General features: G+C 38.3%; 2 protein-coding genes across 3 annotated transcripts; one reads left to right on the forward strand and one right to left on the reverse strand.

Moving 5' to 3' along the window:
- Positions 1-2,864: 2,864 nt before the first annotated feature.
- On the reverse strand, positions 2,865-48,315 carry ABHD17B (abhydrolase domain containing 17B, depalmitoylase). Of its 2 annotated transcripts, none has more exons than XM_055428382.2 (4): positions 48,122-48,315; positions 10,310-10,779; positions 6,837-7,016; positions 2,865-4,393 (listed from the first exon to the last, which is right to left on the reverse strand). In XM_055428382.2, exons 2-4 carry the CDS (start codon positions 10,774-10,776, stop codon positions 4,174-4,176), a joined length of 867 nt encoding a protein of 288 aa, XP_055284357.1. In that variant the 5' UTR covers positions 10,777-10,779; positions 48,122-48,315; the 3' UTR covers positions 2,865-4,173. The 2 variants fall into 2 exon arrangements, with proteins under 2 accessions (XP_055284357.1, XP_055284356.1); XM_055428381.2 differs by lacking the exon at positions 48,122-48,315 and adding an exon at positions 47,881-47,973.
- Positions 48,316-49,102: 787 nt separating this feature from the next.
- C7H9orf85 (chromosome 7 C9orf85 homolog) lies at positions 49,103-118,825 on the forward strand. Its single transcript, XM_055428383.2, has 4 exons — positions 49,103-49,307; positions 86,102-86,208; positions 116,324-116,437; positions 116,921-118,825. The coding sequence occupies exons 1-4, from the start codon at positions 49,206-49,208 to the stop codon at positions 117,063-117,065; spliced, it is 468 nt and encodes a 155-aa protein (XP_055284358.2). The 5' UTR covers positions 49,103-49,205; the 3' UTR covers positions 117,066-118,825.
- The last annotated feature ends 25,354 nt before the right edge of the window (positions 118,826-144,179 follow it).

Genomic DNA, 144,179 nt, shown 5'->3' on the forward strand with positions numbered 1-144,179 from the left:
TACTCTTGTTATTTCCTGCTCCTCCCTTTCTGTCCCCCACCAACTAATGTCAAGTGGGTCATTTCCAGGATAGAGGTATTTGCTTCCTTCCTTTGCATTACTCATTCAATTAATTCAGTCAGAGGCATAACCATTTATAGATGTAGTAGAGATCTCTCTATTCTGCAAATTGTAACTCAATTTCAGCTGTCATATGCATGGTTCCTTTTTTGATTACTGAACACTTGGGATATACATTGGTAAAATGTGACATGCTATCATGGTATTGAACATATTGCCTGTTTTAAACCGAAGCAACAAATTTAAAGCCTGCTCTGTCACCAATTAGCAGTAACTGCTTTGATGCTTTTCTTTCCCCAACATTAACTGCCTATTCTTGGCATGCTTTATAATTTGTAGTAAATGGGCTGCTGAAGGAAATATTTGTTCATGTGACTATAGTTAAATTGTTAAATCTTCACCAGGTTTTAACACAACCAAATAGCTGTTATTGAGCCTTGTAAAATGAATTAGTATTACTTGAAGACAGAAATCATTAGAGGAAATGTTCAAGGTATAACCTACCAACTCACTATTCAACGAATTAACTAGCTGAAAGAGAAATGTAGGAGCCTCTTTAAAAATGCTTATGATTAACGCTGGAGAGCAAATAAGTTTATATTGTATTACAGTTCAAAAGGATCATTGGCATAGTAGTCCAGATAAATTTGGTGAAGAGAAGATAATGATAGTACAACTCCTGACAATTAGGTTGTAGACCCTGCAAAGTAACTTCTCATGTTTGGGCTTTCTCACTTGTAAAATGAAGGGATGAGGCTTTATGATACTTAAAAGTTTTCAAGATTTAAGAGTTTATCTGGCTTCCCATAACACCTATTCTTGAAAATTTTGCCATAATGTCTACTTGCATCTAAGAACATCTTATTTACATGACAAACGTTGTCAGTTTACAACTTAAAAAATTTTTTCATTTATCAAGTTTTCTTAAAGCGAGCAACACTTATGTTTATAGAAATCACCAAGAAAAAAACTACTGTGGAATATATTCTTAGGTGGAATGTAGGACTGGCGAGGAATAGTGTGAAGATAACACCAATTCAAGTTCTGATTTTTCTTTTTTGTACTTGTAAGATACTATAGGAGTTATGTACACTGCTGACCATTTTCCCAGAACCCAAGATTATTATCCAAACTGTACAATGTAGATGTGCACAAAAGCCACATATGGCTTTTGGTATGTTATGTGATACTGTTGTCAAGGGAGGTTAAAAATTGATGAGTCATTACATATGAGTGGGGCTAAGAGGTTTTCACATTACATTAGGAATGTAAGGGATCAATCTGTGCCATCTTTTCATTTCTAGTAGTAAGCTATGGTCCAGTTTCTTTCCAAGGTCATGGATCCAAATGTCATTTGAGAAGAGCACACACATGTGATCGCCAATTCTACATCATACTGTCATTCTTCTAGATGTCACAGCAGGAGATGCTCTGATTTGGCAGAACTCTAAATGAAATATAAAATCTTAAAGACACTTTACAGATGGGCCATCTAGCTCAATTTCCCATTTAAATCTGAAATTTCTCCTGTAAGCCCTGTGTCAGATGTCATTCAGCTTTGGTGCCAATGGTTAAGATACTCACTTACCCTTCAGAGGTGTTCCCTTTCCTCAATGGACAAAAAACCACAAATTCTTTCTTACACTGAGCTCTAATCTGCTGTTTCTCAACTTTCACCTAGTTTTACGGAGTCAAAAAGGATAAATTGTACATGCCTATCAAATATTTGAAGACAGCTATCATTCCTTAGTCATGTAATTCTTTAATTACTCTTTGGGTTTCGTTTTATGAGACCCCTCCCAACTTGGTAAAACACCCCAGGATTTGCTCTAATTTGTGAATTTCCTTTCACTGCATCCTGAAATTAGTATTGCAGATGTGGTTTAACAAACATTTTGTACATGAGATTATTTCTCCAAGATTAATTTTTCATTACCATGAACTTACTTAAGGTTGTAATCAACTGGCTCACATGTTATTTCCTGCAAGCTACAATCTCCAGGTATTTTTCCTCCATAAGCTCTTGAGACAAGTATAGTTTCGTATTTCTATCAGTGGCTTTCTGTTTCCAGAATAATCATACCATGTGGAATTGTGCCCCTAACTAGCTTGCCAGCCTCATCCTTATGACATCCTTTCCCCTTGACCTCTGACCAGTCTTCTTACTTTCAAACACACCATATCCTTCGTCTAGGCTTCCACATACTGTTCCCCTCAGCCAGGAATGTTTCTTTGGGCCACCCAGGTCTAGTCTTTTCTTAAGTTATCCTTCAAAGCTCAGTTCAGCTACCACTTCTTTGTGGGACTCTTTGACTTCTCCCTCCCCATGTTCCCTCTCAAGAATGCCTTTTACCTATTATAATACCCTATATATCTCCTTCACTCTTACACAAACAGTAATAATACTCGTGCAATAAAGTGTCTGTCTTCTCAGTTATACTGTGAAGTCTCTGAGGACAAGGTTGATGTCTATCTTTATTTGGCACAGGGTTTTGAATGATTTAAACATTCAGTAAGTACCTGGTGAATGAGTGAGTACATACTGAAGTAGTATGATCAATATTTTGATTTTCCCAGGTGATAATATATATATAAAAAAATCCACTTAGCCAAACTCTGGGGTATGTTGTACAGATAAGGAACTGTATAGGCTTCAAGACAATCATGAGAAGGAAAAAGTCTCTTTAAAAGAAAGAAATAATAATAAAATTTAGAAAACTCTAAAGATGAATGGTATTTTTTTCCAGTCCTTATTTTAAGTAGGAAGTGAGGAGCATGGAAGAAGGAAAACAAGCACAGCTGAGTGGCATATTTTTGTTTTACTATTAATTTGACACATCTGAACCAAAGCATTCACAATACTTGATATACTTTGAAGAGAATCATATACTATAGTCTTAGACATAACCACAGAACAAGCAGAACAATTAAAACTACATAAGGCCTTAAAATATATCCACAGTGTGTATATTCATTCATTTACAAATTAGACTACATACCATTAATTTTAATTTTTCTTTCATTGTTTTATTCAAGCAGGATTCATTCAAGGAAAGGCAACTTAGTTTTTGTGTGAGCTTTATTTTTTTTTTTACTATATTGGTTAATATAAAAGTTATGAATTAAATGTTTTCTTATCTCCTGCATCCAGGAGTAAATCCATGAAATTCTCAGAGGGTAATCCAAAACAACAGGTCTTATTCTTAAAAATAGTCAAGAGTGAAAGGGATTGAATAGCCAGTCTGTGTGTGGTCTTAAGGAACATCTAATGGACTTTCAGATTTTCTAATAATTACAGTCACTGCATTTCTACGGGATTAGTCAAAATTTAAAACATTGCGTACAAAATCATTCTTGAAGCTCTAAACGCCTTTTAAATTACTAAATTGAAAATTTTAAGTAGTTGCCTTTAAGTACCAAACTTAAAAATCAAAACTAGTTCAAATTCAGTTCTATCCTGACTTCTCATTTAAAGGTAACTAGTTGGTAAATTAACAGATGGCATAAAAATTAAGACTTACATCTTCTTCTTTTTTTTTTAAGGAGAAAATGTATGATAACCAGGGAATACAGAAAATTCAATGTATTTTACAATAAAATAATCTTTTAAATCTCTATCCCTGTACAACAGGGTTTAGGTCATCTTTAGTGAACTTGCATGTTTTCATATAGTTTATTATGAGTACTTGAACTGTTTTAGATATACAGCTTTTTATTGAAAGAATATTACATTTGTATACCAGGATAAGATTTAGTACATTGAGATGTTTTAAAAATATTTATAAATTTGTTTCTGATATGCAAAAGCATTTGGCAATACTTTTATAGCATTTGATTTTATAGAATTAAAATTTCATACAGTACTCATCTTGATGTTTAAAAAAAATTCACAGAAAAAATATAAATTACACAGCCTGACTGCATGATACTGTTATTTCCAGTTTCAAGTTTGGTAATTAAAACCTTCATTAAGTCTGTTAACAAATCATTACCTGTACATTTATGAAGGCAACTGACATGATTTGCAAACAAAACCTTCAGGTTTTATGTTATTTACCAAAGAGTGCAGTTCAGCAAGAAAAGGAAACCCAATATGCAAATTTACAGAATATTTTACAAATTTACCAGTTCCTGTGACACAAACTGTTTCAATCTTTCAAGGTATTGTCCATAAAGTTCCACATCATTGTGACCTGCCCCTTCAACCCACAGAGGCTCCACAGGTCTTTGGCAACGCTCAAACAACGCGAGACCATGTGAAAAGTCTATGACTTCATCTTCAGTCCCATGAATTATTAACACTGGAGAGGTTATCTTAGAGATTTTGTCAATGCTGTAGGAAAAGAGAAGGGGGAAGAGGTCAACAAATTAAGTATGAAAAGGAAACACAAAACAGATTTTCTTGTGTTATATTAGATAATTCAAACATCAGAACCACCTGTGAATCAATTCAGAAGGGATAGATACCTTTTAGATTACAAATAAGATTCAAAAGTCATCTTTACATTACTCCCTACTTTAAGATTATCTGAAGATGTTAATTTCATGCACTTCTGTTTTGAGAGAATCACTCAATTATTACAGTCACCTTAGTTTACTTTTCTACAGGTATTTTTTCTTTTTGGCTGTCCCATGGCATGTGGGATCTTAGTTCTAGTGCAATGGGACATGCAGAGTCTTAACCACTGGACTGCCAGGGGAGTCTCTCCTTTCTACAATGTGGATATTTAGAATAGAAACTTAGGTTTCAAGGAGAGGAGGAAATCAAGGGCTATTTCAGCTATGTGCTAACTTGATACCTCTCTGCATTCATATTTTTTTTTAGGGTATTTACTCACAAAAATAGAAATATAATAAAACATAACATTTTGGAACAGGAAAGCAGATGAGTATGTGAGAAAATAGATTAAAAGTATAGGAGAAAACACAGTTTTAAGAGGATAGAAGGGTAAAGTGAAGAACCAGCCCAATTTGTACCATGGACTATGCCAGAAGGAACTGACATGGGGACGAAGCCAGATGATTCAAATCCACAGAATTTGCTCAGTCTCTTTATAAAAGAAGTAGATAGCCACCCCTGCTCCCAGTTCTTTTCTAAGCAGCATGGGGATCTCCAACTAATCGGCTTGACCAGATTACTGGATAGTGAAACTCAGTCGCCAAGTCTTAATCACCCACTTCAGGTCAGCTCTTTATGAGCACACAACCAAGAATTATCAGAGGAGAACACTTTAAATGTAACACAAGGATCAAAATAAACAATAAAAAGGGCAACTTGGAAGAGACAAACAATACAAAGAAACCTTACAAATAACAATTTTTAAAAAAAGTCCTGAGAGAGAGAGAGGCGCCAAGGCATTTAGGCATTATAAGCATAAAATGAAGATAGAGTCTTGAAAAAGAAGAAAATCATCAATGAAATAATTCAAAGCAGCATTTGGTAAGGAAAAAATGCTTGGGTATATTATTTGCTGCCAACTACTCCATAATAGAGGAATTAAACAAAAAAGGAAATGTATGATGCTTTTCAAACAGTTTACTGTTAGTGCTTCTGTTGGTGTAGCTAAAATGAAAGAGGGTGTCAGACAGACATATAACTTGGCAGTAGTTTACCCCAAATATCTCCCTATCATTCCAACCATTCAGCTACACAGTATAACACACATACCCTCCAATCTACCATTTTCTAAAATCAAAACAAATCCCCGATAAATGTAAAAACCAAAAAACCACACAGCTTGCTCTGGTGATAGGATCATATGCTCCCATAAGCTTCCCTACCAAAGTAACCCCTTAGGCTAGTGAAGAAAAAATGGTTTTGAAATGACCCTTGCTGTTCTTATAAAGAATTGAGTGATGTTTTGGCCTTTGGCCCATCTATCATTCACAAAAAACCTTCGTATTGCTGCCCATTTGAGAAAGAAAGTAAGGCTGAAATTTGCCAGGCTCTCACTTCTTGCCTTTTCCCTTTATCGGGAAAAATAGGCCATCATTTTTTTTTGTAATGATGAAGAGGAGCTAGCAGGAACTATCATCCTACGTTGAGAAACATGAAGAAATGTAATCCTCCTTTTAAATCTGTCTAACACTATGTTTGCAGACTTATGGGGCAATAATTATTCTGGTTCATATAAGACAACATTTTTGCAATTCCTTTCTTTTGTAAAACATATCACTAATTAGACATCATTCACTTATTTTTATGCACATGTATCTCCTTTTCCCTCTACTTGTTCCTCTCCTTCAGTATTATGCACCTCACTGGATGGCACTATCATCCATTAGCAACTCAACTCAGAAATCTGGGAATTATATTCAAATTCTTTTGTTACAGTCTAACATTTATTCTATCAACTTTACTTCTCGAATTCATTCTCTTGTCTCCAATACTAGTGCCACTGTCTGGGGAATAAGGCTCTCAACACATTTCACCTAGGTTCCGTTCCGTTCAGTCGCTCAGTCGTGTCCGACTCTTTGCGACCCCGTGGACTGTAGCCTACCAGGCTTCTCCATCCAGGGGATTCTCCAGGCAAGAATACTGGAGTGGGTTACCGTTTCCTTCACCTAGGTTACTACTGCACAAACATTTCAGCCTGCTGACTGGTGTCCTGCCACCACCCTCTTCACAGATTAATTATTTCACAATTTCTATAATATATGTAAAATATTAATAGGAGTTCAAGGCTGAGAGAGCTGTACCATGAATACCTTGAGTGATGGAAAAAAATTCCTTCAAAAGTTTCTTTGAATTAAACTACTTGAATATTAATACTTACTTCGGGAATGCATCAAAACAGTAGGTCTTCTTGGTATCAGGAAAAGCAACTCGCATTCCTGAGGTCAAAGGAGAATGAAGAATAACAGCAGCACTCTCATACCGAGCAGCAAGATCCACAGATGGTACTGTCCCTATACTTTGGCCATATATAATCACATTTTCAGGGCGAATGCCATATCTACATAGTACAGAAGTTTAAAAAAAAAAAAAAAGAGTTGTACAGTCAGACTGGTATGAAATGTTCAGTCACTAGTAAGTATACTTAATCTTATAAAAGAATGACTTAGAATGAGACAATGTCAACAAATTTATATTTAAAATTTAAGTTTCTTAGTCACCACTACCATATCTAATGCAATAGTAAAACCTATATTCATTTATTTCATCTGTTTCCATTCCATCTTTTGAAAAAACAGTAGCTGAGGTCTCTTAGAATGTTAACCTTAAAGAATGAATTTATTAAATTATTTATGCAATCAATATAGCTTATTATTAAATATATTTGGAACATACTATGTCACTAACATTTTAATGGAGATTCAGTTTTTATATTCCATTCAAAGCAACAAAGGTTCTTTATTTCTCTAGGTAATAAAAGTGGCTCTTTTTATTTTCTGAAGTTGGTCATAGTGATGAAAACGCAACATATAGTTAACGGTAGGGAATGAATAAAATATATGTATTATAGCCTAGAGCAAACTACTTATTTTCTTGAGATTTGCATTTATTCACCCATAGAAATGGACTAATGTGGAAAAGATCGACAGATGAATGAGAATTCCAAATGCCACATGTGATTGATCAATAGATTTATCAATAGATTTCATGACAAAATCTCAAGAGTACTACCTTAATTCCTTTAAAAATGCTTCAGATTTAAATACATGGACTCACTAACTCAGTAATACTGGGTATCCACTATGTTTCTACGTATAACTGTCCTAACTATAAACTACTGGAAGTGTAAGTGAGGTACTATGGGAGCTTATGAATGTGCGATTAAGGGCTAGAGTCACATCAAATATGCTGCCATTCCACTTTAGTGGTCTGACAGCAGTCATTTCTGGATGCTAACAGTTATTTGCACAACAGTTTTTAGTTTTGTGAAAAGGTAATAGAATCTGAATATTTACCAGGAAAAAGTAAGATAAACCTTTGTGCTTCCTATACTATTTGAACCTCAGTTTCTTCAAATCAATTCTACACAAGAATTTGGACCCTGGCCCAGAGACTAGGTTCGAGTTACTCCAGACTGACTCTAAATTTAACTAAACTAAGAAAAGTTTTTTTGTTTGTTTGCAACAGACTTAGCTTCATAGGAATGAAGGAATTAGGAAAATGAACATTTGGTGGCAATGACGGGTTTTAGGCTAAAGCTAGCAGTGGCAAGGCTCCAAAGGAGCAGAAGCAGCTGCCAATTTAGTATCAGAGGACTTGAGGCAGAAACAGAATTTCATAATAGTACATGTTGGAAAGGACTTTAGAGACCATCTAATCTAGGTCAGCTGCTTACTGAGCAGATGTTCAAAGAGTAAGTTAATGACAGACCTATAATTAGGCTCAGGTATACTGACTCTGGGTCCAGTGCTTTCTCTATTACAGCACACAGATAAGGAGCTCAAAGACTGTGGGGGAAAGGCCGCAGAGTGAGTATTAGTTCCTCATTTTCTGTTGATCCATCAGAAGTTCAGTAACATGGGTTATAAAAGGAAGTTACTCAAATAATAATTAAGTTAATTAATTATTTTTTCCCTTCTTGTTACTTAAACACTAACTTTTTACTTTAATCCAGTGAAGGAAACGAAAGGTATGCATTCTAAGTACACACATTTTATTAGATGATAGAATTCAAGAACTAGAAAAGAATCTTGGAGATGATTTAACTCAACCTCTTCATTAAGCAAAGAAACAGAAAAGTTAAAGTTTTCAAGACTTCCTATACTTACTAAATCTTCTAACCATATTTAGGGTTCAACGTAAGAGAAATTACAAGTTTGAAATTCTGTGGTAAATAAGTATGTGAAATAATTTATCTATTCTGCTCCTGCTCTTCAATCATACTGGTCAAGTGTATAAAAAGATTAACCAAGACAAGAAATCATTTTAGAACGTTTCTTTTAAATTGATATCAGAGAAAATTTAAAAAAGAAAAATAATAAAGCTGACCACTTACAAGAGGGGATTCTTTTACATAAACATAGAAAGAACACCTAACTGGATACTAATGTTTTACTTCAATAAATTTATACTTTTGTCTTACTTAGCACTAGTAAGGAAGGCTTTCTGCTTTTAGCACCTTAAAACACTATACTAATTCACTGAAGTTGATTATAGTATGTGAATTATATTGCAATAAATTTGTTATTTAAAAATTGTATTTTCCTGACAGGTATTACACTACACTCATCAGGCTGGCTCTGAAGGGAGGCACTTATTTTTGTCTGCAGCTGCAGGGATTGATATCAGCGAAACTGAAGCATACTTTGCAGTCACTTACGGTCATTCTGAAGTTTATAAATATTTGCCCCTCTGTGCTGCCTCCCTCCCGAAGCTACTTCATTACTACTTACCATCTCTTTTTTTCTTACTTTTTAGAAATATGTTCTCATATCATTTCAATTGACTTAAGAATCTCCTTTATACAGAACTCTGCTATGAGACCATAATTCTATTATACATCTTGGGGGAGGGGAGGGGTAAATGTTTCTAAAGACATTTTCTAAAAAGATTATACCTACTAATAAAATTGAGGAAGTTCTTCCCAGCCAACTGAAACCATTAATATTAATATTTAAAGATTAAATTAGGAATGGGAGGTTTTCTCTATGTACTCTAAAATACTCTAGAAGTCAGGCAGCTTATTAATGTATAATGAGGAATAATTTGTACTAAGGTATTATTTCTGTTCAGTGTACATTAACTGTCTGATGAGAAAATACATTGAAGTATACAAAACTGCAATATTTTTCAAGAAGAAATTGTAAGTATCTTGGTGACCAGAAGATGATTAATGTAATTTCTATTTATTTTTAATTATATAAAATAATGCAAATCCTGCTTAGGATCTGAACAAAAGCAATCTAGCCTCTTATCCTGTTAACGACATATCGAGTGAATGACTATTTAAATCAGTTTTTTCTCTCTTGAAATTCTGCAACTTTGAATAAACATTTTAATACCACAATCCAGTAAGTTTTTTTTTCCTCTAATAAGTTTCTAAAACCAAACATTTTTCACTGGCTTAAATAAATTTTTAAGAATCTCTCTCTCACACAGACACACACACAACTTGTCAAACTCTTTTATGCTATTATACAAAATTTAAAATTATAATCCAAAACTGTAACTATTTATAGATTTATACTGGTAAATATAATCTCTACTTAGTACTTCAAGGTGTATTACAAAAACATGTTATTCTTACACAAAACAATTTGAGCGCGTGGAAAACAATTTCCAATCACCATTTACCTTGTCCTAAGAGCAAGCCAAGCAGCTTCTATGTCTGCATAGAGGTTCTTCTCTGTTGGTTTCCCAGAACTTGCACCATATCCAGAATAATCATATGAAAATATATTACAATTAATCCGTGATCCCAGTCCTATGTAAAAGCTGCTCATCTGACCAAGATCAACAGCATTTCCGTGTGAAAAGAGTAAAGTATATTTGGCATTGGGTGAGCAACGCACAAACATGCAGGCAATTCTGTTGCCTTTACTGGTTCTAGTCATGAAACATTCAATGGCATCTTTTTCTCTAGAAGAATATTGCCAGTCTGCTCGTTCTGATAGGTGTAAAGTCCAACGGCTTCCACTTTCATCACACATCAGCGTATAAGTTGGATCAGGTGGCAAAAATGCTAACTTTGAAGCAATTTTCCCTGGACAAGGTGGACAGCAGAAGAGGCAACATAGCTCACTAAAAGAAAGATTATTCATCTTCTGAAAAAGAAAACAGTCACTGTTTTAATCACTGAATGTGCATTCTGCATTTACATACAATAAAAGTTAAAGACACCAACCAGTAAATTCTACTAGTGGTCAGTGTCTACTACTGTTATATGAAGTATCCTTGTCAAATAGATTTTCGGCATCTTTGTAGAAACACAGTAAATCCTGAGGTGAGGCAAATACTCTTGAGCAGAAAACAGATTCAAATACTATATGACACATTTCAAATAGCAGTGATATCTTGTAATCCGTTCCGTTCCGTCACTCAGTTGCGTCCGACTCTTTGCGACCCCGTGGACCGTAGCCTACCAGGCTTCTCCGTCCATGGGATTCTCCAGGCAAGAATACTGGAGTGGGTTACCGTTTCCTATCTTGTAATACTTAACCAAAATATGAAAAATTATATTCTTACCAGAGAAGAGAGGTATAAATTTGCTATTTCTCCACAAAAAACAACAAAGGAGGTATGAACTATCTTTAATTTGTAATTTCAGTGAAAATTCTCAGAATCTCAAGAGAAGTTAGGGATTTAACATAATAAATATATAATAATAGCACTGATGAAACACTTAGTGTCTGTCAGGCACTGTGCTAAGTGTACTATGCCTTTTAGCATGTTTAATTCTCTAAGCAACCCTCTTTGGTAGTCTGAGAAAGAAATCTGCACAAAGTGAATTGGTTGCAGAGCCAGGAGTTTACACCAGGCTCAGGCATCATCCTACATCACTAGGTTATACTGCCTCAAAGGCTCAGAACACTACTTGACTCAGGAAGCCCATTATTTCAGCCATAGTGCCAGTGGCCTAAATAACCTGTAAGATATTAAAATCAATATATGTTATGTATGTAATTATTGCCCCAATCAAGAAGGCATTATTATGGAAAAAAAGGTAAAATCTGCTCGAAGAAAACTTTCTAAATGGTTAGAAAGAAATAAGTGGAACATTTGAAGTCTGAGTTGGGGGTAGCACTTATTAACCATATAACCTTGAGCAAATTATTTACCTTTTTGACCCTTATTGTCTTTGTTAAGTAAATGCCTACAATGAACAGACTGGTTGTAAAGAACAAATACAATGATATTGTTAAAGCATTTAACATGGTAATAATGGCTATACAGTCGACACTCAGAAATGGTCCACTTTCTCCTGTGCCTTTTTCATCAATATTTAAAAAGTATCCACAGTTCATATTAACTCAGGAACATAAATAAAGTACTATTTGTTTGCCCTACCAGCATTTCCTTCTAATTATCCTTTCTTAAATTCTTATCTCTTTTTAGTGGTAGACCGTTACTTAGTTCCAGGAAGAAAGCATTCGAAACAAACACCTTCCAGAGTAATCAGAGGTCTTCCTGGTCTGGTCTAATGTCACTTAATTTTCTCTAAAAACTCTAAATAAAGGATAGGAAGAAAAGTACTTCATTATACCAAAAAAATGAAAAAAAAAAAAAATCACTCAGAAGAGTGACTAAAGTGTTGAGTTCATACATAAAGAAAGGAATGCCTGTTTCATTAATTACTGATTCAAAATCTAGTTTATATCGCTTAATACAAATGTGTTAATTTCCATGTATAAATTGATTAGGTAGAAAGAAGCAGAAACAGCAGAGAAAGAAGCAAGCAAGGGTAGTGAAAGTCACACAGTCGTGTCCGACTCTTTGTGACCCCATGGACTGTCCATGGAATTCTCTAGGCCAGAATACTGGAGTAGGTAGCTTTTCCCTTCTCCAGGGGATCTTCCCAACCCAGGGATCGAACCCAGGTCTCCTGCATTGCAGACAGATTCTTTACCAGCTAAGCCACATGTAGGAGAGATATGAAAGCCTTTAAAAGATGAGTAAAGGAAAGGCAGAAAAATGTATCTTGGCTAATGGGAAGCATTTTACTTGCATTTCTATCTTTATTCCCTTTCAGCCTTCAAAATGAATACAACCTGAGTAAGTTAATGTCTTTCTATGGTTGGAACAAGAGTCAGATAGAACAGAAATGACAACTAGTTGTCATCTATGATGATAATTCTAATTGATTCCATGAAGGGTTGTGCTGAGAAGGATTCTGAGGGGATACCCAGGGTTTGCCAGACAAAGAATGAGTGATAAATTAGTGATGTCTACAGGAGAATTTGGTTACAAATCTATTATCCTGGCCAGGGGAATAAAAGATCTGGCAGGGATGGTAGAGAAAGAAGTTCAAAGGGTCAGTTACAAAGAAGATGATCTGGAAAAAGATGAGGTAGGAGGTACAATATATCAGTGCCATCTGTTTAACACTCTGCCTATGGTTATTTCTCACTTCCAATTACCTTACATGCCATCAACTGCTCACTCTGAACAGCCTATTAAAAGCTTATTAGCTGTACTATGTTCCTGTAATTTACTTCTTGAACATGAAGACTTTTATATACTATAATAATTTGAAATAAATCTGGCTGACTGAACATACACAATGCTGCAGAGATGCTTCTGAAGATAAACACCAAAGAAAAGGTGAAGACAAGAAAAATCTCCTGTGCCACGGTGAAGTCTAATGAAAGAACCTGATTTTCTTAATGGTGGCAGAAGAATATTCCCACCTCCACTGCCTTGAATCCACATAACTAGTATCCACTCAACAACGAAACCTTGGAAATTATTGCTTTCCTAATAACAGCTCTGATAGGGCAGCAACACAGACTTGCTTAAAGTTACTCTCTCCTTTCCTATAAATGTGAAATTTTTCCACAACAGAAAATATAAATAAAACAAACCTAAGTTTTAGTATGATCAGAGCTGAGCAAACTACTGAGGGAGAAGAACTACTGAGGGAGAATATCTTATTCTTGATAAGTCACTGAAATATCTTGTTAAATTTAGATAATTTAAACCCAATTTTTTAATATAATTCACCTGAATATAAACATTTACCAGTTATTTCTTGGCAACAAAATAATCACAGGCGGAAAACAACAGTTATGACCAGACAAAAACAGGGATTTAAAATAAGTTATAATAAACTTATTTACACAGAGAGAGAGAAGAGAAAACTTAATGATGAAGCAGAAAAAAGTGTCAGAAAGAAAAATCCAACTGGAATCTCTGCAACAGAAAAATCAGTATCTGAAATAAAGAATTACACTGGTGGGTAGGTACAAGTATCAATAAGAGTTTAAGAACACATTAGTGAGCTGGAAAATCAGGATGAGGAATTTCAGGAGGTTAAGAGATGGAAAATAAAGAAGAAAATTTAAGGAGGATGTAAGTAGAAATAAAAACTAATATCAATATTACATAAGAATCCCTTCCAAAAAAACAAGAGGATAAAATAGAAACAATCTTAGTAATTTTTCAGAATAAAAGAAAATTCAGATCGAAATAGCCCAGAATGGCAAGAAGATATTTAAGAAAACATTCACAGCTAGACAAGTTACAGTAAACATTAAAACTGAAACAAAAATCTGAAAGCTTCCAAAAAGAAGAAATTACTTACAATGGAACAAGAATCATCAAACTTTTCAATAGCTATGCTAGAAACCAGAAGACACTGAAGGGATAGGTTTAAAATAAGTTAAAAACTTTGAAGTTAGAATTTCACAGAGAGACAACATACCAGTTTAATATGAGGACAAAATAAAGATATCTGCAGGAACACAAAAACTCAGATTAAACCAAGACCCTTTTTGAAAAACCTTAGTAAAAAGGAAAAGAAACCCAAGAGAAGTCTCAGATATGACAAATAAAGACTAGTTAATATAATGTTTTTTTTTTTTAAGTAAATAAGCAGTGAAGGAAAAAAGCAACAAAGTACATCCCTAATAACCCAGAATCAAAACTTTACAGAATACCAGTATGGAGAGGATTGGAAATAGTACAAGTGTGCAGGGGCACTGGTCATTTGAACTGATCAGAATATTAATATTGATAAGCTTAAGACACAGAAGAAAAGCATGAATATGATTTTTTGGGGGAGTGCCACATCACAGGGCATACAGGATCTTAGTTCCTTGACCAGGGATTGCACCAATGTCCTCTGCAGTGGAAGCATGGAGTCCTAATCATGGGCTGACAGGGAATTTTGATTATAACTCTTAATAAGTCAGATATGACCACTAAAAAAACCCTGACAGTTTCTAGGAAACACCTGAAGTAATTCCAGTTATTCATTACACATGTCTAGCTTTGAATATTTATCAGCGTGTTAAACTCAAGAAGGCATATAAACACCACAGATAATTATGGCAAATTATGATCGGCAAAGAATTGATGCTTTTGAACTGTGGTGTTGGAGAAGACTCTCGAGAGTCCCTTGGACTGCAAGGAGATCCAACCAGTCCATTCTAAAGGAGATCGATCCTGGGTGTTCACTGGAAGGACTGATGCTAAAGCTGAAACTCCAATACTTTGGCCACCTCATGCGACGAGTTGACTCACTGGAAAAGACTCTGATGCTGGGAAAGGTTGGGGGCGGGAGGAGAATGAGATGGCTGGATGGCATCACCGACTCTGTGGACATGAGTTTGAGTGAACTCCGGGAGTTGGTGATGGACAGGGAGGCCTGGCGTGCTGTGATTCATGGGGTCGCGGAGAGTCGGATACGACTGAGCGACTGCACTGAACTGAACTGAATGGTAGATATCAACAAAATAGAGAACAAAAAGCAACAGAAAAATTAACAGACCAAAAAAAATATGATTCTTAGAAAAGGCTTCTACTACTTCTAACAGCAACTAGCAGTAACTGAGGGCTTCCCTTGTGGCTTAGCTGGTAAACAATCTGCCTGCAATGAGGGAGACCTGGGTTCGATCCCTGGGTTGGGAAGATCCCCTGGATACGGGAAAGGCTACCCACTCCAGTATTCTGGCCTGGAGAATTCCATGGACTGTATAGTCCATGGGTCGCAAAGAGTCTAACAAACTGAGTGACTTTCACTTTTCATAGCAGTAACAGCATTCACTAATCCTAAAGTGTCAGGCACTGTACTAATCCTTTTCACATATTAATTCACTTAATTCTTTCAATAATCCTCTTACATAAAGATTACACTTATACCTGTCTTCCAGTTGAGGAAACAGAGGCACAGAGTAGTTATAAACCTGCCAGGGATGACAAAGCTAGTAAATGGTAGAACTAATAAGTGGCAGAATGACTCTGGAACCTGAATTCATAACCATAGTTTTACGGAAAGAATATTCAGACAAGACTTATTAAGAGAAAAAGAAGAGCAAAATCTAAAATGCGAAATGAAAAAGAAGATAGATTTATAGACAAGCTTTGAAAGTAAAAAATATGTGAATAAGTCAAATAACTGGTAAAATATATGAATTTCCTGAGTAACTGAACAGCAACAACAAAAATACCCAATAAAAAATGAACAAAAGATCTGAAAAGACATTTTCCCAAAGATGATATCCAAATGGTGAATAAACACATGAAAGGATGCTCAACATCATTAGTCATTAGTGAAATGCAGTTCAAATGCACAACATAGTTCAATCCCACTAGGATGGCAATAAAAAAAAAGGTTGACAAGGATATTGAGAAATTGGACCCTTCATACACTGTTGATAGGAAGTAAAATGGTACAACTATTTGGAAACACTTTGGCAGTTTCTCAAAAACTTAAAACACAGAGCTGCCACTTGACTAAGCAATTCTAATCCTAGGTATACACCCAAGAGATATAAAAACATATGTCTACACAAAAACTCGTAAATGAACGTTCACAGTGGCATAATTCATAATAGCTAAAAAGACAGAAACCATCCAAATGGTCACTGTCTGATAAACAAAATGTGGGGTTATCCACATGATAAAATACTGAATAAAAATAGGAGCAAAGTATCGATGCATTCTACAAAGTAGATGGATCTTGAAAGAAGCCAGTCACAAAAGATCATTTTATGATTCTATTTATATGAAACATCCAGAATAGGCAAATCTATACAAATAGAAAGAGATTACTTGTTTTCAAGCACTGTGGAGCATGGGAAAGTTGGGGAACAACGGCTGAAGAGTATGTATGGGGTTTCTTTTTAATGAAAATGCTCTATATTTGACTTGGGTTGTGGATGCACAGCTTCAATAATAGTAACCTTTAAAAACTGTATTAAAAAACCCGAAAAACTAGTTGTATCCTTACCTCTCAGTATGTAGAACACAAACTCCAGATGTATTATAAACCTAAAAGTCAAAACTAATACAACTCAGGAAAAAAAAATATCCATAAAAGAGAAAACACTAGCAAACTTAGCTTTAACCAAATAAAGAATTTCTATTCAGTAAAAAAATGCTTTGGGAAATATGATTTCTTCATCCAAAACCATCCAGTCAGAGGGTTAATATCTAAAATAAGAAACTTCTACATAAACAAGAAAATAACAAAAAGCTCAAGAGAGGAAATGGACGAAACATATGAATAGGCAGAAAGGTACACAGGCTAACAAATATATAAAGAAAGGTCATTTGGTACCTCTAGTGCCATGCAAAGTATCTGACACATAATGAAGTCTGTAATATAGTTTTTAGATGAATGAGTTAATAAATTATTAGTGAAGTGAAAGTCGCTCAGTCGTGTTTGACTCTTTGTGACCCCATGGAGTATGCAGTCCATGGAATTCTCCAGACCAGAATACTGGAGTGGGTAGCCTTTCCCTTCTTCAGGGGATCTTCCCAACCCAGGGATCAAACCCAGGTCTCCCGCATTGCAGGCAGATTGTTTACCAGCTGAGCCACAAGGGAAGCCCAAGAATACTGCAGTGGGTAGCCTATCCCTTCTCCAGCGGATCTTCCTGACCCAGGAATCAAACCAGGGTCTCCTGCATTGCAGGTGGATTCTTTACCAACTGAGCTATCAGGGCAGTAATAAGTTATTAAGATTAACTCAATTCTCTTCACCTCAGAAATTCCTACAAAAGGAAAAAAGTTTACAAATCAACATGTTAAGAAAGAAAGTCAGCATATTTTGTGACAATTACTTAGGTCTTCTGTATGGTGGCAGCATAGAAGCAATCAAATAAAAATGTATGAATCTGAATGAGGCAGGTACAGGCAGGAAAAGCATTGCTAGTTACTAAAATCGTTCAGTGCATTATAAAGCACAGAATATAACAGTCTCCCAGGGAGAAGGAAATCTTGCCCCTTTGGAAATCAATTCACAAAATGAAAGGTCAGCTCAATGTTAAACAGATGGCCCATTGTGAAAATTAAGGTTTTCCTTTTGGCGGGGGACTCAGTTACTTTACTTTTATAGCAGAAGGAAGTTTCTAAAATTAAATGAAATAATAATTTAAGAACCTATTTCTGGTAACTTTTTCCTGCTCAATGACAATGGAAAAAAGATGAACACCTAAGTTCTTTCTCAGCAAAACAGGAAGACTAGTGTTAAAGATCGTCCTTAAATAAAATGACGTACTATAATCTCCTTCCTTTCTTCTGACACAAGAAATTACTGAAATGACTTGCGGAAATTCCTGACGTAATAACATGTACTGAAAAAAAAATCTTCTTTTGATCTCTTTTGTAATAGTTTCTTGGTAATGCAGATTGTCTCATATTACTACCATGTACAAAGGATAATTGATTCTTTTAGGGTTCAAGAGTTTTTTGTAACGAACAGAACTATAAATTAAAGACTTACGTTTTTTCAAACTGCCAGAAGAAACCCGAAAAAGTAAAAATTAAGTTAGAATTATAGCAGAGCCTGTCTAACACCAGAAATGTATAAACAAGGTAGACGTTTTGAATATTAAGAGCAAGAGGTAGCAAAGATCAGAATGAAGTCAGAAGTGATGATGGCCCAGAAGATACTCAACTATGAAAAAGAAAGGAAAAAAAAAAAGACTTAAGGTTAGTTCTGTGCAAGAAGGCCATGATCCCAGCACAGCCTAACTGACTAATGCAAAGGAAATTACCATTAATACTACTATACAGAGGGGGTTAATCACATTCAGCTCAGTAGCCTAGGAGTGTGTCAAACTAAGGGAAATTAAGCTCACTTCAGTCTTCTTGGAGGGCACCAAGTGACTGAGGTACTGCCGCCCTAACATCCAGCATGCTATCCGTAGTAACATTTACCAAAGTACAGCAACAAGGAAAATACGTGTGTTACGCGGTTTTTTAGGGAGCCATATAGATTACAGAGTTTAATGCATACAGAGAAATGGAATATTCATCATTAAGGAAATTTTGCAACATACTTATTTTCCAGTCAAGACAGAGCACCCAGGACTTCCCTAGTAGTTCAGTGGGTAGGAATCTGCCTACCAATGCAGAGGACACGGGTTCAATCCCTGGTCTGGGAAGATTCCACATGCTGAGAGGCCACTAAGCAAACCACTGACCACCCCATGTGCTCAACTACTGAAGCCCGTGCACTGAGAACCTGTGCAATGAGAGTTCATGGTCTGCAACATTAGAAGCCACCGCAAGGAGAAGCTTGTGCAGAGTAGCCCCCACTTGAAGCAACTAGAAAAGCCCTTGTGCAGCAATGAAGATCCTGTGCTCCTCCGCCCCCAAAAGAGCATCCAAAATACTTAGAATGATCAGAATTTCTGCTCTTACTTAGAAACTAGGTGTTTAGTATGTGTTGTTTATTTTTTAATTGGAGTATAATTGCTTTACAAGTTGTGTTGGTTTCTGCTGTACAATACCGTGAATCAGCTATATGTACAAATATATCCCCTCTCTCTTGTGTACATGTGGTTTTAACACATTTTCTTATTTGTGTATATCGTATGTAGAAATACAGCTTGTGTGTGCACATTAGTCGCTCAGTCGTGTCTGACTCTTTGGGACCTCATGGACTGTATAGCCGACCAGACTCCTCTGTCCATGGGGATTCTCCAGGCAAGAATACTGAAGTGGGTTGCCGTGTTCTCCTCCAGGGGATCTTCCCAACCCAGGGATCGAACCTAGGTCTCCTGTATTGCAAGCGCAACTCTTATCTCTTTGAGGTAGGTTATGTTTATTTCTTCTTTTTGATCATTATAAGAATCAATAGGGCTTCCCTGGTGGCTCAGAGGTAAAGAATCTGCCTGCCAATGCAGGAGTCACAGGTTCGATCCCTGATCTGGTAAGATCCCACGGGCCATGAGGCAGCTAAGCCTGTGGGCCACAACTACTGACTCCTCAACAAGAGAGAAGCCACAACAATAAGAAGCTCGTGCACCGCAGCTAGAAAGTAGCCACCACTGGCAGCAATGACCCAGCACGGCCAGAAAAAAAAAAACAAACAAACAACCAATAGCAGAAGTACTCCACTGTCTGTGAGATCAAAAGACTTGATTGAGTGACTCTACTAGGAAAAAAAGACTTAAGAAAGGAATTTTTCAAAGCACTGTATTTTTTTTATATTTCAAATTGAAAGGAAAAATTTCACAAAACTATTCACTGAACCATGTCAGTTACTTTATTAAGACAGTTATAATTTTTAAAATATGAATAAGATTCTAGAGAAACTTAGTAACTGGACCAATGTATCACTTGAGAACACCTGTGAAATGTTTTTTGTTGGTAAATTGAACGCCGTAATAACAGTATGTTTTAAAAAATTTAGGAATTTCTCAAATAGGCAATGGAGAAGGCAATGGCAACTCACGCCAGTACTCTTGCCTGGAAAATTCCACGGACAGGGGAGCCTGGTAGGCTGCAGTCTGTGGGGTCTCGAAGAGTCGGATACAACTGAGCTGACTTTTACACATTGGAGAAGGAAATGGCAACCCACTCCAGTGTTCTTGCCTGGAGAATCCCAGGGACAGCAGGGCCTGCTGCTGTCTATGGGGTTGCACAGAGTCGCACACGAGTGAAGTGATTTAGCAGCAGCAGCAGCAGCAAATAGGCAAAACATACTGGGCAATGTCAAAATAAGTTTCCTTTCCTGTTGGTGAGAAAAGTTCGGGTTAGACACATAAAAATGTGGATGTCTACCAGAGATACCAAAATAATCTCACTCCTAGTGTTAGTATAATTTATTTTTTTTAGTAAAAGAAAGTTAAACTAAGAATCGGAAGTGAGGAAACTGGACCTATGACATGATTATAGACAATGGAAATTACGGCTGAAGAGTCTATAAGCTACGCCAAGCAAACTAATTTGCCTCAGTAGTCCTACATACAGGTCAATGCAGCCATTTCTGTAATTCTTATGTTTTCCTTTAGTTTTAAAATTCTTACGGCACTAGTACAGGAACCACTACCTACCTATGGCTACTTAATTAAAATTAAACATCCAGTTTCTCAGTCACACTAGCCACATGTGCTTGTTGTTGTTGTTCAGACATCCAGCCATGTCTATTTGCAACCCCATGGACTGCAGCATGCCAGGCCTCCCTGTCCCTCACCATCTCCTGGAGTTTGCCCAAGTTCATGTTCATTCCAAATTGCGCAGTGTGCAATGAGGATTTCCATCACTGGAGAAAGTCCTAGCGGTTAGTGTTGAACTAAAAGAATTCAAACCCAGGCAATGCAGAGCCAGAGTTTACGTGCTTAATATCCACACTAGCTTTAAATGCTGGTGCTCCTTCCTCACCAATTCTTCTCATCAAAGTACATATAAGCTACTTTTATAGATTCTGTTGAACAAGTAACCACCTAGAACTAAATGAGATTACCTACACAAACCTACACAATAATAACAGAAGATTAACATCTTAACAAAAATATTACATCAAATCCACTCTTAACTTAAAAGCCATTTTATGGCTTAATGTTATTAAAAGGTTTCTTGTATGTTGGAGTTGCAAGTAAACCATGAAAAACTATTAAGAACGTTTGTGACTACTGGCTAACTGATTTCTCTGAACACAGTCCATACAATATTCTAAACACTTAAAAATCCTGATGATACACTTGACCAATGCCTGAACAACCGAATCAAGTCTTCCTGTTTAAGCAGAAAGACAGTTTGATGACTTGAATATGCTAATATCACAGATTCCTATAAAACTCTTGGTGTCTGCAAAGTGCAATTTCAAAGTCATACCTCTACATGTTGCTGAGCATATGCTAAAATATGAACAGACACACATTTTCCTACCCATAATCATGGCATTTTTGGCACTTCTAATGAAAAACTTTCCAAAACATGCTTATCTTCAAAGTTCACAATGTACATTGGTGAAGATATTCCACAAATAAACATTATTTTCTCCACATTTATAAGAAGTAACATCTGTTTCTGGGACATTTTCCAGGTGAACACTTAAACACACTACATACCTTAAAACACCCATCTGCAGCACAATATATTCAAAGTAGTTAATAAGGTTCAGAAAATTTGAAATGTACATGGTGCTAACACTACTACCATATTCAAATAGTTACTAAACAGGCAGCATAATTGAGATTATTATGATATTAAAAAGTAACATTGCAATTATAAAAGTATTGTAAGACATGGTTTTAAAAAAGTCAAACAACAAAGTTTAAAAAATAAAGTCTCCTTCCAGGCTAAATAAAATAAGTACTGGTTGAAAGTCAATTTAAGAATTCAGTTCCCTAGATATTCTTCCCAATTCAGAAGACCAGAGGTTTACATTGGAAGAATCTTCTGAGGAAGCAGAATAATCTGAAAGATACAATGATACTTATATGGGAAGGCTACTGGGGAAGTTGTAGGAAGGAGAATCTAACAGTTTGGGGCCTTTTATAAGTGGGATGTCAACATATAAGAAGTAGCAATATAATATTGTTATTGAGGAGGTAAATACCAAAAAGACAGAGCAGGGCTTCCGTCTGCTAATTTTTACAACAAATTTTATAGAATCATTTGGCTCGTTAACCATATGCTTGTATGAATTTGATAAAAATAAAGATTTAAAACAAAAGTCTCTTTCCTAATCCCACCAGAAACTCAAAGCCAAACCAGGCTCCATCCCAGAAATTATGATGATGGGTCATTTGCTTTTAGACCTTATGTTTAATATCACACTCATATGTTTATTCTCCACCATTATAATGTTTCATTATTATGAAAAATTCAGAGAATTTACCTTCTCCATTCTGTGCTCATTTCAATGTTATTTTTAAGTTTTTATAGGTTATTTTTATAACTTTCAACATTATACTTGAATCTTCACTTCTTGTTCCACCAACTTTAGGAAGTTTCTACTGGCTTCCCATGTAATCACATACCACTATAACTGGCTATAAAATTACACTCATATTAAATTTTATATCATTTGCAGTTTGTTTTTTATAATTATCAAATTTTTGTTTTACCTATAGGATGATTTTTTTTTTAAAACGGGTAGCAATAAAAATTATCTGCAATGTTACCCACTGCCATCCAGGCAGTGTGATGTTTTAGGTTACTAAATTCCAAGTGTTAAGGTGCTTTTGTAACTCTGATAATTGCTTAAAAATAAGGCACATTTCAGTTTGTTTCATATTTGGACTTTCGGAAGAACCTTTAATTCTCTCAGACCTGTGCTTTTTTTAGTCTTTACAAAATTCAGAAGCTTTCATAACATTTAATATATTCCATCTTCTTATTCTGAGAATTTGTGCAACAGAATCTGTGTTGTTTCTGAAAATGTTTTTAGATCCCAGTGAGTTTTGTTTTAATTTGAAACAATTATGTTCTGGGACATTTCCCAGTCCTTCTATCCAGGATTTCTTTTCATCCTCCTTCTGTTGTTTCATACCATGTTTTAATCCTTTTGTGGGATTATTTTTTGTTTGGCTTTGCTAGAATATACCTCCAAGCATTTGCCCTCCCTCCTTCACAAGGACTCGGGGAAAATAAAGCATATTTTAGCGAACACTTTTAAAAAGTTCTTATTTAGATTTCACACCTATGGCAAATTAGGCACGCTTTAGAATTACAAATTTAAAAAAAATTTCCACCCCAACTTAGATTATTAGCCCACGTGATGATGTGGGTTATCATTCAATATTGATGGCTAATACCAATCTGATTTTTTGTTCCTTTAAAACAAAAACACTTTCCTCAAAAAAAAAAAAAAAACAAAACAACAAAAAAACAAAAAACAGATTTTCCTCTACCCTTAGCTTTGAAATTCAATGAGACTATGTATGTCTAAATGTGTGTTTTTCACTCATACTGTTTTGTATTTAACAAGTCATTTTGATCTGAAGCCCCAAGACTTAAAGAATATTTTTTCTACTGTTTTTTATTTCCCTCTCCATCTCCTTTCCTTTCTACCAGGAATTCCTATATAGGAATCCCAGGACTATTATACTTAAAAACTTTTTCTTTTTCTCCTTCTCTTTCAACTCTATTTCCTAGGGAATTTCTTCTTGTTCAGTTCAGATTACTACTTTGGTACTCTATAGAGTATAAAAACAATTTTTACTTAAAAACCTTTTTGGTTTAGGGGTGCAATACCCTCTCAAATCTCTCTTTGAATACTAAGTGAGCCAAATTTTTGTTGTTCTGTCCAACTGTGTTTTTCAGATGATGTTTGTTCCCTCTGTTTGTTCGTCTTTTATTTTCACGCTGTTAGCATGCTTCTACACTTACAATTCATATTTACGAACAAAGAATTAAAATGAGTATCCTTTATATTTGTGTAAGCATGCTGACCCAGGAGTCACACAGAAGTCACTCAAAAGCCAATGACAGCTGAGCTAAAGTTTGTAAAACAAAACAAATCAAACAGTACTATCACTTGACATTCAGTGACATAAATCAGCAGGTATGATATTTTGCTAGGTTATGAAAGCCAAACTACTACTACTACTACTAAGTCACTTCAGTCGTGTCCGACTCTGTGTGACCCCCTAGATGGCAGCCCACCAGGCTCCCCCGTCCCTGGGATTCTCCAGGGAAGAACACTGGAGTGGGTTGCCATTTCCTTCTCCAATTTGTGAAAGTGAAAAGTGAAAGTGAAGTCGCTCAATCATATCTGACTCGTAGCGACCCCATGGACTGCAGCCCACCAGGCTCCTCCGTCCATGGGATTTTCTAGGCAAGAGTACTGGAGTGGCTTGCCTTTGATACATAGCTAGATCTTGTAAGAAGAAAAAAAAAAAACTTCATAAATAATCCTCATAACAACCCTACGAAAGAGATGCCCTTATCCTCCCCACCAGCCCAATTTACAGATGAGAAAACTGAGAAGTTGGATTTCCCCAAGATAATTATAGAGAAGTCAGGATTCATACTTAACAGTCTGAACCAGAGTCCATGTTTTTAATCACTGAGTTAAGATTAGTCTTGGGAATGAAATGTTTTGATATGTATGGCATGGACATGGAAAGAGTATAATGAGTCTAGTGGGCAAAGGAAAACAACAAGGAAAAGACCTTTCCATTTCATACACAAAACCCAAAATCAAACCAAATAAAATTAAAAAATTTAAGATTATATGAAAAGGTTTTTGGGGGTTCAGAAGGTAAGAATATGTACCTGGGGCAAGTAGGAAGTAGTCTTGGCCACTAGATGGCAAAAAAGTATAACCTGAATTGGCATTTATAAATTGACAGCTTTGATGTTCTTTTCTGAAGATTATGAGTCACTGTACTTATGTCTATCGAGTTGGTGATGCCATCCAACCATCTCATCCTCTTTCATCCCCTTCTCCTCCTGCCTTCCATCTTTCCCAGCATCAGGGTTTTTTCAAATGAGTCAGTTCTTCGCAACAGGTGGCCAAAGTATTGGAGCTTCAGCTTCAGCATCAGTCCTTCCAATGAACATTTGGGACTGATTTCCTTTAGGATGGACTGGTTGGATCTCCTTGCAGTCCAAGGGACTCTCAAGAGTCTTCATCAACATCACAGTTCAAAAGCATCAATTCTTTAGTGCTCAGCTTTCTTTATAGTCCAACTCTCACAACCATACATGACCACTGGAAAAACCATACCTTTGACTAGATGGAACTTTGTTGGCAAAGTAATGTCTCTGCTTTTAACATGCTGTCTAGGTTGGTCATAACTTTTCTTCCAAGGAGCAAGTGCCTTTTAACTTCATGGCTGCAGTCACCATCTGCAGTGATTTTTGGAGCCAAAGAAAATAAAGTCTGTCACTGTTTCCATTGTTTCCCCATCTATTTGCCATGAAGTGATGGGACTGGATGCCATGATCTTCTTTTTTTGAAGGTTGAGTTTTAAGCCAGCTTTTTCGCTCTCTTCTTTCACGTTCATCAGGAGGCTCTTTAGTTCTTTGCTTTCTGCCATAAAGGTGGTGTCATCTACATATCTGAGGTAACTGGTATTTCTCCTGGCAATCTTGATTCCAGCTTGTGCTTCATCTAGCCCAGCATTTCACATGATGTACTCTGCATATGTTAAACAAGCAGGGTGACAATATACAGCCTAGATGTACTCCTTTTCCTATTTGGAACCAGTCTGTTGTTCCATGTCCAGTTCTAACTGTTGCTTCCTGATCTGCATACAGATTTCTCAGGAGGCAGATCAGGTGGTCTGGTATTCCCATCTCTTTAAGAATTTTCCACAGTTTGCTGTGATCCACACAGTCAAAGGTTTTGGCAAAGTCAATAAAGCAGAAGTGGATATTTTTCTGGAACTCTCTTGTTTTCTCGATGATCCAATGGATGTTGGCAATTTGATCTCTGGTTCCTGTGCCTTTTCTAAATCCAACTTGAACATCTGGAAGTTCATGGTTCACGTACTGTTGAAGCCTGGCTTGAAGAATTTTGAGCATTACTTTGCTAGTGTGTGACTGAGTGTAATTGTGCAGTAGTTTGAGCGTTCTTTGGGACTGGAATGAAAACAGACCTTTTCCAGTCCTGTGGCCACTGTTGAGTGTTCCAAATTTGCTGGCATATTGAGTGCAGCTCTTTCACAGCATCATCTTTTAGATTCTGAAATAGCTCAAATGGAATTCCATCACCTCCCCTAACTTTGTTCATAGTGATTCTTCCTAAGGCCCACCTGACTTGCATTCCAGGATGTCTGGCTCTAGGTGAGTGATCACACCATCGTGGTTATCTGGGTCATTAAGATCTTTTTTTACAGTTCTTCTGTGTATTCTTGCCATCTCTTCTTCATATCTTCTGCTTCTGTTAGGTCCAGACCATTTCTGTCCTTTATTGTGTCCATCTTTGCATGAACTGTTCCCTCAGCATTTCTAATTTTCTTGAAGAGATCTCTAGTCTTTCCCATTCTACTGCTTTCCTCTATTTCTTTGCATTGATGGCTGAGGAAGGCTTTCTTATCTCTCCTTGCTATTCTTTGGAAGTCTGAACTCAAATGGGTATATCTTTCCTTTTCTCCTTTGTGTCTTTTCTTTTCTCAGCTATATTTCAGTGGCCTTCATATGTGTAAGGACTCTAGGAAGTCTCTGGATACATTCTGCAATACTGTCAAATTTCTTTCTTAAAATGTACACAAAATGGACCGTGAAACTGCTTTCAAAGGTGGCATCATTTGCAGGAATATCTCTACAATCACCTATGGAGACCTGTCATTTTGATTAACTTTGATACTTAATATTCTGTTGAGATGTTTTTGAGTGGCAGTGAATCTAGAAATCAATTTGGGAAGAACTGAAATCTCTGAGTGCTTGTATTCATGTATTCCATGTTTATTTAATCTTTAAAAAAATACCATGTTCCAATTCTTTGTTAATGGATAGAAATGCAGAATATTTTTCTGTACTGACTTAGTATGAACAACAAGCTAGCAACAGTCCTTCATGCTCAGGTTGAAGGCATGCCCCCAGGTCAGGAATAAATCACTACCAGAATTATAATCTGGATTTCGTGTACCGCTAAAACGGAAAAAAGAAATTAAAGTCAGTAGTACAAAGTAGAAATTCCCATCTAGAGCTGAGAATATTAATTATACAGAAGTGAAATTTGGGATAGAATGAGCATTTATAGAACCAAGGGGTATAGGTAGGTTATAAGACTTAAAAAGCATAAAATGACTATGTAATAGAAATTCTAACTTGATTACCACCAGATTTTTGAGAAGATTTCAGGTCATTCTGTAATTAAAAGTTTTGGAGCCCCTTTTCTAAAAATCTTACATACAGATTCAGGGTTTATAGAACCACTGCTGCTTCTGCTGCTAAGTAACTTCAGTCGTGTCCGACTCTGTGCGACCCCATAGATGGCAGCCCACCAGGTTCCCCCATCCCTGGGATTCTCCAGGCAGGAACACTGGAGTGGACCCACATAGTCTTAATAGTGCTGTTAGTATCCAAGGTAATTTTCAGGTTTGATCCCAAGTTGATAGCACATTAACTGCTTTTGCATGAGATTAATTAAATAGTACCTAGCTCAGAACCATCCTGATAAGGGTTTGTCCAATATCAATTCTTAACTTTTTGTGTGTGTGGCTGCACCGTGAGGCATAGTATGGAACTTCCCTGGCCACGCATCAACCCTGCACCCTCTGCCATGGAAGCTTGGAGTCTTAACCACTGCGCCGCCAGAGAGGTCCCTGTTCCATGTCAATTCTTAAGAGAAATACATTATTATATGATCCAGAGACACTGCCATTTGGGGGTAGAAGATGTTAACAAGAAACAATTCTACCTCAGAACACTGAAAGGTGGTGTGACAGACACTGAGAGCTTGACACATTCTTCAAATTGAAAATGGAAGCAGTCCAAACTTGCATATATGTATTAAATATCAATTCCCAAAATAACAGGCTATCCCACTAGATCAGCTCGAGATTTAGTGTCCTAAAAATGTTAATTTGGTGAAGGAGTGAAATTTAGGTTATTTAAATTAAGTCGGTTTTATCCCACTTATTTAATAAAGCAGTACAGAGAAGTAAAACAAATATAAATCTGTTTAAGCATGCAAAGAAAAAACAGAAAACTACATGGTTTCAGGGTGGATCAGAGTACAATTTTAAGTGTTCCTACAGACACTATTTTGAAAGAGGTGTTTTCAACAAGCATTGGGACAACCTGTGGGTTTCCCTGGTGGCTCAGCGGTAAAGAATCCAACTGCAATAACAGGAGATGTGGGTTCAATCCCTGGGTCAAGAAGATCTGCTGGAGAAGGAAATGGCAACCGACTCCAGTATTCTTACCTGGAGAATCCCATGGACAGAAGAGCCTGGGGGGCTACAGTCCATGGTGTCACAGAAGAGTCAGAAATGACACAGGGACTAAACAACAGCACTGGGACAACAGAACCACAGAATTGCATGAACACACAAGTTTATTCCTTGTATCAATTCCTGATGACTGGGAAAAATATCAATAACCTCATATATGCAGATGACACCACCCTTATGGCAGAAAGCGAAGAACTAAAGAATCTCTTGATGAAAGTGAAGGAGGAGAGTGAAAAAGTTGGCTTAAAACAACATTCAGAAAACTAAGATTATGGCATCTGGTCCCATCACTTCATGGCAAACAGATTGGCGAACAACGGAAACAGTGACGGACTTTATATTTTTGGGCTCCAAAATCACTGCAGATGGTGACTGCAGCAATGAAATTAAAAGACACTTGCTCCTTGGAAGAAAAGTTATGACCAACCTAGACAGCATATTAAAAAGCAGAGACATTACTTTGCCAACAAAGGTCTGCCTAGTTAAAGCAATGGTTTTTCCAGTGGTCATGTATGGATGTGAGAGTTAAGACTATAAAGAAAGTTGAGCGCTGAAGAATTGATGCTTTTGAACTGCAGTGTTAGAGAAGACTCTTGAGAGTCCCTTGGACTGCAAGGAGGTCCAACCAGTCCATCCTAAAGGAAATCAGTCCTGAATGTTCACTGGAGGGACTGATACTGAAGTTGAAGCTCCAATACTTTGGCCACCTCATGCGAAGAGCTGACTCATCTGAAAAGACTGTGATGCTGGGAAAGACTGAAGGCGGGAGGAGAAGGGGATGAAAGAGGATGAGATGGTTGGATGCCATCATTGACTCAATGGACATGAGTTTGAGTAAACTCTGGGAGTTGGTGATGGACAGGGAGACCTGGTGTGCTGCAGTCCATGGGGGCGCAAAGAGTCGGACACAAATGAGTGACTGAACTGAACTGATCTGGGGAATTCTGGCAGTTATGCAGCCTTAGTGCAAGTAGAATATTTCTTAACAAATATCAGTACCTCTCTTTACACAGATTGGGTAACAAGCCAGTCAATCCTTACTCTTATGGCCTTCAATCTGTCTATCAATATAAACTGCCACTTTCACCACTTCCTTTTTTCATGGTTGCCAGCTGCTTTTCTTTAGCTATACTCAACCTGTAAGTAAAGGTTTGAAGAAACACTACCACTCCTAGAAAATGTGTAATAAACATTTGATCACTGTAATTTGTCAAAGTCAAAATAATTTGTGCCTAATATCTTTCTGGCCTCAACAAATCAACATTTTGCCATCGTTTCTTTAAATATGGAAATTCTGTGCAACTTGAATAACTATTTCAAAGAAGAAATGCTTATATGTCTAATTAAGGAAAATAAGAACAACACATTCAATAGGCTAAGAGTCAGTTTTAATTCTTTAAGACCTTGGGCAAATCATTTAACTGCTTTGTTTCATTTGAGAAATACATGGTAATAGGCCTTATGTTCATTCAAGTCTGAACACTAACTTTTTTATAAGATGAAAAGACCCTGTAGAACATTTTGTTGTCCAGTTACTAAGTCCTGTCCAACTCTGGGACCCCATGGATTGCAGCACACCATGCTTCCCTGTCCTTCATTATCTCCTGGAGTTTTCTCAAATTCATATCCATTGATTGAGTGATAATATCTAACCATCTCATCCTCTGCCACCCGCTTCTTTGGCCTTCCATCTTTAGCAGCATCAGAATCTTTTTCAATGATGTAGAACATCAGTTTATTGATAGTGAATGCTATGTAATATGGGGTAGACTTTAACCTTCAGAAATCAGACAAAAGTAGGTACTACTTAGGAAAGACTTTATGAAGAAGTTATAACTTGATAGCCAGTAGATATGATTTCCAAAAGCAGAGGGAAAACCCTCCAGGCTAGGAGAGCACTACACATAAAAGTATGACAGTTAAGAAACAACTACGGCAAAGGGTACAAGGTGGAAAGGAAGAAAAGACATCAGGGAAAGGGGAGGACTAGACAAATGAGAAATTAAAACAACAAACCTCTGTTTAACAATGTGTAGAAAACCGTTGTAGTTCTTTACACATAGAAGAGAGTGATGCAGTCATTTAGACAACTGCATATAGACCGACACTGACTTGGATTTCCATTAGTATCTGACAGTACTGATGACTTTGGAGCACAGTAACTTGTGTACTATATAAATCTTAAGCTTTCAAAAACAAACATCAAACAGGTATACCCTTCAAACTGCTACATGGAGGTATGTCAAGACACATTATTTAGAAAGTAGAAAATTAATAAAGAAATGGCTATATAGTGCAAAATATATAAACCAGACATCACTTAATTAAATATCAATATGTGACTACATTTAATTTTATAACTTTCTACCACACAAAATAAACTAAAACTAATCTTGATTTACTGGATATTTTAGTTAACATAAATTTTGTCTTGGATTTCCCTGGTGGTCCAGTGGTTAAGAATCCATCTGCCAATGCAGGGGACATATGTTCCATTTCTGGTCCAGCAAGATCCCACACCCACAAAAAAACCAAGCCTCTGCGCCACAACTACTGAGCCCGTGCTCCAGAGCCTGCATGGTGCATCCAAGAGTAGACACCGCTGGCCACACAATGAGAAAGCCTGAGGGCAGCAGGGCAACCAAAAAATAAATAAGTATTTTGAATAATTTGTCTTTAATTCTCCTTTTAATGAGGCAAGCAGCAAGGAAATATTGCAGACCTTTTTGTCGTTGTTGCGTTTCCTTTTAGAGAAAATTTCTAGAATAGGTCTGAAAAGTATTTTAGTCAAAACTGATAGAGAACAACGATGTTTCTGATATTGTATGCCAAGCAATGCAGTCGGAGAAAAGTAGGATGGAGGGAAGAACGGAAGCTTGCAAAAACCAGTTGAGGCAAATCCTTGACATCTGATTTGAGAAGAATCTGATAGCTAGTTTCAGATACATGTCTAGTGTACCTCCAGTGTAAATAGTTTTTTGGGAGGAGAAGAAAGCAAGCATTAAAGATGGGTAATCCACTCACCCTTTCAAATGTCATCAACTGGGTTATTAAATACAACCTTAGGTATGAAATAGTAAACTTATCTAATAATTTTTGGCATTTCATACAATTTTTACCTTTTGAAGAAGTCTTGTTTCACATTATAGGTACCTCATTTTTATAAAATAAACGAATGGTAGAAACAGCACTAACTCAGGAAATTAGGAAACTCAGGTTCCAGTTATAACTCAAGTGAGCTCTTATGCTCCCAACTATCTCAGTTTTAATGTGAGAAGATTAAACTAAACGATCTAGAGCTTTTCCAGAAGGAATCTTTTATTATGCTGAATCCTCCTTCTCCTCTGTGACCTGCCTGGATTGTGGGGGCACCGTATCCCAAGTTGACATTGTTGCTCTTTATGCAACTGGATATGATTCCTTTCCTCTCCTTGACCATATAGAAGGAAAAATCTGATTGTATATTCTACTAAAAAATACCAAAAATGTAAAAATAGCCCTTAAAATATAACACTTCTAAAGAGAACACAAAATGTGAAACCTGTGGGAACATTACTGAAATTAAAACAGTAGCAAACAGCAGGTAGTTTTCAGTGAAGTTGACCTCAATTATCATAAAATCTTTATACTAAATAAAGAGTTCAACTGGGAACAAAAAACAATCATTTTTTGTCATCCTTAATTGTAGAACACATGCAATTCTTTTGATTTACTGAGGTTACCTTTTCCACTTTTTTGTAGTAACTCCTAGCTTTTACAAATGAAAGGACAGACCAGAGTCACCAAGAATAAGATAACAGAAGGAACAACTCAGAATGTGTGTGTAAACAAATAGAAAATGTTTGAGAGTAAATGTGAATTTCATTCATATATTCTCCTAACCTACAATTTCTTTTCTACATAGCCTACATGACTAGATTATCTTGGTCAAGAACTCCTTGATAGCTTCACTCTGTACTTATAATAAAATCTTTTTTCTCCATAGGTTCTTAAAGGCCTTGTGTGATCTGGCCTTTCCCTCCTTGTCCAAACTTATCTTGATACCTTCACCTCGATGACTGCAGTCTCCCTCACCCTCTTTCAATTTCCTGAAAGCTGTATCCAACTGTATTCACAGACATGCATTGTTTGCTTCCTTTGACCTCTAGCATTCTGGTCTCAAATGCCACTTTTTCCAGAAATCTTGTACACCTCAAATCTTAATCATGTCATTCTTTTTCTTAGCACGCGGTTCTTTTCCTTTACAGGTGAATATTGTGCTTAACTGATGCCTAGTCTTTACTATGAGGTCAGTGACCATGTATTTTCTTCAGTAATATATGGGCAGTACATGATCAATAGCAATATACTAATGCCATGAAAAAGACATAAGATTAAAGAAAATAAGAACTTGCAGCCATATCTAAAGACCTGACAGAATATAAACTGAGATAATGCTAAATATAATTAAAACATGTTTTGTTATTTTGAACCAGGATTCACAACACCAGTGTATGTAATTTATGGCTTGAATCTTTCTGGAAACCGTAATAATTGACAAATTATGTTTCTATTTACATTGTATTCTATGCATTAAAAAAACACCTTCTGATATATTTAAAATCCCTATGAGAGGCAGTTAAATAAACAGACCAGTAAGTTAAGGATAATTACTACATGTACAATTTACTAATGTGCTAATGGTCTATCTGGCTAATAATCATTATCTACAATAGCAAATCCATTTCCTGATTATAAAGCTGCAACACTATAGTTTTACATATTAAGCTGTTATCACCAGTGTCCTTGGACAAGGCTAGAAAATCCTTTTTCAAAAGTCTTATTTGAACAGTGGCAAAAAAAAAAGTTGAAATGCTCCCAGAGCCTAGTATTCATGAATTACTCTGAAGAGTTAATTTAAATTTTGTTTTGGCAAAAAGTGAACATTCCCTTCTATTGACTGAGAGTTTCTTTTCAAATGAAATGTGTGCTACTAGGAATGATTTATATTCTTAAAGCATTCACTTTTAAATGATTTGGGTACTTACAAGAGTGATTTTCTCTTGCAGCCCCCATGTAGAACATACTGTCCTTAAGTGATAAGCTATCAGTTAGTGCCCCACTGTAAGCCCCTGAACACTAATTATCCCCCTGTATTACATATTCTTACTGCTTTCCAGTGCAATCACAGGCAGCAGAACTTCAAACTTAAAGAGAAGAACATGGAACTTAGCTCAGTTCACTTTGGCAGAAACTCTAAGACTAACGTAAAGTTACACGTGTTGATTAAAGATGTACCATTATAAGTTAGGCAATATTCTCCCTTCTACAAGCAAATGAGTTTATGCATATAGGATAATATTCCCAAAGTAAGACAAGGTAGGTAAGCAATGGTACCAGATCTGTTAGAGCAATTTGATTTTCTATTTCTTAAAGTATTTAGATTTACAGTGGCTTTTAAGACTTCAAAAAATAACCTTATAAACAAATCCTAGAAATATCTAACAAATTTACAAAACAGTTTGTGAATTAATGCTTTGAATTTCTTGGAGTTGATTTTGTTTATCAGTCACTTTATTAACTTCTTAAAAGTTTGGAAGTGAGAACCCATAGAGATCAATTTGCAGCAAACCAAAATACGAAGTTTCTAATATAGAGGAAATACAATATTTAGTTCTTTTGAACACAAAACATTCAGCTATAATAACTGAAGCCTGTTATAAAATGATAACACTGTACTTTACTTTTGTATATAAAGTTTCATTTCATGAATCTTTGTTTGCATGGATAGTGTGAGGACTGGTACTACCTTCTATGATGGGTTTCAGAATCTGCCTGCAATGCAGGTAATGTGGGCTTGATCCCTGGGTCAGGAAGATCCCCTGGAGGAGGGCATGGCAACTCATTCCAGTATTCTTGCTGGTAGAATCCCTGGCAGGCTTACAGTCCATGGGGTTGCAGAGTTGGACATGACTGAAGCAACTGAGCACGCATGCACTAGCCTACAAAAGTTTTTACCATTCTTCAGCAAAATGAGAAAAGTTAAGGACAAAAGTAGTGAGTTAATAAATTAAAAAGGTTGCAATCTGTTTGGAGATTAAATCCTTTCGACAATTTTCTAACAACAAACATCTTTTTTCTGAAAAATGAAACTCTTGGAAGAAACCAAAAAATGATAATAGGTACTAAGTTTTTATTTTTGAAGTGACTGTACTGGGTGAAACTTACATTGGAAGCCTCTTCCCTCTTTTTGGAAATTTGGTTTTTCCCCTCAAAAATAAAAAATTTTAGAACTACTGGGCTTTAAAACTAGATATAAATGCAATAAAATCCCAGCTCAGTTACCTTCTAAGTTGTGCAGGTTTAGATAAATTACAGTACTTCTCTGTGCCTCAATCTTCTTAGTATTTGTAAACTGTGCAGAGTTGCTGGGAACAATAAATGAGACATCTAAATTCCTGTTATGCTAGATGCAGAAACAGATGTTCTTCACGACTTGGAGAATGCAGGCATGTATCTGATCTCTTTCTGGACCCTAGAAATCAATCAAATCCTGACTTCCTTCTCACTGCTAGGTGTTCCTTCTTCATGACCAACTTCTCCACACATATCCTGGAAGGTTCAATGTATCTGTTCAGAGACCCTGCCTTATTCTTGCTGATGTTTCCTTTATCTTCAGCTTCTCCTGCTCTTCTATTCATTTCTACTATTTATAAACATATTCAAGAGTCTCCTCTTAAAAAAAAATATGTATCTATATCTAGATTCTACTACTTCTCTGACTATCTTTCAGAATCAAACTTCTCTACTCATTTTCCACTATTTCCCATGAGGCCCAAAATGAATTGTGACCTAACATCTATCATGAAGCTGTTGATTGTTTGGGGTTACTGGTAACCTCATAATTTCAAGTGCATTGGGTATTTCTTAGTCTTCCACTTACACAATCACTTGTGGAATTAAACACCATTGTGCTCTCCTCTCCTTGAAATTAGGTTTTTCTGGTGATCTTTCAAAGGCTGTACTATTATTATTATTAGGCCTTCTCGGTAGTGCAGTGGTAAAGAATCTGCCTGTCAATGCAGGAGACATAAAAGATGCAGGTTCAATCCCCTGGAGTAGGGAATGGCAACCTACTCCAATATTCTTGCCTGGAAAATTCCATGGACAGAAGAGTCTGGCGGGTTACAGTCCACGGGGTCGCAAAGAGTAGGACATGACTGAGCATACACTATTATTATTACTATTATTTACAGATAGGCTTCTTTTATCTTCCTCTTATCTTTTGTTTAACTCACCCAAATCCGGGCTTTATCTACCACTTTGGTCTTGTTTTGTCTTCCTGTCTCTTGTTCTCACTCATATCCTTGGCTTCAACTATCACTTATACAACAATGGTGTCTAAACCTAAATCTTTAGCACAGACTTCTCTCTTAAACTATAAATCCTGAATATCTAAATTCGTACTTCCTTCCCTCTGCCTCCCTCTCCCTTTCATTCCCCTCATTCAATCAAGGCCCAACTCCTACGTATCTCTCCATCACCTAATCTATATCTTAGCTCAACTACTTTTCAATTTAATGTCATAAAGTCACTCAAAATATCTTACTTCACACTCCTCTAATGCACATGCTACACTGTTGTCAAGTGATTTCACATTTTTATTTAAAATTCTTCAATGGGTCTTATATTCCTCGTGGATAACCCTAAGTTCTTTAGTATGTCATACATGACAGTCCCACCCTCTTCCCTTACTTTTCTTAACTTAGCAGTGGCCACAGGATTGGAAAAGGTCAGTTTGCATTCCAATCCCAAAGAAAGGCAATTGCCAAAGAATGTTCAAACTCTCGTACAATTGAACTCATCTCACACGCTAGCAAAGTAATGCTTAATATTCCCCAAGCAAGGTTTCAACAGTACACGCACTGGGAACTTCCGGATGTTCAACCTGGATTTAGAAAAGGCAGGGGAACCAGAGATCAAATTGCCAACATCTACTGGATCACAGAAAAAGCAAGTGAGTTCCAGAAAAACATCTACTTCTGCTTTATTGACCATGCCAAAGCCTTTGACTGTGCGGATCACAACAAAACTGTGGAAAATTCTTAAAGAGATGGGAATACCAGACCGCCTGACCTGCCTCCCGAGAAATCAGTATGCAGGTCAAGAAGCAACAGTTAGAACTGGACATGGAACAACAGACTGGTTCCAAATAGGGAAAGCAGTATGTCAAGGCTGTGTATTGTCACTCTGCTTATTTAATTTATATGCAGAGTACATCATGAGAAATGCTGGGCTGGAGGAAGCACAAGCTAGAATCAAGATTGTCAGGAGAAATATCAATAACCTCAGATATGCAGATGATGCCACCCTTACGGCAGAAAGCAAAGAGGAACTGAAGAGCCTCTTGATGAAAGTGCAAGAGGACAGTGAAAAAGTTGACTTAAAACTCAACATTCAAAAAATGAAGATCATGGCATACGATCCCATCACTTCCTGGCAAATAGATGGGGAAACAATGGAAAGTGTGACAGACTTTATTTTCTCAGGCTTCAAAATCACTGCAGATGGTGACTACAGCCATGAAATTAAGACGTTTGCTCCTTGGAAGAAAAGCTATGACCAACCTAGACAGCATATTAAAAAGCAGAGACATTACTTTGCCAACAAAGGTCTGCCTAGTCAAAGCAATGGTTTTTCCAGTAGTCATTTTATGGATGTGAGAGTTGCACAAAGAAAGCCGAGTGTCAAAGAATTGATGCTTTTGAATTGTGGTGATGGAGAATACTCTTGAGAGTCCCTTGGACTGCAAGGAGATCCAACCAGTCCATCCTTAAGGAAATCAGTCCCTAATATTCATTGGAAGGACTGATGCTGAAGCTCCAATACTTTGGCCACCTGAAGCAAAGAACTGACTCATTGGAGAAGACCCTGATGCTGGGAAAGATTGAAGGCGGGAGAAGAAAGGGACCATGGAGGATGAGATGGTTGGATGGCACCACCGACTCGATGGACATGAGTCTGAGCAAACTCCAGGAGTTGATGATGGAGTGGAAAGCTGTGCTGCAGTCCACTGTGTCACAGAGTCAGACATGATTGAGTGACTGAACGGATCCCTTCCTGGTATCTATCCTTATTTCTGAGCAATTTCCTTTCCATTCATTCTACTAAACATTTAGATAATCTCTTCGGGGCAACTTTTGTGTGAGTGCATACGCATGTATTAGGTCATAAAAGCAAAACTTCTCATGGATTTTAACAAATAAAAAATTGAAAGCCATTACCCTAGGGAATTCTATCAGAATGCCCTCCATGTATAATTAAAGGTCCTCCTCACTCATATTGACTTCACCGCCCCAAATCTTCATTAATAAAAGTGACATTGAGGTCTGTTAAAAAGCTGTGAATGAAATGTAACTTGTAGTGTTTCAGATATAAGCTTGCCAAACCAAGTTACTGAATGGCATTATTTTCTTGTGGATAGCTAATGTGTGGAAATTAATTTTTTACTTTTAGAAGTGAAGATGGCAAAGCTAAAGAGTGAAAAATTATCAGTACACCAAGCAGCATACTAATCAGAAACAAAAAATCTAGATCAGTCTGCTAATGCCATTTTGGGGAAAATTTTATTATAGGAATTATTTCAATTGCTTTAAAATTTCAAAGCACATTTAAGAATAATCTAAAATCAGAAGTCAGACAAATGTCCTGCAATTGGTAAACTGATAATGTCTTCTATTTTTGTTCCTGGAGGCATTTGCTTTTATTTCAGGTTTGTTGGGATTCGAATGGAGGAGACCTGCCTATACCAAGTTAATGAGGTTTTTTTCCAACCCCTCATTCTTCTTCATCCTGACCTACATCAAGCATATACTTATGCTCTTAATCCTATTCTTTCACTGTGGCTACCTTCTAAAAATAAATCTTAGTTATGCCAAGACAGACATAATGAAAATAATTTCTTTCCAATATATATTTTAAGGGTAAAAACCCCTAACTCTATTGCCAATTCTAGTACCACCTCCTTACACACTGTAAGAAGCTTTACAGGGAAAACTGAAAATAAAGTCATAACTAAAATAGACTTTGCATCTAATGATTTTCTAAAGGCCACTAATTTAACAATATAACAAACTACATATTTTTGCTTTTATGCTTTAAAGAGAGTCGACTTAGCAATACTGCAGAAAGAAAAAAAGAGCACAGAGAAAACACAACCATAAGCAGATTTGGCCCAGATTCTCCTTGACTTTTTCTGTAACTTTATGCCATTTAGCAGCTTCAATTCTTCAAGTGCAAGATGATATATTTCTACCACCTCCATCACAAAAATGATGTGTGGAGATTAATGAGCTAATGCCTATAATACAATTTGAAGCTCTAACAAATCTGCATGAAATAATTTTCAAATTAAAAAAAAAACAGTTTAAAGGAAGGCTACATATGACTATATGTTAATGATATATATTATTGGGTTGGCCAAAAAGGTTGTTCGGGTTTTTCCATAAGACAGTATGGAAAACTTGAATGAATGTTTTGGTCAACCTAATACTAACTACACTGACTGGCTCTTCTCATTATTTCACAAGAGGTGAGATAAAATTTATCAACTGACACAGGTTATTATAGATACTGTGACAAATGCTATAAAGCACAGAGTGGAACATGAAGTCTACATGGTGAGAGATGAGGGAAGGAGGTAGGTGCTTTCATTTGTTATCTCCTTTTATCTTTTTAAAAATTTTCAGTTGAGTTCAGTCGCTCAGTTGTATCCGCCTCTTTGCGACCCCATGGACTGCAGCACACCAGGCCACCCTGTCCATCACCAACTCCCAGAGTTTACTCAAACTCATTTCCATTGAGTCGGTGATGCCATCCAGCCATCTCATCCTCTGTCGTCCCCTTCTCCTTCCGCTTTCAGTCTTTCCCAGCATCAGGGTCTTTTCAAATGAGTTTGCTCTTCGCATCAGGTGGCCAAAGTATTGGAGTTTCAGCTTCAGCATCAGTCCTTCCAATGAACATTCAGGACTGATTTCCTTTAGGATGGACTGGTTGGATCTCCTTGCAGTCCAAGGGACTCTCAATCAAAGTCTTCTCCAAAACCATGGTTCAAAAGGATCAATTCTTTGGCACTCAGCTTTCTTTTACAGTCTAACTCTCACATCCATGCATGACTACTGGAAAAACCATAGCCTTGACTAGATGGAACTTTGCTGGCAAAGTAATGTCTCTGCTTTTTAACATGCTGTTTTAAGTTTTATTTTTATTTATTTATTTGTCTGCACTGGGTCTTAGCTGAGGCATGTGGGATCTAGTTCTCTGACCAGGGATCCAACCCAGTCCCCCTGCATTAGGAGTGGGGAGGCTCAGTCACTGGACCACCAGGGAAGTCCCTCCCTTAATCTTAACAAAACTTTTCTGAGATTATCATCATTCTATATATGAAGAAATCAGGGCTTCAGGTTGTTACGTCAATCAACTTGTCCAAGTTCATCCTCTTATTAAATGGGAGAGCCAGGAACAGTTTTAACTTAACACTATATTCTGCCTACTCTTCCGAGATTACGTGCATGGTCAAGGCCTCACTGCATACCTCACATTTCTGCTTATTCTCCCCTTCTCAAAGGAAAAAACTGCCTCATTTGATTCCCCCTTACCACTCTCTACCTTTTTGTTAGAAGTATTTATCACTTTCTAACATATTAGATATTTATTATGCATATTGTGTATAATCCTCTGCAAGGTGGTAAGCTCTAGGAAGTCAGGGATCTTTGATTGTTTTGCTTACAGATGCACCCCCTCAAACCTAGAATAGTGACTGATATTCAGTAGACAGTGGGCCAGTCTTCCTTTCCCTTTTTTCATGTTTAATTGTATGAGGACATGTTTAACCATTTTCACCTTTAATTCTGGGGAAAATAAAACAGTTAGGACCTACATCAAAGCTAAATTAACATTAAAATGATATTGAATTTTGTCTGAAATTATGTTACAAATTAGGATCATAAGTATTATTTAAAACATTATAGTCAGAATAAAAAGAGATGACAAGACACGTTAAACTGTAAAATGTAGAGATGCAGATGATGAAAGATTAGTACCTAAGAGTACCTGATCATTTTCTGTGATGTTTTAGATGATGAATGTGAGGCAAACATGAATAAAAAGGAATCAGAGTACTCTAAAAGTAGTAGTTCTCAAACCTTTTATTAAAATTCAGTCAAATAAGAAAAAGTTGGAATGACAAGAGTTATCAAATTTTAATTTTGCCACAAAGGGATGTTACAAACTAAATATAATCTACTATCATTATAATTTCATAAGAGCACATTAACATAAAAATAACAATTTCAGTATAAAGGGAAGTCATTTTTATTAAATAAATTTAGATTCAAATATCTCATATAAAAACAGCTCCACGTGTATTTAACATCTAAATGTGAAAAAGTAAAACTTTTACAACAAACTATAACAATCTTTACAACCTCAAGAGACTTCCTTTACAGAGAAAAAGCACCATCATAAGAGAATAAATTTGCCATTAAAATTAAGAATGTCTAGTCATCAAAAGATACCATATTTAAAATGAAAAAGCATTGTAAAGACTAGAAAATATTTCTAAAGCCTACTAAGTATTATTATCCTAAATACATAAAACGTACTTACAAATCAATAAAATAATCTCAAAGAAAAACAGACTAGGCAATTCATAGAAAAGGAATATGAATAGCTGAAAACCAAGTTAAAGTGTTCTTAACTACACAACTAACTGGGGAAGATATAAATGAAAATTACAATGAGGTAACATTTCACATTCCTTAGAATGTCAAAATTTAAGAAGTCTTAAGTATTTGGAATGGTCAATTTAACCCGGATGACCATTTTATCTACTACTATGGGCAGGAATCCCTTAGAAGAAATGGAGTAGCCATCATAGTCAACAAGAGTCGGAAATGCAGTACTTGGATGCAATCTCAAAAACGACAGAATGATCTCTGTTCGTTTCCAGGGCAAACCATTCAATATCACAGTAATCCAAGTCTATGCCCCAACCAGTAATGCTGAAGAAGCTGAAGTTGAACGGTTCTATGAAGACCTACAAGACCTTCTAGAACTAACAGTTCCAAAATATGTCTTTTTCATTACAAGGGACTGGAATGCAAAAGTAGGAAGTCAAGAAACACCTGGAGTAACAGGCAAATTTGGCCTTGGAGCACAAAATGAAGCAGGGCAAAGGCTAATAAAGATTTGCCAAGAGAATGCACTGGTCATAGCAAACACCCTCTTCCAACAACACAAGAGAAGACTCTACACATGGACATCACCAGATGGTCAACACCGAAATCAGATTGATTATATTCTTTGCAGTCAAAGATGGAGAAGCTCTATACAGTTAGCAAAAACAAGACCGGGAGCTGACTGTGGCTCAGATCATGAACTCCTTATTGCCAAATTCAGACTGAAATTGAAGAAAGTAGGGAAAACCACTAGACCATTCAGGTATGACCTAAATCAAATCCCGTATGATTATACAGTGGAAGTGAGAAATAGATTTAAGGGACTAGATCTAATAGAGTGCCTGATGAACTATGGACAGAGGTTTGTGACACTGTACAGGAAACAGGGATCAAGACCATCCCCAAGAAAAAGAAGTGCTAAAAAGCAAAATGGCTGTCTGAGGAGGCTTGACAAATAGCTGTGAAAAGAAGAGAAGCGAAAAGCAAAGGAGAAAAGGAAAGATATACCCATTTGAATGCAGAGTTCCAAAGAATAGCAAGGAGAGATAAGAAAGTCTTCCTCAGCGATCAATGCAAACAAAGAGAGGAAAACAAGAGAATGGGAAAGACTAGAGATCTCTTCAAGAAGATTAGATACCAAGGGAACATTTCATGCAAAGATGGGCTCAATAAAGGACAGAAATGGTCTGGACCTAACAGAAACAGAAGATATTAAGAAGAGATGGCAAGAATACACAGAAGAACTATACAAAAAAGATCTTCATGACCCAGATAATCATGACGGTGTGATCACTCACCTAGAGGCAGACATCCTGGAATATGAAATCAAGTGGGCCTTAGGAAGCATCACTATGAACAAAGCTAGTGGAGGTGACAGAATTCCAGTTGAGCTATTTCAAATCCTGAAAGATGACGCTGTGAAAGTGCTGCACTCAATATGCCAGCAAATTTGGAAGACTCAGCAGTGGCCCCAGGACTGGAAAAGGTCAGTTTTCAGTTTTCAATCCCAAAGAAAGGCAATGCCAAAGAATGCTCAAACTACCGCACAACTGCACTCATCTCACAGGCTAGTAAAGTAATGCTCAAAATTCTCCAAGCCAGGCTTTAGCAATATGTGAACCATGAACTTCCAGATGTTCAAACTGGTTTTAGAAAAGGGAGAGGAATCAGAGATCAAATTGCCAACATTCGCTGGATTATCAAAAAAGCAAGAGAGTTCCAGAAAAACATCTATTTCTGCTTTGACTATGCCAAAGCCTTTTTCTGTGTGGATCACAAAAAACTGTGGAAAATTCTGAAAGAGATGGGAATACCAGACCATCTGACCTGCCTCTTGAGAAATCTGTATGCAAACCAGGAAGCAACAGAACTGGACATGGAACAACAGACTGGTTACGAATAGGAAAAGGAGTATGTCAAGGCTGTATATTGTCACCCTGCTTGTTTAACTTATATGTAGAGTACATCCTGTGAAATGCTGGGCTGGAGGAAGCACAAGCTGGTATCAAGATTGCCAGAAGAAATATCAATAATCTGAGATATGCAGATGACACCACCCTTATGGCAGAAAGTGAAGAAGAACTAAAGAGCCTCTTTATGAAAGTGAAAGAGAGTGAAAAAGTTGGCTTAAAGCTCAACATTCAGAAAACTAAGATCATGGCATCCGATCCCATCACTTCATGGCAAATAGACGGGGAGACAGTGGAAACGGTGGCTGACTTTATTTTTTCGGGCTGCAAAATCACTCCAGATGGTGACTGCAGCCATGAAATTAAAAGACGTTTATTCCTTGGGAGGAAAGTTATGACCAACCTAGACAGCATATTAAAAAGCAGAGACATTACTTTGTCAACAAAGGTCCATCTCGTCAAGGCTATGGTTTTTCCAGTAGTCATGCATGGATGTGAGAGTTGGAGTATAAAGCAAGCTGAGTGCCGAAGAATTAAAGCTTTTGAACTGTGGTGTTGGAGAAGACTCTTGAGAGTCCCTTGGACTGCAAGGAGATCCAACCAGTCCATCCTAAAGGAAATCAGTCCTGGGTGTTCACTGGAAGGACTGATGCTGAAGCTGAAACTCCAATACTTTGGCCACCTGATGAGAAGAGCGGACTCATTTGAAAAGACCCTGATGCTGGGAAAGATTGAAGGCAGGAGGAGAAGGGGACGACAGGATGAGATGGTTAGATGGCATTACCGACTCAATGGACATGAGTTTGGGTGGATTCTGCAAGTAGGTGATGGATAGGGAGGCCTGGCGTGCTGCGATTGTTGGGGTCGTGAAGAGTCGGACACGACTGAGCGACTGAACTGAAGTATTTGGAAGGTGGAAAAACAGACCCTTTCATTCATTACTGATATACTCTGGAGAGAAAACTGATTGTATCTAATGAAGTTGAAGAAGCAGCTCCTATCTGTTTTCCAGGAGTCTAATGCTATTGATAGATTTATATCCCAGGGCAATCTTTCTCAATAATGGCTTTTTAGTTGCAACAAATGGGGGGCACTACTGAATAGATGCCAGGGACACAACACACTCTGGTATGTAAAGATAATGCTGCCCCATGTCCCACGACTTCCAAACATTCTGCTGGACACTCATTTAAGGGACCAGAAGGAAAAAATAAGGTCAGATATTAATAAACAGGACTTAAGACAAAGTATAGTTGCATTGTTTTAAGAAAGATTAAGATGTAAAAGAGTCCAACCCCTGTGTAAAGTGAGAAGACTGCATTTTTATTTTTGTTCAAACTTTACTGAAATTAGTTATTTCAGACACTTATAAAATCAAATCCCTCTACTGGTATTCCAGTGGCCAACTCAACACATCTGTTTAATCTGCTTTAGCAGCTGTCCTAGTCAAGGTGATCCCATCTGTTCAAAGTATCTGACTACTACTATTTCTTCTAGCAGTGCTTCTTAGACTTCTAGGTACACTCAGTTCACCTGGGAATCCTCTTAATATTCAGCATCTTAGTTATTAGGGTAGGATCTGAGGTTCTGATTTCTAACCAAGCCCCAGAATTCTGATGTTTTTGGTCTATTATCACACTTGGTAGCAAGATTACAATGTGGTTGAACCTGAGCATTTCACAGTGCAATACATTACTTTGTTATAAATTGTTTATTTTAGTAAGTATATTACTTTATTTAAAATACCAATTGAAGTTTAGTATTATGAATTTCATTTAGGACAGTACTGGGGAGGTTGTAAAATATTTCTGTAAAAATGAGATATAGGTTCAAGAGCCACTACTCTGGAGTAAGTCTTCCACTTTACCTAAATAAACATATACGAGAATATTCCCTACCCCATGTTTAATAAGAAAACAATGGGAAACCACTAAAATCACTAACAGAAACTTGATATAGTCACATGATAAAACACATACCAAATGACAGTAATAATAAACTAGAGCTACCTGAATCAGCATAGATAAATCTTGGCATGTTCAGTGAAGAAAGCAAGCTACAGATATAAAAACCATACTTAAACAGTCTTAAACCAATAAAAGAAAAACCATATAATGTCCATGGATATAAAAGAATGTAGTAACATATAAACACATGGATAGGAAGGATGCATGTCAATTTGGGGTTTGTGGTTGGGAGTGTGGAAATAGGATTTAAGAGGGGTACCAAGTATAGGGGAAGCTTTGATTTGTAGTTATAACTTTCCAACTGGGTAATAAGTGCATGAATATTCATTATAAGTTACCAATACTTATATTACTATCTTATTTCTCACTTCACCTGAATTGGCAAAAACTTCCTAGACAGAAGTTTGGAAAACGCTGCTCCAAAGGAAAGGATTCAGACTCAGAAGTCAGAAGACCCAGATTCAAGTCTCAGTTCTGGTTCTTACAAATTGTGTAGCTTTAGACAATCAAATAATTAAACTTCTCTAGGCTTCACTTCATTTGTAATAAAGTGATAAAGCGTCATTTTTCCTCTCCAACTCAGAAGGCTGGGTTTGAGAGGCATATTGGTATGTGAGAAATCTTTAACAGCATAGGAAAAGTAGGAGTAATTTTTGAGAATTAAGAGCAAAACCTTGGATACAGTAAAAATAAAATCTATCAGTAAATAAACCAACCAACTCAATCTATCACTCTACTTTCTTGTCATCACTGATTCTAAAGATATGACACCAAATTATATACTCTTAACATTGGAGAAAATCAGAGTTTATCATTCCCAAGTGATAGCATATAGTCTCCCTATTATAACTATGTTTATCCTAATTCTTCACCAAGGAACTGAAATTCATAATACGAAAACAAACTTAGATAATTGCATTAAAAAGTACTGTTATTCACTAAAACAACCAATGTCACATAACCAGAAGAACTGTTGGTTCTCACTGCCCTTTCTACACAGTGAGCAGGTGGCACATTTTATTAGCCCTATATCACAGATGGAGAAACTGACTCACATTTGAGATAGCATGCCTGGAGTTGCAGACCAATTCAGTGACAAAACTTGGAAGAGACACTAACTGCCTGGTTCTTCTGTGTTCATTAAATTGCCCAAAACATTACATTGCCATGATGCTTTATATTAATTCTGCTTGTCACAGGAAATAGAAAATTCTTTGTCAGAGGTCATATACATTTCAAAACGGGCAAAGATACTCAAGGAGCAAGCCACTGATCAACTACAGTACTGCACAGCAAGAGACAAAATTAAAACTGCCTAGCCTGCTAAAAATCTAATCCTATCCTTGCCAATTAACCTTATTAATATTAGAGTAGGAGAAAAGACAGGTCAAAATATGGGTGAGGGTGCTATTTATTTCCTCCTGGATCTCAAGTAATATAGTAATTATTGCCCAACAGGGACCTTATTTCTTTTTTAAGTTGAAGCATGGCTATCTCCACTGCTCTTCTTTAAGTTAGCCTCCACCCCTACTTCCAACAAGCAAAGAACTGGGTACCCAATTAGAACACTGTCAATTACGATAATTACCAAAATGTTGGCTATGATTACATTTTAGATAAATCATGAGTTTATGCTATAAACATGAGACAAACTCTTTACCAAAAAAAGTTCATTTTATTCTGTCTTCTTGTTAATGTAAACGGACGAATGCTATTACAACATGTACCTGACTTTTTACTCAGATTCATTAGGTAGTTTTAAACGCTGACACAGGAACTCCAAAATTCTTTTTATTTATTGGAGCCTTAAAAAAAATCAATGAATTATCTTGAGGATCAAGAACTGTATATTACAAAAAAAGTATTAAACATGAATACTTTCCATAAGCTAAGAGCAAAAAATTAAAGGTCACCCTCCCTGCATTCCGTTACGCACTCTTCCTAACAAATACACTTCACACCGACTTTGATAAATCAACGTGTCGTTTTAGAAAGTTGTGTCCTGGCATTGGCAGAAATCACCATGGATCAAAGCTCTGAACATTTCTTTAAAAAAAAAAAAAAGCCAGGGTTAAACTCTCTTCACAACAGTACAACCTAACTTGACAGAACTTTTCCTTTCAGGGTTCAAAAAAATTCCAACAAAACACTAATTTTTCAATTCAAAAACAATTCCTGGTGAGCCTATCCTAGAGTTCGAGTAAAGCGCGATCATCCAGCGAAAAAGACCCTAGAACGGCCGGACCAGAACACGCAAATCAACAAGGACCGGGCAGATTCGAGCTAAAACTGAAGGCTGGCACATTCGAGGACATTCAGGAGACAGTTTTCAGGCGGCGCGAATCTCACAATGAGCGAGGGTGGGAATGTGAACCTGACCCCATCTTTCCGTCCACAGGGAGAAGAGCAAAATGATGAAATGAGACTTCTCTGCGAGGAGGACCCAAAACCTTCCCCGATCCATCTGTCCGTCCCGCTCCCGCCCTCCGACTCCCGCAGCCTCATCGACCGCAAAGACCTTCCTACCTCTCCCCTTCACCGAACCAACAGACAATCTTCTCAAAATCCCAGACCCGATCGGGAGTGGCTTCTCTGCCTTTCCCAGCGCCTAGAGGAATCTCGGTCGCCAACAACAAAGACGCCTCCCGTTCCCCTCCCCCGCCCGCCCCGGCGCGTCCCTCCCGCGCTGCGGCTCCCGGCCCAGCACCCCCTCCTCCAGGCCGGCCGCAGCGCCCGGGCCCCCCGTCCCCGCCGCGGCCCCACGCACCTGCACCCGAGGGCCGCAGCCAAGGCGGCAGGCTGAAAGGGCCGGGAGGGAACCTCTGCCGCCGCGCTGTCCTCTACGAGGCGCGATCCGCGCCGCTGCCGGACTCTGCCCGCCTGCGGGCGGGCCCGGCCGAGAAGCCGGGAAAGAAGGCTGCAGCCCCCGGCGCCGGGACGTGGAAGGACGGCGGCGCCCGAGGGGGCCGGCTTACTCGCCGGAGTCTCGCCTCGCGCCGACCCTGCTCCTCCACACGGGCTCGCGTTCTGCTGACTAACGGCCCCGGCGCGAGGCGCTGGAGCGGCCGCCTCCGCCGCCGCGGTCGGCTGCTCTTGGGCCTCACGTCCCGCGCGGCCGTGGTCGCAGCTGCCGCAGCCGCCGCCACCTCCCTTTCTGGCACTGCAGACACCACCCAGACCCAGCCAGATCTTTCCTTTCTCTAATTCTCTTTTCTTCGCTCCCCTACAGCCTGATGGCCGCGGGGCTCGCTCTCGTGGCGGGAGGCTGGAAGCGAAAACCTGGGGTTTGCGGAAAGCTCACTAAGCTAGGAGTTGGTCACTGTAGGAAGATGCCAAAGCTGACCCGGGCTACAGCCTGCGAGCGGGCAGGGGGAGGGACGGAGTCTAGTTTAGCCCGACTTCCACCAATCACAAGCAGCCCAGACGAGTAGGGCGCCGGAGAGGCTGAGCAGAGTCGGCAGGAGGCGGGGATTGCGGAAAAGGAGAGCCAATAGAAGCAAGGCCTCCCCGCCCCTCGGATTTGATGGACTGCCACATTCGGACCAATGGGGGAATTCTCGCTTCGAAGAAAGCGGGATTTTTACGCCGGGTTTGAGAGAGAGAGGCTGCGCGAAGCGGGAAGGATCGAGACTGGGCGGTTTTAAAAGGGCCTTGCGGACGCTGAGGGGGCCTAAGGGTGTCCTTTGACCTCCGCGAGAAGTCACGTGGGTATGCTGGGGGCGGGGACAGAAAGGCTGGTTAAGTTCCTTCCGGGTCAGTGGTAGAAGCGTGAGCTCTGTCGGGTAGTTCCTCGCATCTTACTCTTCTCTGCACCTTCCTTGTCCCGGCACGAGGCGATTGTCGTTTCGGCGATGAGCTCACAGAAAGGGAACGTGACTCGTTCCAGGCCTCAGAGGCACCAGAATACGTTTAGCTTCAAAAATGACAAGTTTGATAAGAGTGTTCAGACCAAGGTAGGAACCTGCCTGTTGCACTAAATCTGACTCCAGGGAGGGATGGTTCAGTGGCGGGGAGAGGAGGAGGAGTTGGCGAAGGCAAATGTGGACCGCAGCCCAGAGTTTTGGCTGCACTGAAGCCCTTTCTAAAATGATATTCCCACGTCCTTTCTTTGACCTGCATGTGTTGTCTCCTCGTAAATATTTATATTTGGCAGTCAGCATAATTGTATAGAGTGAACGGGACCCTCCTCAAATCAAAAATGCAATGGGAAAATCGCGTCGTTGAACGTTCCCATCTGGGTGACATGTTTGCAGTAGGAAAACGAGGTTTATGGCTCGAGTGCCTTTTTCAAACGTTGCAGTAAGTCTATGCAGTCACTGTTTCTTGTTGGAAAACCCCAGGCCCATGGTTTGTAGGAAGAGTGTCAAAGTTCTTAAGCGCTCTTAGCCCCAGTGTCCGCACCAACATAGTGGGAATTTCTCTCTCATTTCTAAGGTTGGTTTGAGAATCAAATTATTTGATGAATGTAAAAATGCCTGCTTTGCTGTTTATATTTCTTTAGAAGATTTCTTTAAGCTGGAAGCAAATTCAGACTGAATAGATAGCCAAGATAGCCAAGTCTTGGGTTATGTGATTTGCTGTTAAGTATTCCCCCTCCTCCCTTAGCTGTAAGGAGTGGATATAATCGAAGACAAGAGCAGCCTCCAGTATATCAAGTAAACCTGGTATTAACTTAAACTGGAGCTCAGATTTGCTAGATGGGTGGCTTAAGCAAGTTATGTAATATTTAGTTTCTTTGAGTCTTACTTTGATCACAAATGAGAAACCTGCCAGTATTATTGTGAAGTTAAATCATGTATATGAATAACCTGGACCATAATTAGTGTCCGACAGGTGATTAATTTCTAAGCATTAGCAACAAAAGCAAAATGACTGTTTAGGGTACCCAGTCATTTCCTTTTCCTTTCCGCTTTCTGTTTTCACTATACAGATATTTAAGGAGTATCTTTCATGTACAAGGACCTATGTACATGTGTATACAGTGTTCAAAAGAGTTGACTCTGCCTGCCTTCAAGGAACTTACTTGTTTTCTGGGTCATGGGACTATTGTATAATTATAAATTATAAATTCTGATGAAGGGAAGCACAGTTGAGCGAAGAGTTCAGTTCAGTTCAGTCGCTCAGTCGTGTCCGACTCTCCGCGACCCCATGAATCACAGCACGCCAGGCCTCCCTGTCCATCACCAACTCCCGGAGTTCACTCAAACTCATGTCCACAGAGTCGGTGATGCCATCCAGCCATCTCATTCTCGGTCGTCCCCTTCTCCTCCCGCCCCCAACCTTTCCCAGCATCAGAGTCTTTTCCAGTGAGTCAACTCGTCGCATGAGGTGGCCAAAGTATTGGAGTTTCAGCTTTAGCATCAGTCCTTCCAGTGAACACCCAGGATCGATCTCCCTTAGAATGGACTGGTTGGATCTCCTTGCAGTCCAAGGGACTCTCAAGAGTCTTCTCCAGCACCACAGTTCAAAAGCATCAATTCTTCGGCGATCAGCTTTCTTCACAGTCAAACTCTCACATCCATACATGACCACGAGAAAAACCAAGGCTTGACTAGACGGACCTTGGTTGGCAAAGTAATGTCTCTGCATTTTAATATATTATCAAGGTTGGTCACAACTTTCCTTCCAAGGAGTAAGCGTCTTTTAATTTCATGGCTGCAATCAGCATCTGCAGTGATTTTGGAGCCCAAAAAAATAAAATCTGACATTGTTTCCACTGTTTTTCCATCTATTTCCCATGAAGTGATGGGACCAGATGCCATGATCTTTGTTTTCTGAATGTTGAGCTTCAAGCCAACCTTTTCACTCTCCTCTTTCACTTTCATCAAGAGGCTTTTGAGTTCCTCTTCACTTTCTGCCATAAGGGTGGTGTCATCTGCATATCTGAGGTTATTGATATTTCTCCCGGCAATCTTGATTCCAGCTTGTGCTTCTCCCAGCCCAGCGTTCCTCATAATGTACTCTGCATATAAGTTAAATAAGCAAGGTGACATTATACAGCCTTGACGTACTCCTTTTCCTATTTGGAACCAGTCTGTTGTTCCATGTACAGTTCTGACTGTTGCTTCCTGACCTGCATACAGGTTTCTCAAGAGGCAGGTCAGGTGATCTGGTATTCCCATCTCTTTCAGAATGTTCCACAGTTTATTGTGATCCACACAGTCAAAGACTTTGGCATAGTCAATGAAGCAGAAATAGATGCTCTTCTGGAACTTTCTTGCTTTCTCCATGATCCAGCGGATGTTGGCAATTTGATCTCTGATTCCTCTACTTTTTCTAAAACCTGCTTGAACATCTGGGAGTTCATGGTTCACATATTGCTGAAGCCTGGCTTGGAGAATTTTGAGCATGACTTTACTAGCGTGTGAGATTAGTGCAATTGTGCAGTAGTTTGAGCATTCTTTGGCATTCCCTTTCTTTGGGATTGGAATGAAGACTGACCTTTTCCAGTCCTGTGGCCACTGCTGAGGTTTCCAAATTTGCTGGCATATTGACTGCAGCACTTTCACAGCATCATCTTTCAAGATTTGAAATAGCTCAACTGGAATTCCATCACCTCCACTAGCTTTGTTCGTAGTGATGCTGTCTAAGGCCCACTTGACTTCACATTCCAAGATATCTGGCTCTAGGTCAGTGATCGCATTATCGTGACTATCTTGGTCGTGAAGATCTTTTTTGTACAGTTCTTCTGTGTATTCTTGACACCTCTTCTTAATATCTTCTGCTTCTGTTAGGTCCATACCATTTCTGTCCTTTATCGAGCCCATCGTTGCATGAAATGTTCCCTTGGAATCTCTAATTTTCTTGAAGAGATCCCTTGTCTTTCCTATTCTGTTGTTTCCCTCTATTTCTTTGCATTGATCACTGAGGAAGGCTTTCTTCTCTCTCCTTGCTCTTCTTTGGAACTCTGCATCAGATGCTTATATCTTTCCTTTTCTCCTTTGCTTTTCCCTTCTCTTCTTTTCACAGCTATTTGTAAGGCCTGCTCAGACAGCCATTTTGCTTTTTTGCATTTCTTTTCCATGGGGATGGTCTTGGTCCCTGTCTCCTGTACAGTGTCACGAACCTCTGTCCATAGTTCATCAGGCACTCTATCTATCAGATCTAGTCCCTTAAATCTATTTCTCACTTCCACTGTATAGTCATAAGGGATTTGATTTAGGTCATATCTGAATGGTCCAGTGGTTTTCCCTACTTTCTTCAATTTGTCTGAATTTGGCAATAAGGAGTTCATGATCTGAGCCACAGTCAGCTCCTGGTCTTGTTTTTGCTAACTGTATACAACTTCTCCATCTTTGGCTGCAAAGAATATAATCAATCTGATTTTGGTGTTGACCATCTAGTGATGTCCATGTGTCGAATCTTCTCTTGTGTTGTTGGAAGAGGGTGTTTGCTATCACCAGTGCGTTCTCTTGACAAAACTCAATTAGCCTTTGCCCTGCTTCATTCCGTGCTCCAAGGCCAAATTTTCCTGTTACTCCAGGTGTTTCTTGACTTCCTACTTTTGCATTCCAGTCCCCTATAATGAAAAGGACATCTTTTTTGGGTGTTAGTCCTAAAAGGTCTTGTAGGTCTTCATAGAACCGTTCAACTTCAGCTTCTTCAGCGTTACTGGTTGGGGCATAAGCGTGGATTACTGTCATATTGAATGGTTTGCCTTGGAAACGAACAGAAATCATTCTGTCATTTTTAAGATTGCATCCAAGTACTGCATTTCGGACTCTTTTGTTGACCATGATGGCTACTCCATTTCTTCTAAGGGTTTCCTGCCCACAGTAGTAGATATAATGGTCATCTGAGTTAAATTCACCCATTCCAGTCCATTTTAATTCACTGATTCCTAGAATGTCTATGTTCATTGTTGCCATCTCCTGTTTGACCACTTCCAATTTGCCTTGATTCATGGACCTAACATTCCAGGTTCCTATGCAATATTGCTCTCTACAGCACTGGACCTTGCTTCTATCATCAGTCACATCCACAACAAAGGGAATGGCAAACCACTCCAGTATACTTGCCTTGAGAACCCCATGAACAGTATCAAAGGGCAAAATGATAGGATACTGAATGAGGAATTCCCCAGGTCAGTAGGTGCCCAGTATGCTACTGGAGATCAGTGGAGAAGTAACTCTAGAAGGAATAAAGGGATGGAGCAAAAGCAAAACCAATACCCAGTTGTGGATGAGTGAAGAGTAGGGGGGATTATTTTCGATTGGATGCTTAGAGGCCCTCTCCTTCCTCTTAATTTGGTTCAGATTCAGAAGGAAAACCTGGAGCAACATTTGGGAAGACTTTACCAAGTTTGTGCCTGTCATCAATAGGTAAAACAGTAAAAAGCTGTGCTGTTCCAAATAGATGTCTGTTTTGTCCTGTATTCTTACTCTAAGTTCTTGCACAAGCATTTTCTTCTATTGTTTTTCATCAGGCGATAGAAAGCAGTTTGTTTAATAAGTGAAAGTGTTAGTGGCTTAGTCGTGTCTGACTCTTTGCGACCCCATGAACTATAGCCTGCCAGTCCATGGGATTCTCCAGGCAAAAATACTGCAGTGCGTTGCCATTACCTTCTCCAGGGGATCTTCCTCATCCAGGGATTGAACCCAGGTCTTTTGCATTGCAGACTGATTCTTTACCACCATCTGAGCCACCAGGGAAGCCATGTTTAATAAGTAGCGGCAATGTAGCTTCCTGTGCTTCTTGTTCTCATAAGTACAAGGCTTCTGGAACTTGTACTTCTTGTCCTAGCACTTCTTCCTAGACTTCCTGTACTTTTTTGTGTGTGTTTTCTAGTATTATCTAACAGCCTTGTCATTATGGTCTCAAATCTTTTCATGCATCTCAAGTTCAGTTGCTCAGTTTCATTCTCTTTATTACTTTTATCATTCATTGCTTTGTCTCTATTAAATTGTGAGTAAGTCTCATTTGTTCATTGGTGGAACCACCAGGTGCTTTGTTGTTGAAGAGGTGCTAACAAAAACAGCAAGAAATATTTTACTGAGAAAGGATCATTAGGTTGATTGTTCCTGTGTCTTATGGAAGAATAAGGAAAGCCATGCTGCATTCATGGCAAATTCTTGAACCAGCTATGTTCAGCTGTCCGAAGCCAGGATTTTGTTGTAAGCATCTGACCCTGTCTTCATTCCTGTGCTTTACACCAGAAAGGTGTTTGACTCAGTGACATCTAACAAAGGAGTGCTAAGATGTGCATGGTTCTCTGTAACGCTCCATGAAGGATTATAGTAACAACTGACTACTTTGTACTTCATTATTGTGTAGGAGTCTTGCGGGATAGTTCACCTCCTCTGCCAAGTAGTTTATCAGGACTGAAATTAGAAGTTGGATGATGAGATGTTTTATTGAAGAACAGCTTATAAATTTCAGACAGTATCCCAAAAAGACACAGATGATAGCTGTCTTAAATATATTCTCAAAGAGGAGAGAAGCTTGGCATTCCAAATGCCAAACTTGAACCAATGAATCAAAGTAAAAGAGATAGGTTTCAGCTCAACATAAGGGAATTGTCTAATAGTGATTAGCATGCACTAGAATTTTATAACCTTCCTTTCTCTGGGGTTATTAAAAGAAGCCTTATGGCCATTGGCCTGCAGTGCCCTCTTGTTACTTGCAAAGTAACAAGGTGGAATGGGAGTAGTTTCATATCTCTTCTGGTCACTTGGTACTAAAACATTGATTACATCAAGACAGGCTTGTGTCCCTTACTGGAAACACACTGATGTGTAGTGGAAGGAACCTTGAACCAAGAAAACATACCCACATTTTAGCTCCTGTTCTGTTTATTTTGCTTTGTGATTTAGACTGTTTACATACAGCTGTTAACCTATGCTCTAGGGGCTGATATTATCTTTTGTGTTACCTTCCTCTCACAGTTTCTACAGAGATGATTACAAAAATATTTTTAAGAAATAGTGATACAAATATGAACTAAGCATTACTGTATGATAATTTATACACTAATTTGCAGTTGCTCAAAGCATAAAAAGTTGATTAGAAAAGAAATGTTTGTTGAAAAATATTGAAACACGGAAATGTGTAAAGTAAGTGAAAGTACCTTTTTCCAGGCCTATTCCTCTTCAGATGTAGTCATTGTTTACAGTTTGGTGTGTATGTTTTTAGACATCTAAGCACAATATCATCTTCCCTGGTGGCTCAGAGGTTAAAGCGTCTGCCTCCAATGCGCGAGACCCGGGTTCGATCCCTGGGTCGGGAAGATCCCCTGGAGAAGGAAACGGTAACCCACACCAGTATTCTTGCCTGGAGAATCCCATGGACGGAGAAGCCTGGTAGGCTACAGTCCACGGGGTCGCAAAGAGTCGGACACGACTGAGCGACGGAACGGAACGGAACGGAAGCACAATATCAGTTCAGATCAGTTCAGTCGCTCAGTCGTGTCCGACTCTCCGCGATCCCGTGAATCACAGCACACCAGGCCTCCCTGTCCATCACCAACTCCCGGAGTTCACTCAAACTCATGTCCACAGAATTGGTGATGCCATCCAGCCATCTCATTCTCTGTCGTCCCCTCTCCTCCCGCCCCCAACCTTTCCCAGCATCAGAGTCTTTTCCAGTGAGTCAACTCGTCGCATGAGGTGGCCAAAGTATTGCAGTTTCAGTTTTAGCATCAGTCCTTCGGAGTACGTCAAGGCTGTATATTGTCACTTTGCTTATTTAACTTATATGCAGAGTACATCATGAGGAACGCTGGGCTGGAAGAAGCACAAGCTGGAATCAAGATTGCCGGGAGAAATATCAATAACCTCAGATATGCAGATGACACTACCCTTATGGCAGAAAGTGAAGCACAATATAGTACATATGAAATAAAACACATTTTCTCCTTTTTCATTTAGAAGGTTGGGTATATCAGAACATAGAGATTAAGCTCTTTCTTTTTTAATGGTTGTGTACTATTCTGTCATATATATGGAGAAGCTTAATTACTTTCCTATTAATAAACTTTTGAGTTGTTTTCAAATTTTCACTATGACAAATGAAGCTGCAGCGAAATTCTTGTATTCACGTTATTTGTTCCACATCATTTATATGGTACCAAACATTGTGGTAGACACTAAGGGTATAAGGTTGAGTGTAATATACAGCCAAGCCTTTAGTTGAAGCATATAGTTTGGTGGGTAAGGTGACAGGCATTAAGTAATCTTTTGAGTATGTTAATACAAATGGAAGTAAGAGCTGTGAAGGAAGAGTCCAAGGGAAACTTGAGAGTGTCTAGCAGGAAATCTTGATTAAGTTAGTAGGGTTTAAGAAAGCTTCCCTGAGATCTGAAGGATGGATAGCTTAACTGAGTGAAATGGGAAGAGCATATATCATCTTCTTAAGGATGCTATTTGTTTCATACGTGTAGTCAACATTGTTTTTACTAGCATGTTCGAAAGCATTAGAACCCCAGGATCACATGATCTTATTGATGGGGCAGGAGTCAATTCTGTGGTCAGTACTAGATCTCGCTTTTAGGGGGTAATAGTGTCTGCAATGCAGGAGACCTGCGTTTGATCCCTGGGTCAGGAAGAGCACCTGGAGAAGGAAATAGCAACCCTCTCCAGTATTCTTGCCTGGAGAATCCCATGGACAGAGGAGTCTGGCAGGCTACAGTCCATGGGGTTGCAAGAGTCATACACGACTTAGAGACTTAAACCACCAGTGTACATTTCTTAGACGTTTTGCAGTTTACAAAAAGTGATTTAGCCAAAACTTGCTTGGCTGTGCACTTTGGTTTACATAACACCAGTTGCACTTGAATTATTTTGGGGGGGAACACAATTAACGTGAAGTAATTTGGGGCAGGGGAACACATCCCTTTCAGGAAACTCTTGTTATTACCTTGAAAAGGAAAAGGAAAATCTGAGGCTATATTCTGTAATTAGTTTTGGAAATGAAGTTTTGTTAATAATAGCTAATGCTTTGTACTTAAGTGTGTTAGCAACTGTGAATACTTGATCTATATTATCTAATTTGATCTTCAAAATAACTGTAAGACAGATGCTACAATTTTTTTACCTGTTGGGAAAATTAGTGCCCAAAGTTGTGTTAGTAGTATGTGGCTATCCATTGATTAGGTGAGGTCTGTGCTGGGAGATCTCAAAGAACAGGTAAATCAAAAGCCCCTTTTTGTGTATGTGTGTTGGCTGTTGTTTTTTAAGACTGTGTTTTTGTCTGTAATAGAGGCATTGTAACATTAGATTAGGGTTGAAACAGAGATGAGCTTTAGTGCCACTGACCCTAAACACTGCCTGCTTGAAATGTTCCAGGGAAGGAGTCTCTCCTTGCAAAGTGTTGCCCCTGGAGTGTCACATAACACAGGTATAGGCTGGTTGGATTGGAGTGTGTCCCATCTGGTCAGCCGGGGCTATGGAGCAGGGATAGGGCTCTTCTCACTCATTTTGTGTGAAAACAGATGCTAGTTCTGTCAGGTCCCTCAGCTCCTGGTTTAGACAGAAGTTTAAAGGTGATATGATTACATTTATATAGCAGAACAGGATTCTATGTTTACAAGTACCTTTAGTCACAATAGCCCAACAAATAAAAAAACACAGATATCCTTCAACAAGAGAATAGATAAACAGATTGTGTCAATCATATAATGAAATACTTCTATGCTGTTTTTTTTTTTTAAAGCTACTGATACATGACAGACATGTAGATACATCTCAGAAACATTGTGTGATGAGAAAAAAGTTGGGTATTTCTCACATCTATAGAAATGTGAACAGTAGTTTGCCTTGGGTGGTGGGGGAATTGACTGGAAGGGGCTCAAGACAAATTTCTGGAGTGATGGAAACATGAAGATCACAAAGCACTTACTGAAGCGCATTGAATTAAGCCTTTAAGGTCTGTGCATGATACATAAATTTTACATCAATTAAAAATAGATATCACAGTAAAATGACTGATTAACCATATCATAAAGTTCTGTTTTTGTTTGGGCACATTGTAGAAACACTGCCTATTATCAGTATTTTTAAAAAGAAAACTATTTTATTAACTTCTCCAGAAAGAAAACAAATGACAGGTCGACATTCTAACGTATTGAATATCTTAGCTAACCACAAGTCAAAATAATTCTAGTAGTTGTCTTCTAATATTTTCCCATCTTGTAAGATTTTATTTACAAACTCCAGTCATGACACTTAAGTATTGTCTCTCTGTAAGAGGAATTCAGATGATCATTACAAAGTGGATCTTGGGAATTCCCCGGTGGTCCAGTGGTTAGGACTCTGTGCTTGCAGTGCCGAGGGCCTGGGTTTGATCCCTGGTTCAGGAACTAAGATCCCAAAAGCCATGTGGCGTGGCCAAAAATAAAAAACAAACAAAAAACCAAACCAAAATTGATCTTGTGTATAAGATTACTGAATCTGGATCTTATTTAACAGGGTAGAGTCATAATAATTTAGTTGGCCATGATGCCTGCTCTGTAAGATGAGTGAATAAAACCCTATTATGGAAGAGGGTACTAGCGGTAAGGCTCGTTTTGTTCGGGATAGCTTGGACTCAGTTGATATGGGATCTTTGTCTTATCTCCCCTAGCCCAAATATGCTGTGCTTTAGGAAACAGTCTCATATTGGTTTAGGTAATCTCTGGTGTGAGTAATTTTGGTATGAGTGATAAAGTGCCAGTATGAGAATAAATGTTATTTCCTAATCAATGGGTTTCAACAATTAAAGTTTACAGAACTGGAGAAGACTCTTGAGAGTCCCTTGGACTGCAAGGAGATCCAACCAGTCCATTCTAAAGGAGATCAGTCCTGGGTGTTCATTGGAAGGACTGACGCTAAAGCTGAAACTCCAATACTTTGGCCACCTCATGTGATGAGTTGACTCACTGGAAAAGACTCTGATGCTGGGAAAGGTTGGGGGTGGGAGGAGAAGGGGACGACCGAGAATGAGATGGCTGGATGGCATCACCGACTCTGTGGACATGAGTTTGAGTGTACTCCGGGAGTTGGTGATGGACTAGGGAGGCCTGGCGTGCTGTGCTTCATGGGGTCGCAAAGAGTCGGACACGACTGAGTGACTGAACTGAACTGAACTGAGCCATTAAATAAACCTTCAGCTTGGCAATGGTTTCCATTATAGTTTTAAGGTAACCATCTTTGGCCCTCTGGAGATCACCTGGGACTCCTTTTGATCTTTTTTCGAAATTGGGAAATGTTACTGGTATATTCACCAATGCTGTCTATTACATGGTGTTTAGTTGCTAAGACGTGTCTGACTCTTTGTGACCCCATGAACTGCAGTGTGCCAGGCTTTCTTGTCCATTCACTTTCTCCCAGAGTTTGCTCAGACTCATGTGCATTGAGTCAATTATGCCATCCAACCATCTCATCCTCTGTCATCCCCTTCTCTTCCTGCCCTCAGTCTTTCCCAGCATCAAGATCTTTTCCAAAGATCTTGCATCAGGTGGACAAAGTATTGGAGCTTCAGCTTCAGCATCAGTCCTTCCAATGAATATTCAGGACTGACTTCCTTTAGGATGGACTGGTTGGATCTCCTTGCAGTCCAAGAGACTCTCAAGAGTCCTCCAACACCACAGTTCAAAATCATCAATTCTTTGGTGCTCAGCTTTCTTTATAGTCCAACTCTCACATCCATACATGACTACTGGAAAAACCATAGCTTTAACTAGATAGACCTTTGTTGGCAAAGTAATGTCTGTGCTTTTTAGCATGCTGTCTAGGTTGGTTATAACTTTTCTTCTAAGAAGCAGATGTCTTTTAATTTCATCGCTGCAGTCACCATCTACAGTGATTTGGGAGCCCAGGAAAATAAAATATCACTCTTTCCACTTTTCCCCATCTGTTTGCCATATAGTGATGGGACCAGATGCCATCATCTTAGTTTTTTGAATGTTGAGTTTTAGGCCAACTTTTTCATTCTCCTCTTTTACCTCATCAAGAGGCTCTTTAGTTCCTCTTTGCTTTCTGCCATTAGTGGTATCATTGGCATATCTGAAGTTGTTATTTCTCCCACATTCTTGATTCCAGTTTGTGATTCATCCAGTCTGGCATTTCACATGATGTACCCTGCATAGAAATTAAATAAACAGGGTGACAATATACAGCCTTGATGTACTCCTTTCCCAATTTTGAACCAGTTTCTTGCTCCATGTCCAGTTCTAACTCTTGCTTCTTGACTCACATATAGGTTTCTCAGGAGGCAGGTAAGGTGGTCTGCTATTCCCATCTTTTTAAGAATTTTCCAGTTTGTTGTGATTCACACAGTCAAAGGCTAGAGTGTAGTCAGTGAAGCAGAAGTAGATGTTTTTCTGGAATTCCTTTGCTTTCTCTATGATCCAACATGGATTTAAGTTAAAAGTATCCTCCCCCAACTGACTTCTTATTATATTCAACATACTTTTTCACTTGACAGGGTGATTTAATCTATGATGTACTGAGCATTATAATATGTAGGAATATTGTACTAATTAAAAGTCTTTAAAATTTTTTTAAAAAGTTAGTGCTAGTGAGTATTCACTATTTTGAATATTTTTAAGTACTGTGTTCTCTATCTTTTACATAAAATAATCTCATCCATGTTTTGGGATATTTCATTTACCTACAATTCCAAGGTGCTTACACTTGGGCAGGATCAATAGATCGATCCTACAAGTTCCTTAGTTTTAATGCCTGCTACAATGTAATTTTTCTACATCAATTGTATGTTTTAGACATTTCATTTTATGCATAATAAATGACAACTAAAATTAATTTGTCTTGCTTTGGTCTATGTGTTAAGGTATAGTACTGTACTCACTGTTGTATATACAATTTTATAATTACATTGTCAACACTTGTTTCTGCTGCTGCTAAGTCACTTCAGTAGTTTTCTACATGAAGGTAAATACTACCCTGGTTAGAAATACAGTATTCTCAAAGTTCTTCGTCTAGGTAAATTAGTTCACCTGAGAGAGAGAGAAAGAGTCATAGTGTATATTAACTCTTCCCCAAATGGGGTCATTTTCTGTTGAGAGAAAAGCTGTGTAGTTGGAGTGTCGCCATCGGACAGAGAAACTCAGGGCTGAGAGGTACAGGCTGCTGCAGCATTCATTAGGCATTTGTTATTTTAAGCCGCAGGACTCTTCCCACACCTACAGAAGTGTTACTGTGAGGTCACAGGCAAGTTTACAGAGAACCTTGCTTATCCTCAGAACAACCCTGCTGTCAGCTCACTCCATCCTCAGTTGTTATTGGTCTTTTGCTCACCACTGACTTTTGTGAAAGGAAGAAATGAAATGAGAAGGGGATAGACGAATAGCTAGCATGCCTGAGATTCCTTTCTGAAATTTTCCTTATCACTCCAGAGCAAATAGCACTTAAATATATTGAATGAATTAAATAAACATTCCTCTTCTCACCTTGTCTGTGTGTGCAAGGCTGTCTACATGACAGTAATTATCATTAGGATTCGTTAATTGCTAAGCAGAAAGGGAATTTCTTGAAAAGATACCGAACTGCTCTCATGAAGCTTAGAAAAGGTGTTTATTAGTTTGTTTTGGCTGATTTTTTTAGTGATCAAGATTCCCCGGGTGGGCCATTATTGCTGGGAAATTTTATACTCCTCTGACTTTGTGTAGATTCTAATTTGCAATCTTTGAAGTTTTCAATGCCCTCTTCCCTCACCATTCCAGTTTACCTTCTGGAATTGATAGTTTACTATTATCACAGGCATAGTGTTGAAAATAAAATTTCTTTCACTTTCTTGCCCTGACTATTCACTTTCTTGCCCTGACTATTCTGTTTCCCTGTAGTCTTTAAGTAACAATGCTTTTTCACCCTGTATCTTCAACCCCTCATTTAGAACCCTTTTCCCTGTTTACTTGTTCAGTTCAAGTTTTCCGTGCTCAAAACCCCACCTCTTCTGAAATACATGGCATCAGACTGTTGATCTCCTTCAGATCTATCCTTACATCCTTTTAGTATCTGGCTCACTGCCTTTCCGCATTTTCCTGCCATCATACTTAGTGATTGCTACAGTCACATGGATGATCAAACATCTGATCTCTCAGTTTTTATATCCCCCCAGCTCAGAAATCTCCTCCCTTGTTCAAATATTAAACCCTCCTTGCTGGTAACTGCTCCTCTTACAAACTTGAACAAAAAACAGAAACTGACCACCATCTACTTATCTGGTTTTCTTATTCCTCAAATAATTTTTTAAAATTCCACTGGGTACTCATGTGCATTAACTTCTCCACTTTTCACTGTACCTCATCCTTGTCCTTTTCCCCTCCTTATCCAGCATGGATACCATGTTCTATCAGTACAAATGCTCTTTTGCATATACTTCAGATCCCTTTTCTTCCCTTCCGTGGTACTTGCCTGACAGAATCCTGACCTTGCTTAGATCCAGCTTTCTATCCATCATTACAGCTACCAAACTACCCACATCTGTACCCATCCACACTCCTTCCTGGTATAGTGGATGAAGTGCCTAGCCCTCCCTGAGACTAGTCCCTTTACTTGCACTCTGGAGCTCATTTATTCTTGCTTACCTTGTGATTTAAAAGGCTTAAGACTCCTCAGTGGTCCGTGTTCTGTTGTGTCATTAGTCTTTCCATCTATAGTGGGTTATTTCTGTTTGTTTTTGTTTTAATCCTCTTTAGATAGAATCCATGTTCTTTTCTAGCTCCAACCTGTTCCTTTCTTCTTCTTTATAGAAAAGTTCTTGATGTCCATTTCTTTACCTCCCTTTTTTTTTTCAATCCCCATTTCAGTAGTTTTTGCACACCTGCGTGCTAAGTTGCTTCAGTTGTTTCCGACTCTGCAACCCTGTGGACCGTAGCCCTCCAGGCTGCTCTTTCCATGGGATTCTCCAGTCAAGAATACTAAAGTGAGTTGCCATACCCTCCTCCAGGGGTCTTCCCAACCCAAGGATGGAACCTGTCTCTTAATGTCTCCTGCCACCTACACCATTGTTAAAACCACTCTTGTCAAGGTCATTGATCTCTGTGTTGCCAAATCCTTGTGATGCTCAGTACTCACCTCACTCACTTGACTGGCAGCATTTGCCTCTCTAGCATTCTCCTGAAATATTTTTTTTTCATTCAACTCAGTCCATGCCTTTAAATACCATCTTTATGCTGATGCCTTCCAGATTTGGAACTCCAAGCCAGCCTGAGCTGCAGAGTTGTTGTATATTTAACTACCTGCTGCTGCTGCTAAGTTGCTTCAGTCGTGTCCGACTCTGTGTGACCCCATAGATGGCAGCCCACCAGGCTCCCCTGTCCCTGGGACTCTCCAGGCAAGAACACTGGAGTGGGTTGCCATTTCCTTCTCCAATGTGTGAAAGTGAAAAGTGAAAGTGAAGTCGCTCAGTTGTGTCCAACTCATAGCGACCCCATGGACTGCAGCCCACCTCTGTCCATGCGATTTTCGAGGCAAGAGTACTGGAGTGGCTTGCCATTGCCTTCTCCGATTTAACTACCTACTTGACCTCTATTCTTGAAAATCAAAAAGGTTTCTTAAGCTTAACATGACAAAGAAATAACTCAAGTTTTTTCTTGCTCAGACCTTTTCCTCATTCTGTATTCCCCAACTCTGTTAACAACTCCACTATTTACTGAGTTCCTCAAACCAAAATACCCTTGACTCTTGGCCTTTTTGTACATTCTGTGTTTCAGTTTGTCAGCAAAACTGTCAACTGTTTAAATTACCTTTAACTTTTATAACCTTCTCATTGAAGTGAAGTCGCTCAGTCATGTCTGACTCTTTGCAACCCCATGGACTGTAGCCTACCAGGCTCCTTCTTCCGTGGAATTTTCCAGGCAAGAGTACCGGAGTGGGTTGCCATTTCCTTCTCCAGGGGATCTTCCTGACCCAGGAATCGAACCTGGGTCTCCTGCATTGCAGGCAGACACTTTACCGTCTGAGCCACCAGGGAAGCCAACCTTCTCATTACTTTTAGTTAAAGAGTATGGTTCACTAAGACCTTTTTACCAGAAAGGATAGTCAAATAGACTGATTCCAAGCTGTGACTTAGAATTCTAGTACTGTCAATTTAGGCCATCATGCCTATAAGTAGATACAGTCTGTTTTGGTTTTGATCATTTTAATGAAGATCATCCAGGCAAGAGCGCTGGAGTAGGTTGCCATGACCTCCTCCAGGGGATCTTCCCGACCCAGGGATCGAACCTGCGTCTCTTATGTCTCCTGCATTTGGCCAAAGGCATCAATCTCTTATTCATGATAGTGGCAGCGTGGTGTGGTAGGAAGACATTGATATTGGAGTCCAGAGATTAGGTCAAATTCCCTAGTATTTACTTGTTCTGTAATCTTGGACAGATTTCTTAAGTAGTCAAGATTTTAGTGGGTTTAGTTATATTGTGAAAGTTAGGTAAGGTTTATTCAAAGTTTACCTCACGTGATACCTGGCATGCAGTGTTAAGCATTCTATAGATGCTAGTCTTCCTTCAGCTTATATGATGTTCATCATGCTCACATGCTACTCCTGCTCACATGCGACTCCCTCATTTATGCACTTCCTGGTTAATCCCACTGGAATGTCTCCCTCCTTCTCTGTGGCATTTATTGCCCTCATGACACATATGATGCATGTCTTAGTAGGTATTGGTATATATGTCTTGGCTTCTTTCTCTTACACATACACCACAAATGCCATCTATCTCTGGCAGGAGGGGCTCAAGTATTTTTTTAAACTCCTAATGGTGTAATATGTTCGTCTGGTAGCAGCTCAGTGCTGTGGGATGAAGGAATGGAAATCAAGTAGTTCTTACTGACATTTTGCAATTAATTGTTGGTCTTTGTTATTTCATCTGTCTTTATTGACATCTGTCTTATTGTTATATAGCAAGCACTTGCAAAAGATGAGTATGATATGAATCCTTCATTGAGGAATCTCAGACTAGTAACTACTCTAAAAAGTGAAAAAGGTAAATATGGGGCATTTTCATTTATTAAACTTTTGTTGAAGTATGACATACAATGTGTAGAAAAGTGCAAAAATCACAATAGAGTTAAATTAATTTTCACAGACTGAACACAGTCGTGTAAGCACCACTCAAATCAAGAGAATGTAACTGGCCCCTCCTAGTCACTGCAACTCTCTCCTCTAATAACGATTATCTTGATGGATATGAGGTATTTTTGAATAACTTTAAAGTCATGGCTTTTGGAGTCAAAGGAGAGGTTATAGGTGCCCAGATAACCAGCCTTTCTTTACAGAAATAGTGGGTGTAGACAAGCATCCTGATGGATCGTATTAACTACTTAAATATACAACAAGACTTGACATAATCCTCCTTTGAAATGTAAAAATTGGTATGATTTGATTTTCCGAGTGATTGATTTAGTCCCTATAGGATTCCTGACTTCTAAAACTATCAAGAGTAAATTTGAACTTTCCTTTAGCTTTGGAGCTGATTATTTCAGCCTCATCCTAAATCTCTTCCACTTGATCTACTTAGTCATGAGATTAAATTGCATTTTAAGAACTGAATGGTGGACATTTTCTTAGTTATTTTATCAGGTTCATTCCTAATTGGAATAGTTATATCTATATTCTGAAGATAATATAATTCAAATTGTCCTTATGAAACTGAGTTGTAACACATTTTGTTTTTGCTTTGGCAGAGTTATATGTTATTAACAAAGAAATATTCTTGCAGGTGATAGAACTATGTATGTAGAATAATTTTCAGTGGTGGTTCATTGGCATTAGAATTCTGTTATAACATTATATTAGTCACACCTGTTTTAAAGGCCATTTACAACAGGGATGTGAAATACCAAGCTAAACTAGGGATTATTTTAAATGTTTGTTATCCTATAAAGATTTATATATTATTAAATGCTCCGCCCTGTCTTACCAGGTGGCTGACTTATTTGTTTTGAAATTACTCATGTCCCTGAAGTCATCACATTGAGTAATATGTTTGACATCATGGTATATACTTGCATATGTGAATATTCTATATACCATCATTAGCCTTTATCACAAGACATTGTGGTAATATGATATCATGTTTCCTGTAAATGTGAATACTTGTAGGACATAATGCTGATCAAATTTTTAATAAAGTTAGAATAGTCATGTGGGATAAGTTGTCATTTATTATCGATATAAAACGATATTAGGGTTACTTTTACATATGTGATGCTTTTGCTCTAATTTAAACTCCTTATTATCAAACCGTGGATGGTTCTTTGACCATCATATGATGATTTCAAGGTCAACTGTTTCCTAGTATATTTAAATAAAAATCTCTGGTTTCTCATGACAGTTAATTCTAATTCTTAGGGATTCTCTAGGGACACCTTTATTAATGCCTTCATTCTCTACCCAGTAAGAAAAAAATCAGTCAAATTTTACTAAGGCTTCTAATTCAAAATGACTGAAAGCATGCATTTATCTTTCTGTTTTTAAAATGAAATGACAGAGGGAAAAAAATAAAGTTGCAACATTAGAAAAACAAAAAACAAAAAGAAATTTAAGATATAAAGTAGATGAATTAGACTGATTCAACTAAGCATTTTTTGAATCTGTGTTATAATACAGATGGAAGTCAAGGTTTTTCCAGTAAAACTCTGGAACAATGTCAGTATCAGAATTAATAAGAGCTGTACCAAGTTTTTGCATCAAGTGGCTTTCTCTATCATTTACCCTCAAGGTAAAGTCAGAAGAGCAACTCTCTAAACTGGTGACATGCCATGAAAGACAAAGTCAGAGCAATATTCTTATTTCTAGTCTCAGAGCTTAACGAGGAATCCCTAGGCTTAGAGGCAACATGCTTCCTGTGCTACTAAAGCTAAAGCTATCAAGCTGTTAAGTTTCTTCCTGTCAGCCAGAGGCAGAGATTGTATAATGTTTGGATTCCAGAACAGTAGCATTTCTTAATTCTGCTTTAGTAACCCATTAAAAATCTGTAGGTTATACTATAATAGTATTGTCCAGAACAACTTTCTATGATGGTAGAAATATTTCAGATCAGTTCTACCCAGAAAGGTGTTCATTAGCCACATGTACCTGTTGAGCATTTGAAATATGCCCAGTGGAACTAAGGAACTGAATTTTAATTTAAATTCCATTTTAATAGTTACATATGGATCAGTTCAGTTCAGTTCAGTTCAGTCGCTCAGTCGTGTCCGACTCTCGCTACCATATTGGGTATTGCAGATCTAAACCCTCAGTTATAAATACTAGTAGACTACGAGAAGCACTAAACTTTTTAGGAAAACCGAAACTATGAGATGTAGATTAGAAACCCTGCCTCCTGTGCCTGGACAAAGGTAACAGAAGACACAGAAGAGAACTTTGAAAAATTGTAATTGGTATCCATCTTTAATGACTCAGAAAGCTCTCAAAATCCATAAAATAAAGATAGATTGCTGCTTAAAACAGCAGCAGCAGCTGCAGAAGCCTATGACATTTTGTAAAAATGACAGTTGTGGTTATAGAAATGTAAACATCTTAATAAGATGGCTGAATAGCAGTATGGACAAGACTGAAGACTAAATTGGCAGTTTGAGAGAGCAAGCCGTTGGATCTAAAACCTAGTATGAAAAGTCAAAATGATAAAAATTCTGAGATGAAATTTCAGATAAGGAGGATCAAGTTAGGAAAGCTACTATCTGAGTAAAAGAAATCCAGAAAACAAGGAGGGTGAAGAAGAAATGTTAAAAAGTAATGGAAAAAAACACAAAAATTTTCCAAAGTTGACGAAAATCTTAGACCTTCAGATAGCAGAGTTCTAGACCTATCATGGTTATATTTTGGAACTCCAATTGTAGAAGTGCAAAGAAATTCCTACAGGCTTTCAAAGAGAGGGGAAAATGAGGTTACCCATAAAACAACTATGATCCTGTGGGCATCAGACTTCTCATCTGCTACTTGGCAAAAAAACGAAAAGATATACAAAGTGTTATAAAGAAATTATTTTGAATTAAGAATAATTATTTTAAAAATATATTTATTTATTTATTTGGCTGCACCGAATCTTAGTTGCAGTTTGTGAGCTCTAGTTCACTGACGAGGAGTCAAACCTGGGCCCCCTGCCGTGGGAGCACTGAGTCTCAGTCACTGGATCACCAGGGAAGTCCTGAATTAAGGGTTCTTTAAGTTACGACCAACCTAGATAGCATGTTAAAAAGCAGAGATACTACTTTGTCAACAAAGGTCCGTCTGGTCAAGGCTTTGGTTTTTCCAGTGGTCATGTATGGATGTGAGAGTTGGACTGTGAAGAAAGCTGAGCACCGAAGAATTGATGCTTATGAACTGTGGTGTTGGAGAAGACTCTTGAGAGTCCCTTGGACTGCAAGGAGATCCAACCAGTCCATTCTAAAGGAGATCAGTCCTGGGTGTTCATTGGAAGGACTGATGCTAAAGCTGAAACTCCAATACTTTGGCCACCTCACGTGAAGACTTGACTCAATGGAAAAGACCCTGATGCTGGGAGGGATTGGGGGCAGGAGGAGAAGGGGACGACAGAGAATGAGATGGCTGGATGGCATCACCAACTTGATGGACATGAGTTTGGGTAAACTCTGGGAGTTGGTGATGGACAGGGAGGCCTGGTATGCTGCGATTCATGGGGTCGCAAAAAGTCAGACATGACTGAGCAGTCGACTGAACTGAACTGATAGAGCTAAGCTATGGCTTGGAAATCAAGGGGAAAGAATCATCAAGACTAAAAGTTTGTCAGAATACCTATATAGTAAATAATGTTCAGTTCAGTTCAGTTCAGTTCAGTCGCTCAGTCGTGTCCGACTCTCCGCGACCCCATGAATCACAGCACCCCAGGCCTCCCTGTCCATCACCAACTCCCGGAGTACACTCAAACTCATGTCCACAGAGTCGGTGATGCCATCCAGCCATCTCATTCTCCGTCGTCCCCTTCTCCTCCCGCCCCCAACCTTTCCCAGCATCAGAGTCTTTTCCAGTGAGTCAACTCGTCGCATGAGGTGGCCAAAGTATTGCAGTTTCAGCTTTAGCATCAGTCCCTCCGGGTATTAGGAAGATATGTGGTAGAAGAAACAGCGGTAAAAGGAGAACTCAGTAAAACTAAGTTAACTTTTCAGTAAGCATTCAGTAAACATAAATACTATGTGAATCATAAAACAGAAGAGGTAAACTATTTCGAAGACAAAATCTATACTCATTTCAGCCACACTTGGGAATTAAAAGCAAGCTAAAGGTCTTGTCTTAGGGTGGTGGAAAAGCCATGGAGAAGAGAAATCAGTATCATCGTTAAAGTCTAAAATCCCTGTTATTTGTTTGGTGTCTGTGCTAAACTACTGGAGATGAAAATAAGACCTTGTTCTAGCCTTTATGCTGTTGATAGTGTAGCTGGAGAGTTAAGACCTTGAAGTAACAGTGAGCACACTGGGAATTTTACTAGCAATTTTTGGAAGGGCTGAAAAATATGATCTGTGCGAATATCTGTAGATAATCTCTCCTGCTTCTGCTTGCAGTTGAACCCCACTTCTGGTTCTAATACTCAACTGGTAGAAGTACAAAGAAGGGATGAAAGAAGATGAGTTGCTGCTGTTTTAAACCAAGCCTGTGTGTCACATTAGACTTTGATCTGCAACCTTTTGAGGACTTATTTTACAAGATTAACAATGGTCTTTGAAAACATAAGATGTCTTTTTTGTAACACCTTTGCAAATTTGTCATGAGTAGTAGGGATATATATCTTCCTCTCTGTCCTGTTGGGTTGGGACTGAATGAAACAATAGTTTTTGAATCTGCAAGGCTACCACTCAGCCTTGAATCTCTGATGACTCTCCCACCTCCCAGTGTGTGTTGTGTCCTAAGTCGCTTCATTTGTCTGACTCTTTGCAACTCTATGGACTGTAGCCTGCCAGGCTCCTCTGTCCATGGGATTCTCTAAGCAAGAATACTGTAGTGGGTTGCCTTCCCCTCCTCCAGGGGATCTTCCTGATCCAGGGATTGAACCCATATCTCTTATGTCTCCTGAATCTGTAAGCAGGTTCTTTACCACTAGTGCCACCTGGGAAGCCCCATCCCTCGGTCTAAATCCTTCCAAAAGCCCAGTTTGAAGAAGCTTGCAGTTAATCTCTTATTTTAAACACCGTTTTAACTCTTAACAGTATATTGCTTACTATTCAGATTTATGTCATACCCTTTACTTTTGTCTCCAACTAGATTTGAAGCACTGTGAGGAAAGAACTGTGTATTGGAAATCTGAATCCTTGTGTTGCCTAGCACAGTACCGAGTAGACACTAGCTCGTACTTTTTTTCGAATTGTTCCTGTAGACAGCAGAGAGATGGTCATGATACATCCTGTACTTACTTTTAAGCTGTGATGCATTTTATAATTTGACTGTTTGAAAGAGTCCTAAATTTGGAGTCAGGGCAACACGGGAGTAGACTCTTCGGATTCCTCCCTGTGTGGCTATGGAGTCACTCGGTTACCACAGGTAAGTTATATCAATGCTCTATAAATTAGAATAACAATAAATAGCAATACCACTTCCTTCCTTCCACACAAGGCTGATGTGAGAATTAAATAGGAACTGTAAGACAACTTTAGATTTAAAAAAAACAAAACTATAGAAATAAAATGTAGTGGTGTTTTGTTGTAGGTGACTTGCATCTTTCATTTCAGAACATACTTTAATTAATTTCAATCCCTTAGCTTGTTATATTCTTGTCATAAAAAATATCTTTCTTTTTAAGAATGAGAAAATGCTCTCAACTGAAGTTAGGTAAGTCACATGTGAACAGCTGGACTGAACGAATCATGGCACAAACCTAATTTTTTCCTGATGTGACTTGACTCCTCAATCAATCGTCATCATGTACAGATTATTCTTATGACATTCTAATGTGACCAGAACAAGGCAGCTGTCTTTGAAGAGATTAACTAGCTTCAGTATGACAATTGCCCTTGTATCCTGTCCCCAAGTAAATGATGTACAATGCTGATTTATTTTAAAAAGATAAAATCATTTGGTTTGGGGCCACTGCCAATTATTATGCTTGGAAGAGTTAAATCCATAAATTACTAAAATATGCTATTAGAAGGAAATTAATATCATTGTTCTTTTTTGTTTAATACTTGTTAAACAATTGTTGGTTAGTAGTTTTGTCTCTTTTAAGATCACTAACTTGGGGCATACCATACTGGTTGGACAGGATCTCAAATAGTAACTAACTTTTAATGAGTGCTTATAAAAACACATGTGTTGCCTCATGACACTGCATGATTGCTGATTGAGCAGGGCTTTTTGCATTCCAATTGGATTGTACATAGTTGGCCCATGTAGCGCACTACTTAGTTTACCTTTTATTATTTAGGGTTTAGTGTATTGAGAATCTGTGAAGAACAAGGTAGAAAAGTAAATCCTCCTTTTTTAGAACATGGCTCAGCATAGATCATATTTTCTTCCTAAATGAATTTTTCTAGCTTAGGAATTTTTGTGCCTTTTAAACAAATGATATATAATACTGCAAGGTTCCTTAGGAAAAGCCAGCGGGTTTGGCCCTATTTGCAAAACAATAAACAATTTGAGTCAAAACATAGGACAAAAACGTAGACAAATTTAGCCAATTTTGTGCTTTTACTTTTTTTTTTTTCTTTACTATTTAGGAAACCTTGAAAGCTATAGGGGAACACTTTCTTCTTCTAACTTTAATAGAATGCCCTCAAATAAAAGGCATCTTTTTATGAGTTCTGCCTCTGCTGTCCTGATTAATTGTGTGACCTCAAGCAAATCTCTTAATTCTCTGAGCCTCAGGTTTCTCATCTGCAAAATGAAGATAATTATGCCTGCCCCTAGCCACAGGAATGTTCTAAAAATAGCAGCAGGGAGAATTTTTATAAAGGATTAGACGTGTGGTTTATAGATTTATGATAGCAGTCTTTTATGTAAAAAATATTTAGTTTGCTATTATTTCTATAATGAAAACCAAAAAAGACCTGTTTTATAGTAAACCACATAAGTAACTTTTCCTGAAGCATGCTTTTGTCTAGACACCTGACCAAAGTACAGACATATCCCATAGATATAAAATCACTCAAGGACTTGTGTAAGCAAAAGAACATTGACCAGAACTGTAAACAACCAAGCAGGGAGTTAAATGATAAGTATAGTAGATTTCTTGAGAAGATAGAAATACATGTACTTAGCTCTGTCTCCTCTAGTTCTCATAGAGACATCCTCTGTTGGAAAAGAATGTATCAGGATCTCTTTTCCTTGTCTTCACCAAAATAATCATTACTTTCCTGTTAATTAAGTTGTATTATTTTCTGTATTTGATGATAAGGGTAACATGGGGATGTGAATAGTGGTGGGAGAAACAAAAGTTGATCATCACTGATCTAGAAATTACTCAGATTTTCCAGCATGTTCCTAATATTAGATTCTGTAGCTAATTGAGATTTAGTCTGTTTAAATTTTATTAATACCTAAGGAAGCTTTAGAAAACAGGGACGAGTGAAGAAGAATTTCCCAGCTTTCAGCATGTTTAGAACTGGCCTAAATTCCAGAAACAGCAATAAAGGCCAGAAACTATTTCTATAAATTCTATTTTTCCTGACCATGAGGAAGTCAGAGTAGAAAAACAGATGGTTTCTATACAGTGCTGGAGCAGTGTGAACCATGTCTGAATTAAGACGCTTTAAACATACAGACTGAGAATCCAGGATAAATTACATTTGGTATGATGTGTTTTGATATTAGACTTTAGAAAAGCTTCTTAAGTAATAGGTCTTCTGGATCCTGGATTTGTGTCTCTAACATAGCTTTTCCTGTCAGTTCTGAGGCTATTCTGGAGACTCAGAGATTTGATCCATTACTCTAGTATACAAATAGTCTAGTCAATACTGTATGTTTCAAAGGTTTCTTTTAAGTTACTTGGTTGGAAATCAAAGTGCATCTTCCCAGTATAGAGACGCTTTCAATGGAGAAACTAGAAATCAGACTGAGATTCTAAAAGAGAGACAGGATAGAATGATGGAGCAAAATACAGAATTCGCAGTCAGAGGGTGTGGTTTTGAGCCCTGGTTATATGACTTTGTAGGTATGTAAGTGTTGGAAGATTGTTAAACCTGTTTGGATTTTTCTCTTCGTCTGTAAAATAGAAAAAAAACCTGTTTTTCCCCTAATGTCTTGAGGAAATGATATGATTAACTGAATGTTGATTAAGATGATACTATATAAATATTATTGTTCTCACTGTAACCAGTGGTGTTTCAACTATAGTAATCAACTTTTTTCTAAGGATAAGCATATCACCCCCTTACTAGTAGTACTCCCAGTAGCAAAGGTAAGGTTGGGAACATATTCTCTTTGGAAATGTCAACTTGCTTCAGCTGCCTGTGGTTGTTAACCTTTGACGTGGTTAAGAATCATCTGGAGAGTTGTATAAAATAAAGATTTTATTGATCAGTAGATCTTGGGTTGAGTCTAGGAATCATCATTCTAAACAAGTAGCTCACAGGAGGGAGAAGGAAATGGCAACCCACTCCAGTGTTCTTGCCTGGAGAGTCCTGTGGACGGAGGAGCCTGGTGGGCTGCTGTCCGTAGGGTCGCACTGAGTTAGACACGACTGAAGCTACTTAGCACGCATGCATGCGTTGGGGAAGGAAATGGCACCCACTCCAGTGTTCTTGCCTGGAGGATCCCAGGGACGGAGGAGCCTGTGGGCTGCCATCTATGGGGTCGCACAGAGTCGGGCACGACTGAAGTGACGCAGCAGCAGCTCACAGGAGATTCTGACATACATGGGATTCAAACCACGTGGTCTTCTGTTAATTACCTTCCCCTATATTTGATACTCAGATTGATATGCTTGTCTGTGTGACTAGCTTTCCAGTGATCATACTCTCCTCATTTGTATATTAGGTCTATCTAAGGAAGGTGGGAGGGACTGCTATCACAGGAGGCTATTGTCTGAGCTCTTTTTTGCTCTAGGGGAGTCCCCATCACTTTACCACAGGTTCCTGCCGTGTGGTCTATGCAATAGAAACTCCTGAGTTACAAATCACAATCTCAGGGAGCAGTGGGCCTGGAAATCTGATTTTTAATTGCTTTCGGGTTGGGTCTTACGTACCTTAGAGTTTGAGAATGGACTTAAAAGCCATTTTTCCCTAAAGGCTTGGCTTTGCCCTAACTCTATTCTGGTCATCGTTTCTCTAACTACTTACTGAACCTAGATCATTTTTTTGTCTTTATTATCTCCCATGCCTGTACCTATCTTTCTGTCCCCACTGCTACAGCCAAATTTAATGTTTTAGTATATTATTTTTCTACTACAGCAGCTTCCTTACAGATCCCCATACTTCCCTCTAGTTCTGTCTTTATCTGCTGCTTATTTGGCTCTTCCTAACTGCTCGCAGTTTCCCCAAAGGGCCGTATACTTTCTCATATTTCATGTGTCCTTCCCTTGCAGTGGCACTTGCCCTTTGTAAGGTAGAGGATGATCCCAAAGCACCCTTTGTCTGTCTCTGTTATAATTTCCACACTGCCAAAGCCATCTCTCTGACTGCTTACTAGCTCAAGGATAAAGACTTTACTTCTCTCTTGTACCCCTATATCTTATATATGCCTGGCCATTATAGGCCTTGTGTACATCTTTTGAATTGAATGAGATGGAAAATACTACATGGGATTTTGGAGGGTTGTTTGGAACACAAACCTAGATTTGAATGAAGAATTGAACTTCGACATGCGAGTGTGGTGCAAAAGGACTGGCAGAGCAAAGCCACAGGAGGAGGCAGATTGTGGTATCTGCCAGATTTGTTTACTTGGGAGTGCCCAAATGCATAGGCAGGAAAGACAGTGATAGGACCAGAAAGAAAAGTAGAGATCATATTGTGGTGAGGTCTCGATTTCAGTCTTAGGAATGCCTTAAGGAATGTAAGTTTCTGACCAGAGGAGGCATATGGACAGATGTTAGACATAACTGTTGACAGCTTGGTCTCCATTTATCTTTTTAGTTTCTAATCCGTCTTCATTTGGGAGGCTGCTTTAACAGTACAGATAGAAATGAGGACCTGATATACAGAAGTAGCAGAGAAGGCAATGGCAGCCCACTCCAGTGTTCTTGCCTAGAGAATCTCAGGGACGGGGGAGCCTGGTGGGCTGCCATCTATGGGGTCTCACAGAGTCGGACACGACTGGAGCGACTTAGCAGCAGCAGCATACTGAAGTAGGGGGGATAATAAAGTAGAAGAAAAAGTTGGGCACCTTGTGGAAAAATTGATTTTGTCAATACTGGCATTTTGGTAGGAGAGGGAGGAGTCAAAGGTGACCTGAGATTTTATACCTGAGACTACAAGAAGAGTTTAAGATGACGTTTGGGACAAAGGAGAAACAGATTTTAATGCCAAGATACTGATTGTGATTCAGTGCATGGATTTGAGGTGTTTCAGTGATTTCCATGAGGAGGAAAATGGATGTCCTTCATGCATTCTGATATATCAGGACCTCCAGAGAAGCATTAGGATTGTGCATTGTTTTGGAAGTAATCTTCATTGTGCTCATTACTGAAGCTGTAGTTATAGGTTATGTTGACCGTGAGTGAAGAGTATGGAAGGGATTCCTTAGTGGCTTAGACAGTAAAGAATCTGCAATTCAGGAGACCCAAGTTCAATCCTGGATCAGGAAGATCCCTGGAGAAGGGAATGGCTACTCACCCTACTACTGCTTGGAGAATTCCATAGACAGAGGAGCCTGGCAGGCTAGAGTCGATGAGGTCACAAAGAGTTGGACATGACTGAGTGAGTAACATACACACACTCACACACACACTCACACAGTGTGTGGAAAGAAAGGAGCACTGCACAGATTTCTAAGTTGAAGAAGAAACAGAGACAGGGAAGGCAGGTCAGTGAGTGAATTGATGACTGTTGAGGAATGGATCATCTTAAGGGGTAATCAGAGGAAGAAGTATTAGCAAAGGATCTTGAGAAGGAGCAAATGAAGTTTGAAGTACAATCATATGTAAGGTGAGTCTTTTTTTCAGGAAAGACAAAAGTTATTCCTGGATAAAACCATTGACATTTTGACCATTTACAGCAAAATTTTGAGAGAAAAAACTTACCTCCTGTAAAACTACTCTGACAATAAAGCTATTGCCACTTTAGAGAAGTTATTTTTGGGTTATTTATTTAATAACGTCCTATAGTTAATAATGAAGATGGCTTAAAGATAATTAAATGTACATTATCTTAAAATACTAAGTTCCCAATGTTAATTGTTGTAGGGCAAAATTTCTCTTGTCCTCAGGAGATTATTCTATGTTCTGCTTATAATTTGTTCTTAGTGTTGGATTGTGAATCCTTCTATAAAAATTTTTTTAAACATTCATAACATATCCTCCTGAATTGTCCCTTTTAATACAATATGGAGGGAATTAAAAATCTTTAAACCAGAGTGCTCTTCATTCCAACTGACCACACCTTTTAAAAGATATGATTGGTTTATCAGTACAATGATTTGGTTGTTCAGATCCTTCAGAAATATTTGCTTGTTAAAATTCACAGCACCAACTTATTTTAATTTTTACTTAAAAGTAAATGAGTAAAATATACTTTGGAAAACAGAAATGGCTTTCTTAATAGGTTTTGCTACTGCCAGAAGATACTGCAATAGCATGTTTCTGCCTGTAGGCAGGTGTGGCTCCATTTAAGTGTCTGTTTGCATTAAGCTTGTCAGTGAGAACCTGAGTAGTTTGCATGGCTACTGAAATAAATCAGTAGGTAGTTTGTACATAGACCCTTTCTGTATAATTGCAACAGACAATAGCTCTACCCACTTTTTGAGAGAATAGTCCTCTGTTTAGGATGATCAGGGCCCGTTTTATATTCAGTCTTTGGATGAAAATGCAATTGTTTGTTTTTGCAGATGTCGTTTGTTATAGGTTTCAGCAGTAAAAAAAAAAAAAAGTGAGCAAGGGAATCCAATATTGTTTCTTGATTAGAAAAGCTCATATTGTAAATATGTTGAACAAGAGGAGAATTTGAGTATTTTTAGTACATGTTTTCAATTCTCTGGTTGGTATTGGTATTTTAAGGGCTTGGATGATAGTGTTAAGGAGACGAAGATGGACTAGACTTCAGGGGAAAAAAATAATTATTTTAGCATATAGTAGAAATGTACCTCACTTTATCCCCTAGGTCTCTCTTAATTGGAATTTTATATTGTGAAAAATAAAATATTGGTAACTGAAATGTTTATGTATTTCACGTCCATATGTATTTATATCAAATATTTAAGAATTTTAAAAGTTATAGTTTGCTTATAAATGTTGAGAGCTAATCTCTTTAGTTACTTTGAACCAGTGTAGTTTCTTAAGAAGTAAGCCTGTAGTAACTTTGGTTTTCTATTTTTCCTTAAATGACAAACGAATTTTATTACTAGAATTCACTTCAAAAGTATTTCTGGTCTATTTATATGACTAGCTCATTTTGTGAAATAATAAAATACATAAAAATAGTAAGACTCAGTAACTTGTCCAAATAAGGTGTTTCTGAGAGTAATAGACATTCAAACTATTGCTTCTTATCACACTGAAATAGTTTGTATGTTTGAAAGTTTTAAGTGACTAGAAGTCAGTATTAATATTTTGGATCATATAGTAGTGTTTCTATCTCTAGTAATTGTGGTATTGTTGATTATAGCAGGGATGATTTTTTTTTTTTTTTCTTTCTTGCCTGAGCTGCACAGTTGTGGGGTCTTAGTCCCTGACCAGGGATTGAACCCAGGCCCATGGCAGTGAAAGTGCTGAGTCCTAACCACTTAATCACCAGGGAATTCCTGGCAAGAAGCATTTTTAATTCCCTTTTCGAAAAGAAAAGTGGCAGTGTCTTCTGTTCTTTTTAAAATTTTAACTGCCAGGATAAGAAAACAAAACAAATTTTTATAGACAGTACTAGGAAATATTTGCTTTAATGTCCAAATAATTATGTACCGTACTTAAGAAGGGGACAGTTATTCTTTACCGTGAGTTTTCACCTCTGGTAAAATTCCTGTTAATTTTACTGTTTTATTGAAATGTGATCAGAAGTTGTTATGTGTAAATATAATGTGATGAGAATTTGCATGGTCATTAGAAGTTTTCTGATATTTATTACATAATACATTGAAAACCATATGTATTCAGTCAGAAGTTGGAAATAAGCAAACTATCAGGAAATAGGTTAAGTGAAAGTATTACTCTGAAAGAATATAATATACAGTCAATAAAAACATGTTTTAAAAGTATATATGCTAATATGAAAAAAAATTGATGAAAAGTTATAAAACACCATGTACATAAAAATACAAATTTCTCTAAATATATGTGATTGAAATGCTGAAAAGTATAGAATAGAATCTCTGAGGGATAAGATTTATCCTCTTTTTAATTTTTATAAAAATCTCTATAATTGAATCTTTATATATAGATGCTCATATAGTTTTAATCTTAAAACTGATCAGTACAAATGGGACCTAATTAAAATCAAAAGCTTCTGCACAGCAAAGGAAACTATAAGTAAGGTGAAAAGACAGCCTTCAGAATGGGAGAAAATAATAGCAAATGAAGCAACTAATAAAGGATTAATCTCCAAAATATATAAGCAGCTCCTGCAGCTCAATTCCAGAAAAATAAATGACCCAATCAAAAAATGGGCCAAAGAACTAAACAGACATTTCTCCAAAGAAGACATAAAGATGGCTAACAAACACATGAAAAAATGCTCAACATCCCTCATAATCAGAGAAATGCAAATCAAAACCACAATGAGATACCATTTCACACCAGTCAGAATGGCTGCTATCCAAAAGTCTACATGCAGTAAATGCTGGAGAGGGTGTGGAGAGAAGGGAACCCTCTTACACTGTTGGTGGGAATGCAAACTAGTACAGCCACTATGGAGAACAGTGTGGAGATTCCTCAAAAAACTGGAAATAGAACTGCCATATGATCCAGCGATCGCACTCCTGGGCATACACACCGAGGAAACCAGAATTGAAAGAGACACATGTACTCCAATGTTCATTGCAGCACTGTTTATAATAGCCAGGACATGGAAGCAACCTAGATGTCCATCTGCAGACGAATGGATAAGAAAGCTTTGGTACATATACACAATGGAGTATTACTCAGCCATTAAAAAGAATGCATTTGAATCAGTTCTAATGAGGTGGATGAAACTGGAGCCTATTATACAGAGTGAAGTAAGACAGAAAGAAACGCACCAATACAGTATACTAACACATATATATGGAATTTAGAAAGATGGAAATATAACCCTGTATACGAGACAGCAAAAGAGACACAGTTGTATCGAACAGTCTTTGGGACTTTGTGGGAGAGGGTGAGGGTGGGATGATTTGAGAGAATGACATTGAAACATGTATGTTGTCATATGTGAAACGCATCAGCAGTTCAGGGTCAATGCATGTTACAGGATACTCGGGGCTGGTGTGCGGGGATGACCCAGAGGGAGGATAAAGGGAGGAGGGAGGTGAGAGGGGGGTTCAGGAGGGGGAACTCATGTACACCTGGGGCGAATTCATGTCAATGTATGGCAAAACCAACCACTATAATATTGTAAAATAAAAAAAAAATAATTAAAAAAAACTGATCAGTAAAGTTATTTTTCATCCACGAAAGTAATAAATTCTTGGCATAAGAAATTTATATAATATAGTATACCATTGTTCATACACAGTGGGAAAAAAGTATTAAAGGGAAAAGACTAGTTGCAAAACCAAGTGGTAAGGAGATGAACAAAATTTACAGACTGCTGAAGTTTGAACTCTGTCTTTTCCCCTGCCCCATTCATATTTATTGAGAGATAAATTCTATTTCCTAAAGTGTTTTGTAATAAACCAAAGGCCAACTGTAAGTATAGTAATTTAATTTCATCTAGTTAGCATAAAATTTTTCTCAGTTTGTGACCAAAAAACCACTTTTAAACATACAATTGTACTTACGATTATTTAGAAATAAGGAGTTGAGCTTATCCTACAGGATTTATTTCTGGCTGCGTTGGGCTTCGGTTCATGGTGCGGGCTTTCTCTAGATGTGGAGGGCGGGGGCCCACTGTGTGGGCTCACTGCAGTGGCTTCTCTGTGGAGCACAGGCTGTATGGTTCTCAGGCTTCAGTAGTTGCAGCCCGTGGGCTCCCGTAGTTGTGGTGCACAGACTCTGTTGCTCCTTGGCATGTGGGATCCTCCCAGACCAGGCTTTGAACCTGTGCCCCCTGCCTTAGCAGGCATATTTTAAACCACTGGACCATTAGGGAAGCCCCTACAAGATTTTTAATAGTCCAGTGTTCTTCTAACATATAGAAAATCTTTACTTATATTTTAAGTCCCTTTAACCCTTGTACCTGAATCCTCTAGCAACTGAACTAAACACTGAAGCCAGACAAAGATATTATTAAAATAAACAACCATGGGTCAGTATTTCTCATTGAACATAAACACAAAAATCTTCAGGGAAAATTAGCATATTGTATTCACCAACAAATAAAAGTGAGGTTTATCCCAGGAGTGCAATGTTGATGGATTGGAATATTTAATATTGTTAAGATGTCACTTCTCCCCCAAATTTATTTATAGTTTCAGTATAATCCTAATTGCAGTCATCACAGGCTTTTTGTTGTTGTTGTTGAAATTAACAAATTGATGTTAAAATGTATACAGTAAAGCAAAAGAAGTAGACTAGCTAGATAGTTTTGAAAAAGAATAAATTTAGGGGAGGCACAGCACTGATTTCAAGACCTTAAAGCTCCAATAATCAAGATAGGGTGGTATTGAAGAAAAAGTAAACATAGATTAATATGATAGAATATTGAGTCCACACTAGACACACATATTTAACTTTTGACAAAAAATACAATTCAGTGATGCTAGAAATTGGACACCCATAGATAATTTATAAAGAACCTCCTACCACTATTTTGTACCATGTACAAAAATGAACTCAAAATAGACCATAGACTAAATGTAAAGCCAAAAATTACTGCACTTCCAGAAGAAAACATAGATGAAAATCATGATTCTTCAAAGACTTCTTAGATTTGATATTAAAAGCATTGTCCATAAGAGAAAAAAAGTTGTCCTTCATTGCAAATGAAAAGGTTTTCTCTTAGGAAAACATTGTTAAGATAATGAAAATAAAAACACATAAAGCAATGAGTTAAATTACACCAAGATAAAACAATCTGACACATATAGAATGTGGAATATTCCCGAAGATAATGTGCCTGGTATTTTCAAAAATGTCAGTGTATAACTGATTCACTTTGCTGTATACCTGAAAATTACACAACATTGTAAGTCAACTATATTCCAATAAAAATTTTTAAAAATATAACTGAAAGAAAATCAGTGTAGAGGATAAAAGAGGGAGATCCCGCTAGCCCAAAAGAGAGAGAACAAACTGTACTTGAATACTGGTTGGGGTGTGGGGCGGTGAGGGATCATTGAGGAAATTTCAGTGTAGACTGGCTGCATTCAATGGTATTAGTTATTTTTCATTTTTCTGAGGTGTGGTTTTCTGTATTGTGGTTAAGTAGGAAAAAGTCTTATTTCTAGGATAGATATGATTGAGAGGTGAAGAATCTTGATATTTGCAATCACTGACTCAATGGACATGGGTTTGGGTGGCCTCCAGGAGTTGGTGATGGACAGGGAGGCCTGGCGTGCTGCAGTTCGTGGGGTTGCAAAGAGTTGGACACAACTGAGCGACTGAACTGAACACATGAAAAATGAATAGGTAAGATGGAAAGTATTAACAGTTGTCTCTAGATAATGTATGTGATTATGCGTTAGTATTGTTTTAATTTTTTCTGTGTGTTTGAATTTTTTTGTAATAGAGGTGAGTGTTTTTAGAACTCTGATTGGGAAGAAGTATTCTTTGAAGATGGTCTTATGATTTGCAGTGCATTTCTATAGATCTTATGAGTATCAGATATCTGTATTTACATTGCATACCTGAAAAATACTTGTAAAGAACCCGCCTGCAATGTGGGAGACCTGGGTTCAATCCCTGGGTTGGGAAGATCCCCTGGAGAAGGGAACGGCTACCCACGGCAGTATTCTGTCCTAGAGAATTCAGTCCATGGGGTCCCAAAGAGTTGGGCATGCCTGAGTGACTTCATTTTCACTTTCACCTGAAAATAACTTTTTACTAGACTGCACTACATAACACTGTCTACTTGAGAACCAGGATAGAAAACAGCTCTGTGAAATGCTTTGTAGTGTAAGGATGTTTTTTGAGAGCATTGTTTACTGTATCGTATGGCATCATTTCTGGGAAAATGAAACTTCAGGTTTTAATAATAAGAAAAGATGTGCTGCTTCTGAGAAACTGGCTTTTTGGCACGTTACAGACCTTGAATCAGGTAAGTGAGCAGAACCTTTTTTTTGGCTACTAGAAAACTCGCATCTCACTTGTGGCCTATCTCTAGCAGGTGTACTTCCCAGCTGTACTTCTGGCTGCTTTGTGATTTTCCCTCCCAACTCTAGTTTTTCCCTTAATCTGATTCCCTCATCTATTTTTTTGGTTATATTTATTTTGTAAGATACTTAGGTCCAACAATATTCTAGCCATATTAAAAGGATTTAAGAAAATACAGCTTATGATTTGGAAGTCACAGCCCCAAATATTGATTTTCACACTTACTTTTATTAGTCATATAATATCTTGCTCCTAATTTCAGAGATCCTTTATCCTCTAACCAAATTTAGAATAAAAGGAGTATTACTAGAAAATTAAAAAATATATACTTTTAAATGTACTTAAATATGGAGTAACACGGTTGTAGCTATATTGGCAGCAAATACCTTATTTTGGTGTAAGGCAGGGGAGAGAACGAGGGCATTCTGTTCCATGGAAATTGAAATTCAGCTACAGTTAGAGTTGGCATTTTTCTTGAGAATTTCATTTTTTAATTTATTTTTTTTTTCAACTAATGAAAAGCAAATGTGCCATTGTTTTATCTATAGCATTTCTGAAAGGATTATGACATACAAAAAATCCTAATGAAAATTACATTAATTGCTCTTGAATGATATTCGAATTCTTCCCCTTCATACACAGTAGTATCTTCCTTCTATTAAAGGATACTTTATATTTTATAAAATATTCTTCAGCATCAGCATATTGATACAGATGTTATATTTACAGTTTGCTCTTGCTACCTTCTTGAGAGTTGAAGTCTTCACATCACATAGTTCTTTTTGGTGATTAATGTTTTATATTACCACTGATCCATTGTTGGACAGCAGAATGTTTAAAACAACACTATAAAATATGTTGTATGAATTAATAATGGCTCAGATGGTTTTTAGGACTTTATGTATATATATGATGTAGGAGTATCCTCTGATACACAAGTTTATGATAAGTTTATTCTAACTTTAAAAGAAGTATTCATTGATAAAGAAGGTTTTCTTTTTTTAGCTAGGATTCTTAAGTCCAGTGGAATCTTCCACTGATTATTTTTTTTCCTTTAAAGATCTGAGAAGTAGCTTGTTAAACTAAATTATCTTTAAAGGCTTTTGTACTTAGAAAACTAAGTTTTGATTTTATATTTGAACATGCTTAAATCTTAACCTTAGTAACCTATTATTTTCTACCATAAGGGACATGCTAAAATTAATTGCCAAAATGGGCAGGGTTAGTTGTAAACACAGTTGTGAGTAATGTAAGATTGCCACCCCCTTTGCTCCAGGCAGAGTGATTCCTTAAAACTAGGATTAAGCTTTCCTCACGTCTCTGGAATTCACTTTTTCTAGTTTGCCAAAATACAGCAAAAACAAGGTACACAGTTTTCTTTCTGTAGTAATTTTAAATGGAAGTATTATTCATTCTCATTTATTCATTCCTTTTCTCAATGATTTCTTAACACATGAAAATCAAGTTTAATTTTGTAGTGGTGCCTGCTGGTCATGTGAATGCTGTACAACATCTCCATTTATACTGCTTCACACGTCACTCACAGGACAAGTTCCCACAAAGACCTGTTTTGTTATACTGTCGATCTGTCGATCCACCCTTAAGAAACCAGTTTCTAAACTATGCACAGCTTTGTAAATCAAGATGAACTGGTCAGAAATTGGATACAAAGCAAGCAAGAAACCAAATAATGCTCGCCAGTTAACAAGTAAAATGTGTTGTATATAATAAAATTGCAGGTAATGAAATGGTGTGCATTGTAAGAATATGCTAGCTAGAAAGTTTATATCACATTCATACTGTAATCATAGATCATCATTAGTTTATTTTTTATTATTGTTGGAGTTGGGAAAATATAAGCAATGCTTTTGGTAAGATATTCTAGGCAACAGAGGGCAGATGAAATGTGAACCTTAGTTCTGGGTATTTCTTAGCAAACCCTGTTTGTGATAACTAGGTGCCAAGGTTGATAAGAAGAGGAATTTGGTATTAGGCAGATTTCCTTCTTTGTGGCAACAATGAGCCACAGAAAAGAGAGAATATAATGGCATGCAGGATTTATTTTCCCAGGGACTCTCGGTCTAGGTCAGGAAGAAAAGAATACCCATACACAATTCATAAGTAATATAATATGTTTTTTACCACAGAATTAAATTCAAACATAATATATTCACAGCTCAGTTTATGGTTTTTTGAAAATACCCTTGAAATATTTTCTCTTTGAATAAATGTTTTGTCATTATCTTACCTTCTTGTTTAGAGCGTTAAAGAATATCAAGCGCTCTTCTGAAGTTTTGTTCTCTTTCAGATGATTTCAAAACATTGTGCTTTTAACTCAGTATTCAAATAACCTACCAAAGAATCTGCATCTTTTGAGATGCTTTGTTTTTCTCCTTTTGAAAAGTTTAAAACAGAAAAGAAGCAAAGAGAACGAGAACTTAAACTATCCTTTATTCATTATTCCAACAGTAGGCAAAGACTAGGCTTCCACAACCAAAACAAGTTAGAGAATACTCAGAGTACTTATTGGAAATATGTAGTCTAGGTCTTGAGTCAGATGAACATGTTACAAAATACAAAGCTGTTGTGAGAACGCATGACACATTTAAAAGTTTTCCTTCCTTCTTATTTCCCAACACATTTTGAGAAGAATATTATAAGGAAAAAAATTTTTTTCCTCATAAAAATCCCATTTTCTACCAGTCATATGCACATACTTATCTTCTGTTTTGAAGAATCCAGGTTATCAGGGTAACTTTTCTAAGACATCTTTACATGAGAATACAAAAAGATTAAATTGAATAATTAAATATCTCCTTGCTTCCAGCTGCTTCTCCCTGGCCCTCCTTTCTCAAGTTTCTTAGTCTCTGCCTTCCCCTGCAGACTACAATTCGGGATTATCTAATATCTCAGTTTAATTTCTCATTTTTCAGTAGAGTTGTCAAAACAGTAGGCTTAAAATATGATTGGATTTTCTTCTACTTTTTTTGAGATGTAACTTACATATAGTTAAGTGCAAATATCTTAACTATGTAGTTTGAATTGTAAACTGAATATGCATCAGAATCAGTGGGGACGATGTGCTTAAAATACTCCTGCCAGGAAATTAAAAAGTTCCCTAGATGATTCTGAGCTACATCCAGTTAAGAATCTTTGCTTTCATAAAGAGCCAAATTGATGATGTACATAAAAACACATAGTACACTGTAAAATGTTATGCAGGTTAAATTTAGGTTGCTGTTTAAAAAGAAACTTAAATTTCTCATATGCCTTTTGGGGTTTGTAATGCTGACTCACTAGTGAGATTCTCAATTTGTTTTTCTGTTTCTTTTTAAGAAAATTAATGCAAAACTTCATGATGGAGTATGTCAGCGTTGTAAAGAAGTTCTTGAATGGCGAGTAAAATACAGCAAGTACAAACCATTATCAAAGCCCAAAAAATGGTAAGTTAAGTTCCTTAATTACCTCATCAGTATCATATTACTTCATTTCCTGATTTTCAGAATTGTGTCCAGATAAATATTAGGGGGAATAGAGAAAAAATTTCCATTCTTCCATGTGGACTAGAATTTCATCTTACATGCTGCATCCTGGCTTGTGAGGCAAATAGATTAAAAAGGTAGATTCATCATTCCTTTCCCCCTTCTTCCCTAAGTAAGTAATACCATTTTTATAGCATTCTGTTCAAAAATTAGACTAGGGTTTTTATTTTGCAAAATTCTATCTTCCCAATGACAAGATAATGATATTTGCTACTACAGGGGATCTTTAAAAGCATCTAAGCTTTTAATTGGACCCATGAAGATTACTGAAATGGCTTAAATTGAGTATCATGAGTAAATCACTAGGTTGATAACTTATAATTTCATTCCTTTGAAATTTTGGGTCTACACGAAAAGGCACTGGACTCTGTTTCTCATTTTTCTGTCCTTTCCCTTCCTCTGTAATGTTGGCATTCTGTTTTATCAGCTTTATGTATGTCCTGATGCTGCCTCCTCACATCCTTTAGCTCAGCTGAGTAAGGGCCATATTGGAGGGTAATTTCTGCCTGAAAGAGAGAACTGATCATTTTAAATATAAGGCTTAGGATCAGTACGTGTGATATTGTTTTGACAATTATGAATTTTAATTTGATCATTTATATAGGAGCTGCTGCTGCTGCTGCTGCTAAGTCACTTCAGTTGTGTCCGACTCTGTGTGACCCCATAGACGGCAGCCCACCAGGCTCCCCCGTCCCTGGGATTCTCCAGGCAAGAACACTGGAGCGGGTTGCCATTTCCTTCTCCAATGTGTGAAAGTGAAAAATGAAAGCGAAGTTGCTCAGTCGTGTCTGACTTGTAGCGACCCCATGGACTGAAGCCTACCAGGCTCCTCTGTCCATGGGATTTTCTAGGCAAGAGTACTGGAGTGGCTTGCCATTGCCTTCTCCGATATAGGAGCTATTTGAATGCATTTGTTCATTGTTGCATTATTTTCCTTTCAGCTATTCAGTACTGACATCTTCCTTAAATGTATTCCCTCTTCCTTTTTGGGAGGAAATTTTAATTAAAGTTTGGAAGGTTAGTCTAAAAAATATAACCTTTGCTGTTCGTTTCTTTTGAAAATTTATGTCAACTTTTTTGTGGATTTTTAGCCCAAGCTATGGGGTAATTTGTTTATTTGAGAATAACAGGTTTGAATGTTTTAATTTGGGCAATTTAGTTTGCTCAAGATGCTTCTTTTTAATACTGAATGGTTAAAAACCTCAAGTAAGGATAGACTAACTTCAGTTTTTTGGAATTTTTATTTTTGTATTGCTCTTTCAGAGCAAATTTTTAGTATTTATTTTAGGTATAGTTGACCTCTTTTAAAATAGCTCTACATTTTTCTCTCTCCTGTCTTCCAACCTTTTCTTTGTATTCTCTAGTATTTCTTCCTCAAAGAAAACACATCTAAAGAAAATTTAAAATTTATGCTCATTGGCCCAGATTAGCAGTAGGGAAATTTGGCAACTGTTTGTACTATTTAATGGTAGATTTCCATGGATAAATTAACTCTGTCCCCTACCATCATGCTGATTCACTATTAACCGTGTAGTTTTAGTTAATAGACCTACCACAAAGTTTGTAGTTTTTTGAATATTTTCAACAGGTCTTTTTTTATATATATATAATATAAAGGTATTTTGAGATTTCATCACCAGTCTCCATTTTTCTCTTGTAGTACTATTTCCTAAAAGAATTTGAAGTATAGGTAATAAGTATTTATATAGCCATAGAGTTGTAATAGATTCACATTATAACAAAGGAAATCATTGAAAAATATTTGTTCCCTACCCATTATCTGTATTTTAATCTCTTTAATTTGTGCTGCATCCTTTATGTTTATCTTCATTGAATGTGCCGGCATGTAAAAGATCATATCAATTATTATACATTTTCCAGATGGTATAACTTGCTGAAGAATTTCTGAACTAAGTGATTTTACAAAGCTCTTGAGTTTTCACTGTTTTTGTGTATTGCTTATGGTCTTAATATTTTTATGGCTCCAGAAGAATTTGCATACTATAAATCCTAGAAAAACAAATATTTTATTCAAATATAAAGACTCAGTTAAAAATAAAAGTAAAAGGAAACAGTATTAGTAGCAAATCTTACGTTTAATTCTGGAGAACTTACAACACAACAACCTAAGAATGGTTGAATGGAGACACATGGACCCAAAGGTCAGCAACTCTGTCCTGTCTCGGAGTCATTGAAGTTAGGGATGCTCATGGTGATGCTGCTAGTACTGGCAGTATGTGACTCAGAGGCTAGATGAGAGCTAGAGAGGAGCTGCTGTCCTCTGTCACCCTGAAGCAGGTGAAGTCGGCCATAGGCTAGCTAACAGTGAGTGCAGAATGAAGGAAATACAATTTTGTACAAATACCAAAGTACAGGTAACAAGGCTTTAAGCCTGAAGGAAGACCTCCAGTAATAAAGAAGCCCAAACTAATTCAAAACAATGATAGCTCCTGAGAGACTAAGAAGCTGCTAGTCAAGACAAGGTTTGAACGTATTATCTAGGAAGTCAACTTGCCTGGCCTAGAGTATCATGAATTTCAGATTATTTTAGAATTCTAGATTACATCAGGCATTTTAGAAAGCCTAGCTTTCAAACTCCAAACCAAGATTGAGAGTGTCCTGAAGAGTATAAATCACCTATGTATACTTTGTTGTCTCTGCATATCAAAACTTGACCAATATTATAAGTATTTAAATCCATTGATAAAAGATGATTAAAGTAGCATAATTTATTTAAAATTTTAAATGTCTTATTCAAGCTAATCACTTATAAATTAAATTTGTCCTTTGTTAAGATTTGTATAGGAAGTTTACTTTGACACTAGATGTGTCTTTGTGTAAAGATTCCTTTTCCAGCACCCTGAATAGTACATACAGTTAAAATGTTGAGCATTGTTTCGTTTGTCTGTCTCATGCCACAGATTATGTAACCCAGTGAGGTACATAAAGAAACGTTCAGCAGAGCATAAAATGTAGGAGGAGAAAGTGCTGTTTGTAAGTAACAGTTCTTTTAGAATGAAGTAATATTCTGAATATTGGGAAAATTAAAGCATTTTCTCCCATTTATTTAGCATGTGAATCATCAAAAACTATGCACATCTAGCAAATATCCATTGTCTATGGGATCTGATATCAAACGTTAGATTAAAAAAAAAGAGTTTATCAAACGTTAGATTCAAGAAAAAAAAAGAGTTTGATATCTAAACTCAAACGTCTTTGTTTCATTCATGGGAAGCAAAAATTGTATGGTGTTTGTAAGTGGCATAAAATATTTTCACATTTCTCTTTCACCTCCAGTAAGGTGATGTGCTGCAGGATTTGTATAAGCATGTTCTTCACAACAGTTTCTCCCGGTTACTGGAAGCAACCCTGGACCATCTGAATAGATGTCTGAACTTGAATTAAAAGAGGAGAGTTGAAAACTGTGTGTTGGCTAGAGAGATGGGAGGATGGCTGTGAGGGGAACGGGATAAAATGCATGTCACCTATTAGTAATGTGTGAACAATGGGATACTGATACAATACTACCCTTTGATAGGATAATTTTAAATATCATTGAGTATACAAAGCTTTAGGTCTTCATAGAAATAAAGTGAAAGGCTCATAAAGGTAATGTTTAGTTTTTTATAGCTTCTCATCTCTGTAAAAGCAATAAGATGAACTGCCATCCTTGTTTTACACTCTGCCCCTTAATCAGAGGTCAGCGTAATTGTACCAGGACTTCCCCATCATTTTGGCTCATATCTTTTGATTTTAAAGCAAGAAATTGCTACTCCCTGGTGGAGGAATGTTGTGGTGCTACGACGGACTTCTCCCTTGACACCTGAATAGTATAATCATTATTAAGATTACTATTAGATGTAAGAATTGTGGTTTAGAACAGGACTAAATCTTTTTGTATAAAACCTCATTTTTCGAGAGGAATTCCCTGGCGGTCCAGTGGTTAGAATTCTACACTTTCACTGTCCAGGGCATGGATTCAATCCCTGGTTAAGGAATTAAGATCCTTCGAGCTGCAAGGCAAGGCCAGAAAAAAACAAAGAAACCCCCTCATTTTTCAAGTGCCCTGTTTTTGACTTTTGGAAAAAAAAACCCCAAAGATAAAACCATTTGTTACCATTCCTGGTCAGTCCCAAGCCATTCATGAGCACTGTAAATAATTTTAGGTGTAGAGCTAAAAGTTTCTGGAAAAGCAAGAAATCTTAAAAATGTAAAGTGATTTGTATAACTCTTAAAGAAGAAGGGACCTTAATATTCTTCACTTAAAACTCATTTATAGACATTTATATTATTTTCCAGGTACTAGAAATACAGATGTTTAAAAACTGACCCCTTCTTCAAGCAATGTAAGGAAATGAACTCTTAAATACACTCCTTCCTTTTTTTAATTCTGGGCTCAGAGGGATTAAATGTCTACCCAAGATAAGAAAGTAAAGCAGATGGAGTTAAGATTCAAATGCAGATTGTCCTATTTCAAAGCCCCGTGTTTTTACTCTCCCACAGTGAATTCTCTGTATTTTATTATTCACTTAAAAAGTCCTTTTTCCCTCTTCACCTGAGCCTAATAGTAAATTTAATAGAAGTCATCTCGGTTGTTTATGGAAGTTTCCAACTTCTGAGTCCAACATATATAGCTCTGCTTTTTTTGAAATAACATATATCTATAGACAATAGATTTTACTTTCAGGTCCTGAAATGCCTGAGCTGTTACCTAGAAACTTCTTATGCCTTGTGTTTCAGGTAACCAAGCAACCTTTTTCTCCTGTTAATTTCAAAATGTGGCATGCTAATACCCACATTTGTGTTAAAATCTCTAGCTTGCTTTCTTTTCTCTTTCTACCATTAAAAAACAAATCACCAGTTTATGTAGTATTAGCTCATGTTTAACATTGCCATGGTATTTGAAGAGAAAGGAGAAGCTAGTATAAAATAGCAACAGGCCCCAAACAGATTCGAGTCTGGGAGGGGAGGGTTTTGCCTCCCAGGAACTTTTGGCGAGGTCTGGAGACATTTTTGGTTGTCATGACCAGACCATCTGTGAAGGATGCTACTGGTATGTATAGGTAGAGGCCAGGTATAGGCTTAGCATCCTACAGTGTAGAGGACAGCCCCACAGCAAAGGTACATCCAGCCTGACATGCCAATAGTGTCTTGGTTGTTGCATACAAAATAGATGGTTACTCACAGGGTCGAGCCACTGAAACTTCATGTGTATTTTTAGTTCAGTGGTTTTCAAACTTTTCAGCTGTAAAAATTTTGAATAAAACAAAAGCTTACCCAGAGTCTATAGAATATGATAGGCCAAAGTGGAACTGTCCTGAATGAAGAGAGGGGAGTCAGGACCTTATATGCCATAAGAAGAATGTTGATTGAAAGTAGATTTCATCCTAAAAATATTTCAAGTAAAGAGGAGAACTGGTATAACATATCTTAGAACCACATTGCTGTGGGGATGTCTGGACAAATAGTTTCAGGACATGTGAGTACTTTATGCCTAAAAACACTGCTACAGAGTCACTCTTCCTGGTCCTCACATCCAGCTATTGTACTCCTTACTTGATAATTTTGAAGTGTATTGCCTCTTAATTTTTATTCCCACAGACTGCTCTGGTACAACCCTTATCTCTTCATACTCCATTGCATTAAATAAATGCATTGTCCTCTGTCTCACCTCTATTCCCTTGGTCCAGGTGAATAAAATAGTGTTTTGAAAAGGTTTACTTCACATAAATATTTCAAGGCCCTTGTGGGGGAAGAGTTGGGTCTCCAGTAGCAGGGAGCTAAGTGGAGCTTTGTCCCCCCAGAAGTTTTGCTTTTATATGTTTACTGTTTTATGTTATATTGGAGCATAGCCAGTTTACAGTGTTGTAATAGTTTCAGGTGGACAGCAAAAGGACTCAGCCATACATATAAATATATCTATTCTCTCCCAAATTCCTGTCTCTTCCAGGCTGCCGCTTAACACTAAGTAGAGTTCCCTGTGCTATACAGTATTAACTTCTTGATTTTTCTCTTAATAAAGAGTACCACTGCCCTCATTTTCCAAAGAAAGCAAATTAATGCAAAAAGAAAACACCAGGTATATCCACTAGCTAATGGTTAAATCATGATAGTACCTAGTACTCATTCTTTGGTGCTGAATTATTGTATTTGTCCGTCAGCTGGCAAATTTATTGTATTTTTTCATTGCGCGAACACCATAACATGAATCGCTTTTAATCAGTTATAAGCATATTTTAGATAGATAGATTCCATTTGTAAGTATCCCAAGTTGTACTTGCTTTCAGTGCTTAGGAACTGAGCATATTGTTTAGTTCACTATGAGGTACCTGAAAAATAATGTTTGCAATATGCAGTGGTCAGTCCAAATTGAACCCTTATTCCTCCATATAATCTGAATTTATAGTATCTGAGTGAAGATCCATTATTTAGGTGGCTAATTCTATAATCCACAAGTTTTAAAACATTTTGCCTTGCCTCTCTTGATGTATTGTAAAACTGAGCACATTTATTAGTTCTTTCTATTCCAGAAGCATAGCTTCTGTTATTAAAATAAACCTTTGACAAGTCTCTGAGCCATCATTGGCATAAAGCTATAATACATGCAAGGAAGAAATAGATTCAGGGACTTCCTTGGTGGCTCAGTGGTAAAGAATCCACCTGCCAGTGCAGGAGACACAGGTTCGATCCCTGGTTGGGGAGGATCCCCACATGCTGTGGAGCAGCTAAGCCCTTGTGCCACAGCTGCTGAGCCTGTGCTTTAGAACCTGGGAATCGCAGCTGCTGAGTCCAGGTGCCTCAACAGCCGAAGCCCAGTTGCTCTAGAGCCCAGGAGCCGCAAACTGATTGTATGATCAGATTTTCCTTGTTTAACCTCCAAAAACCAAGAAACCTGCCATGGATTTGAAAGATAATTTAGTAAAATTTGTATGTTACTTTGAGGCTTCCCTGGTGGCTCAGTGGTAAAGAATCCACCTGCCCATGCAGGAAACACAGGAGATGTGGGTTTGATCCCTTTGTTTGGAAAATCCCCTGGAGAGGAAATGACAAGACCCATTCCAGTATTCTTGCCTAGGAAATCCCATGGACAGAGGAGTCTGGCAGTCTGTGAGGTTGCAAAGAATTGGATACGGTTGAGCAACTGAGCACACACACACATTTGTGTGTGTTAGAAACAAAATTCTCTCGAGGAAGAGTCCATGGTAATGATGGAGGATATTATCCCAAGCATAGTTCTTTTCTGACAAAGAAGTGGGATTGCTCGGGATGACAGACAAGAAATTTGGTTCAGTTTGCAGTTATTTTGAATAGCAACTTCACTGTATTATATACTGCTGTGTATTATAGAAAATACCAAAATGACTCTGATACTAAGAAATTCCCAATCTGTTATGGGAAATGGGCCCACAGATAACTCATCAACAGATTGCAAGTGCTGGGTGTAAATAAAAGGAAAACAGAGACCCAAAGGATGCAAGTTAAGACTGCTGAGGAGGAATAAAATGAAAACAGGAGAGACAAATCTAGAAAAGGTAGTGGCTGCTGTAAACAGTGGAGAAGGAAATGGCAACCCACTCCAGGACTCTTGCCTGGAAAGTCCCATGGACAGAGGAACCTGGTGGGCTGCCGTCTGTGGGGTCGCACAGAGTCAGACACCACTGAAGTGACTTAGCAGCAGCAGCAGCTGTAAACAGTGTTTACAGGAAACACTATGAGGAAGGCACCAGGGAATGGAGGGAAAATGGACAAGAACCCCCTGCTCTCTTTGATAGACATGCAGATACTTAGTTACTGTCTATATGTCTTGTTTCGGATTCTACATAAGTGGCCATTTGTTCATTCATTTGCTCTATGTTGCCTGTCAAAAGAAGATCTGCTTTGCATATACATTTAATGAAGAGAAAACAAGACAGAATTTTGCTTTAGTCGTTGGATTTCTAGTCTTAAAAAGTGTGTAGATTAGTATTTCTTTGATTTTTTTATAAAAATAAACATTGTTATATAGTACAAGATAATCCTGTACTTCTGCTTCATTGACTACACCAAAGCCTTTGACTGCAGATCACAACAAACTGTGGAAAATTCATAAAGAGATAGGAATACCAGACCACCTAACCTGCCTCCTGAGAAACCTATTTGCAGATTAAGAAGTAACAGTTAGAACCAGACATGGAACAACAGACTGGTTCAAAATTTGGAAAGGATTATGTCAAGTCTGTATATTGTCAGGCTGCTTATTTAACTTATATGCAGAGTACATCATGTGAAATGCTGGCCTGGATGAAAATCACAAGCAAGAATCAAGATTGCTGGGAGAAATATCAACAACCTGAAATATGCAGATATCACTCTAATGGCAGAAAGTGAAGAGGATCTAAAGAGCCTTTTGATAAGGGTAAAACAGAAGAGTGAAAAAGCTGGCTTAAAATTCAACATTCAAAAAGCTAAGATCATGGCATCTAGTCCCATCACTTCATGGCAAATAGAAGGGGAAAGAATGGAAACAGTGGGAGATTTTATTTTCTTGGGTTCCAAAATCACTGCAGATGGTGACTGCAGCCATGAAATTAAAAGATGCATGCTCCTTGGAAGAAAAGCTATGACAAACCTAGACAGCCTATTGAAAAGCAGAGGCATCACTTTGCCAACAAAGGTCTGTGTAGTCAGAGGTACGGTTTTTCCAGTAGTCATGTATGTATGTGACAGTTACACCATAAAGAAGGCTGAGTGCCGAAGAATTGATGCTTTCGAATTATGGTGCTGGAGAAGACTCTTGAGATTCCATTGGACAGCAAGGAGATCAAACCAGCCAATCCTAAAGGAAATCAATCCTGAGTATTCATTGGAAGGAATGATGCTGAAGCTGAAACTCCAGTATTTGGCTACCAGATGCGAAGAGCCGACTCATTGGAAAAAACCGTTACTAAGAAAGACTGAAGGCAGGAAAAGGGGGTGACAGAGGGTGAGATGGTTGAATAGCATCACCGACTCAGTGGACCTGAGTTTGAGCAAACTCCAGGAGATAGTGACAGGACATTTTGGTGTGCTGCAGTTCATGGGGTTGCAAAGAGTCAGACATGACTTAACGAGTGAACAACAAGATGATCAGCCCCTCCATATATACCAGTGTATGACAAGAAATTATATACATATGTATATATGTGTGTGTGTGTATATGTGATATATATACAGACACATATATGTAGTATTTATGTATGTACACACACTCAAATACAGAGTGTGAGTTTAGCCTCTTTGTTTTAGCTCTTCAGCTCCAGCATTTCTTATAATAGTTTGAGGCTCTTATAATAGTTTGGTTAATCAGTAATTTGAGAGTTGTGTCACCACATTCCAGGAGTATTAAAATGTCCTAGAGTGGAGTTTTAGTCACAGGCCATTCTATGTCATATCATAGAACAGTGACTGTAAACCCTGGCTTTATTATTGCCCAGAGCTTTAGTACATTAGACTAAAGTCCTTAAGCTTCAGTCCTCCTTATTAAGGAGAGTTTTTAGTACTGTCATCACTTGTGCACCTGTGCAAAAAGCCTACTTTTTGACATTAATATTGATTGATATAACAAGCTTCGATTTTAAATTGCCTGCTCCAAATAACAGTTTTGATCAGTAATTTCCATTTTCTCTTTTTTTCTAAACTACTGTTGGTCAGAGGTGAATATTTTGTACTCTTTTAATAATTAGTGGTCATGTATGGATGTGAGAGTTGGACTGCGAAGAAAGCTGATCGCCGAAGAATTGATGCTTTTGAACTGTGGTGCTGGAGAAGACTCTTGAGAGTCCCTTGGACTGCAAGGAGATCCAACCAGTCCAGTCTAAAGGAGATCAATCCTGGATGTTCATTGGAAGGACTGAGGCTAAAGCTGAAACTCCCAATACTTTGGCTACCTCATGCGAAGAGTGGACTCACTGGAAAAGACTGATGCTGGGAAGGATTGGGGGCGGGAGGAGACGGGGACGACAGAGAATGAGATGGCTGGATGGCATCACTGATTCGATGAACATGAGTTTGAGTGAACTCCGGGAGTTGGTGGTGGACAGGGAGGCCTGGCATGCTGTGATTCATGGGGTCGCAAAGAGTCGGACATGACTGAGCGACTGAACTGAACTGAACTGAAGAATTATTCTAAGTCAAATCCATTGCAAGAAGAAGAGGTAATAAAATATCTCCACTTATTTCAAATACATTAATTATGAAGAGAATTAAACTTCTTGTACTGAGTGTTTGAAATCTGTGGACATTGTTTCCTTAAAAACATTTCCTAAGTAGCATATGATGTAATTCCTTAGTATGGTTTCAGATTCTTTTTATGTTAGCACAGATTACTTAGAACCACTGTAGGAACTTTCACTTTATAGATCTCTGTCAGTGTTCAGTTCAGATGCTCAGCCGGGTCTGACTCCTTGCAACCCCATGAACTGCAGGATGCCAGACCTCCTTGTCCATCACCAACTCCCGGATTTACTCAAACGCATGTCCATTGTGTCAGTGAGGCCATCCAACCATCTCATCCTCTGTCGTCCCCTTCTCCTCCTGCCTTTAATCTTTCCCAGCATCAGAGTTTTTTCCAGTGAGTCGGTTCTTCGCATTAGAAAGACAAAGTATTGGAGTTTTAGTTTCAGCATCAGTGCTTCCAATGAATATTCAGGACTGATTTCCTTTAGTATTGACAGGTTGGATCTCCTTGCAGTCCCAAGGGACTCTCAAGAGTCTTCTCCAGCACCACAGTTCAAAAGCATCAATTCTTCGGTGCTCAGCTTTCTTTATAGTCCAACTCTCACATCCATACATGAGTACTGGAAAAACGTGACTACACAGACCTTTGTTGGCAAAGTAACATCTCTGCTTTTTAATATGCTGTCTAGATTGGTCATAGATTTTCTTCCAAAGAGCAAGGGTCTTTTAACTTCATGGCTGCAGTCACCATCTGCAGTGATTTTGAAGCCCCCCAAAATAAAGTCTCTCACTGTTTCCATTGTCTCCCCATCTATTTGCCATGAAGTGATGGGACCAGATGCCATGATCTTAGTTTTCTGAATGTTGAGTTTTAAGCCAGCTTTTTCACTCTCCTCTTTCACTTTCCTCAAGAGGCTCTTTAGTTCTTCACTTTCTGCCATAAGGGTGGTGTCATCTGCATATTTGAAGTTATTGATATTTCTCCCGGCAATCTTGATTCCAGCTTGTTCTTCCTCCAGCCCAGCGTTTCTCACGATGTACTCTGCATATAAGTTAAATAAGTAGGCTGACAATATACAGCCTTGCCATACTCCTTTTCCTATTTGGAACCAGTCTGTTGTTCCATGTCCAGTTCTAACTGTTGCTTCTTGACCTGCATATAGGTTTCTCAAGAGGCAGATCAGGTGGTCTGCTATTACCATCTCTTGAAGAATTTTCCAGTTTGTTGTGATCTACACTGTCAAAGGCTTTGGCATAGTCAATAAAGCAGAAATAGATGTTTTTCTGGAACTCTCTTGCTTTGTCAGTGACCCAGTGGATTGTTGGCAATTTGATCTCTGGTTCCTCTGCCTTTTCTAAATCCAGCTTGAGCATCTTGAAGTTCATGGTTCACATACTTTTGAAGCCTGGCTTGGAGAATTTTGAGCATTATTTTGCTAACGTATGAGATGAGTGCAATTGTGTGGTAGTTTGAGCATTCTTTGGCATTGCCTTTCTTTGGGATTGGACTGAAAACTGACCTTTTCCAGTCCCATGGCCACTACTGAGTTTTCCAAATTTGGTAGCATATTGAGTGCAGCACTTTCACAGCATCGTCTTTAAGGATTTGAAATAGCTCAACGGGAATTCCATCACCTCCACCAGCTCTGTTCGTAGTGGTGCTTCCTAAGGCCTACTTGACTTCACATTCCAGTATGTCTGGCTCTAGGTCAGTGATCACACCATCGTGATTATCTGGGTCATGAAGATCTTTTTTGTATAGTTCTTCTGTGTATTCTTGCCATCTCTTCTTAATATCTTCTGCTTCTGTTAGGTCCATACCATTTCTGTCCTTATTGTACCCATCTTTGCATGAAATCTTCCCTTGGTATCTCAAATTTTCTTGACGAGATTTCTAGTCTTTCCTATTCTATTGTTTTCCTCTATTTCTTTGCATTGGTCACTGAGGAAAGCTTTCTTATCTCTCCTTGCTATTCTTTGGAACTTTGCATTCAAATGGATATATCTTTCCTTTTCTTTTTTGCCTTTAGCGTCTTTTCTCTGCTATTTGTAAGGCCTCCTTAGGCAACTATTTTGTCTTTTTGCATTTCTTTTTCTTGGGGATTGTCTTGATTGTCCATGTGAGTTTCTATTATTTGTCCTCGAAGGGTGGAGTAGCACAGCTCACTGTTTACGAAAGCACCTAGTCATCTCATGTGAGAGTATTATATGTGGAGCTGAATTATCATAAAGGTTAAAGTGTAATAATAAAACCAGGAAATGAAGGCAGTACCAGAAAAGTTGTGGCAGAAAGTCTGTTTCAGAAATGCTAAAAATAACAGATCAGTTTTTTTCCAGTTGATGTTTATTGTCTAGATCAGTGGTTCTCAGAGCTTTTGTTCTCAGGACCTCTTTCTTTATATTGTTAAAAATTACTGTGGACCCAGATAGCTTGATTTATATCAGCTTTTATGCATTATATCTAATGGTATTTATTAGATATAATGATATTTATTGTTTTAGATATGAAAACTGGGACTTAAAAATAATTATTTTATAAATAATGTGAATATAAGCAACCATTAAAGGTTAATGTTGTGTTCCTAGTGCAGGTTGGAAAAGAATTTCCAGACATGAGACAGAATGAGAGGGAAATAAAGTTCATTAGAATGCGAGATGCTGTTAGAACAGCAGGCCAGCGCAAGGGAGAATTGATGTTGAACAATGATTCTTAGTCCACTTTTATACCCATGGTTCAGGGAGTGGGCTAGACGTCTTGCAGGTCATTTGCTAATTGGATGAGGCAGGTATACTGGGGTGGGGGAAGTAGGGGAAGCCTGTGTGGGTTAGGAGGGGAGGCAGGTTATACTGCCCAGGAGGACCTGCAATCCCTTAATAATTACAACACTGGGGAGGGAGGGACGGTAAGGGTCTGGTTTTTCTGTTCCTGCACTCCAAGACCCTTCTTGGTTTTATCTGCTCTTTTATCCTTGGGTCACCACATTTAATACTAATAATTTTTTATGAAAAATAACTTTTGAAACTACCGCACAATTGCACTCATCTCACACGCTAGTAAAGTCATGCTCAAAATTCTCCAAGCCAGGCTTCAGCAGTATGTGAACCGTGAACTTCCAGATGTTCAAGCAGGTTTTAGAAAAGGCAGAGGAACCAGAGATCAAATAGCCAACATCCGCTGGATCATGGAGAAAGCAAGAGAGTTCCAGAAAAACATCTATTTCTGCTTCATTGACTATACCAAAGCCTTTGAGTGTGTGGATCACAATAAACTCTGGAACATTCTGAAAGAGATGGGAATACCAGACCACCTGACCTGCCTCTTGAGAAACCTGTATGCAGGTCAGGAAGCAACAGTTAGAACTGGACATGGAATAAAAGACTGGTTCCAAATAGGAAAAGGAGTACGTCAAGGTTGTATACTGTCACCCTGCTTATTTAACTTCTATGCAGAGTACATCATGAGGAACGCTGGGCTGGAAGAAGCACAAGCTGGAATCAAGATTGCCGGGAGAAATATCAATAACCTCAGATATGCAGATGACACCACCCTTATGGCAGAAAGTGAAGAGGAACTCAAAAGCCTCTTGATGAAAGTGAAAGAGGAGAGTGAAAAGGTTGGCTTGAAGCTCAACATTCAGAAAACAAAGATCGTGGCATCCGGTCCCATCAGTTCATGGGAAATAGATGGGGAAACAGTGGAAACAGTGTCAGACTTTATTTTTTTGGGCTCCAAAATCACTGCGGATGCTGATTGCAGCCATGAAATTAAAAGACGCTTACTCCTTGGAAGGAAAGTTATGACCAACCTAGATAGCATATTAAAAAGCAGAGACATTACTTTGCCAACCAGGTCCGTCTAGTCAAGGCAATGGTTTTTCCCGTGGTCATGTATGGATGTGAGAGTTGGACTGTGAAGAAAGCTGATTTCCGAAGAATTGATGTTTTTGTACTGTGGTGCTGGAGAAGACTCTTGAGAGTCCCTTGGACTGCAAGGAGATCCAACCAGTCCATTCTAAAGGAGATCAATCCTGGGTGTTCACTGGAAGGACTGATGCTGAAGCTGAAACTGCAATACTTTGGCCACCTCATGCGTCGAGTTGACTCACTGAAAAAGAGTCTGATGCTAGGAAGAATTGAGGGCAGGAGGAGAAGGGGATGACAGAGAATGAGATGGCTGGATGGCATCCCCAACTCGATGGACATGAGTTTGAGTGAACTCCAGGAGTTGGTGATGGACAGGGAGGCCTGGCGTGCTGTGATTCATGGGGTCGCAAAGAGTCGGACACGACTGAGCGACTGAACTAACTTTTGAAACAAAAATGTTAGTGAGACAAGTGGCATTGTTTTAATATATTTCTGAATTTCATTAGTGTCTAATAGAAGGAAAATGAAGCAGTACATTTTAAAAATAGTGTAAGTAAATATTAATAACCGTTTCCAGATTACAGAAATTCATCTTGGATACGGTGTAGAATCTGAAACCATATCAGTAAACACTTATACTAAAATGCATTGGTCTGTCTTGCAGTTGAATGGATCTTTCACCCATGCATGGTTTTGTAACATCATGCATTTTGCTAGTTTGGAAAATAGTAATGCATTTAATTATACAGATCTTCCAAATGTTGCTGTATTTTATTATGCAATTTAAAATGTTGTGTTGATGCTGGAAGCATGTCATTTAAAAGTGTGGGTTTTTCATTTTTGCTAGTTAGCTGTGGGTTTGTGGAGGTGACAAATACAGTGATTACTAATACAGTTTGGTGCTGCTGTCTTTGTTCAACCTAAGTTTCAGCACTTTTAGTAACTGTTAAAAAAAATGAAACCCCAAGAAGTTAAAGTGGCTTTCAGTGATTATATGGCAAGGATATGTCAAAATATTTTCTAGTGTTTATAGTGATCTTGAAAATAAAATTTTATCTCTTGAATTTTACCCTTAAATGGATAGTAAACATTTTTTAGCTTTTATTTTCTTTTTGTGGTTTTCATTATTTACAAAATGTGACAACGTTTTTAAAAAGTGTACTACTGTGTCCTTTGTTTAGTGTAAGGCTAGTGCAGAGAAAAAGAGAGCAAGCCGGGCATTCAGGCAAGAAAAGGGAAATTTATTAGAGGGAAAAGAGAGGGTGACTAGCCCTTAAGGAGAACCATTATTCTCCCTTTCAGACGGGGTCTTTCTTATATCCCACCAATGAAAAATTCTCTGAAGGGATGGTTCATTTTTAGCCAGTGTTGAGTCCTGTGGTCATGTAGCCGGAGGTCTGGAATCTGGTGGTCTCACAGCTTTGAGAAGATAGGCGCCAGTGGGAAAACAGAATGTCATTTGGGCAATTTGGTCAACCTCAAGGATCACTGTGATCTTATTCTTAGTTTGCAAGGTCAATATAATGAGCCATCTTATCTATGAGACCCCACATTGGCCCTATCAGTTAGTAAACATGGTTCATAGGAGTAACCAATGGTTTTATTTGACCAGGTTCCACTAAACTGGTTAGTTGTGGTGTATGCATGGACAAGATTTATTGTTTCTGGGAATTGTAGTCCATGAAAATATGAAAAGAAGGTCAAGCCACCATTATTTTAACATCTCTGCAGTTCTCTTAGTAATGAACTCGTAAAATATTCAAAATATAGCTATTTTCAGGGGAAATTAGGTAAAATTTATGTTTAGGTCAATTTCAAGTTTTTCCTTACTACTCGTTTTGTAAGAAAAAATAGGAGTGAATATCTAACTTACAGGTGTTTTTAAAGATGTTTCAAAATACTGCACAAGTTTTATGACAGCTTGGAATGTATATCTTTTATCATTAAATTAATGTCTAAACCATCTTGTGCTTAAGATCAAGATTCTTAGGCTGGCCAAATGTGACGTAGAAGAAAAATGCTGAAACTCAAAATACTTTTACATCTTTCTCTTTCCTCCCTGTGAAGACATAAAGCCTAGGTTAAGAGGTTTGAAAGCAAAGGGTGACAAAGATCTTATGTCTGTGATTGAGAAACTTGAAGGCTGTAAACATATAAAAAATGCATATAATTTACCTTTCAACAAACATTTCACATTTATGAAAAGGAAACATTATAAAATTGTGTCTATGTGTGTATTTCCTTATAAGATAGGTAGATTTATATTCACTAGCCTAATACAACCTGTTTTTCTGAGTGAATTTAAATTTGAAAAGAGCATGATTGCTTACAGCAACAAAATTCCTTGTCTTCTCAACTAGCTTTGGGGATATTGGAAAATCCCCCTCTCTCTGCAGTAGTACTTTGATGTGGTCAAGAGTTCTCAAGTGCTTGTGTGCATAAGAATTTCTTAAGGAGTTTGTTAACAGACAGATTCTTGGAACCCATCCCCAAGATTCTGATTATGTGAATAATGGGTGTAGCCCAGGAATCTGCATTTTAATAAGCTATGCCAGTGTTTGAGCCAGTGCCAGAAGTCCCTGTCTTGAGGGTTAGAAGGGCCAGAGAGTGTAGAATCTGCTCTCTTTTGACTCTGGATTCCAAAACAGGATATACCATTTTCGAGCCTATTTTACATGTAAATTTTAACATTAACATTTGTATAAATACAATTTTATCCATGAATTAGCAATTTGAATACTTAAGGATTAGTTTACCCCAGGAGCCCCTGTTATAAAACAGCATATTCGTAGAAATGACTTTCTTTGAAGCCTCAGAAGAACCTAACCAAAACAGTTTCTTTAAAATTATTTTAAAAACTTTAAAAAATCGAAGCCAAAAAATACAGAGATTTTTTTTCTAGTCCATTTGTATTGGTTGGACTTTGTGTGTATTCTAATAGCATGAAAATTTAATCTAACTTTTATTTCAAAGTAATTAAGTAAAGCTGTTTGGAAAGTCAAAACCGGAGCATACCAGATAATTTAGCAAACAATTTTCAAAATTATTTTCACTTTGATTGTGAAGACTTTCTTTTTAATTCTAATTTATATTCCCCAAAGCTCTAACATGCAGTAAAATGTACATGTTGCAAAAAAGTGTTAAAAAACAAAATTCAACTGAGTGACTTTTAAAGATTTTATTGATTTTGTCTCGTTTAGAAGATGGAGAGGATCTGTGAGGAACTGTAGAAAATGAAAGACCTTTGAAGGCAGAAAGGAACGGTAACAAGAAAGTCACACTAGACAGAAAAGCAGGTTGGTTACTGCAGAGTCACTTTTCTTTAGGGGATAACAGGGGTCCTATCAGGCTGAGTACCTAGCTTGTGCTGATCAGACAATTCGTGATGGATTTAAGGGGCTTCCCCAGGTGGCTGCAGTGGCAAAGAATTTTCTTGCCTGTTCAGCCGACTCAGGAGACATGTGTTGGATCCCTGCATAGGAAAGATCCCTTGGAAGAGGAGATGGCAAAACACTCCTAGTATTCTTACCTGGACAATTCCATGTACAGAGGAGCCTGGTGATCTATAGTCCATAGGTTCACAGACTCAGACATGACTGAGCATGTATTCAGGATTGGTTTAAAATTCCATTTCTGGGAGAGTCAAAACTGAAATTAAGTCTCAGCTTAATGATTTGGGGGGCTTCCCTGGTGGCTCAAATGGTAAAGAATCTGCCTGCAGTGTAGGAGACCAGATTTGATCCCTGGGGCAGGAAGATCCCCTGGAGAAGGAAATGGCAACTCACACCATTGTTCTTACCTGGAGAATTCCATGGACAGAGGAGCCTGGTGGGCCCCAGTCCATGGGATGGTGAATAGTCGGACACGACTGAGTGACTAACACTTTGACTTTTGATGATTTGGGGCTTAGCCTAAGTAAGTCTATTTGGGGGCCAGTTGTTTTGTTTTAACAACAGTTTTGTAAGTTTTGACAAATGAATACTTTTGTGAGGCTGATGTCACAGTTAAGATACAAGACAGTTCTGTTACCCCCAAACATTCCTTTATGCCACTTGGTATCCTGCTACCTCACTCCCAGTCCCTGGCAAACACTGATCTGTTTGCTTTCCCCATACTTTTGCCTTCTAGGAGAATGTCATATGTAGGATTCACATAATATATGGTCTTTGAGGCTGACTTCTTTAACTTAACATAGTGGATTTGAGATTCTTCCGCATTGTTGTGTAAATCAGCGGTTAGGTCTTTTTATTGCTGAGTAGTATTCCTTCAGGATGTTTCACAGTTGTTCATCTGTCTCCTGACTGATGGTCATTTAGGTTTTGCTAGTTTTTGGTGTGGAGAAGGCAATGGCACCCCACTCCAGTACTCTTGCCTGGAAAATCCCATGGATGGAGGAGCCTGGTAGGCTGCGGTCCATGGGGTCACTAAGAGTCAGACATGACTGAGCGACTTCACTTTCACTTTTCACTTTCATGCATTGGAGAAGGAAATGCAACCCACTCCAGTGTTCTTGCCTGGAGAATCCCAGGGACGGGGGAGCCTGGTGGCCTGCCATCTATGGGGTCGCACAGAGTCGGACATGACTGAAGCGACTTAGCAACAGCAGTAGTTTTTGGTGATTGTAAACTATCCTGCCATAAACATTCATATGCAGGGTTTTGTGTGAATGTATGGTCTCATTTCTCTTGAGTAAATATCTGGTAGTAAGCTCACTGGGTTTATGTTAAGGTTATGTTTAGAATAAACTGTCCAGCTATTTTCCATAGTGGCTGTATCATTTGTATTCTTAATAGCAGTGTGTGAGTTCCAGATGTTTAGTATCCTTATCAATACTTAGGATTGTGAGGGTTTTTTCCCCCTTGAAGTCTTGTTTTGTTCTTTTTGAACCGTTAGTGTGAATAGCTATATCTCATTTTGATATTAATTTGCATTTTTTGATGACCAGTGGTGCTAATCCTCTATTCCTGTGCTCATTTTGCATCCTTATTTCTTTTTTTCTATACATATATTTAGCTCATGTTGCATTTTTTGATGACCAGTGGTGCTAATCCTCTATTCCTGTGCTCATTTTGCATCCTTATTTCTTTTTTTCTATACATATATTTAGCTCATGTTTTTATTAAGTTGTTTTGTTTCACTTATTACTGAATTTTGAGAATTCCTATATAGTGTAGGTGCAAATCATTTATCAGATATGCATTTTACAAATATTTTCTGCCAAATTCTGAGTTATGTTTTATCCGTTAAAGAGTATCTTAAAGTGGAGAAGTGTTTTATTTTGGTGAAGATCTGTTTCATTTATCAGGATTTCTTAATCATTATTTTCTTATAGGTAAAAAATCTTTGGTTAGTATCACAAATGCTTTTTTTTACTGTGTTTTCCTCTAGAAATTATGTAATTCTTGGTTTTATATTGGGTTTATGGTCCATTTTCTGTTAATTTTATGTATATCCAACTGCTCTGTGGTCATTTGTTTAAAAGTCTGTCCTTTCTCCATTGATTTTCCTTTGTACTATGTTGAAAATCAATTGATTTTATATGTTAGAGACTGTTCTGTCCCATTAATCTGTGTGTCTGTTTGTCACCAGTACCCACTGCCTTGATTACTACAGCTTTAAGATAAATCTTGAAATCCAGTCTTAAGAGTGTTCCCACCTTTTTCTTTTTTCAAACTTGTTTTGACTAATATTTTTCCTTTGCTTTTTCTTGTAACTTTAGAATCAGCTTGTCAATTTTATTTCTAATTCATTTTTTGGGTATATTCTGTGAGATTTTCCTACATAGACCAGTGATTTTTTTAAAACAATGAAGACATGAAAATTCCCTGGTGGTCTGGTGATTTGGACTTGGCACTTTCACTGACATCGCCTGGGTTCAATCCCTGGTCAAGGAACTAAGATCCTACAAGCCATGGGGCACAGTCAAAAAAATAAATACATTTTTTTAAGTGATAAAAAATGAGGACAGTTTCATTTCTTGCTTTCCAATCTGTGTGACTTTTATTTCTATGTTGGCTTTATTGCATTGTCTAGCACCTCCAATGTGTTTTTGAAAAGGAGTGATGAAGGCAGATATTCTTGCCCTGTTCTTGACTTTGTGAGGAACATAGTCTTTTATTATTAAGTGTGATATTAGCTATGGATTCTTTGTAGATAATTCTTATTGGATTGAGGAAGTGTCTTTCAGTTCCTAGTTTGCTGAGAGTTTATATCATGAATAGATTATTTGTTGTTCAGTCGCCCAGTCGTATCCAACTCTTTGAGACACCATGGATGCAGCACTCCAGGCTTCCCTGTTCTTCAGCATCTCCTGGAGCTTGCTCAAACTCATGTCTACTAATTGGTGGTGCCATCGAACCATGTCATCCTCTGTCAGCCCCTTCTCCTCCTGCCTTCAGTCTTTCCCAGCATCAGGGTCTTTTCCAATGAGTCGGCGCTTCTCATCAGAAGGCCAAAGTATTGGAGCTTCAGCTTCAGCATCAGTCCTTCCAATGAGTATTCAGGGTTGATTTCCTTTAGGATTGATTGGTTTGATCTCCTTGCTGTCCAAGGGACTCTCCAGAGCCTTTTCAAGCACCACAGTTTGAAAGCTTCAGTTAAGTTTTGTCAGATACTTTTTCTGTCTATTTAGATAGTCATGTGGTTTTACTTTCTTAGAACACTGATTTGGTGAGTTAACATTTATTGATTTTAATATAGAATCAGCCTTTAATGCCCTTGGATAAACCTCACTTGATCATGACTGTATCCTTTTTTACATATTGGTAGATTTGATTTGCTAACTCAGTTTCATACCCATTTTTATTACCAATACTTGTCTGAAATTTTGTTGTTATCTTGATGTTAGGTCTCATCAAGTGAGTTGGGGACTGCTTCTATTTTGTTTTCTGGAAGCAGTTGTATACAGTTAGTACTGTCTTTTAAATGTTAGTCGTTCAGTTCAGTCACTCAGTCGTGTCTGACTCTTTGTGACACGGTGAACCGCAGCATGCCAGGCCTCCCTGTCCATCACCGACTCCCAGAGTCCACCCAAACCCATGTCCATTGTGTCGGTAGTGCCATCCAACCATCTCATCCTCTGTCATCCCCTTCTCCTCCTGCCCTCAATCTTTCCCAAATCAGGGTCTTTTCAAATGAGTCAGCTCTCTGCATCAGGTGGCCAAAGTATTTGAGTTTCAGCTTCAACATCAGTTCCTCCAATGAACACCCAGGACTGATCTCCTTTAGGAGGGACTGGTTGGATCTCCTTGCAGTCCACGGGATGATCAAGAGTCTTCTCCAGCACCACAGTTCAAAAGCATCAATTCTTCGGTCCTCTGCTTGCCTTATAGTCCAACTCTCACATCCATACATGACTACTGGAAAAACCATAGCCTTGACTAGACGGACCTTTTTTGGCAAAGTAATGTCTCTGTTTTTTAATATGCTGTCTAGGTTGGTCATAACTTTCCTTCCAAGGAGCAAGTGTCTTTTAATTTCATGGCTGCAGTCACCATCTGCAGTGATTTTGGAGCCCAAAAAAATAAAGTCTGACACTGTTTCCACTGTTTCCCCATCTATTTGCCATGAAGTGATGGGACCGGATGCCATGATCTTCGTTTTCTGAATGTTGAACTTTAAGCCAACTTTTTCACTCTCCTCTTTTGCTTTCCTCAAGAGGCTCTTTAGTCCCTCTTCACTTTCTGCGATAAGGGTGGTGTCATCGGCCTGTCTGAGGTTATTGATATTTCTCCTGGCAATCTTGATTCCAGCTTGTGGTCCTCTAGCCCAGCGTTTCTCATGATGTACTCTGCGTAGAAGTTAAATAAGCAGGGTGACAATATACAGCCTTGACGTACTCCTTTTCCTATTTGGAACCAGTCTGTTGTTCCATGTCCAGTTCTAACTGTTGCTTCCTGACCTGCATACAGGTTTTTCAAGAGGCAAGTCGTCTGGTATTCCCATCTCTTTCAGAATTTTCCACAGTTTGTGGTGATCCACACAGTCAAAGGCTTTGGCACAGTCAATGAAGCAGAAATAGATGTTTTTCTGGAACTCTCTTGCTTTTTCGATGATCCAGAGGATGTTGGCAATTTGATCTCTGGTTCCTCTGCCTTTTCTAAAACCAGGTTGAACTCTTACAAATAGCTGTGAAAAGAAAAGAGGGGAAAGGCAAAGGAGAAAAGGAAAGATACACCCATTTGAATGCAGAGTTCCAAAGAATAGCAAGGAGAGATAAGAAAGCCTTCCTCATCGATCAAGGCAAAGAAATAGAGGAAAACAATAGAATGGGAAAGACTAGAGATCTCTTCAAGAAAATTAGAGATTCCAAGGGAACATTTCATGCAAAGATATGCTCAATAAAGGACAGAAATGGTATGGATCTAACAGAAGCAGAAGATATTAAGAAGAGGTGGCAAGAATACACAGAAGAACTGTACAAAAAAGATCTTCACGACCCAGATAATCATGAAGGTGTGATCACTGACACTCACCTAGAGCCGAACACCCTAGAATGTGTAGTCAAGTGGGCCTTAGGAAGCATCACTACGAACAAAGCTAGTGGAGATGATAGAGTTCTAGTTGAGTTATTTCAGATCCTAAAAGATGATGCTGTGAAAGTGCTGGACTCAATATGCCAGCAAATTTGGAAAACTCAGCAGTGGCCACAGGACTGGAAAAGGTCAGTTTTCATTCCAGTCCCAAAGAAAGGCAATACCAAATAATGCTCAAACTACCACACAATTGCACTCTTCTCACACGCTAGTAAAGTCATGCTCAAAATTCTCCAAGCCAGGCTTCAGCAATATGTGAACCGTGAACTCCCAGATGTTTAGTAGAATTTACCAGTAAAGCCATTTGTGCCCAGAGTTGTCTTTGTTGGAGAGTTTTTAATGATAATAAAGTTTTTCTTTAGTTGCTAGAGGAGTTTTTAGATTATCTGTTTCATCTTAAGCAGGTTTTTATACTGTCTTTCCAGAAATTTGTCCATTTCAATAAAGTTGTTGGATTTATAGGGACAGTGTTGTTTCCTTGTTCTTTCCTGAAATTGGTTTATTGTGTTCTCTCCTTTTTTATCTTGGTCCATCTGTTTATATGTTTATGAATTACATTAATCTTTTCAAATAGCCTGCTTGGAGTTTTATTGGTTTTCTTTTTTTTTTTTTCTGTTTTTTAGTTTCATTGATTTCTGTTCACACTGATATTGCTTTGAGTTAATTTACTCTTCTTTTTTTGTTTTCTTAAGGTGGAATTTGGGAAATAGATGGAAAAACAGTGGAAACAGTGTCAGACTTTATTTTTTTGGGCTCCAAAATCACTGCGGATGCTGATTGCAGCCATGAAATTAAAAGACGCTTACTCCTTGGAAGGAAAGTTATGACCAACCTAGATAGTATATTAAAAAGCAGAGACATTACTTTGCCAACCAAGGTCCTTCTAGTCAAGGCTATGGTTTTTCCAGTGGTCATGTATGGATGTGAGAGTTGGACTGTGAAGAAAGCTGATCGCTGAAGAACTGGTGCTTTTGAACTGTGGTGCTGGAGAAGACTCTTGAGAGTCCCTTGGACTACAAGGAGATCCAACCAGTCCATTCTAAAGGAGATCAATCCTGGATGTTCATTGGAAGGGCTGATGCTAAAGCTGAAACTGCAATACTTTGGCCACCTCATGCGAAGAGCTGACTCACTGGAAAAGACTCTGATGCTGGGAGGGATTGGGGGCAGGAAGAGAAGGGGACGACAGAGAATGAGATGGCTGGATGGCATCACCGACTCGATGGACATGAGTTTGAGTGAACGGGAGCTGGTGATGGACAGGGAGGCCTGGTGTGCTGTGATTCATGGGGTCGCAAAGAGTCGGACATGACTGAGCACCTGAACTGAACTGAAGGTGGAATTTTGGATTGTTCTTTTGCTTAATATAAACTTCTAATCATATAAATTTCCCAAGAATGTCTTTTTAGCTCTATTCCACAAATTTTGATGCTATATTACATTATTACTGAATCAAAACATTTTCTAATTGCTCTTGAGACTTCCTCTTTAACCTATAGGTTATTTAGAAGTGTTTTAATTTCTGTATATTTGGACATTTTTCAGATGTTTTTCTTTTACTGATTTCTAGTTAATTTCATTGTGGTAAAAGAATATACCCTATATAAAATTTGGTTTTTGTTTTTAATTCATTGATGTTGGTGTTATAATTCAGCGTATAGTCAATTTTAGATTCTGTTCCATGTGTGCTTGAAGAGACTATATTGCTCTTGTTGGGTGGAGTGTTCTATAAATGTCAGCTTGATTGATAGACTCTGTCAACCAGGTGTTGTATAGTTTTACTGTATTTTGTTTACTTGTTGCTTATAAAGAGAGAAGCATTGAAGTCTACAGTTTTAATTGTGGATTTGTCTGTTTCTCTTTTTGGTTCAATGGTGTTTCATCAATTATCTCAAACCCTGTTTTTAGGTGCATAAATAAATATTTAAGATTATTGCATGCTTTGGGAAAATTGATTCCTTTGTTGTCATGTAATAGTCTTTCTTAAACTTAACAATTTTGTTTCCTTGCTTTGAAGTCTATTTCAGTAATAATGTAGTTACTCCAGCTTTCTTCTAATTAGTGTTTGCATGTTTTGTTTCATTTTTTTCCTTTCCTTCTACTTTTAACTGTATACAGGCATATCGCAGAGATATTGTGGGTTTGATTCAAGGCCACCTCAGTAAAGCAAATAGTGCAATAAACTGAGTCATATGAATTTTTTGGTTTCCCAGTGCATAGAAAACTTAGATTTATACTATACTTTATTCTCTTAAGTATGCAGTATCATTATGTCTAGAAAAATCAGTGAGCTCTTTATTTTAAAAATACTTTATTGCCAGAAAATGCTGACCATCATCTGAGCCTTCAGTGAGTAATAGTCTTTTTGCAGTAGTAACGTAAAGATTACTCATCTTAGATCACTGTAACAAATATAATAATAATAATTAAAAAGTTGAAATATTGCAAGAGTAATCAAAATGTGACACAGAAGCACAAAGTGAGCAAATATTGGAAAAAAGATAACGATAGACGTGCTCAACAGAAGCTGCCACAAACCTTCAGTTTGTATAAATAAATAAATGCAGTAGCTGCAAAGCAAAATGAGGTATACCTTTTTACGTTTAAAGTAGATTTCTTGTATCTTGTATCTTTCACTCCTTGGTATTTTTTATTTCTAATATTTCCATTCGACTTTTTAAAAACAGATTTATTAAGGTTTAATTCACATACTCTATATAGTTCATCCATCTAAAGTACATGCTTTAGCAACTTTTAGTATGTCATAGAGTTGTATAACTCAATTTTTTTATAACACATCAGTCTTTGAACATTTTCTCATCTCAGAAACCTCGTACCCGTGAGGAGTCAGCCTCTGTTCCCTCTCCCGCACACCAGCATTCTCCCCTCCCGTGTTTTCTGTCCCTGTGCTGCTGCTGCTAAGTCACTTCAGTCGTGTCCGACTCTGTGTGACCCCATGAATGGAAGCCCACCAGGCTCCCCTATCCGTGGGATTCTCCAGGCAAGAACACTTTAGTGGGTTGCCATTTCTTTCTCCAATGTGTGAAAGTGAAAAGTGAAAGTGAAGTCGCTCAGTCGTGTCTGACCCTTAGCGACCCCACGGACTGAAGCCCACCAGGCTGCTTGCTCCATCCATGGGATTTTCTAGGCAGTAGTACTGGAGTGGCTTGCCATTGCCTTCTCTGTTCTGTCCCTGTAGATTTACTTATTTTGGACATTTCATATAAATAATCATATAATATCTAGACTTCTGTGGCTGGTTTCTTTCACTTAGGAATTGTTTTCAAGCATGTTGTAACATTTATCAGTGCTTACTTTTTATTAATAAATAACGTTCCATTGTAAAGATATATATACTTATTTATCCATTAATCAATTGATGGACATTTGGATTATTCCCACTTTTTTGACTGTTACAATTAATGCTGCTATGAACATTGATGTACAAGTTTTTTTGTGTGTATGTTTTTTCAGTTCTCCTGAGTATGTATTTAGAAGTAGAGTTTCTAGGTTATGTGATACTTTATAACTTTTAGAGGAACTGCCAAATTGTTTTCAAAAGTGACCATACCTTATTATTTCCTACCAGCAATGCAAGAAACCCAATTTCTTCACATCCTTACCAGTGCTTTTTTTTGCCCTTATTTTTTTTTTAATAATAGTCATTTTGGTCAGTATATCATGATTCCTCCTGGTGGTTTTGATTTACATTTCCCTGATAACTAAACATGTTGAGAATATTTTCATATGCTTATGGGCCATTTATGTACCATTTTTTGGGAAAATATATTTTCAGATTCATTGCTTATTTTTATTTGAGTTATCTTTTTCTTATTGAGTTATAGGAGTTTTTAGTAAATTTGAGATGCTACTTCCTTATCAGATATGATTGCCAAGTATTTTCTCTCGTTCAGTAAGGTTTTCTTCTCTCTTTCTTGATTGTGTCCTTTGACGCAGAAAAGGTTTTTAATTTTTTAAAAATCGAAGTATAATTGATATATAACATTGTGTTAGTCTCAGGTATACAACATATTTTTATACGTTACAAAATGATCACCACAAGAAGTCTAGTTAATATCCGTCATCATACATAGTCACAAAAAATTTTTTCTTATGAGAATTTTTTAAGATTTACTTTCTTCAGTTCAGTCGCTCAGTTGTGTCCAACTCTTTGCGACCCCATGAATCACAGCACGCCAGGCCTCCCTGTCCATCACCAACTCCTGGAATTCACTCAAACTCATGTCCATCGAGTCGGTGATGCCATCCAGCCATCTCATTCTCTGTCGTCCCCTTCTCTTCCTGCCCCCAGTCCCTCCCAGCATCAGAGTCTTTTCCAGTGAGTCAGCTCTTCGCATGAGGTGGCCAAAGTATTGGAGTTACAGCTTTAGCATCAGTCCTTCCAGTGAACACCCAGGACTGATCTCCTTTAGAATGGACTGGTTGGATCTCCTTGTAGTCCAAGGGACTCTCAAGAGTCTTCTCCAGCACCACAGTTCAAAAGCATCAATTCTTCAGCACTCAACTTTCTTCACAGTCCAACTCTCACATCCATACATGACAACTGGAAAAACCATAGCCTTGACTAGACGGACCTTGGTTGGCAAAGTAATGTCTCTGCTTTTTAATATGCTGTACTTTCCTTCCAAGGAGTAAGCGTCATTCTATTGCATGTGGCATTCTTTTCCATGTCCAGTTTCCAGTACTATTTATTGAAGACACTTTTCTTTCCTTAATTATATTTTTGACTCCTTTTTGTAAATCATGCTGTTCTGTGCTAAGTCACTTCAGTTGTGTCCGACTCTTTGCAACCCCATGGAGCCTGCCAGGCTCCTCTGTCCATGGGATTCTCCAGGCAGGAATGCTGGAGTGGGTTGCTGTTTCCTAATCCAGAGGACCTTCCTGACCAGGGATTGAACCTGCGTCTCTTGCATCTCCTGCACTGGCAGGTGCATTCTTGACCACTGGCGCCACCAGGGACGACCACATATGAGTGGGTTTATTTCTGGGCTCTCTATTCCATTAATTTATGTGTCTTAATATTTATGACAGTGCCATACTGTTTTGAAACTGTAATATAGTTTGAAATCAGGAAGTGTGACACCTCCAGCTATGTTCTTCTTTCTCAGGATTGCTTTGTCTGTTTTGGGCCTTTTGTGGCTCCATCCAAATTTAGGATTTTTTTATTTCTGGGAAAACTGTCATTGAAATTTTGATGTATGGCCTTTTAAGCAATATTACATGCATATACACAAAACATCCCAACCAAAAGCAATAAAATACTCTTCTCAAGTGTCCATGGAATATTCTCCACAAAATATTGTTAGTTAGCTCACAAAACAGGTCTTAAAATGTTAAGATTGAAATCATATATGAAGTATCTTTCTAACCACAATAGTATGAAACTAGAAGTTAATTGTAAGAAGAAATCTGGAAAATTCACTGATCAGTGGAGAATAAATAGCATGCTACTGAACAACCAGTGGGTCAAAAAAGAAACCAAAAAGAAATTTTAAAAATACCTTGAAAGAAATGAAAAGGCAACATACCAAAATTTATGGGGTACCGCAAAAAATAATTCTGAAAGGGAAGTTCCTAGCAATAAATGCTATGTCAAGAAACAAGAAAAATCTTAAACAACTTAACTTTAACTTCTAAAGATACTAGAAACATAGAAGAGATGAAGTCTAAAGTTAGTAGAAGGAAGGAAATAACAAAAATCAGATTGGAAATAATTATAATAGGAAATGAAAAGACAACAGGCACGGTCAGTGAATCTCAGAACTGGTCATTTGTAAAGATAAACAGTCAGACCTTTAGCTAGAATCATCAAGAAAAGAGAACTCAGAAATGAAAGAGGAAACACTGCAACATAACCACAGATATACAGATGGTAATCTGCCTGGAATGCAGGAGACCTTGGTTCGATCCCTGGGTGGGGAAGATTCCCGTGGAAAAGGAAATGACAACCCACTCCCAGTATTCTTGCCTGGAGAATGCCATGGACAGAGGAGCCTGGTGGGCTACAGTCCATGGGGTTGCAAATAGTCAGACATGATTAAGCAGCTAACAGTTTCACTTTCACTTTCATGGAAAATTGTTTGCCAACAATTTGACCACCTATAAGAAGTGGATAAATTCCTAGAAACACACAACCTGCCAAGACTGACTCATAAAGTAAAAATCTGAACGTTCAGTTACTAGTAAGGAGATTGAATTTAAATAAAAAACCTCCTAAAAAACGAAAGTCCAGAACCAGATTTCTTCACTGGTAAATTCTACCAAACATTCAAAGAAGAAATGATCCAGCCCTTCTCAAACTCTTCCAAAAAATAGAAGAGGAGGAAATTCTTCCAAGCTCATTTTATGAGGCCAGCATTACTCTGATACCAAACCAGACAACAATGCCACAAGAAATGAAAATTACAGGCCATTATCCCTGATGAACATAGATGCAGAAATCCTCAACAAAATATTAGTTAGCTAAATTTAACAATACATTAAAAAAATCATTCACCATGATCAAGTGTGGAGTTTAATTCCAGAGATGCAAAGATGGTTCAGATTCCTCAAATCAATCCATACGATATGCCACATTAATAAAATGAAGGGTAAAAATCATAAGACCCTCTCAGTAGATCCAGAAAAAGCATTTTACACTAAAATGATATAAACTCACAACAGAGTGGATATATAGGGAAAGTTTCTCAACATAATAAACGCCATATATGACAAGTCAACAGCTAATATTAGACTCAGTGGTGAAAACGGAAAGGGTTTTTTAATATCAGGAACAAGAGACAAGGATGTCCCCTCTCTCCACTTTTATTCAACATAGTGTTGGAAGTATTAACCAGGGAGGTCAGAGAACAAAAAGAAAAGGAATCCAAATTGAAAAAGAAGTGAAACTTAATATTTGCAGGTGCTGTTCTTTACAAGCTTTAAGAAAGTAGATAAATGTTGCTGCTGCTTCTAAGTCACGTCAGTTGTGTCCGATTCTGTGTGACCCCGTAGACAGCAGCCCACCAGGCTCCTCTGTCCCTGGGATTCTCCAGGCAAGAACACTGGAGTGGGTTGCCATTTCCTTCTCCAATGCATGAAAGTGAAAAGTGAAAGTCAAGTCACTCAGTTGCCAACTCTTCGTGACCCCTATCAGCACACGAGGCTCCTCCATCCATGGGAGTTTCCAGGCAAGAGTAGTGGAGTGGGTTGCCAGTGCCTTCTCCGAGATAAATGTTAAATACTATTATTTTGAGTTGTCAACCGTTGTCTTGAGATGCTATATAATTAGTCTAAAGTGACATATGAGAGAAATATCTAAGAGTTTGCGGCTTCTCAGCTATACACTTAGCCACACCCCCTTATTTCACTAAATCTTAGACAATTAGTAAAAATTAAGATTTGATTTTCTTTTCCATTTTTAGTGTTAAATGTTTACAAAAGACAGTGAAGGATTCTTATCATATAATGTGTAGACCATGTGCCTGTGAACTTGAACTTTGTGCCAAGTGTGGGAAGAGAGAAGACGTTGTTATTCCGTGAGTATTTCTTTTTATGTTTGGGATTTACTCTTTTAGTAAATGGTATGTGAATTTTCTTTTAAGGAAACATTGAGTAGCTCTGAGAATCTTAAGATACAGTATATTGCAGTAATGTAGATGTTTTCTACCCAATTGGAAAAAAAAAATCTGAATCAGTGTTTCTATCATTATAATAAAAGCAAAACATCATTTTTAGGAAATTAAAATATTTATCTGTGAGAGTCACATTTATTATACATTATAAAAGAATTATTCACTGTATAAGTTCTTTAATGGACAGCAAGGATTAATTTGTTTGATCATGCTTTATTGACAGCAGTAATATAATTGGTTGGCTCTTCAATTAAGTTAATCTTCAAGGATCTTTTCCTCTTTATATAATTAAGCTCTTATTAATCAAGAAGTTTAGTGTAAAAGTCTTTTCAGTCTCCACAAACAATGCAATCTTGAGAAATAAAAGTTTTTTTCTTCCATCTTTAGGTTTAATAAAGAACCAGAAAAGACAGAAAATGTTGAAAATAATGTATGTTCCAGCCATAGAAGAAGCTGCAGAAGGAATGAAGAAAATGATGATGATTTAGATTTTGATATTGATTTAGATGACACAGAAGAAGATGACAATTAATATAACTATATTAAAAGTTAGTTTTAAAACATGAAATTCTGACCATCCTTTAAAAAAATTTTTTTCACTCTTTATTTTTGGTTGTGCTGGGTCTTTGTTGTTGCACGGACTTTTCTTTGGTTGCAACGAGAGGGGTCTTTTCTCTAGTTGCAGCGCTCAGCTTCTCACTGCAGTCACTTCCCTTGTGGAGCATGAGCTTCAATAGTTGTAGCCTGTGGGCTCTAGAGCACAGGCTCAGTAGCTGTGGCTCATGGACTTAGTTGCTCCCTAGCATGTGGGATCTTCCCAGACCAGGGATCAAACCCTTGTCTCCTTCATTGGAAAGCAGATTCTTTACCACTGAGCCGCTCGGGAAGCCCTGTGAATATCTTTGAGAGACATGGTAATGCTTAGTCACTCAGTCATGTCCAGCTCTTTGCGACCCCAATGGACTGTATCTCGTCAGGCTCCTCTGTCCTTCGATTCTCCAGGCAAGAACACTGGAGTGGATTGCCATTTCCTCCTCCACGGGAATCTTCCTGACCCAGGGAACAAAAACTGGTCTCCTACATTGCAGGCATATTCTTTACCGTCTTAAGTCTTTGAGGGTTTAAAAAAAAAAAAACTGTGGAATCCTAGTAAGAATATTGGAAAAACCTATAGAAAATACATGGACAGTATGAATTGTGTATGATATTTGAATAATGATAAAACTTTTATCCAGAGGTTTCTTATAATACATTTTAAAGTAGCATATGCTACTATATCTGCCAAAATGAGTATTGGAGTATCATATTGCAGTTTATGAAAATTATTTAGAAGAATATACTATCTAGTATCAAACTAAACAAGATTCAGAATTGATGGTTGTATAAGAACTATCTCATGGAAAATGACATTCTTACATTGCTAGCCTCAAAAACTGGTCTTAAAGAGGTATCTTTTGATAGACTGATCTCAGGTAAATGTCCCAAATTTTAAAAAGCCCTCTTGCTTATGCTTGCTTATTATAAAGCAAAAAGTTTATTATTTTTAATAGTAATTTTAACAAATCAATTTAGTCGCTCAGTCATGTCTGACTCTTTGCAGCAAACTCTTTGCAGTCGTGTCCGACCCATGGACTGCAGCAAACCAGGCTTCCCTGTCCATCACCAACTCCAGAGCTTGCTCAAACTCAGATCCATCGAGTCGTTGATGCCATCCAACCATCTCATCCTCTGTCACCCCCTTCTCCTCCTGCCCTCAATCTTTCCCAGCATCAGGGTCTTTTCAAATGAGTCAGCTCTTCGCATCAGGTGGCCAAAGTATTGGAGTTTCAGCTTCAGCATCAGTCCTTCCAATGAATATTCAGGACTGATTTCCTTCAAGATGGACTAGTTGGATCTCCTTGCAGTCTAAGGGACTCTCAAGAGTTCTCCAACACCACAGTTCAAAAGCATCAGTTCTTTGGCACTCAGCTTTCTTTATAGTCCAACCCTCACACCCATGCATGACTATTGGAAAAACCATAGCTTTGACTAGATGGACCTTTGTCAGCAAAGTAATATCTCTGCTTTTTAATATGCCGTCTAGGTTGGTCATAGCTTTTCTTCCAAGGAGTAAGCCTATTTTAATTTCATGGCTGTAGTCACCATCTGCAGTGATTTTGGAGCCCAAGAAAATAAAGCCTGTCACTGTTTAACAAATACATAGCAATTTTTATTTGAAAGTGTTTTTATGTATTTTATTACATTATTTTTACATTTTTTCCCTTGTGAAATTTACATACAGAAAAAATGCATAAAATATGTATCCGTTCTGTTCCGTTCCGTCGCTCAGTCGTGTCCGACTCTTTGCGACCCCGTGGACTGTAGCCTACCAGGCTTCTCCGTCCATGGGATTCTCCAGGCAAGAATACTGGAGTGGGTTACCGTTTCCTTCTCCAGGGGATCTTCCCGACCCAGGGATCGAACCCGGGTCTCCCGCATTGGAGGCAGATGCTTTAACCTCTGAGCCACCAGGGAAGCCCCAAAATATGTATAGTTTAATAAATAATTATAAAGAAAAATCTTTCTACTTGAAAATGCACAAACCTAAAAAGTAGCAATGTAGTACAATGAACCTTTGTACACTCTTCACTTAGATTCACAGTTAACATTTTGCCACACTTTCTTTATATTTGTATAGATATATGTGGATATATTTTTTATTTGCTGAAACAGTTGAAAATAAGTGTCAGGCACTGGTTTTGAAGTTTATGTGAACAGACTTATACTATGCCTGTTAGTTTGTATCTGTTCTTCTTTCATTATGAAATTTGTGAGATTGATCCATGTTGTTGCAAGAGCTCTAATTTGTTAGTTTTACATTAGTGTTTTCTCTATTGCATTTACATACCACAATTTATCCCCTCTAGAGACATTACTTTGCCGACCAAGGTCCGTCTAGTCAAGGCAATGGTTTTTCCCGTGGTCATGTATGGATGTGAGAGTTGGACTGTGAAGAAAGCTGATCGCCGAAGAATCGATGCTTTTGAACTGTGGTGTTGGAGAAGACTCTTGAGAGTCCCTTATACTGCAAGGAGATCCAACCAGTCCATTCTAAAGGAGATCAATCCTGGATGTTCATTGGAGGGACTGATGCTAAAGCTGAAACTCCAATACTTTGGCCACCTCATGAGACGAGTTGACTCACTGGAAAAGACTCTGATGCTGGGAAAGGTTGGGGGCGGGAGGAGAAGGGGACGACGGAGAATGAGATGGCTGGATGGCATCACCGACTCTGTGGACATGAGTTTGAGTGTACTCCGGGAGTTGGTGATGGACAGGGAGGCCTGGCGTGCTGTGATTCATGGGGTCGCGGAGAGTCGGACACGACTGAGCGACTGAACTGAACTGACTGAGTAATGAGGGATGATTGAGTTATTTAAAAGTTTTCCTATTACAAACAATACTGAGTGTTTCTTGGTATAAATGTCTTGGTACATTTTTTAAGTATGTAGTAGAAGAAGACTGAAATGTTTCTTGGTATACTTGTTTCTCACTACTGTCGACTAAAAAAATATAGTTACAACCTGAAAGTAGAGAGTTATTTTATTTGGTGGGAATGTTTAGGACTCCAGGCCTGGGAGACAGCATCTCAGTAGCTCTGAGAAAACTGGTCCAAGGAGGCAGGAGGGGAGTCAGGCTATATAAAAGTTTGCGACAAAGGGAGCAGGTAGTCTGAACATCAAAGATCAGGTATCACGTTAAAGAATTTAGCATTCTCTGGAAAGGTGCAAGCCTCTGGGCTTACTGAATTCATTCCTTTCATATGCACCTCAGACACCTGGAGCCAGTCCTGTTTCCTAGTTCACCTTGCTTCTTGCATTCCCCCAGCTCCTCAGCAATCACCATTGGGGGTGGCGTCATCCTCCTGATCACAGCTTGGGGTGCGTGCATTCACTTTTGGAGGCCAGAAACCACTGATGGCTGTGACTTTTCTTATTGATTAATATGACAGGAAATACTTGCATTTCACACTACATTTTCTGTTAGGTGTATCTAGCAGTGGTAGAGGACATCAGGTATATGCATCTTCACTATTACATGTGCTATATAATGCTATCTTTCCAGAAGGATTATTACTCCCTTCCCTGTAGAGTTCCTGTGCAACCTTTCCAACACTTGGTATCATACTGTTAACATTTCTGTCAATTTGATGTGTGTGCAACATATGCCTTCCTCTTATTAATTTGTATTTCTCTAATTACTAATAAGCTTGAGCCCCCTCTAATGTTTATTGACTATTGACTTTTGGATAATAGATGATATTAAGGAATTGTTTAATGGTAAAGCATGATAATGTTATTTGAGAAATACATATTGAAATATTAAAGGGTGTATGGTCAATTTACTTTAAAATATAGCATAAAGAAGTAAAGATACAGAGAACATTTCAGTGGTATCAACAGAGAACATTTCAGTGGTATCAAAACTATGTTACTTAGGAATAAATTTTAAAAACATTTAAGAACTCTGTTGACAAAATTAAAATCTTATCAAGACATTAAAATTAAATGGAGGCATAAATAGAAAAAGATAAAAATAAATGAAGGGAGTCTACAGAAATTTTTTCTACCATAAATTTGTGTGGCTTACCTTTTGGTTTGTAAATTTGTTTTCTGAACTGTGTAACTTTTGTGGTTAAAGAGCCAACTTAATTATTATTAGACCTAGCATAAATTCTTTCCCATCTGAGTAAGATAAATTCTTCAGATTACCTTTCTGAGAGAGAAGTTTAACAAAGAGCATCACCTAGTGACATATACTAATATCTGCATTTCATCTTTTAATGCTAGGAAAAGTTTTATTTTTTTCAGCAGACTGAAATTTGTTACATTTAGTTCATTTACATATCTTTAGGTATTATCCTTTCTAATCTAAAAATTATTTTTATTGGAACTCAGTATGAATCTAAATCCTGGCTCTGCCACTTACTCTAGCTGTATGACTTAAAACCAATTCATTAATCTTTCTGTGCCAACTAGGAAAGCACTAAACAACTGATATTATTATTCCTACTGTGATTTTTATATATACATATTAGTAATGAATTAGTAATTATTAATTGGAAATGAAATAGTAATTAGTAATGAAGATGTCAATTTGGTTATTTGCCTACATTCTTCAAAAGACTTATGTATGTATTCCATATATACGTATATAAATATCAAATGCAGAATGTTAGAAGATGAAAAGTTCTATGGAAGAAAGGCATGGTAGGGTGATTGGAAGTCTAAGAGCACAGATGGGGTGGGAGTGAGGGTGCACAAATAGATGGAAGTGTTGGTTTTTAAATAAGGTGCCTGGAGAAACATGTTGGGGAAGAATGTTCCAGGCAGAAGAAACAGCTACTGCAGAGCCTCTAAAACAAGGCTGTGCCAGGTGTGTTTAAGGAACAGCAAGGAGGGAGTTATTAAGTTGGAGAGTTGAAAGAGATAAGATCAGGAAGGTAATGGGAGGCCATATTATGTGAAACTTGCTTTTCTTTGTTTATCAGTCATTTGATTTCTAAGGTATGGAATTTTTTTAGTTTTATTGAAGTATAGATGATTTACACTGTTGTGTTAATTTCTACTGTCCAGTAAAGTGACTATTATATATATATATATATGTATTCTTTTTCATATTCTTTTCCAGTACAGTTTATTATAGGATATTGAATATAGTTTTCCTGTGAAAAGGATGTTTTGCTAGTATGCCTTTATTTATTTACTTATTTGGCCATGAGACTTCAGGATCCTAGTTCCCTGGTCAGGGATTGAACCTGTGCCTTCTGCAGTGGAAGTGTGGAGTCCCAACCACTGGACCACCAGGGAATTTCTGCTATATACTTTTAAATCCACCTCAGTTCAGTTCAGCCGCTCAGTCGTGTCCGAGTCTTTGCCATCCCGTGGACTGAAGCATGCCAAGCTTCCCTGTCCATCACCAAGTCCCAGAGCTTGCTCAAACTCATGTCTGTCAAGTTGGTGATGCTATCCAACCATCTCATCCTTTGCCATCCTCTTCTCCTGCCTTCAGTCTTTCCCAGCATCAGGGTCTTTTCCAATGAGTCAGTTCTTTGTGTCAGGTCAGATACTGAATTTTGCAGATCTAAAATGTTCATTTTTTTTCTAAATGTTTAAAAAATGAAATGTTCTGTGCTACCTCTCTTCTACATCTTTTTCTCTATTTTTTTTAAATGATTTAATCACAGTTACTTTGAAGTCCTTATTTTTTTCTTACTTTTATTGATTATCTTATCTCTTGGTTATTGGTCATACTTCCAGCTTTGCACATCTAATAATTTTTATTGTATGCTAGCAATTGTAGATGGCACATTATAGACTTAAGTAAGTTACTGCCGATCACCTGCTGCTGCTGCTGCTAAGTCGCTTCAGTCATGTCTGACTCTGTGTGACCCCATAGACGGTAGCCCACCAGGCTCCGCCGTCCCTGGGATTCTCCAGGCAAGAACACTGGAGTGAGTTGCCATTTCCTTCTCCAAACCGATCACCTGGATCCCTTCAAAACTTGGGTTTTAGCTTTATTAGGGGTAGTCTGTTTCAGTTTGATGCTTATTCCTGTCTCTTTCCCCTCGAGTTTTGTCTTTATTCCTAGGCATATATTTTCTGAGGTCTTAATGCCATTGGTGTTCACCAAAGGATCTCCCTGCTGCTTAAGCACAAACAGCAACACTGGGTGACCTCTGAAGTGTCTGCCTAGCAGCTGTTCTATGCTAGGATTCTGGAGGTTTGTCCTGCATGTGTATAGCTTAGGAGACTAAGGAATGACTAGAGGAGAACCATGGAGAAGGCAATGGCACTCCACTCCAGTACTCTTGCCTGGAAAATCCCATGGACGGAGGAGCTCGGTAGGTTGCAGTCCATGGGGTCTCTAAGAGTCAGACACAACTGAGCGACTTCACTTTCACTTTTCACTTTCATGAATTGTAAAAGGAGATGGCAACCCACTCCAGTGTTCTTGCCTGGAGAATCCCAGGGATGGCGGAACCTGGTGGGCTTCCGTCTATGAGGTCGCACAGAGTCGGACACGACTGATGCGACTTAGCAGCAGCAGCAGCTCACTTTCCCACTGCCATACTTTCATATTCTATTATTTGAGAAAATTTAGAGCTTTTCTCTCTTTTTTTTCTGAAGAACTTTTGGGTCCCAGATATCACTGTTAAGGCTTAAGTTTTAGGCCACTGCAGATATGGTGGTGGTTTAGTTGCTAAGTTGTGTCCTACTCTTTGTGACCCTATGGTCGATAGCCCACCAGGCTCCTCCATGCGTGGGATTTTCTAGGCAAGAATACTAGAGAAGGTTGCCATTTCCTTCTCCAGGGAATTTTCCCCACCCAGGGATTGAACTGCCTGAATTCGAATCACTTTTTTGTATTTTCTTCCATGATTGTTTTCCATATGTGAATCATGGGGCTTCCCAAGTGGCTTTAGTGGTGATACTTGTAATCTTTCTAATTAGTGATGTCACTTTATAGTGAGACCTACTTGAACAGTGGAAGGGATATAGGTATTTACAAGCAATTCTGGATATATGTAATAGCTGTATTGAGAAGGTAAGTTGTAGTGATTATATCCTAATACGGTAATAATGACTAGAAGAAAAAGTTGTTATATGTACTTGGTGCATATATTTTTTATATTGTAAAATATAAACAGCAGTGTTCTTAGTAAGCTGTGTTTTTCAGATGACTTAATAACTAAGGCTTGAGGTTAAGTAACTTGCAAAGTCAAAAAGATAATAAGTAATAAGCCCAAGGTTCATAACAAGTCTATGTGACTCCAAAGCGTATATTATTTCAACCACATTTATGCAAAATTACAAATATTCCATGTTCTTAAATGCTTTTCAAGCTACATTAAAAAAAATTATAGATAACCTCCATATAACTTGTGGCACAGAATTTTTGTCAGTCATTATGTTCGAATATGTCAGTAATATTGAATGTTGCAAGACTGTATTCTACAGTTTTTACTGCCAACCCTATGGAGTCAGGGATGTGTGTTGGGATTATTTATCTCTATGCTAAGGAGCTCCACAATTTCATCAGTTATGGAAAAATATGCACCTCCAAATCTCATAAGACAATTTTTAAGTAATTAAAGCACCAGGCTTTCAAAAGATATCACTACATAAAACTACACATGAGGTTACTGGAAATTCTTGGATGGGGGAGAAAGAAAGAAACCATGATACTAAGTTCCCATACACTGAAAGTAAGAGGCAAATCCTTCTAATGAAAGTGTTTGTAATAAGACCTGTCACACTTGCTATTGGCTATTTTTAGTATTTGTGAGGGATAGGCCATTGAATAGCAACATCTGCCAATTTGTGAATACAATAGCAAGATTTAGAAAAAATATTTCTGGCAGTATCAACTTTATAAACTGCCCTTCATTTCTTTGTTAAAACTAAGTAATAACATATTGACAACTGTAATTAATATCACAGACAGAAAATCAGAATCTTTAGTAAATGAAAGGATCAAAAGTTTATATTTTTAAGATTAGCTAGTGAATTAAAAATATAAATTAGAAAAGCATATTACATGATCCTGAACTTTGATTTAAATTATAAATTTTTTTGTGCGGTTGAGCATGACCTACTGTTTATTTTCACTTAATTATTAAGTCACAAATTTATTTGCAGAGTAATTTTCTTTAATCTGTAAAACAGTTATTTTTTCTTTTAGTATTATGACGAAGAATAATGACATGGAGAACGATGACCTAAATGATAGAGGAAATGAATTGGCTCTGGGGAAATGGCCAGGACCAGCTAAGGTTAGGAAAGATGGTCTCCTACAGGACAGAACTGACGTCCCATAGCAGAGACTATTACAGCATGTCCACAAAGTCCGGAAACATAAACTGAATTTTAAACGCTTTCAAATAGTATACTCAATGTGTTTTCTGGTGAAATGCTCTAAAGCAATAAGTCCAATGGTTATTTAGAAAAACACATTGATACACTATACAGTGTCCAGAACATCTAGAAAACAGGGAGAAAAATGTATTTATTATACTTCATCCCAAAGTATATTGAACTATTTGGAAGTACAACTGAATAGTTAGACGCTGTTTTAAAAATAAGTTTCTCTTATGTTTCCTGCCTTTGCAACACTTGTGGCTGCCAGTTGAACAAGGCAGGTACAGCAAGAGTGACTGCCAGTGTACAGTGATGAAAACAAGACTTACTGAAACAAACAAGTGTTTCTTATAAATAATTTGGAAACAATGTTGGAATCCATTTCTTGGCAATGGAAATGGTACATTTCAGATCCCATTGAGATTGATTTATATGTGGGAAATCCTCAACTGGTAGTTCTGGAAATACTTAATGATGTTATGTCACTGTCCATAAAGTTGAAAGGATATCCTACAGAAAATGAAAATCCCAGAGGAAGGAAGACGTGTGGGAGCATGCCGTCTCTGCATGGTCACAATTACCTAATAACAAGGTTTGTACTGGAGAACTGTAGTGACACGAACAGTTACAACTGAAATGGGCCCTGGAGACAGATTTGAGAAAAAACAGGAATCCACAGAACAGTTTCATTATGTTTGAACAAGCATCCAGCCAGGCAACCTTTCTCTATTTTTCCAATCGTAGAACTTCCTCTCTTTCTGTGATCCACCTCAGTACATTTTGTCCGCATGTTGGCCATACCTATCCTATAGTCCAAAAGTTAAGCATGTTCTTCCCAGCTGTAAACTGATGACAAAGATAATTAAAATACCATAGAATTGAACTTAAAGTAGTAAATTTGTTTTGGGGTTTTTTTTTTTTTAACTTAAAACAGTCTGCATGATGAAGATTTTGAAGGAGTTTGAACTCGGCTGCTGACCCACCAGTGTTCAAGAAGCCTATGAATCCACATGTGCAACTCTGCATTGACAGTAGACTGAATAAATAATATGTCTTAAATGTGTATCTATTGTTCTTTTGTGTAGATGTGATTAGTTAAATGCATAAAATTATTAATGATTTTATAGTATTCTTAAAATTATATTTCCTCAATTTATGCCAAAGTTTGAATCATTTATATAAATATGTAGGGCTGTCACTGTCTTGGAACAGTGATTCTAGTCTTGGAAAATGGTTGGGAATCATTGCTAAAAGTATCAGCCTTCACTATGCTATGAATTCTGTAAAAGCTTTTCCCACAACAGAGTGATAATTCCATCTCTATACTTTTTAAATGCTTTATTGAGGTATAATTTATATGTTAATAAAGTTTACTTGAGTGTATAATTTTATGACTTGGTAAATTTACAGTGTTGTACAATTATCATCACAATCTAGTTTTAGTCTGTTCGCATCACTTCAAAAGGATCTGTCATGCCCAGTTTTACTCACTCCCCATTCCTATTCCCAGCCCCAGGCGGCTAATCTTTGTATCTATAAAATTGCTTTTTATGAACCTTTCAGATAGATGAAATCATAAAATATGTAGTCATTAAGTCTGGGTATTTTCATCTAACAACATTTTTGAGAAAGATCCATGTTGTAACATATGTCAGTACTTCATCATTCTTTTTTGCTGGATAATGTCCTGTCATATGGGCATACTGATTTTGTTTACCCATTCCATATTTTACTGTTTCCACTTGATGGCTATTATGAGTAATGCTATTGTGAACATTTGCCTTGTGTTTTTGTGAACATTCTTGAGTGTTCTCACCTAGGAGTGAAATTGACGGATCCTATGATAAATTTATATTTAATTTTTAAGAAGCTACCAAACTGTTTTTCAGAGAGGCTTCACCATTTTGTAACCCTGCCATCAATGTCGAGGGGTCCACATGTTCCACATGTAGGAGTTCCACATCCTCACCAACACTGTTGATCTGTGTTGATTGTCACTGTTATAGTGGGTGGGAAGTTTATCGTGGTTTTAATTTGCATATTCCTAATGACTAATGTTGGAGTTTCAGCTTTAGCATCAGTCCTTCCAATGAACACCAAGGATCGATCTCCTTTAGAATGGACTGGTTGGATCTCCTTGCAGTCCAAGGGACTCTCAAGAGTCTTCTCCAGCACCACAGTTCAAAAGCATCAATTTTTCAGCGATCAGCTTTCTTCACAGTCCAACTCTCACGTCCATACGTGACCACTGGAAAAACCATAGCCTTGACTAGACGGACCTTTGTAGGCAAAGTAATGTCTCTGCTTTTTAATATACTATCTAGGATGCTGGGAAGGATTAGGGGTGGGAGGAGAAGGGGACGACAGAGAATGAGATGGCTGGATCGCATCACTGACTCGATGGACATGAGTTTGAGTGAACTCTGGGAGTTGGTGATGGACAGGGAGGCCTGGCGTGCTGTGATTCATGGGGTCGCAAAGAGTCGGACATGACTGAGTGACTGAACTGAACTGAACTGAATGACTGATGTTGACTCTGCGTTTTTTCATATGCTTATCAGCCAGTGGTATATCTTCTTTGCCTATTTTAAAAATTGGGTTGTTCTATTACTATTGTAAGATTTATTTATATATAGTCTATATACAAATCCTTTATCAGATAAAATGTAGAAATACTTTTCTGCCAGTCTGTGGCAGATATATAAATATAATTCAGTTTAAAAATATGATTATTCACATTAAGGAATTATCAATGTAGAGACATAATAATCCCTCTGGTTGCTATGGAAGCTTGCATTTCTGAAGCCTGACAAACTGTCCACTGCTCCTCCCTCCCAGCTACAGGCTATATCATTTATGAAAATTTTAGAACAACCTTTGTGCATGCAATTTTGTTTGGGTAGATTTTTAAAACTGGAAGACATATAGAGAGCATGTATTAGTTTAGCACATTGCCACAGGAGGTAAGTTAGCATGAAATTTCATGTTAGGAGTTTTTGTGGTGCTTATACTGTGGGCATGTCCAGTATGACTGGAGAAAGGAGGGGAGTCTGTTGAGAATGGGAAGAAATGGCTTTCACTATCTTTAAGTCAAAGTGGGATTTCACTATTTGATTATGTGTTTAAATGTGTGTGTCTGTAAATAAGTAAACATGGTTGGAGGAGCTGGTTCCACCAGGCACTTCATGAAGGGTACAAAAAAATAACTGGATCTACCTTCAATAATGAAAACTGTATATACAGCAAATCATAAAAGCCAAGTGTAGATTCTCATATTAGCCTCTGGTTCTTCCTAAGAAAATGGTGTATAACTGTTGTAGTAGCTGGAATCAGTTTGGTCCATCTTGAGACTCTTTATTTGGTGGTTTTATTTTCAAGGTAACTCTTGTCCACCACTGGATTGGGTGGCCGCTTTTTGCTGTGTGTCAGAGAACTGTTAAGTCTTTGCCTATGTTCTTATTCTAAATGAGTCTGCATCAATTGTTTTCTATAGAAAACATTAAAAAAAAAAGTCATATATAAAAATGCCCTACACCTGCAGTCTCTGCCTGATGAATTTTTTTTTCTCTTCTCTTTTAGAACGAATTTGTTCCTATTTGAACCTGAGCTGAAAATATTTTCTCCACTGCTCAAGTGTGGACACTAAGATCTCTGTATCATGCCAGTAACTATACCCTCTTTAAAAAAAAAATAGCAATTGAGATATGATATTGGGTAGTGATCTTGCCTGGAGAATCCCAGGGATGGGGAAGCCTGGTGGGCTGCCGTCTATGGGGTCGCACAGAGTCGGACACGACTGAAGCGACTTAGCAGCAGCAGCAGCAGCAGCAGTGATCCCCAGACCTGGGTGTACATTAGAATCACCTGTGATATGTATTAAAGTACTGATCCTCCAGTCCATTAGGCAAGGTTCTACAGAGTTGATACCAGCTAATTTGGGGAGCCAGTAGGGAAGGCAGAAATGGTTCTGCAGGCCAGGGTCCATTTAAGCTGTCAGTTGTCATTACAGTATGTTTAGCATAGCTAGGAGGATGGACTCGCCCTGCTGGACAGCCTGGTACTACAAACCCTCAGGCACAGAGCTGTTTAAACCTCAGATGTGGAGACAAGCTGGCCATATTTGAAAAAATTCTATTGTAAGGGGCAAATGTGGGTGACATTTAGGATCCATGGGGAAATATTGGGACAGATTAAATCTTGTGCTATGTGAAAGATATGGGAGAAACAAACTATTGGCAGAAGTCCCTGACTCCTGACAGGATGGCTTGTGACCACGTAGCCCATTTGGGTAGCAGCAGCTCAGCCTTTGGGAGGTAGCTGAAGGAGGGAAGAAGGGGGAGGGATACTGAAAGGCAAATGCAGCCTTTCCTGGGCAGGGGTGAGTGTTAAGGCTGCTAAAGGCAACCCCATAATCTCCGTTCCCCATCTCTCCTACCCTCCTCAAGTCCTGGGTCTAGAGTATATGGTCTACTCACTTGGTCAGCATTCTTAGGTCTTGCAAATAGGCTTGTGAAAAAAGGTTACCTTCACCCACCCTTTAAATGTCTCCTTATTTTGTTTTTTGGTGGGTGGAAGTCTCTCTTTTCATGTAGCTTCAGATGACATAGCATTCTGAGATATCCAATTTTGGTTCTATCAGATGAAAGGAAAAGTGATTGTGAGGCTCCATTCTAATTATAACTTTGTCACTAACTGGCTCCATGACTCCAGTAAATTACTTCAACTGCCTGGCCTGTAATTTCTCCTTATGTAAAATAACAGAGTTGATCTAGATCAGTAGTTCTCATCATGTAGTCCCAGGACCAGCAGCATCAGCATCACCTGGGAACTTGTTAGAAGTGCAAATTCTTGGGCATCACCTCAGACACACCGAAATACACTTGGGATGGGGTTCAGCAATCTGTGTTTTAGCAAGCCCTCCAGGTGATTCTGATGTTCAGCAAAACTTTGAGAACTAGTGATCTAGATCAGTAGTTCTCAGTCATAGCTGTGTGTTAAAATCACCTAGGCAGCTTTTATCACCTGCCAGTCCTGAACTTTCCCCACCCAAGAATCTGATTTAAATGATTTCTGGTGACACCCAGACATTGTGATGTGGTTCTAATGGACATCTAGGTGCTGTCTGTTACCACTGAAAGTTACTATTTCCAAATGTAAATGTCGGCATCCAGACCCACAGCCTTCTTAGGCCACTAGGTGTTGCTATAATAGAATAGAAAGGCATTTTCAAAACTCTGCTGCTGGATAGGCACAGAGGAGGAAAATGTATTTCTTAACTTCTGGTAACAAGTAATTCTGTGATGTAGTGGTAAAGAATCTGCCTGCCAGTGCAGGAGACGCAGGAGACTTGGGTTTGATCCTGAGGTCAGAAAGATACCCAGGTATAGGAAATGGCAACCCACTCCTGTATTCTTCCCTGGAAAATCCCATGGGCAGAGGATCCTGGCAGGCTGCAGTCTATGGGGCTGCAAAGAGTCAGGCGCTACTGAGCACACACACACACACACTTTATTAAATATTCATCTGCAATTTGTTCAATTTTATTCAAAGGAAAGCCCATCAATGATAGAATGAATTGTAGTATATGCTTACAATAGAATAGTCCTCATCAATAAAAATGAATAAACTACTAATATACACAAACAGTGCTGAATCTCACAATTTGATGATGAGAAAAAAAAATTCCCTCTCTCTCCAAACCGGACACAAAATAGAAACACTGTATGGTGCCATTTAAATAAAAATCAAAAAACAGGCAAAATTAATCTATATTGGTAGAGGTCAGAATAGTGGTTACCGTTAGGGGTGGGGTGGTAAATAACTAAAAGTAAGCACGACAGAAACTTCTAGAGTGCTGGAAGTACTCTACTTGATCTGGTGATAGTTATATACATCAGATAGTTATATACAGTTCAATACTGAACTGTATTGAACTGTACTCTTTAATTTGTGCATTTTACTGTATGTTTTTCCTCAATAATAAAGACTTAAAAGTTGAAATGTGATCCTCAAGAGGAGTAACTGGTACACCAACCCATGATCACTCAATAAATTATTTATGCTATCTGTGTTCACCAGACATGAACATAGCACTTTGATTTCATGTTGATATTAAGCTTCAGAGTATAGTATATCAATCTCTGTGACTCCAAGTTAAGAAGGTCATGGCATGATCTCTGTATATTTAAAGCCCTTGTTTGTTCTGAGTATTTGTATGTGACCAGGGTGCACATTCTGCAGCAATACACTTTGGTAATTGATTCTCTTATGGAGGGCAACCCTCTGCTATCTCTTCCTTATTCTTCAAATCTTATAATGAATCTTAAGAAATGAAACTACCTGTTCCTTATTATCTGCAGAAAGAGACCTCACCACCTTTCCTGTGAGTGTGAGGAGGTCAAATGCATCCTAACAAATCGAGGTGAGATAAGAAGAATCAATCTGTAGCAGAGACAAACAAATCTTTGCAAATTGTACTAAGCCATTCAGTGTCAAAATAAGGCATATTTAAGGGAAGAAAAATGTGTTGGGGAAATGAAAAACAGAGTCACTTAGCAGAATGCACAAAAACCCATTGGAAAGGGAGCCTTATCATAATAGATGGGAAATTACCATCAATTACTCAGCTATCACTTTAAAGCCACACGCTGAGTGATCTGATTTCATCTTCAGTTCAGTTCAGTTCAGTTTGGATGTGAGAGATTTCATCTTAAGCCCTGCTAATCAAAAGCAGAGGCTGGACTGGCTGACGCCTACCCATGAAATCACTCAAGGAGAGCTGAAATCTTTGTTCAGCTGTGACTACACTAAATGCTGTCAGAGTGTTCCTTGATTCAGTCATTTTGAAATGCTGTGCCCTGTTTCATTATGCCCCAATCACTTTGATGTCCTTCCATTAGAATTGGGCAGAATACATAGGGCAGATTTTTTCTTCAGATAATTTGTTTTTATCATGCTTTATAACTGGATCTGTGGACATGTTATGGCACAGCTCTGAACACTGAAGTACTGTCATTCATTCAGTCATGCTAAACTGTCCCAGGTGCTGTGGGAGAATCCATGAAAGGGTAAGATAGTTTCTGCCCCAGGTAGTTTAGCATATTAAAAAGCAGAGACATTACTTTGCCAACAAAGGTCCGTCTAGTCAAGGCTATGGTTTTTCCAGTAGTCATGTTTGAATGTGAGAATTGGACTACAAAGAAAGCTGAGCACCGAAGAACTGATGCTTTTGAACTGTGTGTTGGTGAAGACTCTTGAGAGTCCCTTGGACTGCAAGGAGATCCAACCAGTCCATCCTAAAGGAGATCAGTCCTGGGCATTCATTGGAGGGACTGATGTTGAAGCTGAAACTCCAATACTTTGGCCACCTCATGCGACGAGTTGACTCATTTGAAAAGACCCTGATGCTGGGAAAGATTGAAGGCGGGAGGAGAAGGGGACGACAGAGGATGAGATGGTTGGATGGCATCACCGACTCAACGGACATGGGTTTGGGTGAAGGAGTTGGTGATGGACAGGGAGGCCTGGCGTGCTGTGGTTCATAGGGTTGCAAAGAGTCGGACATGACTGAGCGACTGAACTGAACTGAACATAAAAACACAAAAGTTAAGTTTTAAAAACCACAAGATAGCTTCCCTTTGTTCCCCTAGGTTAACTGTATTCTGCTGCCCCTGCACTGTGACCTGGGAGCCTGACCTTAAGGGTTGTGTTCATGGATGTCCTTACCCTTGGCCTTCCAATTAGATTCCTTCCATGTGTATCCCTGGAAGAAGAGTTCAGATTATTCCCCTTATTCCCTCCCTTTGGGGTCACCATGGGGAGGCTGAGAAAAAGCTGAGAGAGGATCTTATGTTTGTGTGTAGACTTCTCTGCCTTCCAGTTCTGGAAAGACATTCTCATATCTCCTTCAGGTCTAGGGTGGTAATGATGCCATGTTGTTCCTAGCCTCAGGGTACAATCTGTGCTCTGGGTTCCCTATACTCAGCTCGTATCCTTATAAATAGTCTCTTAAAAACTCTCTTTAAATTATCCAATTTTAGTGAGTCATCTTTTTTTTTTTTTCTGGAATCTTGACTGACATAAAAATTGCTCTCATAAGTAGCCCTAGTGTCTAGGAAATAACACTCAGATTGGATTCTGGGTCTGGGTTGCACATCTATTTGAAGAAATAGAGATACTGTATTTGCCAATGGCAAGTGGGAAATATAATCCCATATTAAGGCAGCATCAAGATTATTCAGATTATCACTGTGTGGACATGAGGTGAACAGGAAGGACGAGGCATTGGGAGATCAAGTAGCTGTTGCATTCAGTCATTACAGTGATCAGTTCAGTTGCTCAGTCGTGTCCAACTCTTCGTGACCCCATGGACTGCAGCATGCCAGGCTTCCTGTCCATAACCAACTCCCAGAGCTTGCTCGAATTCATGTCCATTAAGATGGTGATGCTATCCAATCATCTCATCCTCTGTCAGCCCCTTCTCCTTCTGCCTTCAATCTTTCCCAGCATCAGGGTCTTTTCTGATGAGTCAGTTCTTCGCATCAGAAGGCCAAAGTATTGGAGCTTCAGATTCAGCCTCAGTCCTGTCAATGAATATTCAGGACTGGATGAAGCACAAGCTGGAATCAAGATTGCCAGGAGAAATATCAATAACCTGAGATACAGATTCCGTTCCAAGGCCCGTAGGCCTTTTATTGTGGCCTACTGATGCTGAACCTCATCTGATAGTGTTCTTCTCTTTTCTCATGGCGTTTCAATCACACCTGCCTTTGCTATCCCCCAACCACACTAAGTTCATTCCTCCTTTAGGATCTTTGTATTAACTGCTCCTGTGTCTCCCCAGCTTTTGTCTTACTCTTAAGGTTTCAAGTCAAATATCCCTTCTTCAGAGAAGTCTTCTGAAGTATTCTTCCCCAGAAACTACATTTCCTTGTCCTGGTTTTTTTCTTTTCCTAGCATTTTTCAAAATCTGTGATTTTCTGTTACTGACATTCTTATTGACTGTTGTCTCCCTAGGCTCCATGAGGGCAGACAGACAGTTTGGTTCCCCAGTGTACCTCAAGCCACTGGCATAGGGTGTGCATATGGTGGGCCCTCCATAAATATGAAATGAAAAGAATGGATGAACTCAAAGACATGCCATTATCCTTTTGCAAATGAAATGGCAAGAATTACGAGGAAGATACAGCATACAATGCATGTTTTAACATAAAACATCTTTAAAGAGATTACTGTGATGGGACTTCCCTGCTGGTCCAGTGGTTAGGTCTCTGCGATTCCACTGCAGAACACAGATTTGACCCCTGATTGGGGAACTAAGATCTGTCAAGCCACATGACATGACCAAAACAGAAGAGAGAGAGTACTGCGGTAATCCCAGGGTCTATGGCAGGAAATAGTTTCCCTTAGGCCACTAGAGGAAATGGATACTTAAGCCACCCAGTCTCATTAGATTATGGACAACAATAATTCATCATGACTGTCTTGTTCCACCAGGGCTCTGTTTTATATGTGCTACTGTTGCTTTACTTTTCATCACTATGAAATAGATTTAAGTAAATTGTTAATAATTTCCTGCCTTAAAAAGTAAAAAAGAAGGAATCCATTTTATTCATTTATTTGTGATTAGAAGTAGAAGGTTCTGGAGTTTGTAGGCAGAGGCACAAGAATCTTAAAGAGTTTTTGAAAAAACTCTAAAGATATTTTTTAAGCTTAGTAAAGAGTTTTTTAGCTGGATGCATTTTTAGAGGTCACCTGGTTTAACCTGTTTTCCTGGAAGACTAAACAGTAATATGGAAAGACACTGGTTTATAGACTGACACTTAAGAGCCTGTGTGACCTTCAACTGACTATTTAATCTCATGGAGCCCCACTTGCCTCAGCTGTAGAGAAGAATCAAATTTAGAGACTGTTAATGGTTAAATGAGACAACTTAGAAAGTGCCTAGAACATCGAAGGGCCCTAATAATAATAATAAGTGGTAGCTATCAACAGTATTTCGGAGAAGGCAATGGCAAGCCACTCCAGTACTCTTGCCTAGAAAATCGCATGGACAGAAGAGCCTGGTGGGCTGCAGTCCATGGGGTCACTATGAGTCAGACATGACTGAGCGATTTCACTTTCACTTTTCACTTTCACACATTGGAGAAGGAAATGGCAACCCACTCCAGTGTTCTTGCCTGGAGAACCCCAGAGACGGCAGAGCCTGGTCGGCTGCCGTCTATGGGGTCGCACAGAGTCGGACACGACTGAAGTGACTTAGCAGCATCAACAGTATTTACAGATGAGAAAACTAAGAAATGAAAAACAGTGAACTAAAACATAACTGTTATACTAATATCAAATCTGGTATTATAAAAGAGTGCTCCCCAGCTGGTTTTTCTCAAACATGCTCTCCATAGAGTCACCTGGGAAGATTCAGAAAATCCTGGTGTAGAGGCTCCACCCTAGATCAGTGAGGTCAGAATCTCTGGAATTGGAACCCTAGGGTCAGTATCTTTTTCTTTTTTAAAGAAGCTCCACAGATCGTTCCAGCATGTGGCCATGTTTGTTTCGTTTATTAAAAGCACAAATTTCTGGACTTGATACCAAGTACGCTATATTAATTTGTGAGAGCTGCCATGACAAACTACCACAAGTGGGTGACTTAAGCAAGAGAAATTTCTCACAGTTCTGGAAGACCCAAATCAAAGTGTGGGGTCAGCTGGGTTGGTTTCTTCTGAGGCTCTGAGGGAAGAACCTATTCCAAGCCTCTCTCCTTGGCTTGTTTTTTTTTTTTTAAGTTTATTTTATTTGGTTGCAGCAAGTGGGATCTAGTTGGTCCCCTGCATTGGGAGTGAGGAGTCTTAGCCACTGGACTGCAGGGAAGTCCCCTCTTTGGCTTGTTGATGGCTTTTGTCTCTCTGTCTTTGCATCATCTTCCCTCCATGGGAGTCTCTGTGTCCTAATTTTACCTTTTTACAAGGACACCACTCATATTGGATTAGGGCTCACCTTAGTGACCTTATTTTAACTTGATTACCTTTGTAAAGAATCTATCTCCAAACAAAGTCACCTTCTGAGGCACTTAGGGATTAGAATGTCAACATATGAGTTTTAGGGGCACAGTTCAATCCCTAAATCAGAATCTCCAGAGAAAAGGCCTGAAAAACCTAACATTTAGCAAAGGGCAGAAGAAAAAATGAAAATAATAGCAAGGGCCAGACCGGCCAAGGACTGGCGGAAACTTCAGCTCCAGAAGAGCAGAAAGCTGAGATGCTGAGGTGTTGTCGTTCAGGAATGAGGCCCCCAAGGTGCTTGTCCTTACTGTTTTGTTTTGTTTTTTTCCCAAGATGTTGAAAATTTGTATTTTTCTTTAAGTTTTCAGTAAGTGTTCTGCAGACCAAACAAAATATATCTGTAAACCTGATTCAGCTGATATTTTACATAGCTTTGGGTTAGAAAAGCATTGAGTTTTTACGCTGGGCTCAAAAACCATTGCTGGCTACTGCTCAGTGGCTGGAAAAGGAGGGGAGAGGAGGGCAGGCCTTATGGGGGGGGAAAGAGAAGACTTAGTTTGGCCAAGGTAGACCACCATGACTGCTGCAGGTGACTCCCTTAATTAATTAACTCAGCTGTTCAGTTGCCTTTGGAGAGTTTTCAGGGTATTGGCAACCAAGCTGCGCTTTAAGTCATGACTGAGCTTCAAGTCTCTCCTGGAGGACTGTTCTTTTCTTTGGCCTGCTATGGGTTTCTCTGCTTTTATTTCTCTAAGAACTCCCACTGTTTTAGTCTGATGGCTTGTGTCCCCTTTTTGCTGTTGCTTCTGGAGCTATTAGGAATTCATTCTTTTAAAAATATTTTTCTTTCCCTGCCATTACAATGGGATTTAAACCAAAGGTGAGTGAGTACATGTTCTCATTCCATCATTTTTGGAAAAATTATGAAATCTAAAGACTAGTGTAATAAATCCCAGAGCCATTTCATACATAAAATGTTTCCAGGCCACACCCATGTTTCCCTTCCCTGAGAAGGATCCACTATTCTGAATTCATGTCTGTCATTCCCATATACTTCTTTATAATTTTCCCATATGTCTGTGTATTCTTAAATGATACACGTGTGCACACATGTGTTTGCATACTTTATATACATATACATGTATGTGCATATATTTTTTGCCTGTTTTTATGCTTCATAGAAATGGTATAATATTGCACAGATTTTTTTTTTTTTTTGGGCTGTGCCAGGTAGCTTGTGTGATCTTATTTCCCTGATCAAGGATTGAACCCAGGCCCTTGGCAGTGGAAGCACAGAGTCCTAACTACTGGACTGCTGGGCAATTCCCACATCTTTTTATAATCTACTGTTTTTACTCTGGTTTGTTCCTTCATTGCTCTTAAGAGTATTTCATTTTATAAGATCTCCACAGTATAGTACTTGAAAAGTTTTCAACCTGGGGAACTTCTTCAACCTGGTAGTTTTTGCCTTGAATTCTATTTTGCGTTACTATAGCTACAAAAGCTTTTGGTTAGTGCCATATATTTCAGTTCTTCTACTACTAATTTTTCCAGTTTGACAATCTCAGCCTTTTAACTGGTAAATTGAGTTAATTTTTTGTGTGTGACTCCTGATGTACCTAGACTTATTTCTGAGTTATCTTTTGCTCTCTCTTCCTGCTGTTTCCTAAATTCCCTCCATTTTTCTACTACTGCTTTTCTTGCTGACCCTTTAGAGCTGGTCCCCAACAAGGGTCTTCCTGCTGGAGGAAGGTTGGAGCCAGCAGAATGAGACCAAGTTTGATTCAGAAGCAAGGGAAAGTTTTATTCCTCTGTTAAAGAATGGACACACGTTAGAGTACTTGCTCTCCTGAGTGGCTGTGGGTGGGGCTACTTTATAGGGTTCTGGGCAGTGGGGAGGGGAGTGGAGGGGGTGGAATTCTTGCAGATTGGGTGCAGCTGTGCTGCTCAGGCTCCAGCTTCAGGTCCAGTGTCTCTGCACATGGCCAGTGGCTGCCATCTTGGATTGAGGCGTCCTGCTCCCCTACGAGGAAGCATGGGCCCAGCCATTTCTCACTGGGAGTGTTGGTTGCAGGGCTTCTGGACATGGCATCCTACAAGCAAGTGAATGTTAAGCACAAAGGAAAAGGAAAAATAAAGGTTAGACTTGACTTTATTATCCAGAATGGGCTTTGCTAGTGATACTTTCTTCAGAATTTATTTTCACTTTGACTTTGTTTCTTCTGTTTTGAATTTTATGCACTCATTTCTTTTTTTTAGTGAATAGCTTTATTTTGTCAAACAGAAATGCATAAAAAATACTGTAATATCTTGCTACAGAAAATGTGGTCCATGAAGCAATAGCTTTGGTATCACTTGAGTGCCTGTTAGAAATGCAGACTCTTAGGCCTAGCCCAGAACTGCTGAGTCAGAATCTGCACGTGAACAAGGCCCCAGTTGATCATGAGCATGTTAAAGTGTGAGAAGCACTAGTTTAGTGAGAAAACATCTTTTATATTTAACAAAAAAGGAAAGATATAAGCATCTGAATGCAGAGTTCCAAAGAATAGCAAGGAGAGATAAGAAAGCTTTCCTCAACGATCAATGCAAAGAAATAGAGGAAAACAACAGAACAGGAAAAACAAGAGATCTCTTCAAGAAAATTAGAGATTCCAAGGGAACATTTCATGCAAAGATGGGCTCGATAAAGGACAGAAATGGTATGGAACTAACAGAAGCAGAAGATAGTAAGAAGAGGTGGCAAGAATACACAGAAGAACTTCACAAAAAAGATCTTCACGACCAAGATAGTCACGATAACGTGATCACTGACCTAGAGCCAGACATCTTGGAATGTGAAGTCAAGTGGGCCTTAGAAAGCATCACTATGAACAAAGCTAGTGGAGGTGATGGAATTCTAGTTGAGCTATTTCAAATCCTGAAAGATGATGCTGTGAAAGTGCTGCACTCAATATGCCAGCAAATTTGGAAAACCCAGCAGTGGCCACAGGACTGGCAAAGGTCAGTCTTCATTCCAATCCCAAAGAAAGGCAGTGCCAAAGAATGCTCAAACTACCGCACAATTGCACTCATCTCACACGCTAGTAAAGTCATGGTCAAAATTCTCCAAGCCAGGCTTCAGCAATATGTGAACCGTGAACTCCCAGATGTTCAAGCAGGTTTTAGAAAAGGCAGAGGCACCAGAGATCAAATTGCCAACATCCGCTGGATCATGGAAAAAGCAAGAGAGTTCCAGAAAAACATCTATTTCTGCTTCATTGACTATGCCAAAGCCTTTGACTGTGTGGATCACAATAAACTGTGGAGAATTCTGAAAGAGATGGGAATCCCAGACCACCTGACCTGCCTCTTGAGAAACCTGTATGCAGGTCAGGAAGCAACAGTCAGAACTGTACATGGAACAACAGACTGGTTCCAAATAGGAAAAGGAGTACATCAAGTCTGTATATTGTCACCTTGCTTATTTAACTTATATGCAGAGTACATCATGAGGAACGCTGGGCTGGAAGAAGCACAAGCAATCCTGGAATCAGGATTGCTGGGAGAAATATCAATAACCTCAGATATGCAGATGACACCACCCTTATGGCAGAAAGTGAAGAGGAACTCAAAAGCCTCTTGATGAAAGTGAAAGAGGAGAGTGAAAAAGTTGGCTTGAAGCACAACATTCAGAAAACAAAGATCATGGCATCTGGTCCCATCACTTCATGGGAAATAGATGGAAAAACAGTGGAAACAGTGTCAGACTTTATTTTTTTGGGCTCCAAAATCACTGCAAATGCTGATTTCAGCCATGAAATTAAAAGACGCTTACTCCTTGGAAGGAAAGTTATGACCAACCTAGATAGTATATTAAAAAGCAGAGACATTACTTTGTCAACCAAGGTCCATCTAGTCAAGGCTATGGTTTTTCCCGTGGTCATGTATGGATGTGAGAGTTGGACTGTGAAGAAGGCTGATCGCCGAAGAATTGATGCTTTTGAACTGTGGTGCTGGAGAAGACTCTTGAGAGTTCCTTGGACTGCAAGGAGATCCAACCAGTCCATTCTAAAGGAGAGCAATCCTGGACATTCATTGGAAGGACTGATGCTAAAGCTGAAACTGCAATACTTTGGCCACCTCATGCGACGAGTTGACTCACTGGAAAAGACTCTGATGCTGGGAAAGGTTGGGGGCGGAAGGAGAAGGGGACGACAGAGAATGAGATGGCTGGATGGCATCACTGACTCGATGGACATGAGTTTGAGTGAACTCCGGGATTTGGTGATGGACAGGGAGGCCTGGCGTGCTGTGATTCATGGGGTCGCAGAGAGTCAGACATGGCTGAGCGACTGAACTGAACTGAACCTTTTGCCATAATTGCTTCATATATTTATTTATTTTTTACATATTTAAAAGTAAATTGCAGAAAGGAAAAGACTTGCTTTTTAAATAGTTTAATGGGGGTCTCTTAAAAATAAGAGACATTTGTATATATTTGCAATGTTGTCATTAAAACTTAATGACATTAACTATAATTCTCTAATATGACTTAGTACTAAATTTGTATTCAGATTTCTCCAGCTCTTCGCAAAAGAGCTTTTGCAGTTACTTAGTATGTACTAGGATAAAATCTTGGTCTCTCTGTAGCTTTTGGTCATTATGTTTTCTGTCTCTTAAGCGTGTCTGAATCTAGACTACTCCTCTCCTTCCTCCCACACTCACCTTTTCTTTTTATGACATTGTCTAGTTAAAGACAGGTCAGTTGTCTTGTAGAATATCCTCAGTTCTGGGTTTGACTGCTTCCTTATAGTCATGTTTAACTCGTTCTTCTAGTCCCTGTATTTCTTGTAAATTACAAGTAAGAGCCAAAGGCTTGATTAGATTCAGGTTAAGCATTTTTGGCAAGACTATACATCACAGACAGTAAATAGTTTACTTCCCATTGCATCATGTCAAGTTGCACATAATGTCTCATTCCATTAAAATAGTGATGAGAATATTTGTCATCCGGTTCAGATGGGGTAAGCCTGATGCCCTCAACATAGTGTTTGGTTTTTCCTCTTGTGACTCACAAGTGACCCATGAAATATTTATTTTGCAAATATTTCATTCTCTGTCAATTTTTTAATGCCGTTTCACTGTTCATTGGTAATCTTTGCTGGATCGTTTTGTTGTTGTTTTTTTTTTTTGGTTAGGGGCTGCAAAATGGTCACTTTCTAATTTTTTATTTCTTTTATATTTGCTAGCTGAAATTCTTTGATAAGGAAGAGGTTTCTGGCAAGCCACTCCAGTACTATTGCCTAGAAAATCCCATGGATGGAGGAGCCTGGTAGGCTGCAGTCCGTGGGGTCGCTAGGGTCGGACACGACTGAGCGACTTCACTTTCACTTTTCACTTTCACACATTGGAGAAGGAAATGGCAACCCACTCCAGTGTTCTTGCCTGGAGAATCCCAGGGACGGGGGAGCCTGGTGGGCTTCCGTCTATGGGGTCACACAGAGTCGCACACGACTGACGTGACTTAGCAGCAGCATTGGGTTACTCTTAAGTGCAGTTCTTTTTTTTTTAATTTTAATTGGAGGTTAATTACTTTACAATATTGTGGTGGTTTTTGCCATACATTGACATGAATCAGCCATGGGTGTACATGTGTTCCCCATCCTGACCCTCCCTCCCTGCTACCTCCCCATCCCATCCCTCAGGGTCATCCCAGTGCACCAGACCTGAGCGCCCTGTCTCATGCATTGAACCTGACTGGAGATCTGTTTCACATATGGTAATATACATGTTTCATGCTATTCTCTCAAATCATCCCACCCTCGCCTTCTCTGACAGAGTCCAAAAGTCTATTCTTTACATCTGTGTCTCTTTTACTGTCTTGCATATAGGGTCATCGTTACCATATTTCTAAATTCCATATATGTGCGTTAATATACTGTATTGGTGTTTTTCTTTCTGACTTACTTCACTCTGTATGATAGACTCCAGTTTCATCCACCTCATTAGAACTGATTCAAATGCATTCTTTTTAATAGCTGAGTAATATTGCATTGTGTATATGTACCACAGCTTTCTTATCCATTCGTCTGCCAATGGACTTTGACTTATATAGTCAATCTCTATGTGTTTATATTTACCAGGATTCTAACATGATTCTTTTTTTTCTTTAATTTTAATATTTTTAATTTAAGGACAATTGCTTTACAGTATTGGAGAAAGCAATGGCAACCCACTCCAGTACTCTTGCCTGGAAACTCCCATGGATGGAGGAGCCTGGTAGGCTGCAGTCCATGGGGTCGATAAGGGTCGGACACGACTGAGACTTCACTTTCACTTTTCACTTTCATGCATTGGAGAAGGAAATGGCAACCCACCCCAGTGTTCTTGCTAGGAGAATCCCAGGGACGGGGGAGCCTGGTGGGCTGCCGTCTATAGGGTCGCACAGAGTTGGACACGACTGAAGCGACTTAGCAGCAGCAGCAGCAGCAGCAGCAGCTTTACAGTATTGCGTTGGTTTCTATCAAACATCAACATGAATCAGCCATAGATTTACCCATGTCCCCTCCCACTTGTACATCCCTCCCCTTAACCTGTTTATCCTCTCCTTTCTATCTTCAAGAATGTCTTAATGTTTCTCTAGTCTTTTGGTGGTAAGCAATCCAAATCCTTTCTAAAAAGGAAAAGAGATTTACTGAATATGTGGTTCCAGGTTGACTATTGCTGTCCTTAGCCCCCTTGATCTATTCTGAATTGCTCGTCACCACTCTGCCTCTCAGTTCTGTGACTTCCTTTGGTGGGATCCCTATTTTTTGTATTCCATGCTGCCTTCCTTTGTTGTTATAATTCCTTTATTGAAACACATACTATAGTAGCTTCTTAAGAAAGGACACTAGAGCTAAATTTTTGGTGCCCTTGCTTGTATGAAAGTGTCTTTATCTTCACACTTGGCTTCCCTGGTAGCTCAGTTGGAAAAGAATCTGCCTGCAGTGCAGGAGACCTGGGTTTGATCCCTGGGTCAGGAAGATCCCATGGAAAAGGAAATGACAAACCACTCCAGTATTCCTGCCTGGAAAATCCTATGGAGAGAGGAGCCTGGCAGGCTACAGTCCATGGGATCCCAAGAGTTGGGCACGACTTAGCGACTAAACCACGACCATCACCACCACAAAATTTGGCCGGCATTGTTTGTTAAATATTTGAAAGTAATTGTCCTAATACCTTTGGTGTTACCTTTCAGAATCAAATATTGTTTTGATTCCCCATCCTTTGTTTGTGACTTGTTTTTTCCTGTTCTACTTCCTTTATTATGACTGTTTCCTCTGGGTTCCCATTTCTATGTTTGATTTAGGCCTCTATTTTTCCTTTTCTAGTCCTGTGGCCACTGCTGAGTTTTCCAAATTTGCTGGTATATTGAGTGCAGCACTTTAACAGCATCATCTTTTAGGATTTGAAATAGCTTTTAGGATTTGAACTAGTTGGAAAAGATTGTTTTTCATTCCAGTCCCAAAGAAAGGCAGTGCCAGAGAATGCTCAAACTACTGCACTCATCTCACATGCTAGTAAAGTAATGCTCAAAATTCTCCAAGCCAGGCTTCAACAGTACCTGAACTGTGAACTTCCAAATGTTCAAACTGGATTTAGAAAAGGCAGAGGAACCAGAAATCAAATTGCCAACATCCACTGGATCATCAAAAGAGCAAGACAGTTCGAGAAAAACATCTACTTTTGTTTTATTGACTATGGGAAAGCCTTTGACTGTGTGGACCA

This window comes from Moschus berezovskii, chromosome 7 (genome assembly GCF_049115385.1).
Source record: "Moschus berezovskii isolate FMDL1 chromosome 7, NW_MosBer_1.0, whole genome shotgun sequence".
Classification (NCBI taxonomy): Eukaryota; Metazoa; Chordata; class Mammalia; order Artiodactyla; family Moschidae; genus Moschus; species Moschus berezovskii.

Excerpts from the sequence above, each read along its gene's own strand:
- ABHD17B (XM_055428382.2), bottom strand. The coding sequence starts at position 10,776 with ATGAATAATCTTTCTTTTAGTGAGCTATGTTGCCTCTTCTGCTGTCCA. Across the intron at positions 7,017-10,309 it reads TGGCTTGCTCTTAGGACAAG|ATATGGCATTCGCCCTGAAA; the intron begins GTAAATGGTGAT and ends TGTACTATGTAG. Across the intron at positions 4,394-6,836 it reads TGTTTTGATGCATTCCCGAA|CATTGACAAAATCTCTAAGA; the intron begins GTAAGTATTAAT and ends CTTTTCCTACAG.
- C7H9orf85 (XM_055428383.2), top strand. The coding sequence starts at position 49,206 with ATGAGCTCACAGAAAGGGAACGTGACTCGTTCCAGGCCTCAGAGGCAC. Across the intron at positions 49,308-86,101 it reads ATAAGAGTGTTCAGACCAAG|AAAATTAATGCAAAACTTCA; the intron begins GTAGGAACCTGC and ends TTTCTTTTTAAG. Across the intron at positions 116,438-116,920 it reads AGAGAAGACGTTGTTATTCC|GTTTAATAAAGAACCAGAAA; the intron begins GTGAGTATTTCT and ends TTCCATCTTTAG.